This window comes from Rosa chinensis, chromosome 4, assembly GCF_002994745.2.
Source record: "Rosa chinensis cultivar Old Blush chromosome 4, RchiOBHm-V2, whole genome shotgun sequence".
Taxonomy (NCBI): Eukaryota; Viridiplantae; Streptophyta; class Magnoliopsida; order Rosales; family Rosaceae; genus Rosa; species Rosa chinensis.
The window spans coordinates 13,012,829-13,149,734 of record NC_037091.1 but is presented as its reverse complement, the minus strand read 5'-3'; the positions used below and the strand labels follow the sequence as shown (position 1 = coordinate 13,149,734).

At 38.1% G+C, this 136,906-nt stretch overlaps 10 protein-coding genes across 12 annotated transcripts; 6 read left to right on the top strand and 4 right to left on the bottom strand.

The window, feature by feature from the left end:
• Positions 1-32,783: 32,783 nt before the first annotated feature.
• LOC112198832 lies at positions 32,784-33,764 on the bottom strand. Its single transcript, XM_024339935.1, has one exon. It carries the CDS (start codon positions 33,762-33,764, stop codon positions 32,784-32,786), a length of 981 nt encoding a protein of 326 aa, XP_024195703.1.
• Positions 33,765-41,656: 7,892 nt separating this feature from the next.
• Positions 41,657-46,234, top strand: LOC112197991 (probable pectate lyase 8). Its single transcript, XM_024338974.2, has 7 exons — positions 41,657-41,958; positions 42,247-42,303; positions 42,938-43,018; positions 44,038-44,680; positions 44,770-44,873; positions 45,090-45,228; positions 45,326-46,234. The coding sequence occupies exons 1-7, from the start codon at positions 41,843-41,845 to the stop codon at positions 45,545-45,547; spliced, it is 1,362 nt and encodes a 453-aa protein (XP_024194742.1). The 5' UTR covers positions 41,657-41,842; the 3' UTR covers positions 45,548-46,234.
• A 3,171-nt stretch (positions 46,235-49,405) lies between these two features.
• LOC112195906 (inosine triphosphate pyrophosphatase) lies at positions 49,406-53,283 on the bottom strand. Its single transcript, XM_024336139.2, has 7 exons — positions 53,071-53,283; positions 52,841-52,969; positions 52,736-52,745; positions 51,082-51,113; positions 50,896-51,008; positions 49,987-50,063; positions 49,406-49,896 (listed from the first exon to the last, which is right to left on the bottom strand). Exons 1-7 carry the CDS (start codon positions 53,207-53,209, stop codon positions 49,785-49,787), a joined length of 612 nt encoding a protein of 203 aa, XP_024191907.1. The 5' UTR covers positions 53,210-53,283; the 3' UTR covers positions 49,406-49,784.
• Positions 53,284-63,442: 10,159 nt separating this feature from the next.
• On the top strand, positions 63,443-67,479 carry LOC112196563 (LRR receptor-like serine/threonine-protein kinase RGI1). The gene is made up of 3 exons (XM_040517860.1): positions 63,443-63,624; positions 63,665-66,647; positions 66,777-67,479. Exons 2-3 carry the CDS (start codon positions 63,740-63,742, stop codon positions 67,301-67,303), a joined length of 3,435 nt encoding a protein of 1,144 aa, XP_040373794.1. The 5' UTR covers positions 63,443-63,624; positions 63,665-63,739; the 3' UTR covers positions 67,304-67,479.
• A 2,482-nt stretch (positions 67,480-69,961) lies between these two features.
• On the bottom strand, positions 69,962-71,138 carry LOC112198831. Its single transcript, XM_024339934.2, has 3 exons — positions 70,978-71,138; positions 70,604-70,729; positions 69,962-70,294 (listed from the first exon to the last, which is right to left on the bottom strand). Exons 1-3 carry the CDS (start codon positions 71,089-71,091, stop codon positions 70,148-70,150), a joined length of 387 nt encoding a protein of 128 aa, XP_024195702.2. The 5' UTR covers positions 71,092-71,138; the 3' UTR covers positions 69,962-70,147.
• A 24,714-nt stretch (positions 71,139-95,852) lies between these two features.
• LOC112198829 (glycine-rich cell wall structural protein-like) lies at positions 95,853-96,305 on the top strand. Its single transcript, XM_024339933.1, has one exon. It carries the CDS (start codon positions 95,853-95,855, stop codon positions 96,303-96,305), a length of 453 nt encoding a protein of 150 aa, XP_024195701.1.
• A 16,950-nt stretch (positions 96,306-113,255) lies between these two features.
• On the top strand, positions 113,256-113,900 carry LOC112198828. Its single transcript, XM_024339932.1, has one exon. It carries the CDS (start codon positions 113,256-113,258, stop codon positions 113,898-113,900), a length of 645 nt encoding a protein of 214 aa, XP_024195700.1.
• A 1,685-nt stretch (positions 113,901-115,585) lies between these two features.
• LOC112198827 (glycine-rich cell wall structural protein 2-like) lies at positions 115,586-115,948 on the top strand. Its single transcript, XM_024339931.1, has one exon. The coding sequence runs from the start codon at positions 115,586-115,588 to the stop codon at positions 115,946-115,948; it is 363 nt and encodes a 120-aa protein (XP_024195699.1).
• A 6,452-nt stretch (positions 115,949-122,400) lies between these two features.
• On the bottom strand, positions 122,401-124,980 carry LOC112198826. Its single transcript, XM_024339930.1, has 2 exons — positions 123,825-124,980; positions 122,401-123,638 (listed from the first exon to the last, which is right to left on the bottom strand). Exons 1-2 carry the CDS (start codon positions 124,978-124,980, stop codon positions 122,401-122,403), a joined length of 2,394 nt encoding a protein of 797 aa, XP_024195698.1.
• Positions 124,981-125,927: 947 nt separating this feature from the next.
• LOC112196092 lies at positions 125,928-133,252 on the top strand. 3 transcript variants are annotated; one of them, XR_005809097.1, is made up of 8 exons: positions 125,928-126,066; positions 126,393-126,485; positions 126,898-127,032; positions 127,150-127,239; positions 127,916-128,065; positions 129,480-131,047; positions 131,497-132,477; positions 132,703-133,252. XR_005809097.1 is itself a non-coding variant. In XM_024336389.2 (7 exons), the coding sequence occupies exons 1-7, from the start codon at positions 126,010-126,012 to the stop codon at positions 132,422-132,424; spliced, it is 3,021 nt and encodes a 1,006-aa protein (XP_024192157.1). In that variant the 5' UTR covers positions 125,928-126,009; the 3' UTR covers positions 132,425-132,654. The 3 variants fall into 3 exon arrangements, 2 of the variants coding, with proteins under 2 accessions (XP_024192157.1, XP_024192159.1); XM_024336389.2 differs by lacking the exon at positions 132,703-133,252 and having other exon boundaries at positions 131,497-132,654; XM_024336391.2 differs by lacking the exon at positions 132,703-133,252 and having other exon boundaries at positions 126,029-126,066; positions 126,894-127,032; positions 131,497-132,654.
• The last annotated feature ends 3,654 nt before the right edge of the window (positions 133,253-136,906 follow it).

Here is a 136,906-nt window from a genome sequence, read left to right as displayed (position 1 = left end):
TTGTATTTGTAAATGAGAGTGAGCATGCAGAGTTAGATGATACTAGTTGGCTTGATCTTGCATTGGAGGAAGTAGACCCTAACCTCTCAGAACAACACAATTCTGTTGGTGATGATCTAATAATGATTGTAAATGAGTCGACTTATTTACAGTTTGAGGAGGGCACTGATTTAGAGGGAGTAGGAGGGGAGACACTACCCCCTGCCCTCTCAGAAAAACATACATCTTCATCACCATTGACGTCGCAGCAGCAGCACCTATCCTCTCAAGATGATGACCAAACATTTAATTTTGCTTGTGATAATGATATCATTCCTATGGATAGTGCCACCTACTTTCAGTCTGATGAATTTAGCAACTTTAACTTCCACTTTGAAAGTCACTACTTATCTGGAGAAGCTACACTACCACAGTTAGTACCTCATCTTGGAGTCGACAGTGGGGTACTATTTGGTTAGTGATAGACTGATAAATGCAGATTAAAGCAAGTTTGTAACCTGCAGTCAAACAAGAGTCTTGATGAGTCTTCATTAGCTACTGCTAATACTAGTATAGATCGATATTCTTATTAGATATTCTATTGCTGCACAAAGTGTAGCAAGCCATTGTGTAATTGTTTTATCTAAATCTTGACAGTCATTCAGTTATTCAATTTTTTGCTGTTCATTGTTCTGTACAGTAGAAGTTTTATATATCCAAAGTGAATTACTTCCCACATTTATTGAAATTTAGACTTTGAGACCTCTTCTACATGCTAAGTTCCTATTTTTTTGGCCAATAAGTTCTATATTGTTTTGTTTCTAGATTTTGATAACAACATAATGGATACATAAATTTACATAATTAAACCTTGCATTACATCATTCGAGAAAAAAAAAAACAACTTGCATTACATATAGATCGATTAGCATACCTTAGCTTGCTAGTTTATCGTATGTTGATGATATTTGGTTAGATGAGACACCTGCTATTATTCAGGATGTTCTCTATGAGGATGCTTGTTATGATTCAAATGTAGCTTGGGGTTCAAGTTTAATGTCCCCCCCCCCCCCCCCCCCCCCGATGCAAAATTTCACTACTATTTCAATAAATGGAACAATGGAACCGGGCGTAGGGCTAAGCCTTTCAGTTAGGCTGGGTTCCAAACCCCTTTCAAAAAAAACTTGAAGGAAATGCACTTTGTTAGGGTTTTACATTTGTAAAAGAAAAAGAATACTTGCAGAGCTCTCAGACCAAAAGAGTCTACTTGGAAAAAGTTGCATTAGAAAGAGAGCCTAGAAGATAAAGAACTCCCAACATAAGCATGTATATCAACAACGAATCAGCCAACACATATAATTGTCCTACACAGTTCATTGGTTTCACAATTATAGCAAGTTTTTTGAATTTCTTGAATGGAATTTTGACAGTCATTTAGTTCTTAAAATTAGTCCTGTTGTGGTTTATGGTTCCAGGTAATGTACAATGAGAAATTAGAATTAGTGCTTAAGAAAAGAGTTTCACCAAGAACAATTAAAGCTATCTATTCATTTTGGCAAATTAAACATTAAACAAAGAACATCATCATAGTTAAAAACTTAAAATCTTATGCAGAAGGACTTTGACTTTGGAAACCAATATAGAGTGTCCAATTATGCACTAACTACTTGGCGTTTTATAGTCTCCAAAGGGTAAAAAAACTAAAAATTGAAGGGAATCAACTGCGTAGAAAGAAATAAACTAGTGAAGTTTTTGGACCTGTCATCTTAGGAATTCTGATCAGGGCAATAAAGCAGGAAATGTAAACTTGATTGCCATGCCATAGTGCCTTATATCTAGATATTAAAGTGAAATTTAAGAGAGATGTGTTTTGATTCATTCTTCTTCTCATGATTGAAGATACATATAAAAATTAAGTAGAGTAATCGATTGTTGTATCTCATATTCAAATGTGTTTTAGTAAACATAAGGAGGTCTACTTAGCATTTCAAGTATTCTAAAAAGTAAATTAGATGTCTACAAAGTATGGGAGGTCCAAATAGTAAATTTAGAGGTCCAACTAGAACCACCCTAATAATTAAGTTTCTATTTCTAAATATATCACTAAATCTGGTGTAGCTCATATAAATCTTTGGTTATTGAGATTCCAGGTTTGAATCCTGGCACCGGAAATTTTTTTTTTTTTTTCTTATTCAGTTTCCTAATATTTCAATTGTAGAAAACAACAGTACCAAATAAATATAGCACCAGTTCTTCTCATATTCCTCCTCGAACAATTCTTAGGTTCACCCCTAGGGTGAATGAGCATATTCATCCTCGTTATCGATTAACATATTTTAACTTAATAAATTTATAATCTAACCATTCATGTTGTATAACGTAATATAAGGATTAGTTCTGTAAAAAATCAATCAAATTGAAGACATTTTAGTTATTCATTTCTATGAAATACATGGACGGTTCATCATAGTAGTAGTAAGTGTTGTTAGAACCATCCATTTGTTTGATTCAATTAGATAATTAAACTATTTCCGATTCGATTGATTTTTTACAGAGATAATCTTTAAATGATAATTTAAGATATAGACCGTTGGATTATAAATTTATTAAGTAAAAATATGTTAATCGACAATGGGGGTGAATATGCTCATTCACCATATTCACCCTAGGGGTGAACCTAAGAATTGTTCTCCCTCCTCCTCTTCTATACAAACAACACCGAAAAACGTAGACAGAAACTCGTTGGGAATGTCATACATGTCACAAAATGCAACTCGGAAGACCACATGATGTGCCAAAAGAGGTAGACTTAGACTATATTTTGAGAGGGATCAAAGAACAGATTTAACTCGATATGATATTATCTAGTACAATTTATGTTCTGAAAAGTGCATGAGAACCACCGAATAAAATCATATTGGTAATTTCATCAACTACAGCAGACCAAGAGGGATTAACTGCTTTAAAGCACATGATGCTTTTGAGGGTGGATGTTGATAGGATTAGTTGACAAAGTTCCTTTGGTAATTCCGACCATCTTGACATGGGAAAATTGTACCATTAATTCCAGTTTTTGTCATTTGTAATCTTCAAGAAGATAATTAACCTAGAGTCTGGTTTCATTTGTCATCTTCACCAGTTCTAGCTTTTGGAGGCCTTTGGTCTTTTTTGCTGCCATGATTTGCAACTCAAAACTAGTTACAGAAACTTGTTTGTTTATTTATTTGTATTAATGTCTTTTTTTCATATCTCCACTCCTATCTACTTGACACATTTTACGATGGCAATAAAAATTTAAGGGGTTTTGTCCATTTACCCCATTTTTAGGGATTTTTTTCCCACTTACCCCATTAAGTTTTTTTAATTTCATTTTACCCAATACACTCTAAGGGAGTCTTCCCTAATACCCCATTAAGATTTTTTTTTAATACAATTTTACCCCTCACCCCTTTGTTACTTAGAGAGAGAGAGAGAGAAACTATAAGAGACTTCGCCGGAGCCCGTCACCGGTCGCCTGATTCCGGCCAACTTTCGCCGGATTCCGGTCACCGGCTGCAGCCCACTGGAATTTGCTGAAAATCTCACCGGAAAGTTTTTTTGCCCCCAATAGACATCTATTGCCCCCTAATAGAGGGCTATTGACCCCCAATAGACGACTATCAGCCATGTATTGCCCCCCAATAGACGACTATCAATCATGTATTGCCCCCCAATAGACGTTTATTGCCCCCCTAATAGACGTTTCGATTACCGAAATGAGAACTAATCTCCCTAAATTTAGACAAATAAATTGTGATTAAAGAAAAAAAATGAGAAGATTACGTCAATTTAAAACGTCTATTGCCCCCCAATAGACGTTTGGGTTATCGAAATGAGAACTAATCTTCCTAAAATTAGACAAATAAAACTATGATTAAAGCAAAAAAGAAGGGATTGCATCAATTTAAAAACGTCTATTGCCCTCCAATAGACATCTATTGCCCCCCAATAGACATCTATTATAGGAAAATCCCATCTTAATGTAGTAGCCATGAACACTCTCTCCTCCAAGGTAACTTCCCAACTCACCAATGGCTGATAAAAGATACAGAACAGTGATTACACTAGCTTCAAAACCACCAATGCACATTTCCTTAAACAAGTCCATAATCACACGAGGCTGCGAAACATTAAGGTAATCACCCATCAAAGTATTCCATGAAATCAAATCATTTCTCTGAGGAAATTCATCGAACAAGTGGTGGGTATTCTTTACAGTGATAAATCCGCCATGCCTAGACCTCATAACAACCCCATGAATCCCCTGGCCTTCCTCCTCGACCTCGGCGGAACTCCGGTCGTCGCAATCATTGCAGACCCGGACTCGGCACCGGAGTCAACTTTAAGCCGCCACACCGGAGCTGCACGACTGAGTTGGATGAAGTCGCTGCTGGCTGCACGATCGGTGGCGCCGCCTCATGACGATCGCCGGCTTCTGGGCTGCAAAAGATCACCGGCAGCACCTTCACGGAGATAGAGAGAAAGAGGATCGCTGACTTCTGGGCTGCAAACGAATTACCATCGACTGCCGGCGCCGACGACGTGCAGGCCATGGCGGTTGGAGGCGTGGTCCTGGACAAGCTGGCATGGAGAGAGAGAAAGAAGAGAGAGAATTCACATCAGAGGAGAGAGAGAGAGGGAGGGAGGAGAGAGAGTGCGTGTTGCAGATCGGGGAGAGAGAAGAGTGGCATACAATGTAAATTATTAATTAGTCTTAGGGCAAAATCGACATTTTATTTTAAATTGGGTTAGTGGGAATTAAAATCTGTTGCTGGGGTAAGTGGGATAACTTTTGCTCATTTGTGACCTTAACCTATTACTTATTACGGCAGGTTACATAAACCTATTGATTGAAAAAAATATGTGTGTTGTACGTATTGTTCAGGATGAAGGAAAGTCTTGTGTTTAGAATACATCTGGGTCTCTCCGGAGAATTCCTGAGGACGGCAGTAAAAACTGTGCCGAAACAATAAATTTTAAATAACTTCCAACTGTCTTGCAATATACAAAATTGCCATAGATAACAAAACTTTTCACTGTTCAGCAGAAAAGAAAAAAAAAAGTCGAGTTTTGTGAATAAATCTGAACTCACAATTCACTCAATCTTTCATTCATGATCTTTATTGCTTCATTAGCAAGTGCTAACAGCATTCACACTATAAGCAAAATCCCAACCTGATTTCTCAGAGCTAGGGTAGAGGTCGAAAACCTAGGTTTCCTTGACTTGATCGGTGTCATACGGCCATGGACGTAATGTTCTGGAATTGTCGAGGGATTTGTAATCCTTCTACACGGCGTGCTTTGAAGATTCTGATTTCACAGCACAAACTAAAACTGGTTTTCCTAATCGAAACCAAAATCAGAGATGAAGTGGAGTTTGATAGACTACGACGTAACCTAGGGTTCGCTCATGCGGAGGGGGTGATGAGTGTTGGACAAGCAGGGGTTCTGGGACTTTTTTGGAATGATGATCTGCGAGTTTCAGTCCGACAGCCATCTACGGCCTAGTTTATTGACGTGGTGGTGGACGAGGGTGTAGGGTTTGTTCGTTGGTGGTTCACGGGGTTTTACGGTAACCCTAATGCAGCGGACTGCCAGGCATCCTGGGATTTTTTGAAGGCTTTGAGTGATGAGGATAGCCTGTCATGGGTTGTACTGGGTGACTTTAATGAGATCTTGCAAGCCTCGGAAAAGTTGGACGGTAGACCAAGGTCGGAGAATCAGATAAGAGGTTTCCGAGATGCATTGGGGTACGCGGAACTGGTCGACCTGGGGTTTTATGGGTGCCCATATACATGGAGTGATTCAGAGACGAAAGTTAGGCTGGATAGGGTGGTGGCTACGACAGCTTGGTCGAACGCTTTTGCTCATTCTCGGGTGCAACATTTGCCTCCTAGCAAATCGAATCATATACCGATTTTGCTCTCTATCAGTTCAGTCCCTATTAGTCGGAGGATGAGCTACCATCGATTCATGTTTGAATCATTATGGCTGCATCATGAGGGTTGTCATGAGATAGTTCATCAACAATGGGGTAGACCGATCAGTGGGCAACCCATGTTCCTTGTTTCGAAGAAAACATAATGGACTAGCATTGCGTTGGATGCGTGGCAGCGTAGTGTCTTCAAGGACAGACAAAAAGCAATTATGGACATCAGGGTACGACTAGAAGCTATATTGCTTATGTCGCTTATCCCGGCTTTGTTGATAGAGAGGGGCGAATTAATGGAACAATTGGAGAGACTGCTGTCGGAAGAGGAACTGTATTGGAGTCAGTGGGCCAAAGCTTCGTGGCTTAAGGAAGGGGACTGCAACACGAGTTTCTTTCATCGGAAGGCTTCTAATAGGAAGCGGAAAAACTTCATAAGAGGGCTATATGATAAGGTCAGGGTTTGGAAAGAGGATGATGAAGGTATGGAATCTGTGGTGGTAAATTATTTTGAACAAATGTATAAAGCAGGTACTATTGATACGGAGGCTTTAGAGGAAACGTTGCAGGCTATTTCCCCTTCGGTAACGGAGGAGATGAATATATCCTTGTGTTCCCAGTATAGTTGTAAGGAGGTGAAGGAGGTGTTGTTTCAAATGTACCCTACGAAGTCACCTGGACCGGATGGAATACTGCCGCTATTTTTCCAACACTTTTGGGAGAGTATAGGCTCAGATATTACTGCTGTTGTTCATAATTTTTTGTAGATGGGCCAGTTGCTTAAACAAATTAACTTTACACATATTTGTTTGATTCCCAAGGTCGACTCCCCTGAGACCATGGCAGATTTGCGTCCCATTGCATTGTGTAATGTTATCTACAAGTTGTGTTCGAAAGTTATTGCCAACAGATTGAAAGTCATTTTGCCTCAGATAATCTCGCCATTTCAGAGCGCGTTCATTCCCGGCAGACTCATTACTGACAATACTTTGGCGGCTAATAAGTTAGCACATTTTATTCATAATAAACGAGCAGGTGAGGAATTCATGGCCTTAAAACTGGATTTGAGTAAAGACTATGACCGTTTAGAATGGGGGTTTTACAAAAAGTTTTGGAGCAATTGGGTTTTACTTATGGTTGGGTGCAGATGATTATGCAGTGTGTCTCCTCTGTCAGGTATTCTTTTCTTGTCCGGGGTAAACCTAGAGGATATGTGGTACCTTCACGAGGGTTGTGTCAAGGGGATCCGTTATCACCATATTTGTTTCTTCTTGGAGCGGAAGGTTTGTCTGCTTTGTTGAAAAAGAAAACTCATCAAGGTGTGCTACCAGGTATTGCTATTTGTGATGGAGCTCCTATGGTAAACCATCTTCTTTTTGCTGATGATAGTATGTTATATGCAAGGGCTAATTTACTAGCTTGTCATGAGATTAGTAATGTCTTGAGGGTGTATGGTCGGGCGTCCGGTCAAAAGGTGAATTTCCATAAGAGTTCTATTACTTTTAGTAAGAATGTCAGCACGGATCAACAGAATATGCTTGCAGCTCATTTGGGGGTCACAATAGTAGAGTCCCATGAGAAATATCTTAGGCTGCCTACACATGTGGGGCGGAACAAAACTCGCACCTTTCAATATATTCAGGAGAGATTGGATCAGAAACTTCAAACATGGAAAGGCCGATTGCTTAGTGGGGCAGGTAAGGACATTCTTATCAGAGTGGTGGCCCAATCTTTGCCTACATACGCTATGAGTTGTTTCCAGTTAACAAAGAATTTCTGTGATGACCTTCAGCAGAGGTGTGCTAGATTTTGGTGGGGGAGTAATAATGAGCAGCGGAAGATTCATTGGAAGTCTTGGCTATTCCTTTGTCGTCCAAGGGAGGAAGGAGGTTTGGGGTTCCGTGATTTATATGCTTTTAATCGAGCCATGCTAGCTAAACAAGGTTGGAGAATTATTCAGTGTCCGGATTCTCTGATTGCCAAGATGTATAAAGCGAGGTACTTTCCAGATTCTTCTTTTTGGGAGGCGGAACACCATCCATCCCCTTCTTTCTCTTGGGGTAGTATTTTTGATGCTAGAGATGTTCTGGTCAAAGGGACTCGTTGGCAGGTGGGAGATGGGGCTAATATTTTGTTATCCGATCCATGGGTACCTAGAGCGGCGCCATTTCGTTTAGTACCAGTTCATGGGGGTTGGAATGAGGAATTGAGAGTAAGCAATATATTTAATACTGAAGGTAGGTGGAACGAAGCGTTGGTGCATCAGGTTTGCCATATTGATGATATTCCGTTTATCTTATCTATTCCCTTGAGTAACCGTAGGGTGAAAGATCGTTGGGTGTGGCATTTTGATCCCAAAGGTTTGTTTTCGGTTAAGAGTGCTTATAGACTCTTAATGGAGGAGGAGAGAGTACAAGAGGCATCTGTGAAGATGCAAGAATTCTAGAAGAAACTTTGGTCTACTAATATTCCAGGTACGGCTAGAATCTTTCTATGGAAGGTGTTGAATAATTGCTTACCAACTATAGCTAGATTGATTGAGAAACATGTCCCTTTGGAGGCATGTTCTTGCACTCTATGTGGAATAGGGGATGAAACAATTGAACATATTTGCAGACTTTGTCCATATGTGATGGGACTGTTGAATGTTGTATCTGGTGTAGTATTGGTTGCTTACTCTTTTGATGCTATGCAGCTAAATTTTATAAATTGGTTAGTGCATTGTGCTTCTAATTTATCTCCTAAACTATGGGCAACTTTTGTGTTTAGTTTGTGGGGCATCTGGATGGAGAGAAATAATAGGGTATGGGATAATAAGAGTCTGGAGGTGAATCATGTAGTGGTGCAGTTGGTGGTGCGGTTTCAGGAGTACCAGAAGTATCATGGCAAGGGCTCTGGGGGAGGCAATAGACTTGTTGTCCCTTGGCAACCTCCAAGTGCAGGTTGGGTTAAGATTAACATTGATGGTGCATTTCATAAAGATACCAGTTCGGGGGGAATTGGTGTTATTATCCGTGATAATATGGGGAACTGTTTGGGAGGTCATTATGCTCCAGTTACTAATGTCTCTTCTCCGAAACAGGTTGAGGCTTTAGCTGGGAGGGAGGCCGTCTCACTTGCTATGCAGCAAGGCCTTTCTCCTGTTATTTTTGAGACGGATTCTCTTACTCTTTTTCATGCTACAAAGCTGAGAGTCATTCCCCATACTTCCTTCATTGGGCGTGTGTATGATGACATTACCTTCCATCTTCAGCAGATGCCGGGTTCTTATTTCACTCATGCTTATGGTCACGCCAATGTTGTGGCTCATACTTTAGCTAGTTTTGCTTGTTCTTCTTCTAGTTCTTTATTTTGGGGTCTAGAGCCTCCAGATTGTATTGCTGATGTACTTGCTAAGGAGTTTACCTCCTAATTAATCTGAGTTGACAGTTTCTCTAAAAAAAAAACATTCACACTATCAGCAATTTATAAGAAAGAAAAGAATGAATATGCTACTTTCAAGAATACTTTCCAAATTCACATCACTTTTTTGTTTAGAAAGATTCATTATCTTCTTTTCTTCTTTTGCCAAATTCAATATCAGTTGTATGCACAATGCAACTGCACATGTATGTTGTATATTTAAAAAAATAACAAAATAACAAGGTCACACACCAATATGTGATATTATCTTCTCAAATCATATCTGCTTGATGGCGAAAAAAATAATAAAAAACAAATAAAAAAATAAAAGACAATCTTCAAGGATTCATATATAATTATGGACTAAATATTGTTTAGTCCTTGAGCTTTTGACCATAAAACACTTCAGTCTCTGGCCTTCTAATTTCACACATTTAGTTCTTGTACTTCAAAATTTTGGACTAATAGGTCCTTGCCGTCTAAAACCTCAGTTAAGTCGCAGCGAAATGTCTATTATGCCCTCAGTTTTTTTTTTTTAATTCTTTTTTCTTTTTTTTCCTTTTCTTTCTTTTTATCTCTTCTCCTCCACCCCCTACGAGGAATGATGAAGAAACAAACAGAAAGAAAGAAAGGGAAAAAATAAAAAAAATTCATTGTCCAAAAAAATAAAATAATTAATTAATTAAAAAAAATTTGAGGGCATAATAGACATTTCGCCACAACTTAATAGAGGTTTTAGATGGCAAGGATCTATTGGTCTGAAATTTTGAAGTACAAGGACTAAACGTGTGAAATTAGAAGGTCAGGGACTGAAGTGTTTTATAGTCAAAAGCTCAATGACTAAACAGTATTTAGTCATATAATTATATATTGTAAGAAACTGTGTTGAATAATTAAATGAAAAGGAGAAAGCGCAAATGCACATATTTAAAGAAACATAGAGTACAATTGTACATGGAAGAGGAAAGGAGAGAAACCATTGCCAGGAGCCCAAGAGAAAACAAGTTAAATTACATACACAAGAGAAAGCAATAAAAGCACAAAAAAAACATATACATACCCAAAAGAGAACTGCAGAGAAGTTAGGTTCTCATACGAGAGAGAGAGTTTGTATGAATGGAAACACATTGTACCAATGGCACTTCAAATTATGAACAGCAGCCTCTTGACAAGGAACCAAACCCATAAGTTTCTTAAGGGTTCCATTTTTCAAATTGTAGGAAACAACCATACCAAACACCAACAACACAACTTCTAGCTCTTCTTCGTTTGCACCAGGAACAACACTCAAAATTCAGGCCCCAAACCTATGGTTTGGAATCTGATACCTACGGCAAAATGCAGCTCCCAAGTAATTAAGATTCATATGGTATGTGAAAGACCACTGAGAGTATTCTTCATCCAACTCCCAGATATCAAACTATTCAAAAGAGGTTAATGCACTAGACAATATCAAACACAAATGGCCTCGAGAGTGTCCAAAATAATGGATTATGCCATTGTTCAAAGACTTAGGCATAGGCATCGAGTTGAAGCACTCTTTGTCCACATCAAAGTAAATGGATGTTTGTTCGTAACTATACCGGTGAATTGCATGCCTGCAAAACACAACAGCATCGAAGGATGTTATTTCAGGTGGTTTCAAGTTTATCTAGGATGTGTTCCAACTTCCAAGTGTTGGTCTGAGAATCATAGATGTCAAGTTTAATGCTTCCAACAATGCACACCAGTTTGAAGTGGGGTGAATGGGAAGGATAAAAAGCCAGATACACAACATATGGCGCGTGCCTGAACGGGTAAGGATAAGGATAACAAATGGTCTTGAACTTTGTAGTGGTAGGATTGCAGACATAGAAATGTTGGATGAATCTAGAATTAGGAGGTTCAGAACATAGAAGCAACCCATTATAGGATTGTAAAGCCATCTCCAGCTGTGAGGGGCTAAAATAGCCCCCTGGCTAAATTTTAGCTCCTGATAATCACTATTCATACAAATAGTAAGGGCTATAATTCTACCATCTCCAACCCTTAGGGCTATAAATTTAAATATCATGTTATTTTATTGTTTGCCCTTTAATCTCAGCCATTGGTTTTGTTGATCAATATTTTAGGTCACCAGCGTGGTCCTCACGAAAAAGAAGCCCAAGGGCTAAACAAAGGGCCATGTTTAGCCCAGCCCTTGGCCCTTTTAGCCCCCCAAATCAGTTTTTGTTATAGCATAGCCTTGGGTTGGAGATGGAAAATGGTGTTTTTTAGGCTATACCAACCCCTTAACCCAAGGTTGGAGATGGCCTAAGATCTTGATTTTTGGGCTAACGAGATAAGTCAGATATGGAGGCTAGCCACTGGGGTCAGTGTGATTAAGAGGAATGTATTGGAATTCTGGAGTCGGGAGGAAGGTTTTGTTTAGGACAAGGCCAAAGAGGGCAGCTTGTCAACAGCGAATGTGGGTTTTGATGAATTTGGGGCTGGAGATGAGAGACAGCCACTGTTTGGAGACGGATTTGAAGCAAAGGAGAGATTTTGGAGGCAGTAGAATGAGGATATGGGATAGTAGGTCTTCATTGTCAATGATGGGCTCAGCTGATGATGAGACTGACATCGTTGGAATTCAAGGGAAAGAAAAGAGCAAATTAGATAAGAGCCCTAATTTGCCTGCTCTATACCGAAAACCTTTCAATTCAAGCGAAAATTCTTGAATACACGGCAGTGCAAGTCCACATACAATAAATTTGCAATCACAGCCATCTATATGTGGAGTAAGTTATTTATCACTCAAAACCGTCCAATCTCAGCAGTGCATGAAGTTAAACACCGTGCACCAAAAGCCTTCCGCTATTCAAAGTAACGTCTCTCATTTTCTGTCATGAAACATCTAAAGTTCACGTTTTTTTTTATTTTTTAATAACAGCAATTTTGGAGAGAGGAAAGCTATCTTACACCTTCACGCTAGGGCAGATCAACAACCTCAATCCCAAAGGGCTGACGTGAGACGTATTTCCACAACCCCCAGGTATGGATTTCCCATGAGAATTGCAGATTATGTGACCCAACGCAGAACTGCTAGCAGCAGGGATCAAACTTAATTAGATTGGGACTCAACCACAAGCACGCTCATACCAACTAAACCAACTCACGTGGGTGTCTTCAGGCTTCACTTTAGGTACATCATATACCCATTGTCACAATAGAAAGAAATAATTTTTTAAGCAAAATCATTCTTTTTTTTTTTTTTTTGGGAATATAACTTCTCAAGGATTTTCATTAATAGAAATGTAAGGCCAGAATGACTATTACATATCATTTCACTATCATCTCAGATAGACGAGAAGTTGTGGTCAAACACTATGGTGATACATATGATAGGTCCATTCATTAGACGTGTCATGCTCACTTATTCAAAGCAAGCCTATTAAACTATGAACGACATAATAAATAGGCAAAGTAACTGAAAACTTATTGACGCTCACTAAACAAATTAACAAGCATAGCTCCCTACACAAGCAGGGAATTATTAGAAATAAAATAACTAACTAAATTAAACATCCCCAAGGCCCAAAAGACAGCACTAGCCCAAAGGCCAAGTAGCAACCCGGCCCAAATCCAATCCCCACATCCCTATGTAGAGCCACCAAGATACCTATGACTGCAGCCGCCGTCGCAACAGAACCAGGGAAACACCTTTGCTACCTCGTCACCACTACCAGAGCCATTGACAGACCCGTGCGTGAAAGATCTGAATTCTAGCGCACTGAACCACCAACAAACTCCTCAATGTTGACTTCAACCCGCCCTCGCCAAGTACAGATCTTTGGGATGGAGAAACCACCCCGGCCCACAACGCCATCCCTTGAACCAATATCCACAACAACACCGGCCTCAAAGATGCTTCAAGACAAGAAACCCAGGCCATCAACCACTACCTTCAACCTTTAAGCCATAACTCTCCATGTAGCTAAGAACAAGCTAGCCATAGAACCACTACCCGTCCTGCAGTGGCATCACAGCATTGTGCGACCAAGGCCTACACAAGTATTGGGCCACCACCGAACTAGAGTCATTGGACTAGCGTCGGATACGCTTAGGGTTCAAAGAAGAACGTTGTGGCTGTAGATTGCTCAAAATCCTGAAACAGAACTGTCCACTACTCTCTCCATCTCTCTAGGCAAGGTGATTGTTGAACTTTTTTGTGCGTTTGTTTTTTTTTTTTTTTTTTTTAAATGAAGGTAGTAGCCAATATATAGATCAAAAGCCAGAATGGCCCTTACATACCCTTCCGTTGCCATTTAGACAGACAAGAAGATGTGTTAGTATCCACAGTGGTATATAAAACTAGGTCACACATTTGACATTGAATATATCGTAGACATAGCTCCCCCTTTGGTACTACACCGGAGGTATTAGAAGAACTAAATAAAATAGAAGGATCCGACCCTCCCACCCTAGCTCTGAAATAGTGAATTTAGTTGCCTAGATATCTCAATTGGTGTACAACTAGAGACACTGAGACTTAAGCCGACAAGACCAAGACCCAATACTAAACTAGATAGGAAAAAATCTACTAGACTGCACCAGAAAATGCCTACAGAAAAACTAATGTAATTAGACAAAACTAATTAATATAGGGATGGGCCTGGGAAAAAAACCCTGACCCAATATATTTCGTTCACGGCAGTGATAGGAGCATAATTATGCGATATTAATAACGTTAATCTCTATACTTTCTTTCTTAGTTTAGTATATTTTCTCGTTCTTTACGTTGTTTATTTGTTTTATAGGTATCTTGGAGCAAAGAAGGAGAAAAGAAGTAAAAGAGGGATTGAAATGCCACATCAGCAAATCTGCCTGTGCAAATCAGTCAATTTCGACAGATCACTGAGACCAGCTCACAACGATCCATAGGAGATCTTTATATTGATGGAAAGCCTCGAATGTCTATTTTCCAAATATTTTTACGGCTTGTCAGTATCATTTTTCTACAAGAATTTATGGCCGATTTAGTACAAAAAGGTCAGGCTACGCATGAATCTGAGGTTGGACAGGAATTTATGTTTTGAAGCCCAAATCACACCAAGAAGCCCGAGGACGAGTTTGTGCTTCATATTCTGACTTATGATGGACAAATGGCACGATGTGAATGGTTGGAACAAGTCATCAAGTTCAAGAGCCAATAGGAAAACTCCACCTAAGCACGTGAACCTTAATTCTTTTAGGTTTTGGATTTCCTACACAATAAGAAAGATGAAGGCAACCTCTAAGCATATAAAAGGAGATCAATCTGCAGCAGCTCTCCCTCTCTCTCTCTCTTCCTCCCCTTCTTTAGTTAATTTTGTTTATTCTATGTTTTGCTAGTTTTTATTAGTTAGGGGGCTGTTTGAAGCCCTTAGACAGGAACTACAAGATGATTTGACTTTTGATTTTATTTTCTTTTAATCCAAGATGAGAGTATTGTTTTCTACTTTTCCATTGATGAATGCTTGCTTGTACACTTTGAGTGCACGCTTAGTATGCATGTTAGGATTCTACCGCTTTGATTGTTTGATGCCTGTGTCAATAGTTGGACTCCTCAAACCTTCTAGAGAAGCAATTGTTAGTTTTCACTATCAAGTCAACTAAGTCCTAGGTTTAGCAAGGCGCTAAGTTTATTGCGATTCCTAGTGATGTCTCAAACTCTTTTAGACCTTAATGATCTCTGCATGTTCAATCTAATAAGAGTACCTTTAGGTTGCATTGCTTGAGAATAGTCTAGGTGTAGAGCACTTCCTGCCTAGCGTACGAAGTAAGAAAGGGTAATAGGTTGTGTTCAAGCCTACCGAGCCAATCTGAGTATCTTCATCTAGATTAATTGAATTAGGATTGAACAAATTATCTGGTGTGTGATTGTCTGGGGTGGATGCATCTTCCCTAACTATCTTCATCATATTGTTTTCAAACCATCTTAAAACCAGTTTTTGTTATTTTCAGTTTCTGTACTCTATATTTTCGTATTTGTTTAGAATAGTAAATCAATTCCAAAAATCACCAAATTTTGTGTGCTCGACCTCCTGTGTATCTAGTACTTCTCTGTAAATTTTTGTAATTTTATGAATGGTGTAGATTAGGTTTTTAGTTAGGTTTTCGACTGCTGTTCTCTAGGAACAGTGGTCACTTTTGTGACATTGTTTTGAGTAGTTATAACCTTAGTCCTCTGCGGGAAAGACCCTTGTTTGCCCTTGCTACAATTGACAATCTTAAGTGTGAATAAGGAAAATTAATAGCTTATAAATTTAGCTATCAGGCAGATCCAAAAAGGAGCCCATGCAAAGCCCAACAGGCCTGATAGGATCCAGGCCCAGCCTTCTCTCCAAACACGCTAGCCTGCGAAACCCGTTCCAGCTTTGCTCCGCCAACCATGCCGTGCCTGCTCTGCCATGATCCCGCCGCCACAATTCAACCGCCACGACCCAACCACACGGAAACAGCGTCGCCACACCCAGCATCACCACAACTCACCCCAGTCCAGCACCTGCGATCCACACCGCCGCAAAAAGGTAACATTCCCAAAAGTCATCAATCCATGAAGTAGCAAAACAAGTCCCAATCCCTCATAGCCACAACACCATAGAGATTCCATGCCGAACCTGAAGCCAAAACCAACCTGCAAAAATCTCAAGCAATACCCCTCATAGAAGCTCCCCGAACGCTAGCCATTCATCCCCGTCTGGCAGAAGACCGCAAGGTGTCGGGGAGGCCCAAGGCCAGCCTAGATGCCCGGGTCGCTGCAGGACGAGAAGCAATCTCTCGGTCTAAATCAGCCGCGCCGCCGACCTTAGGGTTTTCTCTCGTTCTCTCGACCTGTCAAATTGAGCTTCATACACACATTGTGCTTTTGTTTGTTTTAAAGCCACTCATATATATTGTATTTTCTTTTAGGAAAAAAAAATACTATTATTCACTAGAAAAGTTACTGCTATCTTTTGCAAACCTATTGTCCCGAATCGAAAATTTACTACCGGCGAACCAAACAAACTGAAATTTCAGCTACTACCCCAATTCAAAGCTACTGACCCGTTTTCAAGCCAAACCCAATGGCCAGATCCCCACCATCCAACCACCTTTTGACAGCGGACAGCTACATTTGTGTTCTTCTCGTCGACGTGAGTGTTACATATATCCATGGATCATTCATTCCATCGACGATGACAATAGATTGAGCCTCAAAAACTTATAATTCTCTGACGGATTTTGACAATTTTCCTGCGACTCCGGCCATCTCTACCAGTGATACAGTTATGAGAATCATCTAGTCATGACTCACATATTTCATTTTTAATTCATACATGGAGAAGATCATCTCTCTCTCTCTCTCTCTCAGGTGGATTCTACAAGAAAAAGTTGTTATTCAGCCCTGTGAATGAAATAAGATGGCGCTCAGTTTGGCACCTTATGCACTTAGGAAGAACGGCAAAGCAGACGCTCACAATTGCAGAATCAAAAAGATTACTTCAAAGATCGAGGTGAATAACGTAAGCATTCTTGAGAGTGGAACAAGAGAGAAAGCACGTAAAAGATCAAAACTTGACTTACTCTCTGATCATAGTAAAGGTATGACCGTACGAGGTTGAAAAAAAACTTACTAGAGCATAAAAAGCATACGCATTAAAGCATGCAAATGTTAAGAAAGACTGACATGTTACTTCAGGACAATTCGTAGTAATCTTCGTCCAACTCCAATACATCACAGTCCACAACAGAGGTAGTAGTGCTGAAATTATCGGATACAAAGGACCTCGGGACCCAAAAATAATAGATATTTCCATTCATCAATCACTGAGGCTTCAGCATTGCGTTGAAGAACTCTTTGTCCATGTAGAACTAAATGGAAGCCTGTTGATCACTGTACCAGTGAAACCAATATATATGAGCCATACAATCATCTCTCTTGTCGTAAAACATAAGACACGCTAATTTAATGTGGAGCGAATCGCCAATGGGAAGGATCAAAAGCCAGTCTACAGAAACACTGAAAATTCATGGCATAGTGAGATCTCTCGGGAATAAGGCTGAGATAAGTAGTGAACATGAACTTCCTGGCCGTAGTACCGTCATTACCCCCTGGCCCCTGCAAAGAAGTGTCAAAGAATTGAAGGCTCAAGAATTCTAGAGGCCTTCTACAATGGAAAGGAATGGAAAGTAACAATGAGGTATGAGAAAGCCTGTGGATGAGAGAGCACCAATTTTGAAAGGCTTTGAATGCTTTTCTAAGCCACCATTCATCTGCAGAAATGACCTCTATGTATAGAGGTTCTCTTTACTAAGTGGTGTTGTATCTCCTAAGATGCCATTGATTTGGGAGCATGGTTGGCAAAAATTTGGAAACTTTTGCTTTAGTTTACAACGAGAAAGTTGAATATAATCAATTAAACCTAGAACATTGAAGAGAATGACATCATTCAGTTTTAAGCTTAAAAAGCTTCAGTTCTGTGTAAATTGAAGAGGGAAAGAAACACTAAATAGCAAATGTAAAAAAAAAATTAAAAAAAGGCAAAAATAGGAAATGAGATAGATTCGTGACCTCACTGGCCTTCGTCGTCGTCATCCTCCATAGTGGCCGCAGTTCAAATACTCAAATAGTGTTGAAGGGTTTTAGTTTACTGTGTTGAAGATGTAGACGCTAGAGAGGCTAGGTCGGTCAGTGGGACGTTTTATTTCCTGTACGTTCTTGGCTAATTGGGCTCGGTCCATTTGCGCGGTTTTGGACTAGAACATTTCGTAAAAAATGGGACTGGAATTGTATGACAAATTCAAAATGCAACTCCATTTCCCCTTGGTAATTCTATCAAACTGTTTTTTTTAGTCAAATTGTCACCCCATTTTTATAAGCTACGCCCTCTTTCCTCTCCCTTTTGTTAAGCAAATGTTTACGTGAAAACACTTGTGTAAAAGGAAAGATGAAGATGTTGTTTGTGAAAAATAAGTGCTAATTTCACTCTTTTCTTAAAGCAAAAAGAAAAATCACAAGATGACATTTTTATTGCGTCAACATGAATATGCCCGAGTTTCTAAATCCTTTCGTCAACATGCATATGGCCGAGTTTTTAAATCCTTTCAAAATTAGCACTTTTTAGACACAAAAAGTCCAAACTATCACTAATAAGATGAGTCTTGACCAACAAGTGTTACGCAGCTCAGTCAATCCCAACCACATTGTAGACTAGTAAGGTAAAACACTAGATCTTGCATGCACATTTCTAATGTATGGCAGGCCAGTGAGATATACAAACAACAAGTGGCATGCATAACTTACAACAAACAAATGTAATCGACTGGTGACTATGAATTAACATTGCAACGATATTCTCCCCCACTTACAAAGTTATATCTTCATAGATGAATTGCGGTTGAGTCTTTCGGAAGCATTGAGTTGGGGAAATGATTGACAGAGGAAGGAATCTAATCGATTCTGGCAGAGAATTGAGAGCGTGAGTGAGCTCTGGCATGCAGGGAATATATATATATTGATTTGGTCCTCCTGTGGCATAGTACTTGTTGTATATACGTGCAGAGAACAAATCATAAAAAGTTTCCGAAGGGATTTTATGCACTGCAATTTGCATGTCAACCAACATGCATGTGAAACTATACGGACCCTTTGTCTTGTGGGACTCATTACTACTTCTATACATGCGTGCATGTAAATCCTCCTGGCATGGCACAGAAATCATCGATGCATGCATCTTTTGATCAAGTAATGCATGACGTAGTCGAGCAAATTTTAATTTGGATTCATCGATCTAGTTAGGATTGGCAGCTCAAACTTACTTGATCAACACAGCCACACAATTTTAGTTCCTCTTTTTCAATTTCATGTGTTTTTACATGCTTTTGTATTCTCTTTTTAGCCAGTTTCTGGTGCTTCACTGTTTCTTCATTGAACCTTAGATTTAGTGAGCTTTAAGACATTGCTATTAGTAGATTTATCGATCGCTTAGATTTTCTTTTACATACTATTCGATTTAGTTGACATTTGTGCTTTGTGATTGTGCCTGCATTGCTTTTAAGTATTTTGGTATCCAATAATTAAGATCTCAAATTTGTGCATGGATCCGGTCTAGGATATGCTAGCTAGGTAGAAATTTAGTCCTCAAAAAAGTCATAATCAAGTACAAAAATCTCAAGTTAATTGGGTCAAGAAAATTCCTTAATTTTCCACATTTCCATATCTTTTTCTGTTTTAGCAAAATGAAGCCATTTTTCTTCAATTCACACACACACACCCATATATACATGCATGTATCGGTTGCATGTGTGCTTTTGAGAAGAGAAGTATATATTCCACGATATAAGCTGGATTGAAAATGACAAGCGAAACACACTCTTCTATTATAGTAATTAGCACCCTCAGACCAAAGAAAGGCCAGTAAGCACCCACTAGAAAGATAGTCCTGATCACTCACCGACACCCACGAGCTACAAGCTAGAATTAACTATTCAAAGTGCATGTTTGCTACGTTGGATTACTAGAGGTCGAGTTTGCATGCCTTACAGAATTTGGTACTATATGTGCTTATTATCAACAACAAACTCGATCCTACAGCTGTTAGCCATGAATGAACTGATCGAAGCTGTTTGAGTTATCAAATTATTCGAAGTTCTGGTTCTGGGTCCCTGGAGTAACTGTATACATGTCTAGTATGCATCTTGCTTCCACCAAAATATGGATCGAGTTTTCCTGGTTTTACGTACGTTGAACATCCAATCAAGTCGTACTGGCATGACTCGTGACTTTGCTTTGATCCCATCTGTTATTGGATCCACCGAATCTGAAGCTGCCTTCGAATATGCTTTCGTTAATTAGTTAAAAAGAGCAGGAGTCGAGCGAAATTGATGCGAATGATAGAAGCCCCAAGTTTGAATTCTCTCGTATGTGCCACAAAAGAATCAAGTTCGTTAGCCCGAGCTAGTGGGCTCATAGCTTTAGGTTTTTCGCTAGTGTTGGAGGTTTTGAGTTCGAAACCTCCAACACTCATCATCCGCCTATCAGTTGTTAACTATCGCACTAAAGATGTAATTTATGCTCATCGGTCTATTTTCTAACATACAAATTAAGTTTATGGGTCTCAATGATTGTCTAATATGATGATTTGACTATTAAAAAAAAAAAAAAAAACTTTGCAAGAATAAAAAGATTTGAAATTAACTAGCTATGCCGTAGTGGTAGCTGTGATGCAATCCTTTCCAATCGCATGCAATGTTAATATACTAATCAACATTTAATCGAAACAAAAAAAGAATTGCTAAAATTTATTAGCAAACTTCCAATTGAAGCTGTAAACGCGTAATTAAGTAGACTGATTAAGACAGATTATGCTTTGTCTAGCTTTGAACAAACTCATCATTCTGATATATTGACTTGTGATAAAGCATCTTTAAAGGTAACTTTTAAAGGTTATGACTATTACATATTTTCTTCATTTTCGTCTAGAACTAAAAGCAAGCTTTCCCATTAAACTTTATATCGTCAGAAAAAGGTGGAATACATAGATTGACTATTATGTATTCATCCTTATAGCCTTACAGCTGCAAAGTGATCGATGCTTAGGGAGTTAGGGGAAGATATAAAGTCATTCTTAACTAAGCTTTTGAATTTTCATATTTTTGAGATGGTTTTTGGGAGGAGATGGGATAGGGTTTGGCGTGCACGTAGATTTGAACTTTCGACAATATTGTTAAGAATTTCTTTGTGATTTGGGTGTAGAGATATGGTTTTCCCTTGTTTGGTTGTTTGATGTTTATGTTCTACTATCGTTACGAGGAGACAAAAGACATATAAATTGGAATTCTGACTGAGAGTTGGAGACTGATCAATTCCCCATATACAAACTATTTTTGATCTTTTTAGTTGGATTTACCAAGTAAAACCTTCTCTTGCTATATCTTTGTAGTGCGCACATTTATCCGACCCTTAAGGATTATATTATGAACTGCATACATTTTACTATAGAAGTGCATCTGTGCATGCATATATAGAAAAGGAAGTACGATGTACACACATAATAGCATATTTTCAATAATTAAAGAAAAAAACTTGCCAAGCTAAACGTGCCTTGGTTAAATTGAGAGCAAATGATACATGAGTAGGATAAGATATTCCATGTATTAATTGGATATCATATAATCGCATTAGCTATATATTATATCTGCGCACCTTATAGTTTGGAAGGTTATTCTTGTCATGAATATAGGTTCAATTAAAAATTATCAATGATTAGTTGGTGACTTGGTGTTAGAGTAATTTGTGGCTTTAGTTATCAATACTTTGTTTTGTATGCTTCTAACTACTTGAAGGGTATATTATTACATTGAGCAACCTAACTAGCACATGGTGCCGTATTGGGTGTAACCATGATGGGAAGGGAAAACTAATAGTTAAATAACCCCAAATTCTGGGGTTAATAATTGCGATATCCAAGATGTGCTTCTTCTAGCTAAGGCAATTTTGCAAGTATCACCTTTGCCTTTATGAGTTAGGAGTTGTGATACCCACATCAGTTGGTTAAGGATACTTACTGCTTTCGGTTGTTAGAATGAACACACAGGTACATTCGAACATACACAAAGGAAGTCATCAATCGAATATGATAAATGGCGTAGTGAATATGGTAAGTCGATAATGTACATCACTTCCTGAAACAATTTATTAACGATTGATCTAAAAGAATACCTCTTACGTTCTATAGACTAAATCAGTGACAACATTTGTTTTGAGGTTGTATTTTATTTGTCTTTGGTGTACACGTTTTAAATATCTTGTAAATTAATTCAAATTAATTAATCAATTGAAACTTGTATTATCCATGTAAGGAACTTTTTAGTTAAGAAGTTTGTAGACTCAAAACGAAGAGGAATGTATGATCAATTTTATTCACTATCCACAATTTTCGTGTATACTCTTGAAGGTTGAATCAGAGAGCACAAACAAGTTTTTTTTTTTCAATCAAAGAATATCAACTATCGTTACGAGAACCAAACTCATACCTTATTACTTACATAACAAAGATGGGGAAATGATCATTTACCCAATTTTGGCTTTAAAATTGCCCAATTACTCAAACACTCTAAAAGATTGTCCACTTACCCAAACACTCTAAGAGATTATTTCCCTAATACCCAATTAAGTATTTTTTAATTCATTTTTATTTATTTTTAGGACAATTTTGCCCTCTTCTTTTTTGTCACTTAGAGAAATAAGTCATTGAAGACCTTGCTTGACTCCGGTGGCGGACTCCGGCGACTGATGACCCTACTCCAGTGACCGATCACATGAATCCAGCATCCGGCTACAGGACTGGTGACCGGATTCCGGCGTCTGAATTTATTGCCCCCTAATAATACCCAGTAACTATATTATTGCCCCCCAGTAATCATATTATTGCCCCCCAATACTCATATTATTGTCTCCCAATAATCATATTAGTACCTCCAATAATCATATTATTACCCTCCAGTGAATTCACTGAATTGCATAAACTCTCAAAACCAAAATGAATACACTACAGGCACAATTGATCAATTTATATACATATTATTGCCCCTCAATACTCATATTATTGCCCCACAATACATGTATAACTACTCAATAAAACTTTTTTTTTTTCATTCTTCTTTCTTCTTTCCTCTTTCCTTATAAGCCTTCTACCAAATTTACCAAAAAAAAAAGAACGACATCGTCCAACAGATTGAAGTCGTCAGAGCCCTGCCAGCGAAGCCCAGACCCGATTCCGGCGTGGAGCTTCAGAGCTTCCCGGACATCTGACGAACAAAACCCGCGAAGCCCAGACCCGATTCTGAGACAAGTTGAGAGAGAGAGAGAGAGAGAGAGAGAGAGAGAGAGAGAGAGAGAGAGAGAGAGAGAGAGAGAGAGAGAGAGAGAGAGAGAGAGAGAGAGAGAGAGAGAGAGAGAGAGAGAGAGAGAGAGAGAATAGATCGAAGAGAGAGCCTGAGAGTTGAGATGTAATTTATTAATTAAAATAAGGGTAAAACTGTCAATGGATGTTAGATTGGGTAAATGGGGTTAAAAAACTATTAGTGCAGTAGGTGTGTAATTTTTTAGCTAAAAATTGGTAAGTAGTCACGGCCCCTCACTAAACTAAATAATACCATTACCATATTAGATAGTGAAAACAAAACAAAATCAACTGCTCATTATTTAAATTGTTGTAAAAAGAAAAAGGATAAAGGAAAAAAAAACAAACAAATAACTATCATCAAGATACCCTGATATCTTATAATTAGGAAAAAAAAGATACGATCTAAATCTCTCTCCACCAATGTATCACCCTATTTTATTGTAACCAAAGAAAGAAAAAAACGATCTTTTCTCTTTGTCTCTGTCCCTATGTGGATAAGGAGCTTTTTCAAAGAAGGAGATTCTCTGATTCAGTTGGTTACGGATGGCTTTGCAACGTGACCGTACATCCACGTGGATATAATCCTCCGTTGACGTGTCAGAATTAAAGAAATACCCGCCAATCACTCCTTTAAGCAACCAACGGAGCCATTTAAATAAATGAAAAAAAATCAATGAATTAAAATAAAATGGTTGGAGAAAAGAAGTAATAATGAAAAGGGGAGAAAAGGAAAGTTCCTTAATGAGCGCTGCCGGTTGTGGTGGGCATGTGAGGTGGGCATCTGCATGTGCCTCTGTTCGGTGAGACACCGTTGGCTTCATTGGCCAGGGCGGGTCCCACCCTCCCCACTTTCGCGGACCCGCTTGCTGAGACTGTACGTGGAGGCAGGAGGAGAGAATGGTTGTCACGGCCTCATGGATTATAAGTGCGGTGGTGGTGTTGGTGGTGGTGGCCGGCGGAGGAGGTGAGGTGGTGCCAGTCATGCTACCTGTTCCATTCCATCGCTGCTCAGAGAATCAGAGGAGATGGGTCATGGGGGGAATAAAGTAAAGTAATTCACAGGATTTGACACTTTGCATTCAGTTACTGTTAAGGAATTTTATTATTTTTAATATTTTCTTGTTTTTGAAGGGAGATTTACACCCAAAAAATTGCATTAACTAAGATGATATAATCGCAAAGGAAAAAATTTCTTCTTCAGGAAAGACCTAGCTTGGATAGAAAGAGAGAACAAGCTCTAAGAATTTTTAGTTGGGTGTTGTTATATATTAACATGTACAAAGTCAGGGACTTAGAGCAAGTCCACCGGTTACTCTTTAACCGGGCAAAGTCAGGATTTGCTGAGGTGGTAACCGGGCAAGAAAAAAAACCATCTTCCACCAACAGAACCTTGACCGGGCAAAGTCAGAACTTTCTTGACTTCAGTCAAGAAAAAAGGCAAGAGGATGACATTTTCCTTGCCCAGCCAAGGCCTGTGCCAACTCAGCCCACACCCAAACGTGGGTGACGTCTGCGGAGAGAGAAGAGGTGAGCCGACCTCGGGGGCAACAACATCGTGGAACTGAAGGCAGTAACAGTAAGCAGACCCGCCTGGGTTGCTTCGATCTCGGCCTGGGGTAGCGTCTGGGCGGGCTGACGCCAAGGAGCGGCCGGACGAGGTGAGGCGACCTCAGGGGGCCGGGTCCTTGGCCGGAGGACGCCGGAGAACGGAGAAAAATTCGGGTCGGGTCGGATGAAACCCGACAGGTCTGGTGCAGCTACGAGAGAGAGAACTGGAGGGGGGAAAATGCAAAAAAGAAAAATTTTCGTCCTTTGAAACAAAATAGAATTTTTTTTTTTTGCTATTTATAGAAAATTTTCAGATTTCAAAAATTCATACGAACTCCGAATATTGCGTTTCATGTATGTACGAGATGGTATCGACGAGCTCTACAACTTTTATGAAGGAAGGTTTCCCAAATTCTTAACGTATAAAAAGTCAATTTTCACGACCCCCAAAATAACGTAAAAGTGGATGAATAGTTTTGACCGGTCAAGAACAAACAACGGGTGTAAACCCATGTCCAGTGGCAGTGAACAGTATCTTGACTGGTCGAATTCTTGACTTCTGGACCTTGACATTTCTTGACTACGGGTGAACTTGCTCTTATAGCGTCGCAAGAGAGAGCACAAACACAGCCACACTGTTTCCTGTCCGGCGGCGGCCATGGATAGTGCCGGCTTCACTGTGTAGTCTCTTGGCTGACTGCCGAACGGGCACTTCAAAACCCGGGGCTGAAGTCGGAAGAAGAGGTGTTTTGCCTTAGGGTTTAGAAAGTTGGTTTTGATGGCAGGTTTGGAAGGCCTTTCTGGGCGTCTGTGGTTTCTGTGCATGGATGGCGAGATCCGTCGGCATGGATCTGGAAGCGGCTGGGTGACGGTGCGGCGTGTGGGTCTCGGGGCTGGTGCATCAACTGTGGCTCAGGGAGGTGCTGGCTTGGAGGAGATCGGCGGAGTGGCTCGTGGTGTTGTTGGCTTTGTGGCGGGGCTCTTGGGCGGCGCAGGCTCATGGTGACGGGACTCTTGGGTGGCACTGCATAGACGGCTGCAGGAGTGGTGGAAGGGTGGATTGGGCTTGGGTCAACCCTGGCTTGATGGACCTTGAGTTGGGTTCTTCTCTTTGGGGCTGCCCTATTGGGCCTCCTATTTAGGCTAGGGTTTTTTTAGCCCCAAGCCCATTTATATGTTTTTTAGTTTGGCTAAATTACAATAATTCCTTGTATTAGGACACTACGCACCGATGTGCATCTATATCTCTTTAGCGTCTCTGGAGTAGTACAGAAGGAGGTTATCCGCTATGTCTACGTATTTGAATGTACAATGAGTAAGACTATATGTACGTACCACTTGTGGGTACTACCACTCACTTCTTGTTTGTCTGTACATGGCAGCAGAAAGGTATGTAATGGCATATTCTGGCTTGTGACGACTATATATTATATTGGCTATTCCTTCATTCAAAAAAAAAAAAAAAAACATGTACAAAGCCAGTTATTGTGTAAATTATACATAATATCCTAATTAGAATACATGTACTGTGTAATAGAAAGACTGGCGATAGCTAGATAATCTCACAGGTTATGGGCAAACTAGTTCTTTAGAAATTAGGGAGGGCTTTTGAGAGAGTTTCACATAGTATAATGTTCTTTTGTTTTTTTACGATCGAAACAATTAAGACTTCATTAATAATTTCAAACAAATACATCTAAGGAGCAAAAATGTGGCATTTTTAAAAAGGGTTTTTGCCTATTTACTCTAATTTTAAGGATTTTTTCCCCACTTCATTAAGTTTTTTAAATTTCCTCTTACCCATGAAGATTCTAATAAGGTCCTTAATACCCAATTATGTTTTTTTAAGACTATTTTACCCTCACCCCTTTGTTATATATATATATATATATATATAGAGAGAGAGAGAGAGAGAGAGAAGCCATAGGAGACTTCGCTAGTCGCCGGATTTTGGCAAACGTTCCCCGGAATCCGGTCACCCGCCGCCGTCCACCGAACTTCGCTGAAAATCTCGCCAGAGGTCCCTAAAGAGGTGGTCGAAGATCTCATAGATTGCCTGAAAAGTTTATTGCCCCCAAGTAGACCTGTATCACCCCTCAATAGAATTTTCAGTCGCTAGAATAGGAACTACTCTCCCTAAATTTAGACAAATAAAACTTTGATTAAAGATTTAAAAAATGAAGAGATTATAGCAATTTAAAATGTCTATTGCCTCCCAATAGAACATTCAATTGCAAGAATAAGAACTAGTCTCCCTAAATTTTAAAAATAAAAAGCTAATTAAAGAAAAAAGGAGGAAATTATATCAATTCGAAACGCATATTGCCTCCCAATAGACCTCTATGCCCAATAGAATTTTTTTTTTTTTCATTTTTCTTTCCTTCTAGGCCTTTTGCCCCCATTTTATCCAAATAAAAAAAAAAAAAACAAACGAAAGAAAGAAAGAAATAAATTGACTTGTGCCCCCAATAAAACATTTTTTTTTCTTTATTCTTACATTATAGGCCTTCTGCCCCCATTTATACCAAAAAAAACAAACGACTCCATCCGAGCCCTGATAGCAAAGCCCCGCGAAGTTGGCGCGTGGAGAAGAAGCATCTCGAACCTAGACGAACTACACCGAAATATCATAGATATCTTCGTCGACTATCCTTGGACGCTTCAGTCGCCGTTGCCGAAAGCCTACTTTGCTACTACAACGTCGACAAGTCGCCGATTTCAGTATGGATCGCTTGGCTGGTTCTTGTGCTACTCTGCAAACTAGACGGCAAGACCAAGTTGTACAAGGATGGGGTCGGCGCTTTCTGGAAAGAGAGAGAGAGAGAGAGAGAGAGAGAGAGAGAGAGAGAGAGAGAGAGAGAGAGAGTAGATTGGGGTCGGGGCCTTCTGAAGAGGAGAGAGAGAGAGAGAGAGAGAGAGAGAGAGAGAAAGGGTCCAGGTCAGCACTGGAGGAGAGAGAGGGAGAGAGAAGATCGAAGTAGGGCTGTTAATGGGTCGTGTCGGGTTGGGTTCGTGTTGGGCCAAGGTATTTGTCGTATCGCAAGATACAAACCCAAACCCATTTAATAATAGTGTCAAAAATCTAAACTCAAACCCAACTTATTTATTAAACGGGTTACCCGTTTCCAACCCGCTTAACCCATTTAACAATTAGGTCGTGTCGTGTTAGACAAAATGACTCATTTAAGGGTTAACAATGCGACCCATTTAACTAAAAAAAATGCATAAATTGATTAAATTCACTAAAAACTCCACAAGATGAAGAATATAAATAATTATATATATATATATATATTCATAAATAATTAAATCCACTAATTATAAAAGCAAAATATTTCAAATTGTCTAATCCTATGATCAAATACTCCCAACGTCCAAAATTTCAAGAAGTATAACATAATCGGGTTATACAGGTTCACTTCGTGGTAGCGGGTTGACCTGTGGCCGACCCATTTATTAAATGGGTCATGACGGGTTGACCCACGGCTGACCCGCTTTTTAGTCGTGCGGGTTCAACCTGCTTTATTTGGTACGGGTTTCGAGTCGTGTTATCGGGTCGTGTCGGAATTGACAGCCCTAGATCGAAGGGATAAGAGAGTGGCATGATAGTAGTTATTTAATTAGATTGAGGGTAAAATTGTCATTTTACTCTAAATTGGGATAGTGTGAATAAAAATCTGTTGCTGGGATAAGTGAAGTAATTTTGGCTCATTTTGGTGCTTTTTAAAATCCTCGCCAATTTAAGCAAGTAAAAAGAAGTTCACTTTGATCAAATTAGTTATAAATCCTAATTCATGAGAAATAGTAGATAGTGAATGGGATCACTATCATTCCTATTTCAATTCTATCTTCTTAATAAAGAACTAACTTGACGACGATAATCTTTATCCATAATGATCAATCTCCTCAAGCGATTCACAAACTTGCACGCATTATGATGCAAGTATCTAGTTTCTATATGCATCGTTTTGTTGTGTCATGCCCATCTTAATCATATCAGACCTTTTATGACCCAACAAAAAAAAAATTTCATATTAGACCTTTGTCCCACTCGTTCCGGCTCGTTCTATCTTGAACTTCTTATTAGTCGTTGAAGCGGATCGATCCAAAAAATAAGTGAGGAGCATGAACGTCTTAGTCCAAAACAGAAATAAGAAAATTAATGTATCCACTTTTCAATACTTTTGGTTAATCGGCATGGAGGATCGATATTCCTAAAATTTGCCCCTAAATACACAAAATGGAATAGTGATTCATACAAGAAAAAGGTATGTGACAACTGGTGTATATATCCACGCGGTTCCACCATGCACATGGCTCTAACATGCATGGCTGTAGATTGATGTTCACCGCTCAACAAATGAAAAGCTTCGCTTACATGCATGCATATATGAGATCGGTTGCGTTCTAAATTCAACGTAGTTATCTAAATATAGGATTTATCTATATTACGTTAATATATATATATATATATATATATGGGTACATCAAACATCAAACAGACAAACTTCATACACTAATAGCTAGACTGATTTCATCTAGTGATCACTACTAATTCAGTTTACTATCGAATTAATCTATGACTACAGAGAACTAGTCTAACTATTGTAAAAAAAAATTAGTGTACTAGATTAATGTATTGTAACGATACATTAATATACAGTACATATTCTCCCAAAACCTATAATCAAATGTGATTCTTCAACGAACACACAATTGAAGCTAACTAAGCTAGCATTATTATAAGTGGTGGTGCACCAATTCGAGAAGATCATAACTATTATTGAATCCCATGCCATGTGCTGATGTGCACCAAATTGTGTACTGTTGGGGACAAAAATTTATGGTCAACTTATAAGATACATCATACATCATTCAATTACAGCTTGATAATGTGTGTGCATATATCATCGAGCACAAAACCTAATTATCTGGATTTGATAACAACATTGCTGGGTATTTTAATTTGCAATACATATATGGATGAAGGGTCTGTTCATGTCGGGCTAATCCATCATTGATACACAGTTATTTCGTTATTGGAAAACTTAATCTAACTCTTTTCTTTCTTATTATAGTGCATTTTTTAGGGATCAATGGTTAAGGCAACCCTAAGGAGATCGAAGCAACAGTTTTTCCCTGAATAGTTTAATTTATAGAATTTTTCTCTGTATATGAAGTCAACTGGGATATGAAAAAAAAGGGGAATGTATGTCACTTGAAGGATTTATCTGAATTATTTTGATCAAGAGTGATTGATCTCCAATATATGATTGATGCTTAGTTTTATCCTAACAAGGTTTCAACGTGTTCTTGAAATTTAGTGATTTTAATAACTAGCTGGATAATATAGTCTTTGTGTAGGTAGAGAGGATTACCGCCCTCTTTTCTTTCTATAATAATTAAAATTTCCAATCGGTAAACTCTAAGTTAAAGGAGAAAAGAGTATCATATTTCCATAACTCGAAGACAAAACTAAATACTATCCTCAATCAAAATTAAAGAGAACCATGGTGGCTCACCATGCAATCAAACTTGAGGATCATATTAATGAGCCAAGTAAAGAATTTAACTCGGAAATTTCGGTTTGGTATGGGCTAAAAGACTCAATTTGCAGTAGTTTCAAGTTAAAGGGGACTTCAGAGAATTTTAACTCTCGTTCAAGATATCTTACCTTAAAATGCTAGTAGTGACTCTTCTGCTCATCCTCATTTTAAAATGCATTGGAGAATTCAACTCTTGTTCAAGATATCTTAATTACCTTACTAATTTAACATCTTTGAGTCATTTTAGCTTTCAAGACATCAATTTTATCAAGAATTTCGCAAAGCGAATATGGCTGCCCATTTTTTTGCAAATTTAGAACAATTGTATTCGTAAAACTTTATCTCATTTAAAAACTATCCTCCTATTGTAGTTCCTTTGTTTGTTTTTGACGCTTTAATGTATGTATAAGACCCTGAAGAATTTTCTCCTTAATGTACTTTCTTTTTCAATGAAAAGGAGAAGAAAAAAACTCAGAATTATCCGTTAAAGGGCATATATATTGATAATGTATTTGAGTGATATATATGTATTGAGTTGGCATATGTCCATTCCGATCGACCACATTAGGCAGTTCACACAAGAATTTAATTGTTAGTTCAACGAACTTAAGATAAGCTTTTTTCAATACCTCATTTCACACTTGAAACTCCATCATTCATGGGTAGGGAAATAGGGAGGAAGAAGAAGAAGAAAAACTAGAAGAACCCATTTGGATTGCCATTTAGATTATGTAGATGTTGAAATCAATGGTTTGGTACAAATTACAATCACTTACAAATCCGAAGCAAAAGCATGCAGCATGTTCAGGTATTAAATGTTAGGTGATTTCCATATCATCCCCATCCTTGTCTATGAAGTTAGCCACCCTACATTGAAATATATGCCTAATCCACCAACATGCCATTCTTGATGGATGATGAAATTAGCTTCATTTTCCTTAATTTTGACCTTTTTGTGGTTTCAATGGGGCAAACCATCAACTAACATCCCATGTGACCTAATGACCCCAAATAACCAATTAGTATAGTTCAGGGGGTCAAGAACAAAAGGATATTTGACGTTTTATGTACGTAAATGTGTAGAAATTCTTATTCATTACCAAAATCCGACCGAAGATCCAGGCCAAGCATAGCCGTAGCACTGTGATACGCATATGTTACAACCGAGATTGGCCAAAACCACCACACATGCACGACACGTGAAGAAGACCGCTAGACCTATCATAGAGGCCGCTTTGTGCAACGCTTGAGAATGTCGTAGAATCAATATTCCTCCCACAGGACAACGTACTGTCTTTGGCCTAAAGCCACAACTGCGAACAACTCAACACAACACCACCAATGACGCTACCCTCGCGAATGCGAATTTACCAGAACGAACACTACCATGTTTGAAGGCTAGGTACCGCTTCAAAGAAAATCTCTAACGTAGGCCTTGATGCTCCGCCTCTATTCTTTTGCTCGAAACCCTAACTGAGCTCTATTCTAGTAATAAACCCACCAACATTGCCAAATAAAGAATGTAACACTGGGGAAAAAAAAATGCTTATTACACAAAGGTTAATGGCCGAAATACTCGGCGGCTCCATTGATTAAAGAACATATTCCAATATTTCCAACAGAGCACGAATTAAGGGGTTGGTCAAGTCCTAGCTGCAACTCACTCACTTTGGGCAAAGGTGAAACAAAAGCGCAAAAAAGCCAACCCACTTACTTATTTGTTTGTCTAGACCCGCCAGATTATTTTGGTAGCAAACTTTGTCCTGCGAAATCTCTCTTTCCCTTTTTCATTATGTAAAAGATGCCAATAAGTAAATTTATATAACCCAACTGTGAAACACCCAGAAATCTCATCTCTCTCTCTCTCTCTCTCTCTCTCTCTCTCTCTGGTTTGCTTGTATATCAAGGTATGAACTTGATGGTGTTGCATGTGGACCTCAGCCTATCAATTACCTCACTCATCAACGCAACGAATTAACAAATCGGAAAAAGTGATTATAAATTAAAGCTAAATAGAGGAAAGTGGTTAATCTCAAGGACGGGGAGTCATTATGGTTTGGTTAACTAAAGGTTAAGATACTACTGCTGCCCATATAATTGTCAACCAATGTGGACCATCCGATCGATTGTAACACTTGCATGCAACAATTTGCAATAGTTTTTTTATTTATATATATATAGTAATTTGATGACTGAAAAAAAATCCATTACTGTTTTTTTTTTTTTTTTTAATCAATATAATCCATCAATGATTGCATTACTCAAAATTCAAGCAAGAATGACCATTACATACCCCTCCGCGATCATTCATAGATAGGCAAAAGGTTGTGGAGATAACATATGGTACATAGTGCTAGACCATTCATTAGACATCCGGTGCTCACTTATTAAAGCAAGCCTATTAACTACGATAAAACTAGGACATAGTAATAGGCATAGCTCATAACAAAACTAAACTTTCTCCTTGCCCTTACTACTCGGGCTAGGAGATTTCTTCGAGTACAAGAGACTCAATACTTCCTGAGCAGGGTCCTTTTTATTAGATGGTTTTTTGTTTTTTGAGCCAAGAGGTCGACCCCTTTTCTTCTTGTGACTACTGTTCTCCATCTTGGCTGCTTCACTTGATATTGTTGCAATAGGCGTCATCACCTCTTTTGGAACCAGCATGCCTCCCCGAGTTTCAATGAGTCCTAGAGATTTGGCCATAATCTTGGAAGAAAACTTAGGTACCTTGATTTTCTTGGTTGCTGCCTCCCGTTCTCTATTGCTTTGTAGCTCCTCAAAGACGAACTTTAGCTTTTTTAGAGATGTGAATGGGGAGGCAGGTCTGCTCCTCTTCACAGTAGGCTCACTGTCCCCTGGTACCATTGCCAATATCTGATTCGCATCCTTGTCCTCTTGTGTCATACTCTGCCTCAGTTGTGCATGCTTGATGACAAGAGGCCGACGACCTCTAGGGGTGTCCATGTTACTAAATAGGTTTCTGGCAACCGGAGGAATATGCAGTTGGGATCCCTGAAACTTAAACATTCCATGAGTAAAAAAAGGCTCCTTGAAGCCAATAAAAGGGCTCACTAGATCTAAGCGTGGAGCAGCAGCAGTGGAGGGATCAGTTTTTGGTGGAGTAGCGACCAAGCAACTCCCATTTGCATGGAAGATCAGATTGCATTTGCGACATCTTCCAATTAGGTTTTCAAAAAAGAAGACTATTTCTTCAACCACACCGGGTGCCAACTTGAGGGTCTTCTTGAGAATGAATGGTTTTGTGATCTCATGGGCGACCTGCACTTGAATTTTGGCAGAAGTGTCAAACAGTTTCTGATCTAGTTCCAGAAAGTGACCCGTAAGGGAGGCCACATTGATAATCATTTCCTTCACCTCCAAAGTCAGTGGAATGTTCATGATCTTCACCCAGAAGAATAGGGTTTCCATCTTAACGACCTGGATCGATGACAATCCATCATAACCCTGCAAGATCACCAGTGCTTTGTTGAAGTACCATGGTTCACCCTTGAGCACCTTGTTCTTATCCTTTCTGAGATCGAAGGAGATCACAAAAAGATTCTGAGGTCTGTCCTGAATCTTGAAACCTTTCTCCAACACCTAGACGCGTCGGAAATATCTCTGTAGGTCGGCACCACCGAATGGTTTTTCCGTTAGGGATCGCACTAACAGATATGCTTGGGATCCTTTCCTCACCCCGGCTCCTGTTATGTGAGAAAGGTCTACCACTGTGATGCCCTGGAAATTCGTAATTATTTTCCGAGGATTTTCCGAAATTAATTTTATAACTATTGGACGGTTTCGTGACTCGTGGATGGAGCGGAAGTGTTTCGGGCGAATAATTAATTGAAGAATATGGTTTTAGGGGGGTTGCCAAAGGTTGACTTTTTATTCGTTGGGATTCTCCGAAAACTTCCTTCACGAAAGTTGTAGAGCGCGTCGATACGAGTTCGTGGACATGTGGAACGCGGGAATTGGAGTTCGTATGAGAAAGTTATGAGAGTTTGAAGTTTTGGGAAAGTTCTTTAAATAGGAGTTTCCATTTTCGGAAACTTACTATTTCCATTTTTGCATTTTCCTTTTCCGGAAACCAGAATCCTCCGTTCTCTCTCATCACCCGCGCTCGACCCGACCCGAACCCGGTGATCCGACCCTGTTTTTCCGGCGAGCTCCGGCCATCTCCGGTGACGAGACTTTCCAGATCTGCTCGACTCCTCCGTGCGCTCCTCCCTGTGGTGTCCTCTAGTGCCGATTCTCGGTGGTAGCGGCGGTAGAAGGCGGCACAGATTGAAGAAATCGGACCAGGCCGGAAATCCTTATTCCGACGTCGGCAAGGCTTCGAGTTTTCTTGGTTGAGCTCAGAGCAGCCTCGCCGATCGATCCCTGGTGGTTTTTTGGATCGATTCACGTGAAACTTCGATCAACTCAGTTGGGATCACTGTTCAAGGCTTGTGAGGTAGTTTTCGATCCCTTAGGCTTGTTTTCTGACTTCGATCCAGTTATGAAAGTTCACAAGCATGCTTAGATGAAGAACTTTGATGTTGGGAGTTTTGTGAAATAATGAGTTTTTGGCCGGCGGCGGTGCACCACCGTCTGTGGTGGCGTTCCGGCGGTGTTCCGGCCACTTAAGGAACTGTTTTTGGTATTATATATGTTCTACTCGTTGATACAAGCGTTTCGATATATAATATGTAAATTTTGGAGTTCGTATGGAATTGTTATGATTTTTGCAGTTTCATACCGATCGATTTATTCGATCCTTGAGGATTTGAGGGTCCGATCGACTTGTGGTTTGGTCACATCGATCGTGGACGTATTCCGGGGACTTTGGGAGGTCTCGGATGTGGTTTCGCCTCATTTGGCGTCACCTTGGGAATTTTAGTTCGATTTAGGGTTTCGAACGTTATCCCTTGTGATTCGTTGACTGAATGAGAGCTGTAATTCCTTAGGTACGTGACGTAGTACTCCTCGGACGGCTATTTTGTGGATTGGCTGCCTTGTTCTGTATTGAAGACGCAGCGGGAGATTCAAGGTGAGTAATCTCACAAGGTTCATTAGTGAACGAATTTCCGTTATCGTTTGTTGAGTATGATCGATATGTGTTATGAGCAGGATCAATATTTGTTATGAGTATGATCGATATGTGTTATGAGCAGGATTGATATTGTTATGAGTATGATCGATATGTGTTATGAGCAGGATCGATATTTGTTATGAGTATGATCGATATGTGCTATGAGTAGGATTGATATTGTTATGAGTATGATCGATATTTGTTATGAGCAGGATAATATTTGTTATGAGCAGGATCAATATTTGTTATGAATATGGTCGATATTTGTTATGAGCATGACTACCCTATTGTCTTGGAGTTATTAGGTTAACTACGACTATAGTTGCTATTGTGGCATTCTGAGTGGATGATTATGTGTGTGTATATATATATTATGGGATGTATATATATACATATGTATTCATGTATTAGTGGGTTCGTGATGAATCTATGTGATGATCGCTATCTATGTGATGACCAGCGAAATCTATGTGATGATCGCTATCTATGTGATGACCAGTGAAATCTATGTGATGATCGCTATCTGTGTGATGATTGGCGAGATCTGCGTGAATCTATGTGATGATCCTTGAAATCTAGGTGATGATCAGTGTGATGATTGCTCGGTAGCGGAGCTGAGTTGTTATTAAGTTAACAAAGATCAAGAGGACTGCTGTGATAGTTGGGGTTACCTACAGACGTCAGAGTGTAGGATTACTACGATTTGAATTGCTTGACTTAATGTGACCTCCTGAACTAAATTATATGCAGGGGTTACTATGATTTGTTTGGCTTGTTTTGATATGTGATTGCCTTGCTTCTTCTTGATTGTATTGATTGATGGTTTGATTTATCTTAAGAGCATAGTGGTGACGAATTGTACTCTGTGTTGAGGATAGGAATGTGACTCTTTGATTTTCACCTTTGATGTCATGTTGATGACAAAAGCTCCTAGGGGGGAAAATGGGAAATGAGTGTGATTATGAAATTCGCCGTAGTGCGTTAGGATGGCGTCAAACATTGCTTGAAGAAGTCTTGTTTGACCTAAATTTGTGTAATTGGATGCTAGGATTGAGGTTATGAGCAGGAGGCTTTTGTGAAATTTGTGTAATTGGTTTTGAGTTACTCATACGAGCTTCATAAGCTTACCGGGTTTTGTTGTGTGGAAACCCGGTGCACTATTCAATGGAATGGTGTAGGGGTTAATCCTGCAGGTCAGGGAAATCGTGGCTGAAGCTGAGGTGACACTTTTGCGGCTTTACGGTAGGAAGCCATCTTTGTGACTTTACCGTTGATAAGGACTTCCGTTGTATAGTTACTCTGAGCTACATTTACGTTTTATCTTGTTGTTGACAATTTAATTCGTAAGCTTGTGTAATATATAACTCTATGGAGCGAGTGTATATTAACTTTAAGGGTTCAGTGCATCAATATCTGTGTAAGTTAAAGGGAAAAAGATTCCAGGTATTTTGTATTGATGACTGGACGTTCACGCATATATAATTATGGGGTTATATATATCGATTTTCATGTGTGTAAAATCAGGGGCGTGACAACCACGTCACTGCCGGCAATGGCTAGAGACGCAGCAAAGCTGGCGGTGACATCGTCAATGGCTGATATGATCGGACGAGGTCGAAATTGTAGCAGAATGCCTTAGGGTTTTAGAAAGCGACAGCGTGCGCCTTAGGGTTTTTTTTACTTCAATCTGGAAGCGGTCCTTTGCAAAAAAATCCATTACTGTTATTTTCTTCCTTTAATAACTTATTCAGTCAAGTTTTTCTCTTACTCATTTTTATTTTACATTGTATAAGTCTAACAAGTAAAATCGATCATTTCTCAAAGAAGAGCTTCTAATGAGGACCACTAAAATGAGGACTAGTTGAATTTTTTTTTTGTGAAACTCACTTTTCGATCGTATTTATGCAAATCAACTGTTAAATGTTTATATATTCATGTGTAGACCATTTATACAATTTTTCAACCAAATTGAAAATCGTTAAGACATTCATAATCGTGATTTATCAGTTATGAATATGAATAGTTCATGTTTGACAGATTTGGTTCATCGATTGATTTGATCTAGTTCGATATTTTAACGATTAGTAATTTGAAATAAAATTTTTAGAAGTGATCTACTCATGCAGACATAAACATCTAACAGTTGATTTACCGTAATGTAATTGAAAAATAGGTCTCCCAGACCGTTGATTAGAAAGTCTTCATTAAAACGACTTCCCTTCCTCAAAGTACTCTTTAAATGATTGAAAATTGTTCTATCATCTAATTATTGTCAAATAAGTAAGCGTTTTTTTTATTGACATTTAAATTCTAATGAAGAATCACTTATTTATTTGATAACAATTAAACGATGAGAAGGTACGTTCTTAATGTCGTTGATTTTTTTTTTTTTTTTTTTGCATAGCTAATTTTCAAATTGTGAATTAGAGATTGCGCAGTGTCCTCCATGAAACACAATGTGGAATGAGAAATAAAATACAAAGAGTTGGTTAAAAATGTTGCTAGCATTTCTTCTTCCTTGAAAGTCAGAAGCGATTGAGTTAGCTAAGTTTAGAATCAAGTAACATTGAAAAACAAAAATGTGTGACATGCATGGAGATGCCAAGCCGAATTAGCTTACTCCAATGAATCTCCCCTTGATTTTCCCCTATCTTTTTCTTCAAATTTAATTGAATGCAAATCTGATGAATTCTTATAGCGTGTGATTGAATTTCTAGATTCTAAGAGTGCGTTTACTCAACTTAAATGAGGTTGAGAAGGAATTGAAAGGAACAAGAATACTAACATTTAAAATTAAAACAGAAATCCATGATCGAGTATTTTGAGTTATTGAAACATATGGTGGTGTATTTTAGTAGAAAATATTGTTTTCTAAGCAAATAAGTGTGCTTTTGGGTTATTAAAATAAATAAGCAAATAATTGTTTTCTAAGCAAATAATTGTTTTCATGACGCTCTCTCGATACTTATTGTACTCTGGGGTCAGGCTCTATATCCTCCCTCCTTGTATTCTGTAGCTTCATTAATCAAAACTTGAGGGCAGACGCACTAGCCATTTATATATATATATATATATATATATATATATATATATATATATATATATCAGGGTGTTTATGGCATGAAAAATTGGTTCAGGGTGGAATCATTTTTCATTACCTACTCCCTTTCAAGAAATGACTGTGAAATAGTCATTCCTGATTTTAATGTGTGCCGCATGTAATTATCATTCTCTTTTAGATTAGTAAATCATATAATTAAGAATTGAAGTTAATGAGAGTAATTCTCCTGTATCCCACTCCCGTTTCCTGTTAGTGACCAACTCCTCGACATTGACATTTATCTATTTCAACTTTGCAAGTTCCCGGTAAGTAAACAACCTCATGACATTGACATTTATCTATTTTAACCTTGCAAGTAGTTAAATGATGGTTGTGAATGATAGTAACTAAACTTGTTAACTCATAAAGTCAAGGCTCATAAGTCACCCATGCTACAAAAATTGGTCCATGCAATCAATGGTGGTGGTTATTTCTACTAGAAGTTCATGATGCATTGTCGTCTCATGTGCATGTGTACCTTTCTGTACTACATCATAATCTCCCAACTACAAGTAACGCAAAGGCGTGACCAAGCTGCCATGATTCCAACCACTTGGGTTTTCCGTCCGAAACATAATCGTGCCCCCGAAAAGGTCAAATGACCTCCCCTCGCAATTGATTTACCGAATTGCCCTTGATCTGGTTGGAGATTGGTCAAATTACAAACTTTTGCTAATTTTCTTGGGGCCAACAACAAACAACATTTTAAAGTTTGGGAGCTCCCGCCTCTTCAGTCAGACCCGGTTTTGCTTTTTGTCACTTTTTTTTTTTTACTTTTACTTTTTGTGTGAAGTTTCTTCTTACTTTTGTGAAGTTGGTAAATAAATTTGGATGGAATTGGGACTCGAGGGAAATTAGGTATATATGGTCTTATGTGGTGAGGTAACCAGGTATCATTTACTTTTCTTGAATTGTCACTTAAAGACTAAAGAGTGAAATAGTTTTTAGTACGTAGGCCAGCCGTGTTAAGGAAACGATGTGATTGACTCAAAAACATACCAGAATTACTTTTGTTTTTACTAAGAGTGCCTTTTCTTGTATACAAAAGTGGCCTAATATCAAGGCAGGCTTTGAGATTTTATAGGTCTGAGGCGAAGAATCAAAATGTGGCCTTACATAATCAAATCGATTCTTTCGAGGCCCGTTAAAAGTCAGTAACCTCAGACGGCTGCCTTAGTTGGAACCCCTCAGGACCAATCTTGCCTGATACACATTCTACTAGTACTTCACTGAGCAGTCGAATGAGATCAAATGACAATTTGTGAAAGTTAGATTATTTTGTAGTAAGGAAAATTCTTCTATTTACCGGCGGGGCAAGTGAACCAACAGATTCAAATCATTCATCAGATTTTAGCTGTTGATATTTATAAATAATTTTTTACTTAATAATAAAAAAATAAACTTAATACTATTCAATCGTCCATTTTTGTTGGTGCAAATATACGTCTATGCATTGGCTACTCACTTGTAGTAACGCATCAACATGCCTCGTAGGACAACAAGGAGTCAAGGACAAGACACTTGCTGGATATATTAAGGAAAGATTGGATCGGAAATAGTTGTTTTAATGCCAATCCAAAGAGTTTCAGAATGGAATTTATTATCTTTAATTGGCTTGTGAGTTTTTATAACGAATTGAAAGGGGAGTGCCGGGTTGGGTTGGGATAGATAATTAATTGCAATGCCAGAAAATTCCATGCTTTTCCATGAAAAACTGAAAGATGCTGAATGCTTTAGCCACAAGGTTTTGTGCATTAAATTTCCAGAGCTTTTTTTTTATTGCATTTATGGCTGAAGTTGATGGCTTCAATTCTCCTTTCACTAAAATCAGTATGACCCCCCAAACTGAGAGTTTCGTGTAACGTGTGAAAGCTTTAATACTCACATTTGAATTTACTGTATTGTCCATATATATAATCATCATATATATAATCATTTTCTTAAGTTTGAGAATTAGCAATATTCTCATTTTAGAGTATGCTAAATTGTTTTCTTTTGCCCGATAGTATGGTTAGGTAAAATGTGCTAAAACTTCCACATGCATAAATAATCACATTGAAAAGAAAAAAAAAAATGCTAGGCGTCGGATGACTTACTGTTAAGAAAAAAGCAAAAAAATAGAATATAGAAGTTACGGTGAGTATGACGTTGTGATATTGTTAATTTTTTTTTATCATCTTAAAAAAAAAAATTGAATAAAATAGAAAACTCTATTTATATTCACACAAGATATTGCAGCTGAATGAAATGAAAGCAAACACTAAATATTAAAAATTAGAAATGCCAATAAATCATAATGCATGAAAAGTAAGACCCCCGACTCCTTAGATCTTAGATTTATGTTGCTATCTCTAGCTACATGTGTTTCTTTCAAATATAGTTTTGATGTAATACGACACATGATCGTGGAACACACCCAGCAAAATGCATCACAGGATTTGAAGTTCACATGGAGCACATTCACATGATGCAAAATCATACCCCATCATTACCAATTAACCATAGGTGTCATTTATATATCCATTAGGGAACTATTTGAGTCTTCCAAAATCAAAGAAAAACCAAGGAAAGCCCCGTAAAACTGCCACCAAACAATGCCTTCAATTCCACAGCAAAAATTTAATTAAGCATTGTTCTTCTAGCTACTTGATTCATGGCAGGTCAAACAAAAACCCATAAGGCCGTGATTGGCGCCTGGAATTACATTTCACCCCAAACACGCCATTACCCAATATAATAATAAAAAAAATCAAAATGATATTAAATAAAATCCGATTGGGCGCAGAACCAGCAGAATACCGTGACGTCTGTTCCCGTGACCCATCCGTACTCCCCCTCCGTAACGGCCCCGGCTGACGTGGCAAGGACAAAGGGGTCCGTCGGTCGTAAGGCGTGAACAGCTAGTTGAGTAAAAAGTAAAAGGACGGGGGATGCAGTAAAAAAGTAACTTTGAGTACTAAGGAGGAGTAGTTAATGTTGGTGGCGGGGGTTGCTTTGGTTGTTGGGTTAAAGAGAAGTAGAGAACCTAATCCAAAGAAATATATAAAATTACCGGGGCGTTTCTAGTTAGTTAACTGTAAACGGCGTTAACGAGACCAGGGGGGGTCATTAATCGTGTATATATAGAGAGGGGAGCTCATTCTCTGACTCATCCTCACTTGGGTTTTTTTGGCTCTCTTCTCTTCTCTGCGCACAAGAACACCGAAACACACCGTTTTGTGTGCTCTCTCTGCTCGTCTCTCACTGTCTTCAATTTTCTCTGCTCCCACATTCCCTCTTCCTCTCACTTTAACACGGAGAGAGAGAGAGAGAGAGAGAGAGAGTGAAAGAGCAATGGCGGTTTCCGAGAGTAAGAAATGGATTCTGGCTTGCGTGTCGGTGCTTCTCTTGTTCTGCTTCGTCGCTGTAATGTCCGGTAGAGTTAGCCTCGACGGCACCTCTCTCATCAGGTTTAACCCCCCTCTCCCTCTCTCTCTCTCTCTGTTCTTTTTTACTGTGGTAAAATTTTTGAGAGCAGAATCTGAGCTACATTCTTCTTCTTCTTCTTTGAGTGAAAACGAGGTTCAGAAATTGAGAGGTTTCTTGGAATTTTGGGGGCTCCGCCATTAATAGCATTTCTCTTTTGCTTTTACAAATTTTGAAGAATTTAGAGAGAGAATTGTGAGAGTTCTTGGAGTTGTGTAGAAGTTGAAGCGGCGTCGTTTTGCTTATTTGTGTTTTTTGGTTTGTTTGTGCAGGAATGGAGGGACTGAGGAGTTGTTGAAGAGCTCGAGCAATTCATCAATGGCGGCCAGGTCGGTTTCGGTAACCCCACCCGGAGTTTAATTTTTTTTTTTTTTTTTGGGTTTTTCACTTCTTGTCCACGTGGATGGATCTCAACCGTTCTGTGTGTTGCCTCCTCGTGTTGGGGTTAACCGTACATGGCAATCTCAGCCGTTGAGATCCAGATCCCTAGATCTGGGCCGTTTAGTCCGTTATAGTTCGTTTTCGTTCCCCCTCGGATTCCTCCCCTCTTTCTTTTCACCGCATTTCCCTAACTACCCTCACCACCGACCCTAATTTACACTCCTTACTCCACTCCCCCATATTCTTTTGTCTTGGGGCAATTCGGTCATGCCGACTGCGGTTTTCTCTCTCCTCACACAAACCGCCCCTAACCGTTTTTACTCGACACTGTCTGCACTGGCCTCGAGCACCAGCACACAAAACAGTCCCACAGTAAACCTTGTCCGCCACTGAAACGTGTCGCTCTCTGATTGGCTCCCTTTCTTCTTTTGTCCCAACCTCAACGGGTCCTGGGCCTGAAAGAGTGAGAGTGATACGTTTTTTTTGGAGTCACATGAATTGGATTTTGTGTAATTTCTTTCTTTGGTTAATTTTTTTGGTGGGGGTCTGATTTTTGTTGTTTGATTTGATTGAATATTCCAGGGTGAATGAGAATGATGATGATGAAGGCTTGAATAAGCATGCAGTAGAGAACCCTGAGGAAATTGCTTCAATGGTTGACATGTGCGTTTCCCTCTCTTCTCTCTCTCTCTATTGCATAAAGACAGCTAACGATTTTTGGTCCCTACCTGCACAATTCTATTCTGATTAATATTTTCTGGTTTCAGCATGTGTAATGCACGTGAGGGTAGATAATGAAAGGGACACTGGGATGCTTTGATTTTGACTGCATTCAGTTTTGGTGGGTAGGTTAGATGAGGGGGAATTGTAGCTGTGATTAGTACTTCTTAATTGGGGCACTTAAAACACCTAACCCAACTGGGGTTTGCATTAAAACCCACTTACCAGTGTTGTTACTGTTTTGGATTGCTTGCATTCTGATGAAACTGACCTCCATTTCTGCATTTTCACATTTCCGTTTTCTGTCATAATCACTGGTTTTGGATATGAGCATATGCAATCCCACATGCTCATAATCACTGGTCTGTGTTGCTCATATGTGGGAGTAGACCTCTATGTCAAACAAAGGAGGCCATCCAATAAAGATGCTATAGGCTTTTTACACCCCCCTCCCCTTTTTCCCCTGCTTTTTTATTACTATTATTACTACTTTTATGAAGGGATTTCTTATAATGTTTGTCTGAAATGATTTGGTTAGATTTAGATCTTATAAACTCGGTTGAGGTTTGGTTACCTTTTACAAATGGAATATAATTATTGAACAAAAACAATGATTAAAAAGATCACATGCATCTCTGATTTCATTTGTGGACAACAGTTAATCCAGTAATTGTATTACAAGAATTACTTCACTGATAGTGACCTATTTGTCCTCAAAAATGGACAAACTAGTTGCAATTTCCAGGCTAAGTTGTAGTACACAGGACATAAAAGGAAACTAGGGAGAAATTGGCATCATTAAAATTATCCCACTTCTTACGTTTTACCATGAATAGGAAATGAAAGTGAACTTTCTGTCTGATTGTTTGCTACTGGGGCATGACCAATGCATCATCATATGCTTGAACATGTTTCTGTTTTTGACATTAATGGTAACAGTAGAACCACTTTTGATATTGCAGGAGTATCCGCAACAGCACTGAAAGGAGAAAGCTGGGCTACTTCTCATGTGGAACTGGAAATCCCATTGATGATTGCTGGCGTTGTGATCCCAACTGGCAAAAGAACCGCAAGCGTCTTGCAGACTGTGGCATTGGTTTCGGCAGAAATGCCATTGGTGGTCGTGATGGACGCTTCTATGTTGTCACTGACCCTAAAGATGATGATCCCGTTAACCCCAGACCCGGTACTCTGCGCCATGCTGTCATCCAGGATGAGCCTCTCTGGATTGTGTTCAAACGTGACATGGTGATCCAATTGAAGCAGGAGCTTCTCATGAATAGCTTCAAGACCATTGATGGCCGTGGAGTCAATGTCCACATTGCTAACGGAGCATGCATTACAATCCAGTTTGTTACAAACATTATAGTTCATGGTCTGCATATCCATGACTGCAAGCCTACAGGAAATGCTATGGTGAGGAGCTCCCCATCTCACTTTGGGTGGAGGACTATGGCTGATGGTGATGCTGTCTCCATCTTCGGGTCAAGCCATATCTGGGTTGATCACAATTCCCTCTCCAATTGTGCTGATGGTCTTGTTGATGCTGTCATGGGGTCAACTGCTATTACCATCTCAAACAACCACTTTACCCACCACAATGAAGTATGTCTAATGCCTCTTTTCTGATTAATATTTACTTCCATCTGTATTTTTGTTGTGATAATGACATTTTATCTATGCAATTGAATCAGGTTATGCTGTTGGGCCACAGTGATTCTTATACCAGGGACAAGCAAATGCAGGTGACTATTGCCTACAACCACTTTGGAGAGGGACTTATCCAACGAATGCCAAGGTATTTTTTCAACTAGAACCGACATATTAAAAGCCTTTTAATTTCCATGTCTCATCTGTCCAATTCAATTAGAATGATTTCTGGACATAAAACTTGGCTGCAAGAAACAGTAACCCCACTGATGCGGTTTTCAATATTGAAATGGGATTTTGCCTTGATGGTAGCAGAAATGCATTACCAATTTGTTAATGGTGCCATGAACTATGAATAATGCAGGTGTAGACACGGATATTTCCATGTGGTGAACAACGACTACACTCACTGGGAGATGTATGCCATTGGTGGAAGTGCAGAACCTACCATCAACAGCCAAGGCAACAGATACGCAGCTCCAACCAACCCCTTTGCAAAGGAGGTATTGTATTAACCATTAATCATATCTACTTTTTGATTATGATGAAGTTTACATAGTGTAAGTTTTCTGATTATTGGCGAAAAATTGCATTGTGAAGGTTACCAAGAGAGTGGAGACAGCACAAACTCAGTGGAGGGGCTGGAACTGGAGGTCAGAAGGTGATCTTCTACTCAATGGTGCCTTCTTCACTCCATCTGGAGCTGGAGCTTCAGCTGTCTATGCCAGGGCCTCAAGCTTGGGAGCCAAGTCATCTGCCATGGTGGGAACCATAACTGCTGGTGCTGGTGTACTGGGTTGCCGCAGAGGACATACCTGCTAGTACTAGTAGTACCTCATTCTCAGTTTTACACGTATAGAACTCTACCCAATTTCAAAATATTCCACCAATTGGTTTATTCCCCACCCATCTATTCTTCAAAAATTGGCAAGTGTACATTATTTACACATGTCACTATATCATCGAGTCCAAATCTGAACCCAAATCCATTTCCCTCCCTCACCCCACCAAATTGTCTATTCTGTCATTGCTCAACCTCGGTCTGCTTCCTCTGAAAATTACAATGCCATTTTAGGAGCAGGTGCAGAAGTGTTGTTCATGTATTTTTTTTTTTTTTTATCTTATATCCTATCTTTCGGTCTTACTCTGTTTCATCCTATCCACCACCATATTCTAACCACAGTTTGCGTGTCCTTATCTATCTTCCCTCCCAGTGTCAGTCTTTTTCCTCTGCATACATTTGGGGTCTTATTATAGGGTATGAATGGTTTTCTGGGTTTCTGCTTTTGTCTAGAGTCTTACAAGCAATTAGTGTGAGATATGAATGTCAAAAACTTGGGTCACTAAAGGACTTTATTACAATCTTATAGAGAGAGAGCATAGCATTTGGCAGTGATGTTTTGTACCTTTTCACTTTTTAAGCTTTTTTCTTCTTTGGCAAATGGCAATGGAAGCAATCTTTTACTTTTGGTTGTGCAATACAAGTGGGTTCTCTTATGTTTCTCTGTATATCATTATGCTCAACTCTCAATTATCAATGTTTGTTTCTCTGCTGGCATTTCTAATTGCTCCATGTGCTCTCCCAACCTACCACATGGTACAAATCAAGTCATTAACCAACCAACAAACCAACATGTTAATTCATCATTACCTTTTCTTCACCTTTAGAATCATGTTACCAACTGATGCATTACTTCATCTGGTAATTGGTTAGCAAAAACAGGAGACAACAATCATTCATGGAGAAGAAAGTATGGCTTATCTTCTCTGTAACTACCAAGTCAGATATGAAATACAAAGGACTACAAAAAAGTAAAATATTACGAAATAGGGCAAAACTTTATCTTCTGTGAACTGAAAATTGTCGAGAGCAAGAATCATATTCGATTGTGAGGTGATTCAACTCAATCCGATTAGGGATAACATAGAACGTGGTATCACTGGTATGCAATCCTGAGTTAAAAATAAAAATGACTTTAGACAATGACATTTGATATTGTCAAACTATGAGGTAAAAAACATGTGAATTGTGTCTTACATGACACATATCGGGACAAAAGGATCCATATTCTTACAAAAGATCCCAAGTTATAGGATATGGTTGTTTCTAGCGCAAAAATGGTTATATCTAATGTAATTCTCAATCCATTACGTAGTCCAAAACTAGTGCATTAGATAGTAACGTACTTGGTATTTAGTGCCATCAAATCCCCAACGGATATATTCCGAAAGGTCTGCAGAAGAAGGAACGAAGCTAGCTAGCTGCAACGGCAGGGGCATGTGGTGGTGCCCAAAATGACCCACCACCACCAAAGTGACCACCACCACCACCCATAACTCTAGAAGACGATGAAATAAATGTTGATTATGCCTTTCCCCCTAACAAGTAGTGGCGCAGAGTAAATGACACTATCAAACAGATAGACCGATTAGTGGAAACAAGGGCAGTGATGAGTCCTATTTCTTAGTGTTGGATGATATCAACAAAATCACAAAAATGGAGATGGGAGATTTAGCTTCCATGTGAGTCATGGCCCATATGGCATGTGAGGATTATCCTTCAACCCGTTGCCTTGCCTTGGAGGCATGGGACCATTGCTCTTAACCACAACCCGTGTAAAGTACATACACACGTCTTTAATCTTTGCACATTGTCACCTCCCGAAAAAATTCTCTGCATCGATGCATTAATGCATCATTCTTCTTTTTACGGCGGCAAAAAACTCGTGTATAAAGCTAGTTCGTGTGTTACTTCTATTTTGTTATTTGTTATGCACGAAATTCATGTTGTATAAAGGAATCCATATGAACAAGGTACGAAGAAAAAAAGTAAATTATGATGTAATGAATATACAAAAGTTTCTCATTGATTGAGATTGTCGGATTGGAAAAATGTCTAAAGACGATTTATTCAATCTAAAAAAGTGAGAATACAACAAATCAACAAAATCGTAACATGCATGTGATTACTATAGTTACAGAGACTATTCATCTGCATACTTTGCACATCACATCTTATCAACAGATTCTTGGAATGAACCTAAAAGATGACCGCCTCCCATTGCTAATTTTTAAAGAAATGAGAATGGCCTCTTGAGAAGGACTCTTAATTAGGTTTTGACCAATTAAGCTTTACATTGGAAATGATCTCTGTTCTGCTCCAGTCAATGGTTTCCATCTTGATCTCAAAAGCAGTAGCGTGGTATGAATTATTTGATAGCAGAATAGGAAGGTTTGAAAATTGTAAAGGCCTTCTGTAGTTTTATTACAATTTTATGATTGATGATAGTGGTACGGAGATACTGGAGAAATAGGGAAGGAATTGGATCTAATGGCAACCCCCAACTGCCCTGTCTGTTTGTTTTTGTTGTTGTTGCTCTATTTGGAAATTTCCGGCACCGACAATCTCACTATGGCAACCAAGAATCCTATTTCAATTCCTATATCTCTAATTCCAAGTAAGAAAGCTGGTAGCTGATTCCTCTTTTTATGAGTTGATTAGGCATTTAATGGATTATCACTCATTTTTCTTGTTACGAAACAAAATAGTAAAACTCAGAATGGTCAACATTAGTGGCAATGGGCACCATCGAAGTAATAACAAAAAGATTGTCTACCACGAGTGGGATTAAAAAACCTCGAGATGATACAACTTCGAGTTTTACATCGTTTAGGGTTTATTTTTTCACAGCTTAAGCTTTTGAGGTTAGTGGTTGTCAACATAGTTAAATCGAATCATAGTACGATATATAGACTTTAGTCCGTATTGGACAATATACGAGATCTAAGTGGTTACATAGATATTTTCCTCGAGCAAAGTCTATTAATGTATTTCTACGTATATATACTATACTGGGAAGTCGTGCACTTACTAGCAAAGGCTTGGGCAGCCCTATTTGATAGGGAGTTTGAGTATTTGCTCGGCAGAAAGTAGTACCCAAATCAGCTTATTCTGTTGTCCAATATTAACTCGTTGTTTTAAGTCCTTTGCAAGTTGACCGCAGACCAACCCTAGTCTACATCTGGAACCCTATACAGAAAATGACAAGAACTAGCTGATTCTAAATCTATGTATAAGATCTTGTTTTATAACTGGGGAAACTTCCCATTAAAGTCACTTCCCATTTGAATAAGAACAGGACCAAAACAACGTTATGACGTAGTTTGAATTGGATGAACCACGTAAATTCCTCTTTTTCATTCACATTTATCGATTATGTGAACGACAGTCGACGAAGATTGTAAACTTTCATCATAGTTCTCGTAAGATCTTCTTTTAGAACTGGGGAAACTTAGAGTAAGAACGTGAAAGAAACAACTTCATGGTGTAGTTTGAATTGGGTGAACTATGTAAAATCCTCTTTCATTCACATTTACAGAATATGTGAACGACCTCGAACAAAGATTGTAAAAGTATTATTCGCAATGGCTGAACAATTTTTCTTTGATTATATGGCCTTAACAGTATAACACTACATGTATATGCACAAATGGAAATATACATCAAGGTTAGGGGACGTCATGAACAACAATCAAGTCCGTTGATCGATCAATCATTAATGCTTTTGAACAATATATAAGAACTAGGGGCAAGTCCTTCGAGGGTTTAGGACAGTCATTTCAGGGGTTTTGTGAATTATATAAAATAGGCAATTCACATTGCTTAATATGGCATCAATGTATGGGGTAAAAATAAAACTAGTAAAAGAGTACCACTAATGGAGTTATTCTGTTTCCATAACTAGTTGAACAGTTCATACTTCATGATACTTTTGGCTGAAGTGAGCATAATCACAGTTGAAAAGTTTATAACATTTTCAGCTCACTGTGATGTTGTGATCTTCAACTCAATTTGTATGCAAGAAAGCTATTTCTCCACACTGACCTCTCATTTTCGCAAGTGCCCAGATATTAAATATTAAAAACTGTAACTTCCACTGTCTCTAACTTTTGTAGACCATCAAACAAGGCTGGATGACTTGCTGATGACAGGAAAAGCTTGCATACTAGGGAAGCCTATGCAGAGGCAACATGATAGAGATATTCACTCCTAGGTAGACTAGTTGGTCTCAAAAGTATATGCAGCTTCAGCAAAGTGAGACTTCACTAGTGCAAGAGCTCTAGAGCGATGAGAAATCTTGTTCTTTTCTTCCTTTGACATCTCGGCATAACTACAAAACAAACAACATGATTCAGCTTTAAGTACTAATTCGGACCACTGAGAAAAACATTTTGAATCTTCAAATAAAGATAACACTTACGTTTGCTCATAACCATCAGGTTGAAATATTGGATCCCATCCAAAATCATTTGGTCCCCTTGCAGGAACTATTTTCCCCTGACATTCATCCATAAAATGCATGTTAGTGCCACACCCGGGTGTTGGCCATCAAGTATAACCATTTGTGAAAACTATTTATGCTGTATATTAACTATTTATGCTGTATATTCCAAACAGCCACAAATTCCAATTTTCTTGTAATTCAATTCTTTTCACAACATGAGCACAGATGAATCACTTTTCAACCTGAACAATATCACCATTCAGCATCTAGTTTTATCCTATGAATCCAACCAACATTCTCTAGTTAAAGGACTTATTTCAGGTCAACTAGAATTAAGCCATACTTGATCAAGTCTGAGAACTTGTGATTGACTCATGCCAGGCAGGAGAAGACAGATATAGATAGAGCACTCTTTTCCAATACAAGAAACCAATCCATTACCTACATTAGTCTCTCTGTATTACTGGACTAAATAGACTATGTGAATCACTACAATCCTCCTGGTTTCAGGCAAGTCTTTCTAGTTCTATTGACTCTAGCAAGATATCTTCTTCTCTCTCTCTCTCTTTTTTTTTTTTCTCTCTGTTTTTGGGTTACTGCAGTATCTAATAGTTTTATTCATGAGGAGAATTTTTTTCTATCTTTTGCATAATTAATTTAGGTGTCACTCAACTCCTCCTTGCTCAGATGAAGAATATAGGGACTACCAATACCAAAATAGGAAATAATAAATAATATACCGATTGAAGGAAAGGACATGGGGGCATCAAAATCATGTCTGGAAGATTTCATATTATACTAAAGTTTCTAGAGCTATACAACAAACAGGCAAAGTGAAAGAGGACACCCTGAATATTAGAGATAAGAAAATATTTGTCTACATACCGGAGTTTTACCCAGAAATGCAATAGGCTCAGCATTGGGCCCAATGGCGAAAGAAAAGGAGCACAAAGCATATGCAGATTTATCCTCATATGCCATCAACATATTGTTGAGACCTATAAAAAAGTAAGAACCATTGAGCAAGCCACAAAGACATTTTTACACAATTAAATAACTGATAACTCCAACCTTCATGTCCAACCTTCTGCAGGAACCACTTGCTGCATTGTTATAAGAAATATTAGGACCACATTTTTGTAGGAATATTAAAACAGTCAAAACAAGATCACATAACTGGAAGTCTAGCTATTTGTGCTTTAAATATTGAGCTGGATGAAGTTCAAAAACAAACAAAAGTTATATGGAAGTTAAATTTAAGAAAGAAAAAATAGCAATAACCTAGGAGATTGTCTCTCACTTTAGGCTAAGTTTGGTGGAGGTAGATGGGGAGGGATGGAACTTTGAGGAAAAATTAGAACGTTATAAAGTCTGGTTATTGTTTGTTTGGACTTAGGACCCTAGTAGGCAGAGCATCCCCTTCTGGGCCACAATAATATATCATCCCTCAACTATGGATGAAAGTTGAGGAAAAGAACATCTCAAAATATAAATCACGGGTAGTGTCATATATTCCTTCCTCTATTTCATTCTCTTAATCCTATCTATTCCTCTGTCTCTGTCTTATCAAATACTTAACTAATAATATCCAATAGTACATCTAAATGAACTAATGAACCAACATATCTGGTCTCAACCAAAAGGAGCAGCAACAAGCAAGTTATAAAAGGGGACCTTCCTCTCTCCCTTGGCATTTCAACATGTATCAATACTACGGCAATACCATAGATGTTCATAACCAAGAAGTATCAGTGATTAGCTACAGAACTTTGACATGACTAACTGCATTTCACAAACATAACTTTGTCTCAGTATATGACACCATGAATAGGTAATTTTCCAAGAATGATAGCCACAGGACAAACAAAAAGAAAAGTTTTCAAATTTGCAGCATAAACAATGACAGCATCCCATTCAGAAAGCATAGGATGTGCCATCAGCTTTATCCTTCATCAAAGCATCGAACACCAGAAAAAGTAAGAAAATCATACTGAGGAGAGAGTTAATGATAAATCACAAGCCATCTCCAAATTTTAAATTCTATATCATCAAAGAAGAGAGGTACACATACAGAAAGTACGCAAGAAAACCAAGACTAACATCATTTTTGTTCTATAATGAGAGACGAAACCAAGTGCAACATTCAATCATTGTCTGATTCTTTAAATTCAAAAAGCTCCATGAGAGGGAGAGGTTGAATGAGAGAGCAGTGCTCATCTTAGGACAACAGGGGCTTAGTAACAAGAAGACAGGATTGTGTAAAGGAAAAAGAAGGGAAAGGAAAAGAGAAAAAGTAAAATTGATAGACGCAACTAATTAAGCAAACCAAATGAGTATACCTTAACAAAATCAATAGTGTACATTTAAAGGGAAACCCTATTGAGCCATAGACAGAAGACAGAAGAGGAAAGATATGCTGCATCGAATTTCTCAATAAACTTACATTTGAAAGAGGTGGTTGTTATAGAACTGGATCTGCATGTATGCAGTAACTTCAACCACTAACCAATTGGGTATCCTAAATTCAAACATAGTGGAATTGAAAACAAATAAAACAACAAGCAATCACAAATATTTACTCACAAAACCCACTGCCTTCACGAACCTTCTAGTTATCAAAAATCAATCTTTTTTTTTTTTTTTTGCTCCGTATGATAAAAATATCAAATTTTGAGCAACAAAAGATAAATCCACCTGGTGAGAGCAAGCAAGATGAAAAACTTACATGTAAGGCCCTGCATTGAAATTCAAACAATCAATTAGAACCAAACAATACCAAATTGACAAAAGGAAAAGTTGGGGGAAGGAGATAGAGAAATTGAGGACTAACCAGGTAGACCCTTGAGGGCATTGAAGCAGAGGCAAGTGTCTTCCACAAGCACAGGACCATTAACCTGAACGGCAGCCAACCTCGCCTTTTCTTTGGAGATGTCCTCAGGCTCCCCTTGCAATTCTGGCACTGCCAACAACCCAATAACAACCAAAAAACCCGAAATTTTATTGACCCAAAATCCAAAATTAATGAGAGAGAGAGAAAAGAGAGTGATTGATTGTGCTTACAATCGAGCTTGAGAGAGTTGAAGGGAATGGAGGTGCCCAAGATGGCGCGCACTTCTTCGAGCTTCTTGGCGTTTCCGGTCACAAAAGTCACCGGCTTTGGCAGCACCAGTCCACCTCCTCTTGCTCCCAACGCCGCCATTTTCCCGCTCTGTTTCTCTTTCTCTGAGAGTGAGACCAAATCAAGTTTCTGGGTTCCTCTCTAGTCAAATAACTCTTCTTTTCTACTCTATATTCTCTTTTCTTTTGTTTGAGTGGAAGCAAAGCCCAAGATGGATACTATGAACCCAAATTTTAAAATAGACCCAGGCCCATATTCTTTAAAAGTATAAGTGCAACGTTCACTTGTAAATTTGGAATTAATTATCCAAATGAATAGCAAAGCCCAAGAATTGGAAAGGATTAGAAAAGCTTCTTCCCTTCCTCCACCTCCAATATAAATGGAAAGGATTAGAAAAGCTTTTATTTCTTGCGCTCTGTTGGCTACGGAAAATTTAAACTAATTTATAGTACAATTCATGTGAAAGCTAAGAAGATTAAGTAACAACGTCTTTTCCTAGGTTTGAGGTTTCCCTATTAAAATGCTTCTCCTCTCGACAACTAATGGATTTAGAATGCATACCAAATTAATACTGCATATCAGTTGTTGAAGGGTAATATATAGAATTAAAGAGCTTACTCTACATCAAGTGCAATTATGTTCATCTAATTTTCCTCATTTAATCCTGCACCCAAACTTTTATTTATTTGAAAGAAAAATAACAATATTCAGTGAGGGCATTTTAAATGAAATCAAGAGCAGTAGACAGTCAAAGATTCCTTTATAATGGGTCTAAAGCAAAATGATACCACGTATCTGACGCCCCAGTTAACAGAGACTTACCAATTATATCAAAGATTTCTTAGTTTTACATATCAAAGTGATCGAAGTTATATCAAAGAGCTCTGTTTCTCTTCAGTTTAGCCTTTTGGCTTTCTGCTGTTGTATGGCTGGGCTGCTGTTTGCCCTCTTTTCAATGAATATCTTTGACCAAAAAAAAGTGAAGTTATAATCATCATGATATATGACTTAATTTGGTGGTTAGAATCAAGTTGCAGTACTGTATCATACTATTTGTGTTTATATTATACCGGTCGATATTCCTAACAAAACCTATTTACTCAACCTTATCAGAAAGTACGTACTAGCAAGTCATACTCGTTAAGTTAACAAATTGGGTTCATCACTTTGTTAGAGCTAGCGGTATCGTGCATCGAAATGTCGGTTTAAGTTTCAAATTTTAACATTTTTTTTCAATAAGATAAATGAAAACATACTTTGTTTGGATTAACTCACATGTAAACTATCAAAAAAAATTGTGTTCATATGATATGTTTGACTGTTTGAGTACTTATCAAACAATATTCGATTGGAATTTACCAATAACCATACTTTTTGAATCGTGTTTCTCAAGAATTGCCGTCCCTAAAACTCTAAAAGAAAAGCATAAACCCCAGACGTCATGGTGAGGCTGTCGTCTTCACTAATTTACGTGGAAAAGGTTGAGAGTTGAGTGATGGTCGTGACTTGTGAGTTAGGATTTCTTGGAAGGGTTTGTGATGGTGAGGTGGTGACAGAAAACCCCAACGTGTATAGATTCGAATGGGGGGGGGGGGACTTCCCAAGGCCACGACCCTTGAAACAGGGAAACTTGAAGCAAGCAGCGCCGTTTAGCTTTATATTATTTCTTTGGTCTTTTATGGTCACTGATAATAGATTAACTTAAAAATGTTAAGGTGAAAATGATTTGTTAAAGAGGGAGGAGGGTTTGGTTTGGTTTGGTCAGAAAAACATTATAGTGGAAGAAAAGAAATATTTGGATTCCCCATCCTCACGTGTATTGGCCTCAAAATCAGGGATATGTCTTTGCTCTTTTGTTGTTTCTCGTTAAAGACTTGGACTTAAAGCTACCACTCCACTCAAAAACTCACTCCCTTCCAAAACCCTACTAATTTTATCAGCAAAGGGGGGATATACTACATAGTATAGCTAGGTGGAGTCATATGTCCTCGTTCTGTTTTCAAATCCACTTCCCATATATAGTTATATATCATTATCCTTTTCTTTTCTTTTCCTTCTTTTCATGATTGTGGAATGTTAGATTTGATTCACTTCTATGTGGATCCATTGGAAGAGATATTTGAACCACATGATCTTTTGAATGTGAACAATAAGCTCTCTCTCTCTCTCTCTCTCTCTCTCTCTCTCTCTCTCTCTCTCCCCTTATTAATTAATTAAGAAAATCTAAATCCATAATGAATTAATATCAAGACTAGGGTATAATTTTGATGGTTCAATACAAAGGAATTCAGTTGTAAGGGGTTTCATTATTAGAGACTCTAATGGCAAACCTCTTATTGCAACTACTAAAAGAATTAGAACTTCAACTGTACTCGTGACTGAAGCTTTTGCCTTGAGGGATAGTCTTGTAAGTGCTCAAGAAAATGGCTATTAAAGATTACAACTTGAAGGAGACTCGAAGTTAGTAATTGACTCCATGAATGGAACCATAGCAACTCCTTGGAGATTGGTAAAAATTCTTCAAGATATTTGAAGCCTAGTAGAAAATTTCGACACAATTTCTTTCAAACGTGTGCTCAGAGAAGCGAATTTGTGGCGGATGCTGTTACAAATTTAGGTTATACTTCTTCAGATGGTCTTGCTTGGACCAATTCTGTACCTAGTGCAGCTAATAGAGCTTTTCTTTTTTTATGTTGTATCTAATTTAGTCTTCTTGTAAAAAAAAAAAAAAAAAAACTATATATATATCAAGACTAGGGTTATCACATAATTGTCAAAGTAAGATACATCCCAGGGTCCCGAATTTTTATCCTCAAAGAAGGCTTATGTTTATGTCTGTCCATATTTTTGACAAAATTATTTAGCCAACACAAATCATGTTTACTTAAATCCCTGCATAGAGAACCCTAATCAAGTATCTTGGTATACCTATTATAATTGGTCTGCTGCCTCATTTTATCATCGCAAAACACATTAAAGTCAGTGATGTAACAATTAGAATTGGTTGAAATCACCGAATCACCGCACTTCATTTTGAGAAAAAGAATAGCACTAAGTGCTACAACATGAATGGTTGAATTAGAAAATTATAAAGTTATTATGCGTAATCACAAGAGATGGTGAATATATTCATTCACTCAAGGGGTGAACATAAGAATTATCCTTTGTAAAATAATATTTTTGAGGTCATGCAGGTGACTTTGATGTCCCTCTAGTTCTAGTATTCCAAGAGATAGACATTGTAGAGCTAGTTGATAAAGTAATATGGGTTTCACATCCAAAACCAATTGGCAATGGATGGAGTGGCCCAAACCCTTATAAACTCATAGGCAATGTCCCATTTTCCCCATGTGGGATGTATATATTCTCAACACGCCCCCGCACGTGTGACGAATTTTCAAGCCATACACGTGGACAACTTTGGATGACGTGGAGCCCGTGTGGCCATGAGACATGCACACGTGGGTAACCCACTCTGATACCATGATAAAGTAATCTGGGGTTCACATCCAAAACCAATTGGCAATGGATGGAGTGGCTCAAACCCTTATAAACTCATAGGCAAGGTCCCATTTTTCCCATGTGGGATGTATATATTCTCAACACTAGTCGCGTAACGCCATAATGGTTACGCATCGAGCGATGACATTGAAGGTACAAGACACGCCACAAAGAGAGTAGCGACGACCTATAGATTTTCTTTTATATCCATAGTGTCACAAATTTATGTACATACAGGGGAAGAGTCATATCTTTGCCATGCATAAATCTATATATTCAAGTTTAATTATCCCAATAGTTCAATTAATAAAACTTAGTGCTTCACAAATAAATTGAAACACATTTATGAGCAACTGTAACTGATACTTATAGAGTTATAGGACCTCCAAAATCCTCCACCATGCAATACGTACATATAGCTGAGAATTTTCAATGAGAAAGATTAAGCTGATGATAATAAGTACTTTCCAAACTCATTGCTAGTTTCAACTTTGGCCACGATGAAGATTTGGTAAGATGTCTCGAATGATCTGCTGTGCTATATACTTGTGCGCTTGTTGTGTCATATGAATGCCATCCCAACTAATTAGTTTATCCGGATTAGCACACAGTTGCACATCAGGAGAAACACCACATGCTTTCGCTTCATTAGTATCCGCGCGCTTTACCTTCAATACCACAACATCACTTGTCTACAGCGTCAAATCCTGTTAATTACATATAATTATTAGAGCATCTCGAACAGTTTTATTTTTAAAAAAGAAATTTTTTTTTTGATTCGGTAACTCACCTAACTGTTCTTTTTGAGTGAGTAAGTGAGTAACCATTGAAAAGCGCTATAATAATCACCATATACTAATAACATTAGGGTCCTCTTTCTGCAGTCCTTCAATGGTGTTTCTCAGATTATTGTGAGAATCTGAAATACTATTCCACGTCTTTTGGCAATGAAATTGATCATAATTAAGCAGCAGTGTCATTAGTGAAGAAATGTGCATGTAAGGTAAATTAGGAAACAGCCCATTGGCCATATATCCTGGGACAAGGACGTTCACACACCATAACCAATCACCCTTTGAAATAAAAAAAATTACGTTCGAAGGGTGAATAAGAGCTCAAACATAAGTTTTACTGCAAAATTTACAAGGAGGTAGATTACTTACTTTAACAGCGTCCTGAATGGCTTGGACTACATTGAGAACCATATTCTTTACCTCCTCATAACTTTTATTTTCATGTAATACGGCATTATTATAATCATTTAGTCCAATTTGTCCCACAATGAAGAGAGACCTTTTAAGTCGATCTGCACGTCGAACATATAAATTTATAATTTGAAGAATAGGCAAAATTATTTACACTTCGAAGATCGAAGAGGGAGCAGAGACTCAACCTTGACTAGGAGATGTTCCATTGAAATATTTTGAAAAGCAATCCAGAGTTGTTCACTCACAGGCGGTACGTGTTGCCTTTTATCTGGACTCTCATTTGAAGATGAAACAGGAGCCCCAGCTATTGCAAAATTTTCTCCACTACTGTGAGTGCAATTTTTGCTAAAATATGGTTCAAGAAAATTAAGAAAGACCCTCTGCTTGTGCTGCATAAGAAAATAAATTAAATTTTTATTGCTTAATGATGAAATAAATTAAAATAGAATTGTTAAATATTAATGGTGAAATAAATTAAAATATCTAATTCAAAACTAACTAAAAATGAATGGAGAAAATAATATTATTTACTTGCGTGCCTGCGTGCACGTATGCATGTAAGTTTGTAATTTTGCGATTCAAAGCTAAAGATGGTCAAGCTCGGCGCTTAGCTCATTTTTTGACCCCCATATATCAAACCTTAGGGCATCCTGAAGTGTCTAGTGAACCTTAAACCAAATTAATGTCCAAGATTTTGAGTTTCAAAAATGAAGTCTAAATGAGATGATTAAATTATAAATTTAAATTTGCGATTCAAATAAAAAAAAACCCTTTGGAGAGTTGGCGATGCAGAAAAGGAAATGCATACGCAGAAATGCTTAGGATTTTTTTTTGACGAAGCTAACAGCCACATTATGGATGATTTGGGAAGAAAAAATCAAAACCATTATGTTAGCTGATGTGGCATAGTAATATGCATTGGATTGCAAAGATGACTAACATTATGCGAACTTTACATAAATTTACAACTTGTGTGCATTTTAGATGAGGAGGATCCTTTTTCGGTAACGTCTATTAATGTACCAACTTATGATTGTAACTTCAGGAATGATTTTTTGTTAGAACAATTCTACAAAACCTTTTTTTTTTCTTCTAGCAAGTAAATTTATCAAAGATGGTTAATTTAATTAGAATTGGTGACATATCACAAATGATGAAATGAAAAGTATAAAGCCACCTATTTAAAGTGTAAAGGACGTCAATATTTACTAGATATATATATATATATATATATATATTTATATATATATGACCCCTCTTCTTCTTCTTGGTTGAAGATTCAGCTGAATCCAACTACTCGATGGTTGGTTTCATTTGCCGTGTCAGATCGACCACCTTCTTACTCTATAGCTTGGCCGGTTCTACCCGAAAAGGGAGAAGCGCTGACATTGCAAAGGGAGAGGCTCCTAATGGCGTATCAGTGTCCGAGCACTTTTCAAGAGCAGAAATGTGAGGCTCAAAAACATTATTATAAATAATAACAGGTGTGGGGTTGAGTCTCCAGTTAGGTTGAGTTTCAAACTCCTTTAAAAAAAAAAAAAAAAAGAGGTGTGCCTCAATAGAAAACCTGAACTCTGGAAACTTGACTAATGTAAGACACGATAAAGGCCAATATAGCTGCAACTTGATTCAGCCAGAAGCTAGCAACCTCTGGTTAAAATTATGTATGAGAATTAATTTGAAAAAGAAAGAAAAAGGGTTTATAGTTATCACCTACATTTTCCGAGGGGAGATCATCTATTATTCCATTTGATATCCGATTTGACTATTCCCTCGCCAGTAAATTGAATGTAAGTGGTTGGTGACTCGCATAAGATATACATTATCATCCCTAAAACTGTATTATTCTATGGTTTTCATACTAAAATAGTGATTCTTCACAAAGACTTATAATTCTTCCGAGCATTCACAAATCACAAGTAAAATTTCAGAACCTATTGTGTAAAATATAAGTATAAATAAATAAAGTGTATCTGCCCCAAAATGCCATTGGATCCAATGGTAATTAATCTTACTCTAATCTCATTTTTCAAAGGATACCCCTTACGTTGTCAGATACATCATAATATTAAAACACAAAATGCTAACCATACCATACCAACTTTGTTAGCGCGTGCATAATCTCATATACTATGCTGTTATTTTCTTTTGTTGCTTACATACTAAGATGTAATTTATGCAACGTGTTTAGATTAATCTAAATTATCAATAATATTCTTAAGCCACGGTTAAGGCGCATGACTTTGTTTTAGCACAAGCTTGCTGAATTAGCAATCTACAATCATTTTCTTCACACACTACTCTTACATTTCACATAATCACATGTATATTCATGTTCAGAAATTGTCACATTCTTTCCCATAAAAAAATTCTGGAGTTCTTAAATTTCATTATCTTGTTGTAGACTGATCAGGTTTGGTTTCCATGCTATACTTTTGTCTAATATTGAGTTTTTTTTAATTATTTTTTTTTATGGTATAAATGATGGAAAATTTACATCATTTCTAATAATTTCACCCCACTGATGCTTCACATTTTCGTCCTATAGCACTTTGGAATGTAATTTACAGGAATTGCTCAAAGATTGTGGCCAATAGACTTAAGAGATGGTTGCATGAAATCATATCACCTCTATAAAGTGCCTATGTACTGAGTAGACTTATTTCAGATAACACTAGTAGATATTGAAGCTGCTCAATTTATGCACAAGCTGAGAACACAAGAACAAGGCTTCTGCTCTTTGAAATTGGATATCAGCAAGGCCTATGATCGTCTTGAATGGTCTTTTTTACAGGCTATATACTCACAAAGTTGGGTTTTGCTTCCAACTAGATCCAAATGGTCATGAGGTGTATTGCCTAAGTTAGTTATGCTATCTTAGTGAATGGTGAAGCTACTACTACAGTGAAGTCAACAAGGGGTATAAGGCAGGGAGATCCTCTCTCACCATACTTGTTTATTCTATGTGTTGAGGGATTATCTGTGTTAATTTCTCAGGCTGTTCATTCTGGAGCTATTCAAGGCTTGAAGATGTATCCACAAGCTCCTACATTACATCATCTTTTTTTCGCAGATGATAGTTTATTATTTGGGGCAGCTACTCAAGAGGAATGCATTGCTTTCAGAGAGATTCTAAATACTTATGAAAGAGCTTCAGGTCAGAAGGTAAACTTTCCAAAAAGTAGTGTTATCTTTAGTAACGATGTGCACAATATTGATACACAAGCGGCCCTTGCTTCTATTCTCGAGATGAATTGTGTGAAGGAACATGATAGATATTTAGGCTTGCCTTTGAGGGTTGGCAAGTCTAAAACAGAACATTTTCAATAAATCAAAGAGAAATTGTCTAAGAAGCTGGTTAACTGGAAGTCCAAGATCCTTAGTTGTGCAGGAAAAGAAATATTAATAAAGGCTATTGCTCAAACCATGCCTTTATATGCAATGAATTGCTATCTTCTTCCTAAGGGCCTTTGTGATGATATTCATCAGCTCTGTGCCTCGTTCTTTGATCTGGGGTGACACCGATGAGAAGAAACATATTCATTGGAGGAGTTGGGAAAATTTGTGTTTAACAAAGCATGAAGGCGGGATGGGTTTCAAAAATATTTATGCCGCCTAAAATTTGGCAATGTTAGCCAAACAAGGATGGAGGCGGATGATCACTAATCCTCATTCCTTGATTGCTCAAATCTACAAGGCAAGATACTTTCCCAATTGTTTCTTTTGGGAAGTTGAACTAGGGGAGGCTCCATCTTTTTCTTGGAAGAGTATACTTGAAGGAAGATCGGTGTTGAAGGTAGGAACTAAATGGAGAATTGGTGATGGTTCACAAGTTCACATTTGGAATGATGCATGGATTCCAATGTCCTTCGTACCTTATTCATAGGCCTGAGAATACTACTTTTGAAAGAGTAAGTGATCTTATTGATCACATTTGGAATTATGTGGTCTGATGGTATCCTAGACTGCATTCTTGACCTTGTGCAACAAGAATGTACTTCATTCTAATCTTAATAAAATCATTGCATCTTTCCTAAAACATTTCTAATCATTTCACCCCATTTATTATTATGTGCTAGTGAGATTCAAATTTATAAATTTTACGGTACATATTTACAAATAACTAACAAATCATAATTCACTAGCTAAGATAATAGTTTAAGATTTAAAGTATACCCAAAACTAATTAGAGAATTGTTATACAAGGAATTCTGTTTCTATTGTATGATACAAGTAAGAACGATATGATTGACCTCTCATGCATTAAATTCTATAATTGTTAACACATCTTTGACTCAAGGACTTATGTACTAACTCCATGGTGCCTGCAGGCCTATGAGATTATATGAAATGCAGTACTGCCGGACTATCACTAATCAATTAAGGTTACATTACTTTTGATTAGTATAGGGCTTTGCTATAGGTTTTTCATTCATGTAGCTCATTTCTGTTGTAGTCCATTTGACCGGGTGAGTCATCTTTGTAATGTTTTCTTTCTTACTTTACATTTAATGGACCGACACCCCCCTGCGTTAAAAAGAAAATCAAGATCTAAAATCCATTACATTTTGTTATTAATATACCATTATTGAAAAGAAGCTCCGGAAATGTTCAATAAAAGAAATTTCAAAATTTCAAGTTCCATATTTTTAGAAAATTGCAAACTCGTGACATTCCAAAAATTTGGAGTATTTTTAAATTTCGAAATAAGAATTGGATATGAAAATTTCAAAATTTTGGACTTGTAACTGGTATTGGACTAAAAACAACTCTATTCAAAAGATTTGGATTATAATTGATGAAACACGTTTTTCCCAATCCAATTCATACGAGAGACACATTTTATGTGTGATAATCTTAAAGTTATGGATGTCGTTATAATTCAAATTTGAATTGTGTCAAATCCCACAGACTCAATCTGCCCCTAAAAGGAAGGATCAAAAATGAAATATTTGAGAAAATGCATTTCATCTAGTTCTCCATATTCATTTGACTGTGTAGAGCATCACTCCAAAGTAAATAATATTCTTGTTATAGACCTAATCTTTCACCGAATTAAGATTTTTTTTTCCCCTTAATGTTTAACTACAATTTTCAAAAAATAAAATTTAACCCACAAATGGCTAATGTACATCCATGATCAATTCCTCAAATGGTCAAATTTCTCTTTCCTTTTACCCTCAAATTTCGATCCAAAAATGAAACGTTTATTTTGCAGTTATGGTAATTAGAAAATGTCACACCATAATTGTACACTAGAAGTCAATTGAAAACTGAAATTATGTAATTGAAACGGTGAAACCCAGAAGCTTTCCAATCACTCAAATGTGAACGAGAGTGAGCAACTCTGTCTGTTTGCTTAAATTTAAAATCAGTTTTTGTTGCAGAGATTGAGAGGAGAACAACACACACTGACTTGGAGTTGGAGCTAGCTACCTAACTGCCCTCACACTTTTTACTCCAATGGAGTCAAAAACTACACTATTTTAAACACAACTCTCTTTCTCTCTCCTCCCTCTATTTCTCTCTCTATCCATGCATAGAGATGCAGAAATATTTGTATATAAATTGATGGGCCTCTGCCATTTAGAGAAAGAGGTGGTGGTGGTGGTGGTGGTGCAGTTTTGTCGATCTCAAGGCAATGGTTTCATTTTCTTTGATTAGTTTATTTCGTTAGGTTTGGCTCTCTCTGTGTCTTGTGCTTTTGCTTTGGAGATATAGTATAGTATAGAAAAAAACCGAACTGTTCTCCTTCAGTTTGAGTTCACAGCAAGAAAGCTAAAACACAGAGAGAGAGAGAGAGAGAGAGAGAGAGAGAGAGAGAGAGAGAGAGAGAGAGAGAGAAGGGCTGCAAAACCCAAATGATGCAAACCCGAGAAGAAAGGTTTGGAAATTGAGGCAAATGTCGTCGGTTTCATCGATACCCAGCTCGAGGCAATCCTTCTCTTCTTCTTGTTCTTCAATAATCTCCATTATCTATCTATTTCTCATTTCGTCGGCCTTTGCCTCAAACCATGAAGCCTCTCTTCTCTTCTCTTGGCTGCATTCCTCTACTTCTTTCTCTTCTTCTTCCTTTTCGAACTGGAACATTCTCGACTCTAATCCATGTAACTGGTCCTCGATAACATGTTCTCCAAATGGTTTTGTCAAAGAAATCACTATCCAGTCCATCCCTCTTGAGCTTCCAATCCCATCTAATCTTTCCTCCTTCACCTCCCTTCAAAAACTCGTCATTTCCGGCGGTAATCTCACCGGAAAAATCCCCTCCGACATCGGTGACTGCACTGAGCTACAAGTCATTGACCTAAGCTCAAACTCACTCGTGGGTTCGATCCCTTCATCCATTGGAAGGCTTCAAAACCTCCAAGACTTGATTCTCAACTCAAACCAGCTCAGCGGGAAAATCCCAGTTGAGTTAAGCGACTGCATTGGCCTAAAGAATCTAGTCATTTTCGATAATCAGTTTTCAGGGAATATCCCTCCGGAGCTCGGAAAACTGGCTGGTCTTGAAGTGCTGAGAGCAGGAGGGAACAAAAACATTGGTGGGAGAATCCCTGATGAGCTTGGAGACTGCACCAACTTGACTGTTTTGGGCTTGGCTGATACTCAAGTTTCGGGTTCTTTGCCGGCCTCGTTGGGTAAGCTTAGCAAGCTTCAGACGCTGTCTATATACACCACAATGATCTCTGGTGAGATTCCTGCTGAGATAGGTAACTGTTCTGAGCTTGTGAACTTGTTTCTTTATGAAAACAGTCTATCCGGTTCGATTCCACCGGAGCTCGGTAGGCTTAAGAAGCTTGAGCAGTTGTTGTTGTGGCAGAATAGTCTTGTTGGGGTGATCCCTGAAGAGATTGGGAAATGTAGTAGCTTGAAAATGATTGATTTTTCATTAAATTCTTTGTCTGGTACTATTCCATTTTCTCTAGGAGGGCTGTCAAACCTCGAGGAGTTTATGATTAGTAACAACAATGTCACCGGTTCAATACCTTCCAATCTTTGCAATGCAACGAATTTGATTCAGTTGCAGCTTGATACGAATCAGATCTCCGGTTTGATTCCACCGGAGATTGGGAAGTTGTCAAAGCTGACTGTGTTCTTTGCTTGGCAAAACCAGCTTGAAGGAAGCATTCCTTCATCTTTGTCTAGTTTGAGTAATCTTCAAGCTCTAGATTTGTCACACAATTCACTCACTGGTAGCATACCTTCTGGCTTGTTTCAGCTGCAAAACCTCACAAAGATTCTCTTGATTTCTAATGATATTTCGGGCTCAATCCCACCCGAAATTGGCAACTGCAGCTCTCTTGTAAGGCTGAGGCTTGGAAATAACAGGATTACTGGTGGGATGCCTAGAGGCATTGGAAATCTCAGGAGCTTAAATTTTCTTGATCTTTCAGGGAATCGACTTTCTGGGTCAATTCCTGATGAGATTGGGAGTTGCACAGAGCTACAAATGATAGACCTCAGCAACAATACTTTAGAGGGTCCCCTGCCTAATTCATTGTCATCACTCTCAGGACTTCAAGTCTTGGATGTCTCCATCAATCAATTTTCGGGCCAGATACCTGCAAGCTTGGCTCGCCTTGTTACGTTGAACACTCTTATTCTGAGCAGGAACTCATTCTCTGGATTAATACCTGCATCACTCGGCCTATGTTCGAGTCTGCAATTGCTTGATCTTAGCAGCAACAAGCTCACTGGCAACATTCCTGTGGAGCTTGGCAAAATTGAATCCCTTGAAATTACTCTAAATTTGAGCTGCAATGGACTGTCTGGATCAATCCCACCTCAAATATCAGCACTCAACAAGCTTTTCGTACTAGACCTTTCGCATAACCAGCTTGAAGGGGATTTGAGTCCACTCTCTTCTGGCCTTAACACTCTTGATTCTCTAAATGTGTCTTACAATAACCTCGTTGGCTATCTTCCAGACAACAAGCTTTTCAGACAACTGTCTCCAATGGATTTAGCCGGAAATGAAGGCCTTTGTTCTTCAAACCGGGACTCGTGTTTCTTGAGTGATGTTGGCAGGTCAGGACTATCAAGGAACCAAAATGACGTAAGGCGGTCAAGGAGGCTTAAGCTGGCAATAGCATTGCTGATCACCTTGACAGTTGCAATGGTTGTTATGGGGATAATTGCAGTGATTCGAGCACGAAGGACTATTAGGGATGATGATGATTCAGAGTTGGGGAGCTCATGGGCATGGCAATTCACTCCATTCCAGAAGCTAAATTTCTCGGTTGACCAAGTGCTTAAGAGCCTAGTGGATGCCAATGTGATTGGAAAAGGGTGTTCTGGGGTTGTTTATCGTGCTGATATGGACAATGGTGAAGTCATTGCAGTGAAGAAGCTCTGGCCAACTACAGTTGCTGCAGACAATGGATGTTGCAATGATGAAAAATGTGGAGTTCGTGATTCGTTCTCAGCAGAGGTCAAAACACTTGGCTCAATCCGTCACAAGAACATTGTTAGGTTCTTGGGATGCTGCTGGAATAGGAACACAAGGCTGCTCATGTATGACTATATGCCTAATGGAAGCCTGGGCAGTATTCTCCATGAGAGGACAGGACATGCCTTTGAGTGGGAGCTTAGGTACCGAGTTTTGTTGGGTGCTGCTCAAGGCATTGCCTACTTGCACCATGATTGTGTTCCTCCAATTGTTCACAGAGATATCAAAGCCAACAACATCCTCATTGGCCTAGAGTTTGAGGCTTACATTGCTGATTTTGGTCTAGCAAAACTTGTTGATGAGGGAAATTTCGCTCGATCATCTAACACAATTGCTGGTTCATATGGCTACATTGCTCCTGGTAAGTAGTACTCTAATCACATACAGTTGATTTCACAATTCTTTTAATTTGCTTTACTTCTTTTCAATGCCATTTTCTTGATTCAAAATAATTATCTGCTTGAGCTTAACTTTAGTGGTCTTTTTTCAGAATATGGATATATGATGAAGATTACAGAGAAGAGTGATGTTTATAGCTATGGTGTAGTTGTATTGGAAGTTCTAACAGGGAAGCAACCAATAGATCCAACAATACCAGATGGGCTACATGTAGTGGATTGGGTGAGACAGAAGAGAGGAAATGTTGAAGTGCTTGACCCAATCCTACTATCAAGACCAGAATCAGAAATAGAGGAAATGATGCAAGCATTAGGCATAGCCCTGTTATGTGTAAACTCCTCTCCAGTTGAAAGGCCAACAATGAAAGATGTAGCTGCAATGCTCAAGGAAATCAGGCATGAAAGGGAAGAGTATGCTAAGGTCGATGTGCTTCTCAAAGGGTCTCCGGCGAATGATGCTGCTCGAGAAAATAAGAACTCTGCTGGAGTTTTGGAAACATCATCATCATCGGCAGCAGCGGCAAAAAGCTTGTATGCTAAAAGCAATAACACAAGCTTTTCTGCATCCACTCTTCTTTACTCATCTTCTTCCTCTAGTGCAAAAATGGGTTTCAAGTGAGAAAGGTATTATATGATATACAGCTAAGCAGAAGATTGTAATGTTATTAGTTTCTTTGATCAGTTTCAAAGCTCTTTGTGTTATCGATGTAAAGAAGAAAAGTTTGGATGCAGAGCAACAAAATAAAACCCAACAATTCTAGATTTGGCATTTGGAGTGTTTCCAACAATTTTGCAGAAAAACAAATGCTGCTTGCTTTCAAGACATTAAATTCCAAAATAACCATTAGGCTTGAATTCAGAGACACTAGGCTTCAGCTTTTCTTTGGGGACAAGGATAGGGGAACTCATTGTCATAACCCTAAACCCTAAAACACTATGTTCATCAGGACAGAAAATAATCAGTGAATCACTCATATTCACGAAGAAAACAGTTTTGTCTAGGAAGGAAAGAATCTAGTGAGAAGTCCAGGAGAGGTCAGTGTCTAGATACCTTTAGGACTGAAACATCAACATGATTTGACCCCTAAATTCTGCCTCAGGTAGGTCCCAGAATGAGCTGGGTTTGTGATTCCTTGCATGTGTGCAAGAAATAATGGTTTGTGGACCTTTCACTTTTCCCCATTCCCTAGTTGGCATTCTGAATGAAAGAAATTGATTCCTAATTTTGCACTGATCGAGTGAGTGTACCTTTCCAAAGATCTTAGACTGCTGAGCTTGCTTTATATACAGGTAGGCCTTTCTGCACAATAGGACTGCCTTTAAATGACAAAGGACATGCACTATTATGTGTCTTCTAAAAGGCTCTCTTTCTGCTTTAGGGAAGTTGCCTGTCCTGAAATAATTGTTCATATGCTAAATAGTAGCTCACAGTGTACAAGAGAAGCTTTGCTGTTCAGTTCAGAAAAGAATCTAGTTTCATTAATACCCAGGAGTTGGTGAACTTTGGTGACTAAAGAAGTAAATTTTACCTCCTTTTACAGAACTGGCTACTGACTGCCGTGACAGTTCTGTTGATACTTTAATTTTTCTTGCCAATTTGACAGTTCTGTTGATATCCTTGAACAATTGCTAGCTCGAGATGTTCATATAACCTTGAAGCATTTAGGTACAAGAAAAAGGCACTGGACAGAGGGCTTGAGTGCTTGACAATAGGGACACAATAATGCACTGAGAGGGGAAATAGTAGATGAACACGAGATATAACGTATAAATAGAAACATGTCCTGCTAAATTATAAATAGATATATAGTTATATACAGAAAGAAGGTCATTTTTCTTTACAGGAACATATTTTCTCTGGAGAAGCAAAGCCCCAGATAGATCAGTCTTTAGGAACAAACCTGCATACAGAAACAAGGTATACAACAAACTAACAAAGACTAAACTATGTGTAGCTAATCCAACAGGCAAGTTCACCTTTTAAGTATCAACTGCAGATCGATTGCCAGATTAGCTGATGAAAAATGATCAGTACCTTTTACTGTATTGGTAGCTGGTGATTAAAACCTTGCAATACTTACCATGTGTGATGTGTTCAGTCTATCACATTTTTCTTTTCAGAAGATAAGGCTTTAGAGTTTAGACTCATGAATAACAATTGGAATCGCATACAATTAGGCTAGGACAACAATACCGGCTCTTTGAGGAGCCTTGAAGAACTCTGACAAGCTTCGATAAAGTTTTGTATAAAACTAGAAAATGAACTAAAATTAAATATGATTAAGAAATGCTTCAGATAGCTTTTGAGTTTGGAACCCATTATCAAGCAGATTCTTCACTTTTCATTATTTTCTACGGTAAGTGATGAAGAGTGTGTGTGATTTCTTGAGCTATATCGGTCTAGGCAATAATGAACATGAAGAGAAACAAATCTTAGGTTTTACACTCTTTGCCGATGTCTCTGTATATGTTGCTATCTCAGTACTGCATATATACTTGGAGTAAAATACAAATAGCTTTTAACTGGACGGTAGGAAACGTACATTTTTACAATGTATTATTTTGACAATGGTGTCATGAGTCCCTCAGGTAAGAACTAAGTTTGAGATGCAATTTTACAGATTCTGTAACGTAACAAATGAGAAAAGGGACTCCAGCCAGTTCTTGTCTTTAACCCAACTATAAACAAATAATGTTTTGATGATGAGGTATACTTGAAGCAAGTTTGTTACGGGAGTTCGTCACAAACAATAACTTAATTGTAACACCTTTGTGCTGAGGTTTGAAAGGTTTCAAGATTGGAATGCACAATTCAAACTTGAAATAGTAAATGTATTCTTTGATCTTTATATAAGGCTGCTGCAGAAATGCCCTTTTAAACTATTTGTGTCTGTGTTTACTAGCTCCGTCCCTGCTCCCAAGTCCCAAGGGCTAGCTGATGTTCTAGCTAGCTAGCTAGACATATAGTTTTGTACAATATTGAAATTTGGGGCACAGTTGGAACCCCGGCCTTCCTCTTAGCAAAGAACTAACTTCAAATTTGTTGAACTAATTGGATTGTTACAAGAGTGATGAATACTTGTTGAACTAATTTCTAGATAGCTTCCGGGATCTTCATTCTAATTGTGTTACAACACTACATGAAGCTCTGCCTAGCTCTTAGTCATGAAAAGAACGTCAAATAACACTTGGCTTGACAAGGATGATGATGAAGTCCCTAGATCTCAAAGTCTCAGAAAAAAAAGATTAAGAGCGAAGTGTAAGACAACATGCGAGATCCTTAGCCAAATACCTTCGAAGACTGTAAATCTGTAATCGTACAATGCTATTATGCAAATAATATAATCATCACTAGCATATTCGCATGTCATATACCGAAAAGTACAAATTAACGTAAAGGAAATGTTGGTTAAATGAATTAACTTATTAGTTGCTGCTGTTCTTGGTGGTCGATCTCTGATGTTCACTTGCCCATTACTTTGTCCTTGATAATCTCAGTAGTATTCTTGGCCATCCCCCATGCACCTGAAACGGTGCCCTTTGTTTTCTCTGTGATGGTTTCTGCTGTTTCTGTTACTTTCTCCGTCGCCTCCTTGGTCGCTTTGCCCATCTAATCTCCCAAAACACTCGCAAGTTAATTTCAACAAACTGGTTGCTACTAATGAAAGTGTTCAATATGTGCAATATACATTTTAAAATGTCATGCTAGGGAGTACCATGAAAGATATCTCTTCTAAATGAGCTCTTAATTATAATAGATTGACTCGACCCTAAACCCTATCATCACCTAGCAACTAAGGTGCTAGCTAAAAAATATTAATTAAATTTTTTTCCCCTTGTTAACTCCAACAGAAAATGAACCATTGAAATCGTACTACTTCTCCCTGTAATTAAGAAATAGTAGTATTGAGTGTCTTACGGTTTTGGCAGTGGTTTCTACGGTGTCCCTCATGAATTCGCAAGTCTGTCTCACTTCTTTAGCTCCATCTTTAACTGCATCTGCTGCTTCTTTTGTCTTGTCAGCTGCATCGTCCTCCTTCTTCGACTGTGATCAATTAATTTACCATCAGGAATTAGTTGAGCAGGATATCTACCAACATAATGCGGATCTTAATTAATTTCTATAAATGAACCATTTGTTTTGAAACTCCTTGTCTTAGGATTCATAATGTATCTCGCTAACAAATCGTGCCTGCTGCGAGCTGCAAAATATCGTAAAAAAATTCGAAACCATGCACAATTACTACAACATTCTACCATGCAAAATATTGTCAAGGAATTTAGAGAACTAACTTGCAAAGGTCTTGTGGCCGAAGTGACAAACACTCTAGTATGATCGGATATTCTTTTGAATAGAAGAGATTTGGAGAGGTTTGCAGCGAGGTTCAAAGCTAACATCTTTTGCATTGTGTGTGTTAGGTTAGACGATCACTTGCAAAGGTAGTTAAATCTTTACGTGGTCATGCTCAAGGTTGGTTATATAATGCTTGGAAGAGGAAGTAACTACCACATTTCAAGCGGTAAAAAATGTCGAACAAAGAGAACATTTCTCTATTTTGTGGTGGAATATTATCCCTATGTATGTTGTGGTAGATTATTGTCGATATGTAACTGGTGATTGTGATCAAGTGCATTTTTCTTGCAAACACGTATTCTTTTTTTAAATTTGTTCCATTCTTGTTAAGAATATGTTCGATCACCTTAGCTTTCTGATGTTGTTGCGATGTATATACTAGCCTTTATTGACACGTGATGCATTGTGATGCCCCAGAAATTCACAATTATTTTCCGGAATTAATTTTATAACTATTGGACGGTTTCGTGGCTCGTGGATGGAGCGGAAGTGTTTCGGGCGAATAATTAATTGAAGAATATGGTTTTAGGGGGGTTGCCAAAGGTTGACTTTTTATTCGTTGGGATTCTCCGAAAACTTCCTTCACGAAAGTTGTAGAGCGCGTCGATACGAGTTCGTGGATATGTGGAACGCGAGAATCGGAGTTCGTATGAGGAAGTTATGGCTATGGAAAGAAGTTTCCATTTTAGTATATATAGGAAAAATCAGAAAATATATTCATTTTCCACTTTCCTTTTCCGGAAACCATACACTCTCTCTCTCTTCTCTCTCGTCCGCGCCCTCAGAGTCGAAGATTTTCGACTGACCCGACCCGAACCCGGCCGACCCGACCCGGCTTTTCCGGCGAACTGCGGCGGTCTCCGGCCGTGAAACTTGGTCAGCAGGGTCGCCTCCTCCGTCTGGTTGTCTCTGTGGTGCTCTCTAGCGCCGATTCATCTCCACGGCGGCGCTGCAAGGTGGTGCAGCCTTGTGTTTTCGGACCCGGCCGGAAAACACAACTCCGGCGACCTCATGACTTCAGGCTTCTTGGGTTGAGTTCAGAACAAGCTCGCTGATCGATCCATGGTGTTTGGTTGGATCGATTCACGTGAAACTTCGATCAACTCAGTTGGGATCACTGTTCACGGCTTGTGAGGTAGTTTTCGATCCCTTAGTCTTGTTTTCTGACTTCGAGCTAGTTATGAGTATTCACAAGCATGCTTAGATGAAGAACTTTGATGTTAGGAGTTTTGTAAAATATTGAGTTTTGGCCGGCGGCGGTGCGCCTCCGTCTGTGGCGGCGTTCCGGCGGTGTTCCGGCCACTTAAGGAACTGTTTTTGGTATTATATATGTTCTACTCGTTGATACGAGCGTTTTGATATATAATATGCAAATTTTGGAGTTCGTATGGAATTGTTATGATTTTTGCAGTTTCATACCGATCGATTTATTCTATCCGTGAGGATTTGAGCGTCCGATCGACTTGTGGTTTGGTCACATCGATCGTGGACGTATTCCAGAGACTTTGGAAGGTCTCGGATGTGGTTTTGCCTCGATTGGCGCCACTTTGGGGATTTTAGTTCAAAACAAGGGTTTCGGACTTAAATCAAATGTGAATCGTTACTGATTTTGATCATTGGTGATTAGGTGCTTCTAAAGGTGAATTGGACGAGTTGTTGGTGATAGTGTTAGTTCGGTTCTGTATAGAAGACGCAGCGGGAGTTTCGAGGTGAGTAATCTCACGAAGTTCATTTCACGAACGGGAATACCCTTATTGTTTTGAGAGTTATTTAGTTAACTGCAAACTATAGATGGTATTAGTGGCACTTTAGAGTAGATGATTACGTGTGTGTGTATATATATTATGGGATGTATATATATACATACGTATTCATGTATTAGTAGATATATGTTTACGTGAAATATATATGTTTTGGTGGTTTGTGGATTTATGAAAACAATATGCATGAAATGATGCTTTTTATTGTTTTGGGGTGTGGCTTTTGGAAAACAAATGATTTGTGGAAATGATTGATTTCGATTTGTTTTGAAAAGCGTTGAGATTTGAGAAAAGTGTTGAGATTTGGGTATGAAAACAATAGGCTTGAATTGATGTTTTTTATTGTTTTGTGTTATGGCTTTTTCGGAAAACAATAATTATGGAAATGTTGATTTCGATTGTTTTCAAAAGCGTTGTGATTTGTGTAACATTTTGGGTCCAATGCGACTCCTTTAATGTTTTGCTCCAAGGGACATTGCGGCCCGAGGATCGAAGGTCTGAGACCTTGGGCAGAATATCAGGTGACCACGTCTTCGGCCGGACGAGTGGTTACGTTTTCAGTTAGAGCTCTAATCTGTCTGCCATATAGATAATTCATGGGGTAACGGGAATTGGTTATTTACAACTCATGACATTACGTATTTTTAGGGAACAAGGTGTGAGTTGCTTCCTTATTAATGGTTTTTAAGGGGACAAGGTGTGAGTTGTTTTCCTTATTAACGTTTTGATAGAAATCAAGGTGTGAGTTGCTTTCTATGGTACGATTATGGTACATTTGATAGGAAACAAGGTGTGAGTTGTTTTCTATGTTTTACTGATAGAAATCAAGGAGTGAGTTGCTTTCTATGTTTTACTGATAGAAATCAAGGAGTGAGTTGCTTTCTATGTTTTATTGATAGAAATCAAGGTGTGAGTTGCTTTCTATGTTTTATTGATAGAATTCAAGTGCGGGTTGTTTTCTATGTTTCGTTTTAAAAGGAAACAAGGTGTGAGTTGCTTTCTTTTATTTCGATTTGAAAGGAAATTAAAGTGTGAGTTATTCTCCTTTATTTCGTGTTTTAAGGAATCAAAGCGTGAGTTGTTTTCCTTATTTTTGGCGTGAGTTGTGTGTGGTTTGAGTTACTCATACGGGCTTGCAAAAGCTTACCGGGTTTGTTGTGTGGCAACCCGGTACACTATTCAAACGGTGTAGGGGTTAATCCTGCAGGTTAGGATAATCGGGGCTGAAGCTGAGGTAGCGCCTTTGCAGCTTTACGGTAGGAAGCCTTTTTTTTTAACTTTACCGTCGATAAGGACTTCCGTTGTATAGTTAACTCTGAGCTGTATTTACGTTTTATTTTGTTGTTGACAATTTAATTCGTATGCTTGTGTAATATAACTCTATGGACGAGTGTATATTAACTTTGAGGGTTCAGGGCATCAATATCTGTGTAAGTTAAAGGGAAAAAGATTCCAGGTATTTTGTATTGATGACTGGACGTTCACGCATATATAATTATGGGGTTATATATATCGATTTTCATGTGTGTAAAATCAGGGGCGTGACATGCATGTATGAAGCAACTTCTTTTTTCTTTTTTTTTGAGAGGAAAAGAAAGTTGGAAGTTATATATGTAGGATGTGAGAATTAAGTTATACTTTGTAGAGAAATTGGGAAGTTATCGATTTGATATTGCTTAGCTACCATCATACCAGAGACGGGGAAGGTAGAGAGAGTTTTCTTAATCAATTCCTCTTGTGTAATAATTTGATTACAGAACTGCATCATTGATCTAATACGAAGGTCTTCCGAATTGTAATCAAGCACGGAGTTAAAGTCAGCAAAGCAGAGATTGTTCCACTTCTCGTGCCATTCTGAGAGTTGAGAGTCTTAGACATTCTCAAAGCGCTCTTCAAGTGCAATCCATAAAGTTCTAGGGTTATTTTTAACCATATACTTGAGTAGTGTCCAATTGGGCGAATTCGAGCTAGTATTTCAAAGCTTTAAATTCTTCTACGAAAGTAAAGTAAATTTCTAAACGCAAACCGCTACCAAGAAATTAATTTCCAAGGGTTTTGGATAAGACCGAAACAATGATGTTTAGTGGTCGATCATTTTTAATATCTCTACGAACAACTTGTTCAGAGTAGCATGAACCTCCACAGTTCGGCTCAATTATCCCACGTTATAAGAAAGGTGGAAGGTAGAAGAAGGAATATTAGAATCCCCATATGCAGAAAGAAGACTTTAAATGAAAGCAGCAACTTTTATTGAAAACTTACTTGGAGAAAATTTCTTGAAGATGAAGCTAGGATTGCAAGGTGCTTTCGATCCTAGAATAGGAGCCGTCGAACTTCAATCCCAGATACGTGCAAAACAAGCTTGTGCTTAGGCATGCAGGTGTGGGCGCCGCCTGGGTAGGCGAGGGTAGAAGGCACAGGGGCACTGTATTAGGCAAGGACAGGTGCAAGTGAGGCTAATGGGCAAAACTGTTTTGAGATTTTCCTAGAGTTTTGGCTTTTAATTTGATTTAGGGTTAGAACTTCGTGCTGATAATATGTTTTAGAATAAACGGAAAAGAGAGAAGATAGAGAGATTCAAGAAAAATGTTATTGTTGTATTCCATTGATAATAGAGTGCCTCTATTTATAGAGAATTACAAGTATAATACCATTGAGTACAAGGAATACTATTTTAATATAGACTAGGATATCTAAAAGAATCTACCCCTATTCCAATTAGGATACATAAACCTGTTTGGACTAGGCACACTAAATTATGATTTCCTTCAACAATATTCAATTAACACGGCCAAAGATGTTCCAAACCAAAATTTAAAATATTAAGATGTTTCAAATTAGAACTATAAAAAATAAGCTAAGAGAATCTCCAATAGAGTAGCTAAATTAAAGTTAAATATAAATTTTGGTAAAATAAGTAGCTATATTTAGCTAAGAATTTTGAATAGTTATATTTCTATATCCTATTTTCTTTTCTCTTTATACAGACAAGAGTTTCATGAGTTGATAAGATATTTTAAATAACTACTATTGCTGGAGAAAAATTGTTAAATCTATAGCTATATATCACCTTTTTAGTTATTTTAACTTAAAATATAGCATACATTGTTGAAGGTCTTTAGGATTTTCTATACCAAAAGTTACATTAATAAAACTGGAATGATCGACAAAAATGAGGGATTTACTTTTCTTTGAACTTGAGGTAATTGTATTGTATAATGTGTATATACTTTTCATTATTGTATAAATGTAATAAATCTTTTACTTTTAATGGTGATTGTGATTACCCTCCAAAAAAAAAATAAATTAAATAGCTGTTTTAGAGAAACTGAATTTGAGAGGAATTTACTATGTATTCTCATTGATAATAGGGGTCTCTTTATATAGAGGATTACAATGCATAGAATCTCAATCATACAAGGAAAGTAATTCTACATTGATTAGGATTGTAGATCCTTCTAATTAAATCCTATTACCACTAGGTCAAGTAACCTAGAGTTTGGGCTAAACACAAATTAGGTTTTCCTTGAACACTCCCCCTTGTGTTGCCCAAACGCGGTGCTTCTCTAGTTGCCTCGTTAAAAACCTTGCCGAGTAACAAAAATCCAGTGGGACAAAAATAACCTCGGTCGAAGGGGAAAAAGAGCACAACACACCCTTCACGTTTCGAGGTGAACATGCAGACATCTCCCCCTGATGTCTGCGCCTTCCCCTGATGACTACGATAATGGGAGTTCAGATAATTTCCGCAAGCCAATTCTTGCCACATGTTTCTCGAACGTGGATTTGGGCAATGACTTAGTAAACAAGTTTGCCGCATTGTCCTTAGATCTAACCTGGTTTACTTTGATCTTGAGGTACTTCTGTTGTTGCTGATTGTAGAAGAATTTGGGCGATATATGCTTGGTGTTGTCGCCTTTGATGTAGCCTTGCCTCATTTGTTCAATGCAAGCAGCATTATCCTCATAAATGCTCGTTGGCTCATCTGTGGTAGACTTCATACCACAATTGCTTCGAACATGCGTAACTATGGATCGAAGCCAAATACATTCAAGAACTGCTTCGTGAAGAGCAATAATCTCTGCATGATTCGAAGAGGTAGCGACTAAGGTCTGCTTTGTAGACCTCCAAGATATCGCGGTCTTCCCCATGGTGAAAATAGAACCAGTTTGGGAGCGACCTTTGTGTGGGTCGGAGAGGTACCCAGCATCAGCAAAACCTTTCAAAACACTTATATCGTTTTGGGACGGGGAGAGGGAACGCGGTCCACCATGTGTGGCGTCCCTGGCACTTGATGGGTCCGAATCCATCTTCTCTCTGTAGGGATAGAACAAGCCCATATCGATCGTACCACTTAGGAATCGAAAGATATCTTTAATACCAATCCAATGACGTCGTGTAGGCACAGAGCTATATCTAGGTAGTAAGTTCACAGCGAATGAGATATCCGGTCTTGTGCATTGTGCCAAGTACAATAATGCGCCTATTGCACTTAGGTAGGACACTTCCGCATCTAGCACATCTTCATCGTCATCTTTTGGACGAAATTGATCCTTCTTTGGATCAAGACTACGGACGACCATTGGGGTGCTTGAAGGCTTAATCTTATCAGTGTTGAAACACCTAAGCATCTTTTGAGTATAAGCTGATTGATGAATCAGGATACCATCTCTAAGGTGCTCGAGTTCTAAACCGAGGAAAAACTGTGTTTTCCCAAGATCTTTCATCTCAAACTCGGATTTTAAGTGTTCAGCGGTTTCCCTTAACTCTTTAAGGGTGCCAATTACTTTCATGTCATCAACATAAACCGCTACTATTGCAAATCCGGAACTTGTCCTTTTTATGAACACACATGGGCATAGTTCATTGTTGACATATCCCTTTCCAATCAAGTAGTCACTTAGACGGTTATACCACATCCGTCCGGATTGTTTCAATCCATATAGTGAGCATTTCAATTTAATTGCAAACGCGCTCCGTGGTTTAGAGCCACTTGATTTGGGTAACTGAATTCCATCTAGAATCTTCATGTATATCTCTGTATCTAGATCCCCATATAGATACGCAGTAACCACATCCATAAGCTGCATGTTCAGTTTTTCGGAAACTACCAAACTGACAAGGTAGCGGAACGTTATGACGTCCATTACTGGAGAATAGGTCTCCTCGTAGTCGATTCCAGGGCGTTGTGAGAAACCTTGCACCACAAGGCGAGCTTTGTACCTTACAATCTCGTTTTTCTCATTAGGCTTTCTAACGAATACCCATTTGTGACCAACTGGTTTGGTGTTGGGCGGTATTGGTACAACTGGTCCGAATACCTTTCTTTTCGCTAGATAATCAAGTTCTGCCTGGATCGCATCTTTCCACTTTGGCCAATCGGCTCTACGCTGGCATTCAGCAACGGAGCGTGGTTCGATTTCATCGGTCTCAATAATCTCACGCGCCACTGAATATGCGAATACATCATCAATGATGATGGAGTTTCTTTCCCACGTCCCATGTACACTAGTGTAATTAACAGAGATCTCTACGTTCTCAGGGATAGGTTCTGACATTGAGGCGTCCCCCAATGATGTCTCATGGACATAACCATAATCCGGAACATTCTCATAGGACGGATTTTGAGTATCGATGATCAAAGGATTTGTTTGTGCCTCATTCGCTCTCTTTCTAGGGCGAGTATCCTTCGAACCAATTGGTCTACCGCGCTTCCTTACGGGACCTGCGGCCATAGATGCCATATCATTGCCATGTTGGGCAATGGCGCCATCCCCTGATGTCACAGGAGTGGCGTGATGTCCAGTATTTGGGACATCGATCCTTGCAGGCATGTTTGCAGCAGGTATGTGTGATCTCGTCACTTTGGCAACATCAGAAAACGCATCAGGCAGAGTGTTTGCTACGTTCTGAAGCTCGATTATTCTTCGCACTTCAAGTTCGGACTATACGGTACGGGGATCGAGATGAGACATAGTGGGGACAGACCACGACAATTCCTGTCGTTCCTGTTGAACATCTGTGTTCTTATCTCCCCCTAACGATGGGAAGACTGTCTCATCAAAGTGACAATCCGCAAATCTAGCGGTAAAGAGATCGCCTGTCAAGGGTTCAAGGTAGCGGACAATCGTTGGAGATTCATATCCAACATAAATACCCGTTCGTCGTTGTGGACCCATCTTAGTACGCTGTGGCGGCGTAATAGGCACATAAATGGCACACCCAAAAATGCGTAAGTGCGAGATATCAGGCTCGTACCCAGTCACTAGCTGTAACGCATAGTAAGATTGGGTGGCAGTGGGTCGTAGACGAATTAGCGTCGCTGCATGCAATATTGCATATCCCCAAGCAGAAACAGGGAGATTGGTGCGCATAACCAATGTCCGTGCTATCATCTGTAGTCGTTTGATAGCGGCTTCTGCGAGACCATTTTGGGTATGGACATGGGGAACTGGATGCTCGACATCAATCCCCAGTGACATGCAATAGTCATCGAATGTTTTCGATGTAAACTCCCCAGCATTATCAAGTCGAATGGACTTAATAGGATGGTCAGGGTAGTGAGCCCGTAGACGAATAATCTGGGCGAGTTGTTTAGCATAAGCAGCATTTCGAATAGACAATAGCGCGACATGTGACCAGCGTGTCGACGCATCAACCAATACCACAAAGTATTTAAAAGGTCCGCATGATGGTTGAATTGGTCCACAGATATCCCCTTAGATTCTTTGTAAGAACGGAATGAGTATTTTGGGATCTTTTGCGTAGGACGGTCTCGGTCCTAATTTCCCGAAGGAACAAGCTTTGCAGAAAGAGCGAGGGGCCTTAGAAGCAACCAATGAGGATTTTGGTTGGGCCTGAGCGTCCGTAGCGCTATTAGAAGCAAAGTGTGTGACTACATCTCCCATTATGGCGTTAGAGCCATGGAAATTGGTGTGTGTGGCGTCATGGCCACTAGGAGGAACAACCATGGCGTCATGCTCATGGTTGGCGCCATTAATGGCGTCATCACATGGGACGTGGGCAGCCTTATGGCGCCCCAAGACGGCTGCAACTCCAGATGCTGCAATTGTTGCGGTCTTGCTAAGTCCTGGAATCAATTTTCGATTCTTGCTTCTTCTCACTCTGAAGAATGGATGTCCGTGTGAAGTATTTAGTATACGGAGCGTCATATCACAACCATGATGTCCTAGTCGGTCATGCCAAAGCCAATATGTGTCTGAATCTAAGAGATCTTCTCTTATGATATTATTGGATTCAATAGGTCGAATGGTAGTGACATAAAGTCCACTAAATTGACACATAAGCTTCTCTAAGATGCGCTTTCTTCCGCAATCATTAGAGGTAATGCAAAGGAATTATATTCTGTTCTCACTATGCGTTTCTGCATGGAATCCGTTGGCTCTAATATCTTTAAAGCTCAATAAGGTTCGATTCGCCTTAGGAGCGTAGAGAGCTTCAGTGACTTTAATCAAGGTGCCATTAGGCAAAAGGAATTGGGCCATTCCATGTCCTTGAACTAAACTTGATGGCCCAGCCATCGTAGTCACAGATGAATATGTAGGCAACATCTCTAAGAATAATTGCCTATGTCGTAGAATGGTGTGCGTAGTCGCACTATCCACAAGACATTGAAGTTCATCCATTCCTAAAAGAAAGAGCTCGTAATTAAAAAGGAGTCATAAAGAAAAGAACTCAACTTTTATTAATAAGCCAAATGGAATTACATCATCGTTTCTCTTAACCAAAGAAAATCTAATCCAATAAACTAGTTAATGCAAAACAATGGTAGTCGTCTAACTCCTTTCGGTAATTCCAATGTAAATGTGACCAGGTAAGTAGAGAGATGTCGGTGGAGCAAAGCTCGCTTAAGAACCACTTATCTCAAAACCTTTCTAGACATCACTTTTACATCGAGTACGCCTACTTTGAAGGAAGACAAATATCATTGGCATCTACTACAAAAGTAATATGGCAATTGCCTACATCTCTTGGAAAATAAAAAGACTTAATCAAAATCGCCAGTTTCTGGGTCTTGATCCTTGTAGTCTTCCACCCTTAGATCAAGATTCCCATCTTGATCTTCTTGTTCCATGTAATTTGCCTCCCTTGCTTCACGATACATCTTGTATGCATTTGCAACGTTCTGGGATGCAGTACACTTCTTTGCCCAATGTCCACTTGATCCACATCTGAGACAAGCATCATTATGGTCAGGTTCCCTTGATCGAGGCGCTCTGGGGGCATTTTGTAGACTGTTATTGCCTTTGGTGGCGTTACCACCATAACCGGAGGCTTGGCCTCTCTCTCTCTTCACATGTTTACCTCCACGGTTCCGTGCACGCCTATCTTGGCGATTTCCTTCCTCTTTAGGGCGAGAATATGGACAAGAACGTCCAGAATTATCCCTACTCTTAGGGTTTCGCTCCTTGCGTCCTCCCTTGGGGGCGCGACTATAATTAGACTCTGGAATTGACTTGGTTCCCACGGGTCTAGAGTTATAGTTCTTCACAAGTATGTTGTCGTGCTTTTCAGCTACGTTCATGGAACCAATTAGCTCATGAAATCTTGTGATGCGTCTAGCATTGATATCAATCCGATAGTTTTTGGCTATCATCAATGCAGAGACGGGGAAGGTGGAGAGAGTCTTCTCGATCAACATCGTATCAGTGATATTCTGTCCACAGAATTCCATCATAGACTTGATACGAAGTGCTTCTGAATTGTAGTCAAGTACAGACTTGAAATCACAGAAGTGGAGGCTATGCTATCTCACTTCTAAGTCTGGAAGCAGGGAATCACGGACGTTGCCAAAACGCTACTCGAGTTCCACCCATAGTTTTCTTGGGTCTTCCTCATTGAGGTACTCATTTTGGAGCGCGTCATTCATGTGCCTTGTCATGAGAATGATGGCTTTAGCTTCATTTGCCTCTCTCGTAGCTCTATTTGCTTCAAAAGCAGCAGCTTGTTGAGGAGTACGCACGTCCTGACTTGGCTCTTGGATCGTACTCAGGATCCCATCAGCCTTAAGATGCTGGCGCACATCACGAACCCACTTATGGTATCCTGCGCCTGTTGTCTCTAGTGGAGCGAAGCTCAACTTGTTCAGGTTACTCATCCTGAAAAACAACAAGAAAATAGGGTTAGTTTCGGAGCAAATAAGGCTACCACGAAAAACTATATAATTTCTGAGCGTAGTCGCTTTCCAAGAAATTAGGGATTTTCTGAGCGTAGTCGCTTCCAAGAAAATCCGATTCCAAGAGGGGTTTTGGATTAGATCGAAACGACGATGTATGTGGTCGATCGTTTTCTTCTCAACAAACTCTAAGTTTGGAGGACTCTACAAGCTCCAAGTTTGGAGTGAGCACGAACCCCCACAGTTCGGCTATTAGTCTCCCGTATGAAGAAGAAAGGCGGGTAGAAGAAGGGATGTTGGAAGTCCCCGAGAAAAGAAGAAGAAATTTGAAAAACTATAAATAAAACAAAACAAAACAAATCATTAGTATAGTCAAAGTTGTTAAGGGTTTACATGTAGCCACGCATTCTTACAAATTCCAAAACATTGTCGCCATTGCTTCAAAATTGATGCAAAGTTAGAGAACCACTATTCCAATGGTAGACAATGCACAAATAACCAGAATATAGGAGTATAAGAGATTAAAACGTAGTATTGAATTAAGGGACATACGTGGGTCGGGCAAAGCCAATAAATATGCAAAAACCATAGTAGATTTGTTGTAAGAAGAAGAAGATCTAAGCATTAGTAGATTGAAGTTTCTCCACACTGTCTGCATTTCCTACAACATATTTTATTTCATACCATTTCTCTTGAGTATTAGACATGGCTAATTCATGAGTAGTTTCACTAGTGCTCTATATGCTCCTCATCTTATGCATCGGTTTGTTTGCTTAGAACTTTATATTTCCTAAGATTACATGGGCTTTCGATAAATAATTATGCTATATATATAGCTTTTCTCAAATCTAATTTTCTTTTGTTTTTGTAATGTTATATATATATATATATATAACATCACAAAAACACATCGCGGCACTTAAAACACTTTTTGTGCGGATCACCTATGCCTACATTTACAAAAAGGACAAATAAGTTATAATTAGGTAATTAAAAGAGAGAAATTCATTTTATATATAGGAAAAAAGTTTCTTGCCACACATGTTGTATTATTGCTTAATATAAATTTGGAAACATTATCAATATATGAGAGTCTTTCTAATGAGAACCACTATAATGAGGACTAGTTGAGGACTTTTTAATCAACGGTTTGGGAGACCCACATTTTAATTACGTTACTGCAAATCAACCGTTAGATGTTTATGTATGCATGAGTAGACCGCTATAATGAGGACTAGTTGAGGACTTAATTGTAAAACAACTTACCATTTTCTAAATCCGAGTAATTTGATAGTGAATTTCTGCACTCGATCAAATTCAACAATAGTAAATCAGTTATTAGAAAATGATTAACAAAGGAAGCTATTCAAATCTTGATACTTGATATGTCTATATTTTATGTAATTTAAGCAACATACGTACCCTTGAAGTCTTTGTTGCATAAACAATATACATGGCGATGTACAGTCTCTATCACACTTCGAAAGGTGTTGATTGTGATGAGAAGCACATCATGCATTTTGCTTCAGCATGCCATAGTAGAGCCAAAGCGTGGCACTAAACAATGCTGCCAGATACATAACCGATTAGAAATCCTCAATCGATTTCTTTCTGTAAAACCTGTAAAACGTTGGCCTGCACTTAAACAAAAGCGCAATGATATAGTGCCTCAATGAGGCCTAAGATTTGTGGCCTCAATCCTAGGTGTAAAGCCATGTCACCTATACACCTGACTAATTTGTCAAATCATGTCATGTCATTCTTGAATAAAAAGACTATCTTATCATTTCAAAATCTAATAGCTCTAAATTATTTTAGCTTTATTCTAGAAAAGATACATTATTTTTTTTTTTTTTTATTATATATATATATATAATTCGTCTAAAAAAATTTATATTTATATATTTTTGTGAATATATATATATATATATATATATATCTATAATTCGTCAATATATATATATATATATATATATGTTGTTGAATATATAACGGCTCTAAATTATTTTGACTTTCTTCTAAAAAAATATTGTTTGGTTTTTTTTCCTTTCTTTCTTTTTCATTATTTTGAATTTTTTTTCATTATACATATTCAAAAAAAAGTATGGGTGTGTGTGTGTGTGTGTGTGTGTGTGTGTAATTCGTCCAAAAAATTTATATATTTTCGATGGAGAATTAATGTGGTGTGTGCATATATATATATATATATATATTAATATCCTAATTATAATCCATGAAATCTGGTAAATTGAAGTAATATTTAAATCTTTTAATAAATAAATGTAATAAAATGAATGGAAGATTAGTTATCTTACATTAACAAGTTAATTTGAAAAGTCAAAAATTAAATTGGATTCACAAAAATGGAAAGAAAATGTATTTAAATCGTAATTTTAACTCATAAAATCTGGTGATTGAAAACCTAGATATCTAAATTGATTGGGAAGTTGATATCTGAAAAGAAATTGCTTAATATGGAATACAATATATTGCACATGAGGAAATTAATTTTTGAAAGTATATATATACTTGTTTTGTTGATCCCAAATTTTTCAATAGACAATAATGATTTTTAAATGTGAATGATAGCTTCTATTTTAGTGTAAATATGTCATTAGAAAAAAGTTCCCAATGAACTCTACTTGTTCATTATTAGCTACTTAGTACTTTTTTGTTCGTATAAGTCATGTTAGTACTTAGCTGACTTTCAATTTCAATGTGAATGATATATGATTTCAATTTTAGTATGAATATGTTATTAGGGAAAGATTCCCCGTTGAACTTTACTATTGACTACTTAGTACTTACTTGTTCGTGCAAGACACACTAGCTTATTTTAAGTTTCAGTGGATGGTGGCTTCTATTTTAGTGTGAATATGCCATTCGGGAAAGGTCTCCAGTAAACTTTACTGGCTCATTATTAGCTACTTAATACTTATTGTTCGTGTAAGACATGCTAGCTAACTTTAAATTTCAGTATGGATGATGACTTCTATTTTAGTGTAATTATGTCATTAGGAAAAGATCCCCAGTGAACTTTATTAGCTCATTATTGGCTACTTAGTACTTATTTGTTATTGTAAGACAATGTGGATGATGACTTCTATTTTAGTGTAATTATGCCATTAGAAAAAAGATCCTCAGTAAATTTGACTAACTCATCATTGGCTACTTAATGCTTACTTGTTCGTGCAAGACATGTTAGCTCTTTCAGTTTCAGTAGATGATGGCTTCTATTTAAGTGTGAATATGCCATTAGGTAAAGGTCTCCAATGAACTCTACTAGCTCATCATTGGCTACTTAATACTTACTTGTTCGTGCAAGACATGTTAGTGCTTTCAGTTTCAGTAGATGATGGCTTCTATTTAAGTGTGAATATGTCATTAGGTAAAGGTCTCCAGTGAACTCTACTGGCTCATCATTGGCTACTTAATTAGTACTTATTTGTTACTGTAAGATATGTTAGTTGACTTTAAATTTAAGTGTGGATGATGATTTCTATTTCAATGTAAATATGTCATTAGGGAAAAGTCCCCAGTAATCTTTACTGGCTCATTATTAGCTACTTATTTCTTATTTGTTCGTGTAAGACATGTTAGTTGACTTTAATGTTAATGTGGACGATGACTTCTATTTTACACCTTCCTTAATTGCACTTTTTCTTTGATTATTGCTGTGTTATACACTTATTGTTCATTGAATTTCTACATAGTATTAATAACATTATGATTGTTTTTTCATGTAAAAATAAACGAACAGTTGTATTAATGAAGTCTCACTTGACCTTTAACGAACACTTCCTAATGTTGCGTTTGGATGAGACAATATTAAATTATCGAGAAATTTGAAATGATGGAATCTAGAATTTTATCAATTCAATTTATTAATGATATTTTCTTACCTCTTCAATTACCAGATTTCATAGGTTTTAATTACGATTTCAATACATTTTCTTTCCATTTTTGTGGATCAAATTTAATTTTTGACTTTTCTAATTAACTTGTTAGTGTAAGGTAAACTAATCTTCCATTAATTTTATTAAATTCATTTATTAAAAGAGTTGAATATTACTTCAATTTACCAAATTTGATGGGTTATAATTAAGATATTAATATATTTTCTTTCCATTTTTGTGGAATCAATTTTAAATTTGACTTTTTTTTTAATCAATTTTTTTTTTTATAAAATTTTGTAGGTTAGAATTATGAAATTAATATATATATATATATATTTATACCATATTAATTCTACATCAAATATACATATATAAATTTCTGTACGAATTATATATATACATATATAATATAATTATATATATATATTTATACACACAAACACATTTGTATATAATTTTTTTTTGACGAATTATATATATATATTCACAAACATATATATATATATATAATTATATATATAACGAAAAAAGAAAAAGAAAAAAAATTAAAATAATATATTTTATTTTTAGATGAAAACCAAAATAATTTAGAGTCATTAGATTTTGGAAGGATAAGATAGTCTTTTTACTCAAGAATTACATGGCATGATTTAGCAAATAGGTGATGTGTATAGGTGACATGACATGACACCTAGGATTGAGGCCACAAATCTTAAGCCTCATTGAGGTCACAAATCATTTTCCTAAACAAAATTAAAGTTGATTAAATTTTTACCCACTATGTAAAAAAAAAAAAAAACACACACACACACATATATAGAAAAGATCCGTTGTTTAATTACTTACACTGGGGCTAAGTAAACCATGAAGGAAATTAGATTACCTACCATAAAAAGCAAAACTGTATTAGAATGGAATTCCTAATTAAACTACCAAGATCATAAATACTCATTAGTATTATATATAGGGTGATGCTATTCACACACCCCCTTTATTTTTCTATTACTTTAATTCAATTTTTTTTTTTACAAATTACTCTAACTACCCTCCCTTGCAATAATGTTTCTTTTTTCTATTTGGCAAGTCAATCATGAATCAAACTTCATTAGACAATAAATCAATTTTTTTTGCTACTAAGATATTATGATACGAAGATGTTCCATGTAACACTAATTTTCAGCAGTAAATATGGTTTTGCTCTCCACACTCTGCTTGTTAGGTAAAAAGGTACCAGACCTAATTCAACATTGTGAAAAGAATGCCAATACAATAACTAGTTGGTTATTTAGAGTAATAGTTACAGTTACTGAACTGAAATGTATAGATGGTAAAAAGTTGGTATGCATATAAAAATGACGAGAGTTTCTATTGGGACCTCCAAATCTGCTCACTTGACCTCACTCTATTATGAATTATTAAATGACATATATAACCTACTATAAAATGACTATTAAGGACAATAATTATACCAAAAAAATTGTTATATTTATTTTCTCTAAACTTTCCAATTCAATAATATCATATTTTATTCTTTATTATTTTCCCTATCTGTTTTCATTTTTCAATTTCACTACATACTCATTAAAGCATTCATATATATTTAATAATAAATAAAACTATGATTAAGATAAAAATGTGTGATATGCATATTAAACGCATATTGGTCAGGGAGAACAAAATACATTGTATTATGACTTAAATCTAAATCTATCCATTATATTTGCAAAAAGAAGGAAAAAAAAACAGAGCTAGCAAATAAAAATAAATAAAAAATATTTAAATAATTAATCATGAGGTGTAGAAAATAGAGAAACATTAAGAAAAAATGATTAATCTTTTTTTGTTTTTGTTTTGCACAGCTAAAAAAGAAAAAGTAAATAAAAAATCACATAATAATTCATGTTATTTTATTTTTATTAAATTTTAAAACTCAATACCGTGTGTTTGATTTTTTTTTTATTGGATAAGAGATTTATGTTGTCTGATTAAGGAAGAGAGATGTAATTAAGATTTATAGAGTAATTAAATCATTGAAATGACTAAGTTTTTTTTATTATAAAGATCTTATAGTTTGTTTGTAAATTATATGAGTGAGGTTATTTGAGGAACTTTAATGAGGTTTAATGAGTAAATTTAGCATTTGAAAATTTGATTGGAGGTGTAAAAAGCATAGAGGTCAAGTGAGTAAATTTGGAGGTTCCAATAGAAAAACTCAAAAATGAAATGCATAAACCATAGTTAGGGTTGCAAAACAAGAGAGTAAAAAGTTGCACATGATCTTACAGTTGCAAAGAGCAAGCTATCCTTATTTCAACTCATTTAATTTCTTTCAACTAGAAGCAATGATAAAATTGTCAGCACAAATACTTCAATAATATATATTGGAGCATGAATTACCCAAATAATTTGATCGAAAATAACAAAAACCAATGTACCAGTCCACGACATTGCTTCATAAAAATAAAAGCTAATAAATAAGAGTAACTAGAAGCATCAAAACCAATCAACTCTCAATAAAAAAACACAAACTCTTGCTGAAAACCACCCCCACCCCCACAAACAACCACTCCTTATCTGTGAAACCCCCTTCATATTATAGTTTTCCTATGACAAAATCTTTCGTATTCTAGCATAATATAGTATAACAAATTAAATCATGTCTATAATCATAAGGCTATAATTAATTATTAGGCTGTTATAAAGTTCTATAGCTGCTTAGTGGATTCAAATACACTAAATAATTTCAGTTAGAATCTAACCAGGAATGATGGATTCAAAGAGGCTCGAATAATCACTAAACTTATTTTTTTCTTCCATGTCTCCATTGCAAATCAAGTGTAAAATTTTCTTCAAAGATGGGTCTAAAGTTGCTTGTTCTGTTTTGATTGAACTTCGAAGCATCACATTAGAGAGATAGAATGACTATGCTAGAGAAATTTTTGATGAAAAAAAAAAATTGAAAAGAGTTTTGAAGTCCTCTGAGCCTGCGGGAAAATAATTAAGGGTTTAGGATTTGGGGATGATTGAATTACCAAATAGAAAAAGAAAAAGGAAAATGAAAAAAAATTAATTGCAAAGGAGGGTGGTTAGGCTAATTTGTAAAAAAAAATTTTGAATTAAGGGCACGTTTACTTACTTGGAAGGAAAGGGAATGATTACGGGGTAAAAACATTCCTGCGTTTACTAACACATAAAGCAATCAGAATGATTCTGGGTAAAAGAATTCCTGCGTTTACTAACACATGAAGGAATCGGAATGGATATAGGTCCCACCTTCTTATCAGGAATCGATTCCTGAATACTCAGGAATTTGATTACGAAGGGGGGAGATGGGTTTAGGGGTTTAGGAATCATTCCTCCGGAATCAATACCGATTCCTTTCTTCTCCCATTCCACTTGTCTCCGATTCATGATTATTTTCCATTCCAAGTAAGTAAACGTGCCATAAAGTAATAGAAAAATAGATGGGGTTTGTGAATAGAGAAAAAGAGTGTGTGAATAGCACATAATAGCGGGCATGAGGAAGGTTGATCATGAGATTGCGTCAACAATTAATAAGTAAATATAAGCTTTAGCCCTAAATGAACTAGCTAGATATATATCAAGACAGAGGTTAGGACAACAAAACAACTTGGTCTAAAATTTCAATATTTTGCGAGATGTATGGTTTGGCCTATAGTTTTTGGAAAGTTGAAAGATAGAATTCAGAAGATGAGAAGATGAATGTGGCTGATATGATGACAAATAATGCGGTCCAACTGATCGACCGTGTAAATTAAGCTGTGTTTGAAAAATATGACATATATATGCATTTTACCTAGGATGCCAAATGCAAATGCCCAAGTAGGGGTCATCAAGCCCGCCCGGCCCAGTGGGCAAAAGCTCGGCCCGGCCTGCAGAAAAGCCCATCTCGGCCCTGCCCATTGGGCACGAGGCAGGGCTAGGGCGGAGGGTTCAAAGCCCAGGCCCAGCCTGCGGCCTGGCCCGTTATATGCCCATTAAAGCCCGCCCGGCCCGGCCCGGCCTTATAAGCCCGCCCGAAAGCCCATTCAATTTTTGTATTAATATATTTTTATGTAGTTATATTGAACTAATTATTGCATTAGGCCATATATTTTTTTAATTTTGTATTTTATTTTGTTCAATAATTAACATATCATCATTTTTTCAAAGGTTTTTGTATTTTTTTAACATAATAATATGACATATAAATATAATGGGCTCGGCCCTGCCCATCCAAAAAAGCTCGGCCCTAAAAAGCCCGTAAGGCCCTGGGCCTTGATTTTTAAGAGAAGCCCGGCCCTCCCTGGCCCGAAAAATAAAAAAAATATGTTTTGGGCCTGCCCGGCCCTGCCCGAGCCCATTAATTTTGGGCAGGGCCGGCCCTGCCTATTGACGACCCCTATGCCCAAGGATGTTGACTGTCTGCTATTGCGCCCATCAAAGGGTGATCAAACTCGGTTTAATGTAATGAAAACTTTGAGAAGATTGAGATCAAAGAAGAGGAAGAAGAAGGAGATAGAACTATTTAAGGTTTCAGTGCTGAGAATAACCCGAGTTATTTCTCTGTATTTATCATGCAAAGAAAAATGAAATGCTTGGATGATTCACAAGTTTACGTAGCCAGCTCCCTTTAGATACATACATAAATATATATATATATATAAGTTTGTTCAGGTGCAGATATTCGCACCGAAGAAAAAGGTGCGGATTTCCAGTTTTGACCCACTTTCCGATCACATTTTTACATCTTAGCCGTTCAGTTTTTAGATCCTAATGTATAGATCATCTCTGAAAATTTCAGCCAATTTGATGATCATTAAGGCATCCAAAATTGCAATTTACACGAACGGACAAAATCTGTCGAACCGGAACCGTTCGTATTTATAATGGTAAATTGCAGTTTTGGATGCCTTAACGATCACCAAATTGGCTGAAATTTTGTAGAGGTGATCTATACATTATGACCTAAAAACTAAACGGCTAAGATGTGAAAATGTGATCGGAAAGTGGGTCAAAACCGGAAATCCGCACCTAAGCAAAAAGTGCGGACGTCCGCACCGGAGAAGCGCTGTATATATATATATATATATATATATATATATATATATATATATATAGTGTGTGTGTGTAAAATTAAATACACACACACACATGTATATATATATATATACACACACATACATACATACATATATATATGTGTGTGTGTGTATACACATATCTCTACAAGGCTCCTGATTACTTACAAGATGTCCTCTATGAGGATTTTTGTAAAGCTTCTACATGCGCTCGAGGTTCATGTATTACGTCTCCCCCCCCCCCCCCCCCCCCGATGTGTCAGTCTATAATAAATAAGAATATGGGCGTGGGGCTGAGCTTCTCAGCTTGACTGGGTTCCAAACCCTATTTCAAAAAATATACACACACACACACATATCTCTATGTACGTGTGTGTGTCGGGTAATTTTTACATTCCATAAAATTAATGGCTTTTCACTTTTTTACTGTAAAACTTTACAGTGGCTATACATCTTTTATGTAAATAGTTAGATAGATACTAACAAATATATCAAATTAGGTATATGAATTCTGAATTGGTGCATAGGCCTACAAATTTGTCGTGCACATCATACTTACTTATTATTTTTGTGAATCTTAAAACTTAACTAATTAAATTAGAATTTTTTTTTGGTTATAGTTTGGCACTTAATTGATATTTTGTATAAACAGCTCAAAATGTGCGAAAACTACCCTCAACTTGGAAAATGCATTCCGGGCACGCATTGATGACTAGCCAAACGAAAAATGCTGGAAATTTTGCACAAACGACAATGTTTGTAGGGGAGCTATTTGCAAAATTAACTATTAGGGAATCATCCCGATCAAAAAAAACTATTAGGGAATCATCGTGAGTGTCATTGTTTATGTTGATTGGCAATGTCGTACGTTCTTCCAGTTTTTTGTTAAACCTATCTATTGTATCCCAAGTATCAATTGCCAAAAAAATAATAATAAACAATAAGTAGCCAAATAACTTATCAGTTGTGTCGAAGCTTTGCTTCACTCTTCCTTTATATATGTGAGCTTCATGCATGCGATTGAATACAAAAATAGTTGAATGATGTAGAAGAAAAAACAGAAAATATGAGTGATTCTAAAATAAGCCTTTTACATACCTTTGATTTACCTATACATACGATCATGTCCTGCGACTTATGGTGATATAGAGACTTAACTACATGAGTATATGTAGTGCTTTTAACTCTTTATTCGGTTGCACATTTCTTAACATTAATGAATCTGACAATGACATTGTTACCATACAATTAGAAGACGTTTTCACGTCAATCGACTTTTAGGGGGTTCATGACAAAGAAAGAATGACAGTAGAATCATCCAAGTCACATCATCCTACTTTGACTGCCTAACATGGTGAATTGGGTGATGGTGATGTCTATTCAAGGACAGAACATTATGATTCTAAAAGGTCGATTCGTCAGCTTTTTGCTATAATCTCATAAATAAAGTACCTTTTTTTTTTTTTTTTTTTTTAAGACTAATAATCAACCATTTTATTATTAATAATAATAAGAAATATTACAAATTATAGATGTAGAAACTACATCAAAATGAAAAAATAGCAAAAAAAAAATATTGGATGCAACAAGGCATTGGAAATAAAACCTAGCAAGGATAGTAAGGGATGCTAAAAAGCATTCGATCAGGCACCGGGCAGACCCCGGGCTATGTAAAAAGATACCAATAGTATGGTCAACCATACTTCCACATAAAAATATGCGTCGAATAGAGGGTAACATTCTATTAAAGTAACTGGCGGTAGTGTGACCGACTTTACCTACTCTACAGAAATTAATACGTCGAGTAGAGAGCAATCTTTTACCTAAGTAACCAAAATTCCAATTCCAGAGTGTAGCAGAAAAAAGAATCTGTAAAAAGTCGCTTGGATCCCAGATGCGAATCCAAACAGAAGACAAACCCAATCAAAGGCCCATCTTGAGTAGTCCAAACAAAAAGGAGCCCAGGTCCACAGTTGGGCACCCAAAATCTCTCTGGGCACCCAGACCTGCATTGCCCTCAACCCCAGCCGCTGTGCCTCCAATCCTCACCAGAGAAGTCTAGTCCAGGACTTGTCCACACAAATCAAGGCGTCGCCGCCTGCCCCACCAGTCTTGGGGCAATGTCCACGGAGGACCGAAGAGTTTCTACACTAGACCCAACCCCCGCTGGTCAAATTTATGGGGTAATAAATGCCAGAGCCAATTGTCGATTTCGGCAGCCGATCTGTCATCTTCCCATCACCTGTGATCATGGTCAAACAACGGCCCATCGTACGCCGCCCTGCCACCGGACCATATCTATCCATTAAACCCAGTTTCAAACGTGCCCGGCTCGGTCGAAGTTAGCTAACAGCCGGTGCCGTTCCAACCCAGCAAGGTGGCACAACCCCTTCTGCTCCCCACCAACCACGATCAGATAAAGGCTGGAAACAAAAAGTAGTCGCTAGGAAGCATGCTTGTCTCGACTAGTAAGGAGGCACAGTAGAAGCCGTGCGCAAAGGTAACGACGCTGAGAACGGTGCCGGAAAGGTGCTCCATCGATGATGGAGGAAGGTACAGAAAAGGCAAGAGCGGCACTCCCCCAACCCTAGCAGAGCGCTAGGTATTTTCACTTGCTAAGAAAAAAATATGCTGGTAAATGGGCATACTTTGTCATGAGTGACTCAGGACTCTCATATAAATAAAGTACCTTACGTTAAGCTCAAATGTAAACATTATGGCTCATTTGGTTCGCAAAGTTATTTCCTATTTGTTTCCAAGGAAAGAGAAATAAAAATTTCCACTACAGTATTTGGTAACACGAAAGAAAGCAATCAATAAATTAATACCTTATAAAGAAGTTTAATATTTGAAATTTCATAATAAAATAATAAATAGTTATTTTAGTCATAAAACAATGTAATTGATGCTAAATCATTGCAATTAACTTTGAAAGCCACAAAGGAAGGGTTCTAGTTTGCTCACCCTTTTCCTCTTTCCGTTTATTGTATTTTTTATCAATAAATTTAAATGGAGCTAAGAACAGGAGGTGGGTTCCCGAATATGATGGCCGCTTTTTAAAAATAAGAATAAAATAAAATTGTGGGCGGGTATTTGATGTCTCAAATCAACTGCTGCGGAGAAAAATAATATAATCCTCTATTTGATAAAAAGAAAATGTGGTATTGATCGAAATGCTTAGAGATATTGTTTCAAGCGGAAAACGATTTTTATTTCATCAAAGAGAAAGAAACAAAAAGAAGTACTTAAGTAACCATACCTAGTCAACTGGAAATAACGCACACAAGACAGAAAATACTAGAAACTTGTGAACTCATGGTGCTACTAGAGAGGAGAATAAAATTAAAAGTTCAACTAAGCTGAAAAGACTAAGGTCCAGTTTGGGATATCTTAGTTTAAATCGTAAGCAGCTGTAACTTTTAGTTTATGAAAGCTGATTTTTACCAACTTGTATAAGTAGCAGCTTAATAATGTAACTTTTGAAATAAACTGCTTTATTTCATTTTACCAAACACTTTTTGCTACTTAATTTGTAAGTTAAACAGATTTTTGCAAAGTATAATTAGTTATGGCAAACTGGACCTAAGTAGACTGAAAAGCCCATAGGGCTGCCCAAAATAATTCAGGCAAACCCAAAACGCCCAACCCAGATCAGACTAGCCCTCCATGACGATTAACAAGTTCAAATTTATCTTCTAGAATATAATAAATAAATAAAATCACACTTTGGGAAGGCAGAAATATCACTTTGGTCATCGAATTATGACTCGCGCGACACTTTGGTCATCCAACTTTTAAAAACTTCATTTTGGTCATCGAACTATATCATCGCATATCACTTTGGTCATTCCGTTTGTTTTCTCTGTTAACTCTAAGGGTATTTTGAAGATTTAAAGGTTTACTCACCATTTTTATAACTTAATCCAACTTTTCCCTCCTAAAAATAAAACTTCATCCAATTTTGCCAACTTTTCCCTCCTTATATAATTCCTCGATTTATTAAATCAATATTTTTCTTCCTCTTATATTCCCTCACTTTGAATCATTCTCTGACTCGATTATTTTTCTTTGTTGTATGCTTTGGTTATTAATGATGAATGTATGAATAAAAGGAGGGAAAAGTTGGCAAAATTGGATGAAGTTTTAAGTTTAGGCTGGGATAATTAGATTAAGTTATAAAAATGTCGTGTAAAACATTTCATCTCCAAAATAACCCTGGAGTTAACAGAGAAAACGGAGAAAATTGACGGAATGACCAAAGTGATATACGGTGATATAGTTCGATGACCAAAATGAAGTTTTTAAAAGTTGGATGACCAAAGTGTCGAGTGACCCATAGTTCGATGACCAAAGTGATATTTCTCCCCTTTGGGAAAGAAAAACAGTGGAAATTATACTTCATCAATTAAATACGTACAGAATGTAGTTGAAAAGAAATTAATAATCGACATCGACTCGCAAGTATCCCATTTATACTCTCCAGTAATGCAGACTCATGCATGCATGTTGGTCTATTGGTGTTTCCAGATCGCACCAGTCTCTAATGTGAGAGTTCAGTGACTTCGACCAAGTGACTTACACGAGTCACAAAAACCAAATATGGCAATGCACAAGAACGACATGACACAGTTGACATCTGACCATCGTCCTTAAATTTTCTCTCCTTTTCATTCGACCTACTTAACTACCGCTTCTGAATTCTAATTCAAAGCATTCATTTCCTTTCTCGAGACCCTTTTTTTAAGTGTACCAAAGTCAATCTCTCTCGAGCTCTTTCCCCTATTTACTGCAAACCCCTAGCTCTATTAATTACCCTCAACCGTCTCCCAAGCTTCACACCCCTATATAAACCCTAGCTTGGATGCATATCCTACTCAGGTGTAGTGTCGTTCAAGCAGCTGAGAGGGTAAGGAAAACAGTGAGAGAGTGAGTGAGGTGAAGATGGAGATGCGGCGTATCGTTTTTGTGCTTGCTCTGGTTGCTTTATTAGCATCAGCAGCTTGTGCACGTATGGTGCCTGGTGATCAACCCGCTACTAGCCCTAGTGAGAAAACAGCCGTTTTGGATGCTACTGCACCTAAGGCAGCTGCCCCGACTGGCGTTAAAGACAAGAAGTGCATCGGTGCTGTTGGTGGATTCGCTGGAATGGGAGGCGTAGCTGGAGTCGGCGGTGTGATGCCTCTTCTTGGTGGTGGGATAGGTGGTGGGATCGGAAAATTTGGTGCAATAGGTGGAGTTGGAGGTCTTGGCGGAGCCGGTGGAGTAGGCGGTCTTGGCGGAGCTGGCGGTGGAATTGGTGGCCTAGGCGGTGGAGCTGGTGGTGTTGGCGGTGTCGGGGGCGCTGCTGGTGGAGGAGCCGGCGGAATTGGGGGAATTGGTGGTCTTCACCCATGATGGATCGACCGAACTAGTTTGATCATTTTGTGTCGTTGCATGACTTTGGCTAGTGGATCAACTATCTTAATTAGTAGAATAATTAATGTTTAGTTAGTACTATCTATGCATGCATCTTTAATTTCGATGTCGAACTTTGTTATCAATCGGATTCTAGCTATAGCTCGTTGTGGTGATTGTTGGCTGTCTCATTTGAGACATGCATCCAGTGATTGTATCTGCATGTACTTTTCCCTATTGTTAGTTATGTTTGAATTAAAGGAATTCTTCATTGTCTTTAAGATTATGGTGTTTTAGTTACGATGATGTTGAGATCAAGTCCAATCAATTGTAGCAGCACAATTAAAATATGATTCCAACCAGTAAAATAACTAATCAAACAAATATTCTTACTAAGCTAAAGATGCTACACACAAACTTTTAACTGCCATCATCACATGAGCAACACAAGTTCTTCTTGTATATGTTTTTGTTTTACCAGATTAGCAGTGCATGCCTATCGATCCTATATCAGCTTAATTTATATATGTGTTGTACGTATAAATTAATTATACGCGGGCAAATATTGGAATGTCTCCCATCTAGACGTACGTAGTTATTCAAATAGCAGGAATTGATCGAGTAGGGTGAGATTTGGGATCGAATATTATATAAGGGAAAATAATTAGATTCCAAATATTTGTTCTAAGAATTATCATACATGGGAATGGCTTTAGACAAAGGGGTGACGAGAATGGTCACCTGTACTGCTAGCAAATGAGGCAAAAGCCGATCGATCCTGCTCAAAATGTGGTTGAAGTTTGTTTATGTCCACATCCTTTTCTTTTGTATATTAGCTTTTGGGAAAAAATTGACATACTAACCCTCATCTAAGGGACATGCATTAGATAAACGTTCAATTATGTCTAGCCAGGCTTTTTACTTCTGTAAAATAGACATGAAATTACTTTGGCAACTTTTGGCTTGACCAGTCCTTGATAAATTTTGGATCGGAATTAGGTTTCGCAATGGGATTTTCAGTCATATAATCAAATTTAGTTGGTGCGAAGAAAAATGGCAACTTATAAACGGTTGATTCTAAAGTTGGCGTCTTGCATGGACACCATGTGTAGGCTTGTATATGTTTGTTGGTTTCAGCTGGTCGATTATCAAATGCATGTCGATTTCTTTACTTGCATGATAATTTACTCACAGTCTGACACGCATCACGAATGCATGTCGATGAAATTAACTACTGAACATCAATTGCATTATATGGAAGCAAATTAATTAATTACTGAGGAGGATGCGCGCGGCTAGTGAAAAGTAACCAGTTGGTTCAAAGGAATTAGTGAGAAGCCTTGATTAGGGCATGCACTATTGATGTTGCGAGTAAATGTTAACCATAATCTGACATACCACCAACGTACTGGAGTTTCAAGAAATTTCAAGGCAGTAATATCAAAAATTTGATAAATCAAACAAGTTTCATCACTTCATGTTTAAAGAACAAAAATCGAGAAATAGCTCCAGATCCTTTTTTAAGGTTTTATAAATTTCACCATAAATTTTCATTGCCCAAACCAAAAGATTTGAAGACGAAGAACACAAAGGAGAAAGAAACAGGAAGACGATTAAGGAGATAGCGGGTGTATCAAATTTTTCTCTCCTCTCCTAAACTTCGACTTCGAGAGCGTAGTAGCACATCGCGAGGGGAAATTATTACATGGTCCCAGAGTATAGTACACGTGGTGGTCTGGGGTGATGTTATTGGGCCATGTGACTCGTAGTGATTTCTGATTGGTCTCTTAAATTAATTTTTTTTCACCCCCTGCATGGTCCCCACCACATTTGAGTGATATTATTGGCTTGGATCACCACATGGCAGTGCCACGTGGTACTTCAGGACCACCTAATAATTCCTCCATGGGGAGTCTACTGGAAGCGTGATTTGGATGTTCTCCGCTTCTCACGGTCGCTAAAATAGCTTATATAGGAGCAACTTTGAGGCCGCTAAAAACGGATTTGAATAAAAACATAACCAAAATGGTCCATATTGGGTCACAAGGCAAAGCCCAGGCCCAGAAAGCCAAGGAAGTGGCTTTATACTGGCAATAAGTCCCTACCTTATAGTGGTAGGGCGACGTGGGCTTTGTCCCGGATTGCGCTTATGATCTTGGTCTACTCTGGTTAGGTGGCGAGTTCCTTACTTCGTCAAATTGTCGCAACCTCCCAGTAGCAGGATGAAACTGAGTGCTACCGGATTATTTTTCCGGTGGCAACATAGTGGGAAAGCTGATAATAGTAGTAAATTATGGCTCCGCGTGAGCAATTTCCGATGTGTCGCCACAATTGTAAAGCCAATAGAGTTGCTAGTAGTGCATTTTTCGTTAATTGATTGTTAGAATACATATGTTTAGTGGAGACTCCTGTTATTATCTCGGGATGTTCTCTTGATGCTTATTGTATTTTGGGGTTTAGGCACAATGTCCCCCCCCCAATGTATTCTACGGTTTCATTAAAGATCAAGACTTGAGGGCAGCCGTACTGGCCTTATTTCAAAAAAAAAAAAAAAACGGATTTGAATTTGCTCACCACAAGATTTTAGGTGGTGATACCACCACTCAATACTATGCTACCACATGTAGTGATCCATAATAATAGTTAACCATAGTTAACAGGAAAGAGAAAAAGAATTTAATGAATACTCAAACTCCGATCCTATATTCTAATATTTTATTATATCAACCAGCCTTAAATATCTCATCATCCTCAACACATTCAGCCACCATCTTCTTCTTCAACCTCCAAACCTCCATCTTCTACCTCATCGCAGGCATCAATTCCTCATCATCTCCTAAATTATCGTATATGGGTTGCCAATCAATCTACTTTATCCTTACTCTTCATCTCCTCTCATCCTTTTACATCATCCCTGTATTCGCAGCCAAAAAGGAAAAATAAAGGAAAAAAACCCTCGTTAAATTACCATCTTAAATCAGCCATGAATTTTCACAAGCTCCTCTATTTATTGTCTATTAATCTAGCCTACAAAACTTTTAGTAGATTTTTATTGTGAAAATCTTGCAGATAGACTATCAAAACAAGTGATAGCAGATAAGACTAAGATTTATATGGCTGATGTCAGTGATGTGATTATACAAAAAGTCTCCGGGTAATTTAATATCTCTTCAGGTATTTGCTCGAAATCTATGGTTTTTCTTTGATATACCCCCGCCGGCGAGATATCTGGCAAGAATAGGAATTATACATGGTACTAGCTCGATATCACATGGGTATTTTCGATGCGATTATACATGGTTTCTCCAATATCCTTGTTTTCTTTTTTCATTTTGGCTGAAAATTTATGATGAGGTAAACAAGATAAACATGGTAGAATACTAGAATCAAAGGAGACGAAGAGGAAGAATGGAGGTGAAATGGGAAGAATGAAGGAGGAAAAAGAAAACAAAAAGTAATAGTTTAAGTAAACCTCAGTTAACAACCTATACCTTTTTTAACTCAAATTACACGTGGCAATCTATTAAGAAGTGGTGATACCACCACTTTGGTTAAGATGGTGAGCAAATCTGGATAGGCTAAAAACGTTCTAATTTGTTAGGTATAATCCAACATTATATGGCGGTTGATGCGACTTTAATAAGCATAAAAATTAGAAATTTTAATCTCCTCTAAAAAAAAATAGAAAATTAATTTTAATAAATAATGCGGCTATGTTATATTAACCAGCACATAAGTTTTGTTTCTAGGTACAAACATTCATCGCTTCATTAACAAGTACAAGTATCTCTTGATTTCAAGCTTATTAGTTGTCAATTACAACTGTTGATCTTGATTAGCATCTACAGGGATGACGATGAATGCAACATTTCTACCCTCTTAACATTTTATATCATGCTATGATAATGTACGCATGGGTTGTCTCAAAAGAATAAACAAACAAATCAAACTCGATCTCTTGTACAAACTTCTGATAATCTTACTATGAAAAAGAAAATATCCTACTTAATTATATATTTGCCAAGTAAATAGAACTTAATGTGATAAGGTCTCAGGGGACATATCAAAAGCTTTTATTAATTGGGACAATGCATGTAGCATAGCCTAAAAACATTAGAAAACATATATAGGTCTTGAATTACATGCTTTTACTGGCGGAAGTCTCTCCTCGCATTCACTTTCATGAGCTCTATTTCTTCAATTATCCAACACCACCACCGCCACCTCCATTGCTTCCGAAGCCATAACCTCCACCACCACCACCACCGCCGCCGCCTCCTCCACCCCCTTTATCAACACCCCCACCACCGTATCCGCCTCCACCACCAATATTGTTATTGCCTCCCTCACCTCTACTCCCTTGATCTCCACAGCCACAACAATCATTTTGGGCACCGGCGTTACACTTGTTGGCATATTGAAGTTTTCTAACTCCAACTAATCTAAAGGATATTCCGTAGCTACTAATCTTGGATGATACTATAGATAACAGAAGTACTAGTAGGACAAGCACATTAAACATGAAAGAGGGTTTCTTCATGTTTGTGAGATTGATCTAAAAACAAAACCTATACTCTGTTTGTTGGTTTTACTATTGGAGACTTCATGCTCATATATATAGACGAATTTAGCTGATGCCACTACAGGAAAACTAACTATTCACGACGCGAGATTTACGGCGTGCACTTAATCCGTGTCGTGAAATAGTATCATTTACGACGCGCTTTAAATGCATGCCGTAAAACTAGCTTTTTTCATATAAAATTCAAGGCGTGCAATGAATGTACGTCGTTTATGTAATTGCATAAGATTAAATACGACGAATGAAAGATACACGTCGTGTTTATGTGGTAAAACGGGACAAAAAATTTGTTAAAATCAAATCTTCCTCTCATATAAACAACTTAAACCGCTCTTCCCTCCCTCCCTCTCTCTCTCTCTCACTCTCTCACGTCCAATGAAGAACGAAGGCCGAGAATATAACCCGAAGTCCGACGCCGTCCCTCTCACCACTCTCTCTCTCTCTCTCTCTCTCTCTCTCTCTCATCTCTTAGTCCTATGAAGGACGAAGATCCAGCCGTCGAAAGCCCGACGATAATCCAAAGTCCGACGCCGTCCCTCTCCGCGAGGTCTCCATTTTGCGCATGTTCTCCACGGATCCACACGTCATCAGGTACGCACTCTGGTTCTTGCCGCCTAGGGTTTGATTTAATTTTTTGGAAATTAGGGTTTGATATTGGGGATTGTTTGCTAAATTTGGTACAATAGGTTAAGGATTTGAAAATGAATTGTATAGATTTTCGATCCTCTAGGTAAACGAACTATGAATTTGAATCTATAGGTAACTTTGTCAGCGAACTATGAATTTGAATCTATAGGTAACTTTGTCAACTGGTGATGCAGAGACATTTCTCATGCTTTGAAAAGAGGCTTTGCAGGCAGCTTTAGATCGCCTTTTAGTGAACAAAAGAGCGTTGAAGAGTTGATAGCTCTTGATCAGACTCCTGGTTTGTGTTCACGTTGTTGTTGTATTCATCTTGTTTATCTTGCTTTTCAGTCATAGTGATAGTGAAGGTTGGGCTAAACGATATGCAGCTCGATTTCAGTGGTGAATGTTTGAGTTTGATTCGTAATTTACTTGATTTCTGAGAAAAGTAATTGAAAAGTTAAATCTATGTGTTCTGTATTGGTGATGAAGCTTAATTGTGTGTTCCTTATGTTTCAATAGTGGAATCTCCACTACTTGTTTGAAGAAAATTGGCATCAAAAGACTGAAAGAGCAACCTAGCTACTTAATTCACATTTTACTGAATAGTTGTTTTTGCTTCCTAACATCAAAACTATGTTATGTTACTGATTTCAGGTATTGGGCTTACTTAGTTTACTTTGTTTCTTGATGGGGAATTGGGGATACATATAATAATTAATGAACACACAACGGTTGACTTGCATTGATCGAGTTTGTTTTGCAAGGATAAATATTGATCAAGAAAATTACTCAACTTATAAATTGAATGAGGACAGCAGAAAAGGCTGAAATGAATTGAGTAGCACAAGGACATAGTAAAGAAAAAAACTTTGGTTCTGCTTGGCTTGCATAAGCTTTATCATATTTTTAATTCAAAGTTGCTTGGTCTCTCTGTTAGTGCTTCTGTCACTCTATGCTACCATCCTTCTTATAATTTCTTCCCTCTTCTTGTGTAAAGTTGCATTGTCCCTTTGTTTTTTTATTTTATTCTGTGCAGACTTGCTTTAATTTTCTGGTTGCCTTTGGACTACTTTAATGCATTTTTCTTCTTCTTTTCTGATATGGTGGAAAGCATTGTTAGGTCTACTAGTCTGGAATTAGTTGTATTGCTTTGTTTTATGGGAATGGGCTTGCAGATGTAAAGATATAACTCGAATGTGAAAGTAGTAAATGAAGTACTTCTGGGACTATGGTCTCTCTAATCGTTTTAGTCGTTTATCTCCTAAGATATGTGATTGATTTCTCATTGTTTGGTTATGCTATCCAGGTTTTATTTGAACCAAAATAATGGGAAACCTGGTTGACCAATTCAAACAGGAATTCTGCAAGTTATATGGCATGATGCTTGAGCCTTTGCTGAATATTTATCTGCAAGCAGGAGATTTTTTGCTCTCGAGCTTGTCTTGCACTTGCCTCTCTAAGAAACACAGAGGTATATATGCATTTATTATTATCAGTATATATTCTGAATTGAGAATGTCATATAGGGATATCTTACATGATTGGTATGAGTATTGGATTTGGTCCATGATTGGCTATTTGTGTATCTTCTCTGTTGCTAAACTTTTTTCTTTTTGTTCCATGATTGGCTTGCAGAATTGACATTAATAACTTCTTGAAGGATCTTGATGCATGTTCAGTTCCAGGAAACAAAACGGTCCACCTAGCAAATCAAATTATACCTAAGACCTTGTCAAGCTTTCGTTTTGAAAAGTAGTTTTGTATGCTAGTTCATTAGTCCGTTTGAGAATTTTAGCTTACATGGTTTCTGTTTGGTGTCTAGGCATTAGCTGTATCCTTAAACTCTGATAAACTCTACTTAGAAGCTTTGACACCTACCAGTACCACTTGTTGGTTCTGTAAATTCTAGGAATTTATCTTCATTCTAGGATGTATGTGTTGATAACTTAGCAGACTTATGACCATCTATTTATTCATGTCTTATTCAATATTGTCCAGTTCCAACTTCAATGGGGACACAAGCATCCGTAAGTGTTGAAATTTATCATGAAGATCCAAAGTGAAGCTGGTCTCTTAGCAAACAAGATGTATTTCAAGTGGAATGTGCTGTGAATGTTTGAGGCAATCCACCCTTATGTACTTTAGGTTCTTTTTTTTTATTATTGGTTTTGCTATAAACTTCATTTGTGATTGCTTCCACAACATTTGTTTGTATACTACTCAACTTTTTATACAAGTCTTCGTTCTTTGCAACAAGCAAAGAATTAGTCAGATTTGTTATTCTTCTTATTTATAAAATTTTTGGGTGATATTGGAACAACATAGAATTGATTTTTTTTTTATTTAAAAAAAAAATGAATTTACGGCGCGCAAAGTATGCCTTAAAGCAAATTTTACGGCGTGCTTTTAGGTCATTTACGACATGCAAAGCAAATTTTATTGCGTGCTTTGGGGTCATTTACGGCGTGCTTTTGGGTCATTTACGGCGTGCATTATGAACGCCGTAAAAAAGTTAAATTTTTTTTTTTACGACGCGGTCTATAAAGGTGCATTTTTGTATGGATTTGCACGTCGTGAATTGTCATTTACGGCGTTTTTTGCACGTCGTAAATGACTCGTTTTCCTGTAGTGTGCATGCAAATGCATGTGAATGAATCTTCTGTAATATTTAAGGGGATCTTTGTACGTAGCTCTCGTGAGCAGACCAGCCGGTGATTCACTCTTAGCTAGCACTGATCGACAATTCATCGTAATTGGTTATGTTTTATCACTGTGTATCCGACCTGCAGAGGGTCCGTGAATCTGACCAGAAAATTTCATGTATGGTTCCAAAGTGGAATAAGACCCTTGCATGTGTCCCTAACCCGCTCCCGTATCCACACCTGTCGTAACCCATTGGATAAGTTGTAACCAGTTAGAAATAATTTACGGCATTAGAGAAAAATGTTCAAGTGTTTTGACATTTTAGTTATTTAAGTTTCAACCCTCCCTAATACCATGAATGTTCACTCAATTTTTATTGTTTTGACATTTTAGTTGTTTAAGTTTCAACCCGCAGGGACCAGTTTAGAGAGTGTTGAATGCTCGGCGGACGACGCGTTCGAGTAGACTGTCCAGAGTAGAATACTATTCACTGAGGACATGCAAAGGGTAGCATGAGTCAATAGAGTATTGATTTGGACAGAGCGACAGTAAAGTAGTAGAAAGAGTTGATTACGTTCATAAATGGGAGTAAGTTCATATATATAGGTTGCTGAGGGTTGGAGCTCGTCCTCACCTTTGATGTGGATCTCTGGCATGCCTAGCATTGCTGACCTGAAGGCATAACTAGAGCAGATATTGAGACGACAACACTTGACGGAGTGCATGAGGGCGCGTCCCTGGTCTTCCGTACCTGAACTTGATTGTGGAGTAGTCGGAGCAATTGAGCGAGTGTTAATCTATATATGCTCGGCGATAAGAGCCACTACATAAACATTTATTTATTTATTATTATTATTTTTTGACTTTGTCAAGGGGAACCCAAAAACTTCATAGGTCCGAGATAAACCTTTTCGATGCATGTGAAATGCTCCAACTGTGCATTGCAGCACAGTGCCGGGCCACTACATATACATTAGTCTCACTTAAAAAAATATCATTTTGGTCACTCAATTGATATCTCATCTTACACTTTGATAATTCTATCTATTACTTTATTACAAATCACCACGTGATTCTCGTATCTCACTATTTTTTTTTTCATATTACTAATGGTTTCTTGACATTGACATTTTAGGCTTTGAGGAACTAAACTAGCTCCAAAAATATGATATGCATATGTGTGCTGATTTAAAAAAAAATATAATAGACGGAATGATCAAAATGTAAAATCAAGTATAGTTGAGTGACCAAAAGGAATACTTCTTTTTTTGAACGAAGAAGGTCAATCCAATTTTAAATCCAATTTTATAATTTAGCAAGCAGTACCAAACGACACACCCCTATGGGGTTGACATAAAGTGCCGTCTTTTAGGACATATAAAAATCATCTTCTAAAACAAATAGAACTCAGCATACGCAGAGCACACCCACCTTTTAGAAAGTCTACACACCATTATTCTAACAAAAACCTAGAAGCTTATAAGCCGGTAAATAAAAGGTTTCAACCGAGCCAAATGCTTTTCTGACCCAAAAGCAAAATTAAACAATACTAGCAGTATAGGACCCAACTGCTTCCGTTAGTACTCCAACGCCCAAATCTAGAACAACAAACCTAGCAGCAAAACAGGCCTAAGGCCTAATTTCAAAGGAATAGACCCCAAACCTGATCTGCACCAGCTACCAATAGCACCACAGCATCGTTGTCGAAACCACTGACACCAACAAGGACGCCGCCCTCACCAACGAAACCACCAGGCAGAGAAACGTCGACGCAAGCAAAACCAGAAACACCAGCATCTGCCAACTTGCATCCACCACTGCCAAAGCTCCACTCCTCGCGGGAGTCCAAGTAACCAGGCGTCTTGGTAATCTGACTCAACCTAGGCCACTAATCCTCAACTCCAATAAATCAGCTATCGTGCGCACATCCACCAAGGAGCCACCACCAACCAAAAGGAACTGCAATGTCGCACCAACCCTTCAATCAAAAAGCCAAAACTGGTAATCAAAACCACCAATAGCAGCCACCGCCAAACCAGAGACCATAGCCATAGCAGATCCGTAGATCAGCATGACCAGGAGAAGAAACAGTAACCAGATTCTGAAAGGTTCAGAAGCACGTTGACGAAGAGGACCTCCGCCTCGATCATTCCCTGGCTAACTTGAGAGAGAGAGAGAGAGAGAGAGAGAGAGAGAGAGAGAGAGAGAGAGAGAGAGAGAGAGAGAGAGAGAGAGAGAGAGAGAGAGAGAGAGAGAGAGAGAGAGAGCAATATACCCAGGCAAGGATTTTTTAAGGATTTTTACGACGCCATAGAGAAACCCTAGCAGAGTCATTCCTTATTTGTTTAAAATGAATACTTCTTAAAAATGAGTTAGTGACTATTTCTAAATTTATTTCTATATCTATATTATTATTAAGAGAAGAGAGTTTGTAAGCCAAAACAGAAAAATTTTACCAAAATATTCCTCAAATATTAAAAAACATTTGAACTGAAATATTTGAAAAGACAAAATGATCAATTCACAGATAAAAGAAAAACAAAAGAAATTTAACAAAAAAAAAAATCAAAAATCAAAAACATGTTTTAGGGAATCAGAAATTGAGAGATAATCGTTGTGTATTCTCATTGAGAATAGGGGCCTCTTTATATAGAGGATTACAATGCATAGAGTTAGAATCATACAAGGAAAGATAATCTCTAGATTCTTCTAATTAAACTCTATTACCACTAGGTCAAGTAACCTAGAGTTTGGGCCAAACACAAATAGAGATATCCTTAAACACTCCCCCTTGTGCTGTCCAAATGCGGTGCTTCTCTCGTTGCCTCGTTAAAAACCTTGCCGAGTAACAAAAACCCAGTGGGACAAAAATAACCTCGGTCAAAGGGGAAAAAGAGCACAACACACCCTTCACGATTCGAGGTGAACATGTAGACATCTCCCCCTGATGTCTGCGCCTCCCCCTGATGACTACGATCATGGGAGTTCAGATAATTTCTGCAAGTCAATTCTTGCCACATGTTTCTCGAACGTGGATTTGGGCAATGACTAGTAAACAAGTCTGCCTCACTATCCTCAGATTAAATCTAGTTCACTTTGATCTCGAGGAGAGTCTGTTGTTGCTGATTATGCTTGGTGTTATCGCTTTTGATGTAGCCTTGCCTCATTTGTTCAAAACAAGCAGCATTATCCTAAATGCTCGTTGGCTCATCTGTGGTAGACTTCAAACCACAATTGTTCGAACATGCGTAATTATGGATCTAATCCATATTCATTCACGAACCACTTCATGAAGAGCAATGATCTCTGCATTGTTCGAACATATAGCGACGGTCTATTCTGTAGACCTCCAAGATATCATGATCTTTTCCCATGGTGAACACTTAACCAGTTTGAGAGTGACATTTGTGTGAGTCAGAGAGATACCCAACATCAGCAAAACCGTCCAAAACACATGTCGTTTTGGGATGGGGATAGTGTTGGCGGCGTACCTGGTGTGTGATGGGTCCGAATCCATCATCTCTTTGTAGGGATAAAACATGCCCATATCAATCGTACATCTCAAATATCGAAAGATATCTTTTACACCAATCTAATGGCGTCGCGTTGGCGCAGAGCTATATCTAGCTAACAAGTTCACAACATATAAGATGTCCGGTCTTGTGCATTGGGATAAGTACAATAATGCACCTATTGTACTAAGTAAGACATTTCTGCCTCTAGCACATTTTCGTCATCATCCTTTCGACGAAGAGGATCATTTTCAGGATCAAGACTATGGACGATCATGGGGGTGCTTGAAGGCTTGACCTTGTCAAAATGCCTAAGCATCTATCGACACGATGCTCAAGTTCTAAACCAAGACCTAATCGTGTTCTCCCAAAATCCTTCATCTCAAACTCGGATTTCAAGTGTTCAGCGGTTTCCCTTAACTCTTTAAGGGCTTCTAATGAAGATCATGTCCAACATGAATCGCCATAGAATCCGAAACTTGTCATAGAAATGCGTGGGCATATCCCTTCCCAATGAAGTAGTCACTTTAGTGAGCGTTTCAATCTTATTATAAACGCGCTCCGTGGTCTAGAGCCTCTTGACTTGGGTAAATGAAGTTCACCATGAACCTTCATGTATATTCAGTATCTAGATCCCCATAGAGATATGTAGTGACCACATTTGTAAGCTACATGTTCAGTTATTCGGAAACTACCAAACTGACAAGGTAGTGGAGTGCAATGACATCCATTACGAGAGAATATGTCTCATCGTAGTTGATTCCAGGACGTTTTGTGAGAAGCCTTGCGCCATAAGGCGAGATTACCGTCTCTTTTTCTCACTACGCTTTCTAACGAAGACCCATTAGTCAACAGGTTTTATGTTAGGAGGTGTTGGTATCTCTAGCTCGAAAACCTTCCTCTTCGTTAGAGAATCCATCTTAACCTGGATCGCATCTTTCCATTTAGGCCAAAACTCTCTACGTTGGCATTCATTCATCAACGGAGCGTGGTTCGATATCATTGGACTCAACAAACTCATGCGCAATGAAATACGCAGCTACATCATCAATTATGATGGAGTTTCTATCCCACGTCTCATATACACTAGTGTAAGTTTCATAGAGCTCTATATTCTCAGGAATAGGTTCTGACGTTGAGGCGTCCCCCAATGATAACCATAACCGGAAAGATACTCATGAGACGGATTTTGAGTCTTGATGATCAAAGGATTAGAATGTGCCAAAGTATCCTTCGAACCCACAGGCCTCTCCATGCATCCTAGCTGGGGCCATGGCCTGTAATGCCAGAGTGCCACTCTCTTTGGCGTTGGCATCATGCCTACCTCTATGTAGGGTGATGCTACGTCCTCTTGTAGGGACGTCCTTCCTTGCAGGCATGTTTGCAGCATATTTATGTGATCTCGTCACTGTAATAGGGATCGAGATGAGACATAGTGGGGACAGACCACGACAATTCCTGTCGTTCCTGTTGAACATCTATGTTCTTATCTCCCCCGAACGACGGGAAGACTATCTCATCAAAGTGACAACCCGCAAATCTAGCGGTAAGGAGATCGCCTTGCAAGGGCATTAAGTGGCGGACGATTGCTAGAGTCTCAAATCCAACGTAGTTGCCCATTTCTCTGTAAGGACCCATCATAGAGTGTTGTGGCAGCGCAATCCGGCACATAAATGGCTCACTCAAATGAGCGTAAGTACAAAATACGTGTACCCAGTCACTAGCTGTAACGCAGAGGTACATTGAGTGGCGGTGGGTCGTAGACGAATTAGCATAGCTTTATGCGATATTGCATTACCCCAAGCGGATGTAAGAAGATTGGTGCGCATTACCAATGTTCGGACTACCATCGTAGTCGTTTCCGCGAAACCAATTGGGTGTGTTCATGGGAATGTGATATCCAACATCAAGCCCATTGCAATACCCATCGAAAGTGTTTCAATGTAAACTCTCTAGCATAGTCAAATCCAATTGACTGAATAGGATGATCTGGGGAGTGAGCCCATTGTCATATGAGATGTGCTAGGAGTGTAGCATAAGTAGCATTTACAAGTGGACAATGGCACAACACGTGACCAGCGTGTTTGCGTGTCAACCAACATCATGAGATATTTAAGCGTCCGCAAGTTGGTTGAATCAATCCACAGAATCCCTATGGATTCTATGTAAGAACATAATGAGTATTGTCATATCCTTTGCATAGGACGGTCTCAGTCCTAATTTCCCTAAGGAACGGGCTTTGTAAAACGAGCAGAGGCTTTAGAAGCAACCAATGAGAATTTTGGTTGGGCCTGAGCGTCTTAAACGCTATTCGAAGCAAGTTGGTGATTGCAGCATCACCTAGGGCACCATCACAATGATGGACGCCATCCATGGCGTCATGGATGGGGACTGCGCCAGCCCTAGGCTAGTGGTGGACGGAGGCAGTGCCCTAGGCAGCAGCGTCAGTCACACTTAGTCCAGGAATCAACTTTTGATTCATGCTTCATTTCGCTCGAGAGAAAAGATGTCCATGTGAAGTCTTTGTAGACGGATCATCATATCTTGACTAGGATGATCTATCCTGTCATGACAAAGCCAATATGTGTCTAAATCCAAGAGATCTTCTCTCATAACTTTTATTGGATTAATAGCTCGAATAGTGACATAAAGTCCACTAGAGAGACACATAAACTTCTCTAAGATGCGTCTTTGCTCGCAATCATTAAATGTATTGCAAAGGAACACATTTCCGTTCTCTACATGCATTTTCACATGGAATTCGTTGGCTATTCATAGGATACGATTTGCCCTAAGAGCGTAGAGAGTTTCTGTGACAGCTGTAATCAAGGTGCCATTTGGCAAGTGGAACTTGGGCTATTCTATGTCCTTGAATTAATACTGATGGCCCAGCCATCGTAGTCACAAAGTCATATGCTCAAAATCAAAATTGAGTCATAATGAAAAGAACTCGAAATTTTATTCATAAGCCAACGGAGTACATCATTGTTTCTTTGATCTAATCCAATAAAAGTAATATGGCAATCGCCTACATCTCTTGGAAAATAAAGAGTTAAACAGAATTGACGGTCTATTGATCCCAGCCAGATTTGTAGTCTTCAACCCTTCACTCTAGATCATCTTCTTGATCTTCTTGTTCCACATAGTGAGCTTCTCTTGCTTCACAATATGCTTTGTAGATGGTGACAAGTTCTTCACGAGCTCTACAAATGTGTGCCCAATGCTCAGACACTCCACATCGAGAACATACATCTCTTTGCTTGAACTCCATTGATTGAGGTGCTTTGAAAGCGTCATTTAGATGGCTTTTAGTGTTGGTGGCGCCACCAACATGGCCAGAGGCATTGCCTCCCTCTCTCTTTCCATGTTTACCTCTTCGGTTCCGTGTTCGCCTATTTTGGCGTTTACCTTCCCAAGTAGAGCGATTATATGGATCAGAATGTCCAGAAGTATACCTAAGATTAGGGTTTCACTCTTGGCACCCTCTCTTAGAGGTGCGACTATAATTGGATTCCGGAATATGCTCTGTTTCCACGGATCTCGAATTATAGTTCTTCACAAGGATATTGTCATGCTTTTCAGCGACATTCATAGCTCCAATGAGCTCATGAAACCTTGTGATCCGTCTTGCATTTACATCGATTCGATAGTTCTTAGCAACCATCAATGCAGAGACGGGGAAGGTAGAGAGAGTCTTCTCAATCAACATCACATCTGTGATCCCTTTACCGCAGAATTCCATTAAGGATTTAATGCGAAGTGCTTCTGAGTTATAGTCAAGAACTGACTTGAAATCACATAAGCGGAGGCTATGCCATCTCACTTCTAGGTCAGGAAGCCAGGAGTCACGGACGTTGCCAAATCTTTCTTCGAGTGAGACCCACAGCCTTCTGGGGTCTTCTTCATTCATATACTCGTACTGGAGCGAATCATCCATATAACGAGTCATTAGGATGATGGCTTTCGCCTTATTTGCCTCTAAGGCTGCTCTATTTGCTTCCAAAGCTTGAGCTTGCTCAACAGTTATCACGTCCTGGCTAGGCTTGAGAATCATATCCAAGATTCCTACAGCCTTGAGATGCTGGCAGATATCACGAACCCACCTGTGATATCCAGAGCCAGTTGTTCCCAATGGAGCAAAGTCCAATTTGTTCAGGTTACTCATCTTGAAAGAGAAAAAGAAATTAGGGTTAGTTTCGGAGCGAAATAGGCTACCACGAAAACATATGAAATTTCTAAGCGTAGTCGCTTCCAAGAAATTCGATTCCAAGTGATATTGGATTAGATCGAAACAATGATGTAAGTGGTGGATCATAAATTCTCTACAAACTCTAAGTTTGGAGATCTCAACAAGCTCTAAGCTTGGAGTGAGCACGAACCCCCACAGTTCGGCTTAATTTGGTCTCCCCTATAATGAAGAAAGGGGGGTAGAAGAAGGGAGGTTGCAAGTCCCCGAAAAAGAAGAGAAATTGAATTTAAAAACTCTAAAAAAGGGGAACGTTTAGTAAAAAATACCTCGAAATAGGTCGCCGAAAAATTTGATTGGAAAAAGTGGTCAGAAAAAGTTGCCGGAAAATGGCCCGAAAAGTCGCCGGAAATGTGCTAGGAAGTCGCCAGAAAAGGCGACGGAAAATGGCCGGAAAAGTCGCCCGAAAATAGTTGACCGCTGACGTGGCAGTGGGTCCCTGTTTGCTGATGTGGCAGTGGTCCCTGTTTGCTGACGTGGTAGTGGGTCAGGGTGCTGACGTGGCAGTGGGGTCTGCGTCAGTGGGCTTGGGTTTCTGGGCTTCTTTTGGGCTGGGCCTTCTTTTCTTCTCTCTTTCTTCTTCTGCCGGATGATTTAGACTGCCGGTTCAGTGGGTTTTAGACTGGTTTTCAGCGTTTTTCTTCCGGTTCTTGAAACTTCAGATGAAGAGGCTTCTGCTATCAAAATTTGGTGGAAATTGGAGGTCCGGAAGATAGTGAACCGATGGAATATTTGCTGCTAGTTGTATAGAGCTTCCGGTGGCCGGTTCGGTGGTTTTCCGGGGGGCTGCCGGTTCCGGACTCCTGGGATCGAGTTCTTCAAGGTGTGAGGTGGAGGCAAAAAAGGCTTCAAGGGTTTGTATTCGGATTCAAGGTTTTTAGCTTCTTGAATCAGGGTTTGGCTATTTGTTTCAGGGTTAGGGCTTCGTGCTGATAACGTATTTTAGGGAATCAGAAATTGAGAGATAATCGCTGTGTATTCTCATTGATAATAGGGGCCTCTTTATATAGAGGATTACAATGCATAGAGTTAGAATCATACAAGGAAAGATAATCTCTAGATTCTTCTAATTAAACCCTATTACCACTAGGTCAAGTAACCTACTCCCCACGAGAGAGAGATTACTTACTAAAGGTTATAGTGGAGACACCAGATGTATACTCTGTAACCTCCAGTTAGAAGATGTGACACATCTTTTCTGTATGTGTCAAATAGCTTCAACTATTCCTTCAGGTCCACCATTTCATTTACAAGCTACCCTACTGCCATCGATCAACTTTAAGGATTGGATGTTGGAACGGGCATTAACTCTAAGCTCAGATCTTTTTGCACGTTTAATGATGATAATATGGGCCCTTTGGAAGAACAGGAACAATGTGCTCTGGGCAGGAACCAGGCAGACAGCTCAAGATGTCATATTAAGCATTTTTGCATGGTGTGATGAGTATCAGAGAGCTCGAGGTACTGTGAAGCAGCCTCACAAACAACCAAGAACAAGATGGAAGCCTGCTGAAGATGGGGCCTTCAAACTGAATGTGGATGCAGCCTTCTTACCTCAACAAACCACAGGTGGAATAGGGGGAGTGTTAAGGGATGTCTCAGGAAATTTTGTTGCAGCTTTTGCAAGACCAGTTCAGCATGCTGCATCTCCTAAGCAATGTGAACTTTTAGCCATTAGAGCAGGAGTAGATTTTCTGGTTTCCCTTCAGCAGGCTGTCATCGAGAGTGATAGTACAGTGGCTATTGCTGAAGCTCTCAGCCCAGATCACAGCATGTTAGCTAATGGAGGTTTAATAGATGATATACAATGTGCCATGCAATGCATCCCCAGCATTCGCATTTGCTATCAACCCCGATCTAGTAATTTGGTAGCACATAGATTGGCGGGAATAGGTTTTGAGGCAAACCACAACTCTGTATGGTTGGGACTAGTCCCTCAATGTATTCGTGATGTTCTCAGTCACGATCTCCAATACCTCACTTGAGGTTTTTTATCAATAAAAGTCCTTTGTTCAAAAAAAAAAAAAAGTAACCTAGAGTTTGGGCCAAACACAAATAGAGATATCCTTAAACAAAACAAAATATATGTAGCAATTTTCTCCACATTATATTCTGTGGAATAACTTCTCACGTAATTATCCACACCTATAGGATGTGTTTGGAGTCTAGTATAATTGTATGATATGAGTTAGGAAAACATTAAAATTATAAAGGTCATCCTATGGATCATTAAGATTTAGTTACGCTCACGTAAACTTAGCATGGAAGAGAAAAAATGAAACCGGTCGACTTGAAACATAAATCGAGATTGACACAAATCCTGCATACACAGTATTAATCTAGCCAAGCTGAACCTGATCGGTTAGTTCATGCTGCTCCACCAGACTTGTATACATGCATATGCTCTATATACCAATAGCTAGCTAGGCTAAAAGACAAATGTATATAGATGTGGAGCCACGATGGCGATGGGATACTCGACCAACTTTTTTTTTGTTTTTCCTTCAAAAATCTCGAGCGGGTGATATTTCAATAAATTTTATGTATACAGCTTTGGTTTCTATCTTAAATTTTACTTTTATGTCACGTTTGGTTAATTAGCAGAAAGTAAGCATTAAGAAAGTTTTCTTTCTTGCTCAGTTGCTTGCGTTTGGATTTGGAATGAACTACTTTCTCTCATTTTTTCTTTGCATTTATTAATCACAAAATATTATTTTGTTGCATTAATTACAAATTTTTCAACAACTTTCCTAATAACTTTACTAATGTTACTAAACATCGAAATAGAAAGTTTTGGAAAATTTCATCTCCCTTCCTATGGGAAAGACAAAGAAATTATTTTCCTTTCTGTGAACCAAACGAGACCTTACAGGAAGGGTGTAATAAGGTATTTGATTGAATACCGGTTAGAGGCATTTCATAAATTGTGTTGGGACGTAATACGTACCAAAGTGCAAGTATTTAGATCTATCTTGCACTACACTCATTAGTAAAACAAATTTTTATATATCTTACTACTGTATGTACAAGTTATATATATCTCCAGATATGCTAAAATTACACTTGTGGAGTATCATACTGATGCTAATATGAATGTTTCAATCAATGAAATCCATAAAGCATATAGTGTGCGTTTAATATATCCATAAATTAACCCTAAACTCCAAAAGGTATATATATATATATATATATATATATATATATATATATGCAAAGGCACGGTAGGCACCGACGGTAAGACAAAGTGACAAACTCAGAAAAATTCTGGTGATATCTAGCAAAACCGATCTGTACGTGAAATCGATCAAACCCCTTTCTCTATGGTCAAAAAACGCACACGGTGCGTGCGTAGCTTCCGGTTGAATGTTCTTTTTCAAGAAAAGGAGACAATGCTCCTCTAAGTCTCTAACAGATTTCCTGCATGGCATTAATTGCATGATCCATCGAGCAGATCGATTATAGTATAATATATATAAGCTTGTAACGTCTACCATATATGATATATATCAAAATATAGGAGCTAGCGGTGCACTTTCATCGATTCCATAAAATACTTACGTATGACTTCATGGGTCGGCATCTCTTCCTCTCCTTTATAAACAGCTCGCAGTTCCAGCCATAGACGTTCACTACAGTAAATTTAAAGTTGACTGCAATACGTACTTAAGTCATGGCTCGGATAGTACTGTTAATCTCTGCAGCCTTTGTTCTTTTGATAAGTTTAGCCCTCTCCTCAAGCACGTCGCCTCCTCCTATCAAACAAGTTTCTCCACCGTTACCTACCATTGGTGGTGGTGGTGGAGGTGGAGGCGGTGGCACCAGTTCGGGTCCAGGCAGCGAAGGCTCTGGTTTTGGTTCCGGCACTGGGTCCGGCCGTGGAAGTGGTGGCGGTGGAGGAGGAGGTGGAGAAGGCGGTGGAAGTGGCAGGGATGGCGGTAGTGGCTCTGGCTATGGAAGTGGCAGTGGCTATGGCGGAGGCGGCGGTGGTGTTGGAAGTTCTGGAGGATTTGATGCTTTCCCGGGCTTCCATTAATTATTAGATGGATTTAAATGCTCTATATGTGTTTGCTTCGTCAAGTAGTGTTGTCCGGGTATGATCTAGGCTTCTACAATGCCATAGTGAATAAATCAGTTCTTGTTTGAATTAATTTCATGTTTGTAGGCGGTTTTGGTTTTTACTTCTTTTTTTATTTTAATAAAATAAGTGCTTGTCAAATAAGTGCTTGTGCACTCACTCTCAAGACTTGATTAATGAAATTGTAGAATAAAAGAGGTGAATTCTCTTACAAATAAGTCGAGTCGCTCCTTTGTTGATGGACAATTCTTAGCTTCACCCCTAGGCTGAACGAACATATTCACCCCCATTATCGATTAATATACTTTTAATTCATAAATTTATAATCCAATGGTCCATAATAACTTTATAATTTTCTAATCCAACCATTCATATTGTATAACGTAATACAAAAATTAGCTCTGTAAAAAATCAATCAAATTGAAGACATTTTAGTTATTCATTTCTACGAAATACATGGATGGTTCATCATAATAGTAGGAAGTGTTGTTAAAACCATCCATTTGTTTGATTTAATTAGATAATTAAACGATTTCTGATTCGATTGATTTTTTACAGAGATGATCTTTAAAGACTAATTTAAGATATGTACCATTGGATTATAAATTTATTAAGTAAAAGTATGTTAATCGACAGTGGGGGTGAATATGCTCGTTTACCCAACAGATGAACCGAATAATTGTCATTTGCTGATAGTTCTATTTGGGATCAATTTCATATTAATGTCACTGTAAGCTTTGATAACTTAAGATTTAAGAATTAGTTGCTCGCACGACTGACTTTTTTATAATTTAATCTTTTCCATAATAAGAAAATATAACAAAGGTAAAAAATTGTTGGAAAGGTTGTCATCGAAAAGGAGGGATGTCAAGTAACATTTCACTAAAGTCATTTCTTTTTGTCACATCAAGAGAGAGACTAATTTCCTAGCTGATGCCATTGCCAAACTTGGCCATCACCGACAAGCTCGGAGCTGGAATCGATCTCTCCCACTATCGGATTCCACAACTTGGGTTTTAGTTGTGTGTGTGGTTTTTTTTTTTGTTACAAGCGGGACCTAAAAGGCCCAAACAAAAACAAAGAAAAGGCTAACATGAGACAGTTCTCCTAGTTCTAGTTACAATAGCAAGATCATCAAGAAAGGCTTCAGTAGCATGGATAGGAGGATCCATAAAAGTGATGAGACCAGGCTCATGATCAATGCTGCATCTAGCCAAAGCATCCGCTGTCATATTACACTCACAGAAGATGTGCATAAGCTGGACATTCTGCATAGTGGCCATAAAGTTGTTGCATCCAGCAAGCAGAGATCCAAGAGGGTGGGTAGAAAGGTTTTGCTGCTGCACTAGCTGGACAAGAACAACAGAGTCAGATTCAATTTCCAGCTTGGGGATGTGCAGGCTTGAGGCTAACTTTAACCCATAGAAAAGACCCCCGACTTCAGCCTCCAGAATCTCACCAACCCCTAAGTTGATTTGGAAGCCACTCACCCAACTCCCAGTGTGGTCCCTGATGACTCCACCAGCCCTAATTTTACTAGAAGCAGAACTTCGAGTTCCATCTACATTTAGTTTGTAAAAATTTTCTGGAGGTCTCTTCCAACAAAGTCTGATGAGACTGTACATATTGGAACTGCTTGTCTTATAAATGGCATTTTCCACTCCACAACGTAATCCCATATAAGTTTATCAGGGCATGTAGGCATAGTAAATGACACATCAAAGACTTGCATATTTCTCCACTTCCAGATGAACCAACAAATAAAAACAAAAATATTGCACCATTTGATATTATTTTTTATGATAGTATGACAATGCAGTTGAGCAAGAATCCAACTGTTCCAATCCAAAGTGAATGAGTTGAGGATAGTACCAGGTTTAATGAAGCATTTCCAGATTACCATGGATCTGGGGCAGTCTCTGAATAGATGGAGTAGGGTTTCATCAGCAATATTGCACAAAGGACATGTAGAAATAGTAGTGAAACCACGAGTAGCACGCTGATCATTGGTGAGAATTTTCTTATGCAGAACAGTCAAAAGAAAGGTTTTTAACTTGGGGGGAGTATCAAGCTTCCAGATCAATTTCCAAAGAGGGTTCTGAGGCCTAGAATAATCAAAGATAGAGTTGTATGCAGATTTGACAGTAAAGCATCCATTAGAAGTAGGTCTCCAGATTAGAGTATCCATACCACAACCATCAAAACCAGTAGGAATGCTGATTACATGCTTAATGATATCACAAGGAATTACAGTAGATAGGAGGTGCAAATCCCAACCAGAATCATTCCAAAAATCACAAACATGAGCATTAGTGTTAATATTTGCAGAGGAGAGAGCAAAGTTGATGAGGGCAGAAGGAAAAAGCCAGTGATCATACCAGAATCTGATTGTCTTGCCATCCCCAACTCTCCATTTTAAATTCTTTCTGAGCATAGAAGCCCTAAAAGCAATACTCCTCCGAGTACTCGAGCAGTCAGGAGGGGGCTTATAAGTCTCATTAAACAGACTACAATTGTGAAGATACTTTTTGGAAAGCATATTAGCCCATAAACCAGCATCATGTTGGAATAATCTCCAGCTAACCTTGGCAAGCATGGCCTGGTTCATGTCAGAGGTTTTCTTGATTCCCAACCCACCAAGTTGTTTAGGTTGGCAAATAGTGTCCCAGCTCACCAAGTGCACTTTTTTCTTGTCCTGAGTATCTCCCCAAATGAAATCTCTGTTTAACTTATCAATCCTGTCACAAAGACTTAAAGGCAACTTGGCAGTTTGCATGGCATACACAGGGATGGAGGAAGTGATAGATTGGACAAGTGTTAGTCTTTCTGCCAAACTTGGAACCTTACTCTTCCAACTAGAAAGCCTACCTTGAACTTTGTCAAAAATCCCATCATATGTATGCTTATTCACCTGAGAGTAAATGAGAGGCATGCCTAAGTACTTGCCAAGATCATTAGTCAGAGGAGAACCACAAATATTGCTGACTCTAGAAGCAGTCATCTTACAAGTATTGGGAGAGCAGTAAATGAGAGATTTTTCATAACTAACTGTTTGACCAGATAAGGAGCAGAAGATATCAAGGCACTTTTTTAACACATAAGCTTGATGGGGGGAGGCCTCAGCAAAGAGCATTAAATCATCAGCAAAAAATAGGTGAGATATTTTAGGCCCAGCTTGAGAAGCTCTAACAGCTTTCCAATGACCAATATCATCAGTAGATTGAATAAGATGGGATAACTTTTCCATGCATAAAACAAAGATGTAGGGTGACAAAGGATCACCCTGTCTAATGCCTCGATGAGCTTGGAAAGAATTAGTCAATTCACCATTAAAACAAATCTGAAAGCTAGTAGAGGTAATGCATTGTGTTACGTCCCGAACCTAAATTTACCGATTTACTTGGCATTTGGATGGTATACGACAACTACTTTCACTTGTTACCTTGTTTCGGTACTTTTAGTGGCCCTAAAAGTTGACTTTTAGTTCGGGTCAAAATTTGAGAAAATTTTCTGCATGAAAGTAGTAGAGGACGTTAAACCAAGCGCGTGCATATGCGATACATAAAAATTGGAGTTCGTATACAAAAGTTATGGCAAAAAAAGGTTGAAGTTACTGTTCACGGTAACTTTCTATATATATGGAAAGTTACTGTGGTAGCTTCCATTTTTGGAAACTACCCACTCGGTAACTCTATCATTTTCTCTTTCCTCTTTCCCGACCTCTCTCTCCCTCTTCTTTCGGTCTTCCATTGTCTCCGTCGAGATTGGCGTCGTCTGGCCACCAGAAGGAGAGCCCCGATGGGTGGTTGACGCGGTTTCTCATCGTCTTCACGGCTGTGGCCATGGGTGATGGTGTTTTGGTCGGAAAAGTGAGATCGAAGCCCAAATGCCTGACGGTTCCATTTGACTAATTCCAGCGATTTCTTCCAATTCCGGCTGTCCCTGGTGACAATTCCGGGTCAATCGAAGCGCCTCAAGGCAGTGATCACTTCCCCTAAGGCCATTAACTCCAATTTTCATCGTAGAGGGAGAATCAAGGAGAAACCCGAACCTAGGGTTTTGAATTTTCTGGAAAAATTTCACCGGCTGATTTCGTGCACTTAAAGGTAAAATTGGAATGTGTTGTAGTTGAGAAAATTGTTGGGTCTGTTGTGATGTTGCTGCTGTCAAAATTTGATGGCCATCGGTGGTGGTGGCCGGTGGCGCGTGGGCCCCACGTGCCGCCACTGTGGGTGGCGCGTGGAGGAGCGTAAGGCAGGTTTTTGGCTTCGGTTTTTAGCCTATTAAATTCTATAATTGCTGTAGAACTTGAAATTGTGATGTCGGTGAAGATTGGAGAAGTTTTGAATTGATTCCAAATATTCCGAAGTTTGGGATGTCGATCATTGAATTACGAGAATCCAACTGTCAGATTTCTCTCGATTCTGCCCTAGAACCTTTACTCTAATGAGTTGGTATTAGGGGTGAAGTTGGATTAAATTGGGAAAGAAATTGGAAGTTTGATTTAGGAGGATAAGATATTAGAATCGTATGTAATTGCCGAATTGTTATTCACGAATTATACTTATGTACAGGGCGACGTACCGAACTATTGCTCGACGAAGGAACTTATACACGTGGTCGCCTATATAGTACTGTGAGTGGACGTTTGTTTTAAATAATGATGCATACATTGATTTTCTCGAATTAATGCTTTATTTAATTATCATATTACTTTTCGAGCATCTGAATTGATTTCTGAATTTGATTTCGGTTTATCTCGTGCTTTTGCTTTCAATAATGATTTTAAGAGATTAATTATGATTTATCTCGGTATGACTTTTGGAAATGGATTTTTGAATATATGATTATTATTTGGAAATATGATTTACGTGATTTTTCGACGATTTATTTTACCGAGATGATCTCCGGATTTCATATTATATTTAGTAGTCAATTTTTAGATACTCTGGAATATTATTGGAAATGAGATTTTTCCAAAGGAATTTGTGCTCGTACTAATTTCCAGGATTGGTTCTGAATTTGAGAATATTTGGCGTGCGGGGTCACGTCACTTGAATATACTTATTGTTTTCTCGTGAGATATTGGGGAAGCTTTATGGATTTTCTGGTTTTCGATTGTTTTTCCTCACCATACTCGGGTCATTCGATTAGGTCTCCTCCTCACTTACTTTGTGTTTGTGAGTGGCAGTTGAGGTAGCTTATTCTCCTCCTCACGTGGGTGGCAGTTGAGGTTATTAGTTCACCTCCTCGCACAATCTATATGTGAGTGGCAGTCGAGGGTAGGTAGAGCCTAAGGGGCTCCTTTACCCGTATGGTGATATCTCTTCCCCATATCCTATTATTACTTGACTAGCGGGGCATAGTCTAATTTATCTTAACCAGCGGGGCTGGTAGGTTTTCACGAGATTTTGCGTTTAAAGAAATATATTTTATAAACGTTGCATGCATCGAAGTTTTATAAATTTAAATAAGTGGGAAAGTATTCAAGTTTGCTACTTTTAAATCATCTTAATTATTTATTTTTGTCCACTCACACTAACGTGTTTTTCAATACTTTCCGCTGGGCCCTTCGGTTTCAAATGCCCAGTTTGCAGGCTAGATTAGTTGAGGTCGGGCGTACATGGAGTTGAGACATAGTTATCACTGCTTCCACATTGTAGGATTTGTCGATCCTTTATCCTCTTTACTTTTTATTCTATTATACCTTCTATTTTAGAATTGCTTTGATGACCGTGGAATTAATGTTATTAAGTTGAGATTTGTGTATTGTGAATTGGAGTTGTGATTTGGGGAGCAGGGTGGCTCTTGGAGAATAAGGATGGATGATTTAGAAGTGTAAATGTTTTCCTACAGGTTTTGGGTAGCCTACTTTTAGGGGAAGTTCCGCCAAAATTTTGGTAAAATTTCTTCTAAGGGGGGCCCCGCAGGGCCACTTCAGATTTCGGGGTGAAATCCGGGGCGGGTTCTGTCACATTGCATGATCAATTTAACCAAAGAATGAGGAAATTGAGCCTCATAAAGCACCATCTCAATAAAATTCCAGCTAAGTCTGTCATAGGCTTTAGATAAATCAACTTTCCAAGCAAAGAAACCCAACTTTCCACAAGACTTTTTAAACTTGAAAAGCATTTCTTGGGCAATCATGACATTATCAGAAATATGTCTTCCAGGAATGTAACTAACCTGATTAGGGCTGATTAAATGCTACATCAAAGGCCTGATTCTAGCCACAATAATTTTAGAGATCACCTTGTAGATTGTAGAGCACAGACTAATAGGTATGAAATTAGCCATATGCTGTGGTCCATCAATCTTGGGTATGAGAGAAATAATTGTGTGATTGAGTCCAGGAGGAATTGTGCTAGACATGAAAGCTTCACCTCACAGGAGTAAATTTGCCAATGGTGCTAATAAAAGATGGCAGGAAAGCCATCGTAACCAGGAGCCTTCAGTCCACCAATTGAAAAGAGTGAGTCCTTGACTTCCAGAAGAGTAATAGGCCTGCAGATGCTATCTAAGCTTGACTGATCAATAGGAGGGAATAACCATGGGATTAAGAATCTAACATCATCAGAGCAATGGTGAGAGAAAAGATCAGTGAAGAAGTTAACAGCAATCTTTTTCATGGAATCTGAGTCAGTAAACCAGTTACCATTGCTGTCAAAAAGGCCCTCAATTTTGTTTCTTCTCCTTTGAACCAGAGTAGTAAGATGGAAAAACCTAGTGTTTCTGTCACCATCCTGAAGCCATTTATCTCTTGATTTTTGTCTCCAGAACATGTTTTCTTGGTCCCTGAGCGTTTCATATTCTTGGATGAGATCAGCCTCAAGATTAACCAGGAATGGGTTTTCAAACCTGTCTCTTGCCTTTTGAATTCCCCCAATTATGGCTAGGAGTCTCTTTTTCTTATGCATCAGATGGCCAAACACATCTCTGTTCCACTTAGAAAGAGCTGTAGCCAGAGCCTTGACTTTGGAAGAGAAGTCACCAGTCAAAGAACTCCAAGTGTTGGATACAAAATCAACATAGTTATCATGCGAAAACCACATTGCTTGAAAGCGAAAAGGGGCAGCCTCCCTGTTCACAAAATTAGTAGAGAATAATTGCATGATAATAGGATAGTGATCAGACCTGGTTTTAGGCAAGTGTTGGATGAAGGCTTCATCAAAAGTAGCTCTCCAAGAAACATTACAGAAACCTCTATCCAACCTTTCTTTGATTCTATTATTGCTCCAAGTAAAGCAAGAACCATGGAATCCCATATCAATCATAGCATTTCTATTTATCCATTCCCTAAGGCCACCAAAACGGCCAGTGAAAGGACCACAATTTTTATCAGCACAGGAGACTAACTCATTAAAATCACCAATAAGCATCCAAGGAAGATTGAAACTAGCAGAAAGGTGATCTAAGTAAGGCCATAATGAAACTCTAGTAGTGCGAGTCGGGCTAGTATAAACAACAATAAGCATCCAGGAAGGCTTGTCAGAGAGAGTAACTTTAACAGAAATGGATTGAAAATTTTCATCAATGAAGTCAATTTTAATCCTGCTACTATTCCAAAGTAACCAAAGGCCACCAGAGAAACCATCAGCTTCAACTACCCTTGAATCAGAGAAACCAAGCAGTCTAAGACGAGCACAACCTTTAGAAAATTGACACGGGGTTCACAAATAGCTAACATATCAACAGAGTGAATTTTAACAAGGTCTGCAATTACAGATCTAAAGTTCTCACTTCCAGCACCTCGAGCATTCCAAAATAAAGTTTTAAACATTGAGAATGCAAAGAATGAGAGGTTAAGCATCTCAAGATCAGGCATCAACCATACCCTCCCCATGTTGGGAAGGTAGGGTATCATCATTGGTCATCATGCTATTAGCAGTAAAGGACTTTTCCACAAATGTTTCAGAGTCCATATCAAGAGATGAGGTGCTAGCCTTGTCCCCAATGGCCTCCTCAGGAGGACAATGCCCAATGATGGCCGCAATTCCATCTCCTAAAGCATTGCTTCCCATATTTTCAAAGGAGAGCTTTTTGAAAATGTGAGAATTATGCTTAGGACCAGAAACAACCACGCTTTTGGATTTTCTTTGGTACTGAAGATCAGTTCTAGAGCCACTAGAATTTTCAACATTAGACACATCTTTCATAGGGATTCTAGAGCTACCTTTAGTCTTTAGAGATATAGTCTTATCATTGTGAGTATTAACTTTCACAGAGGAAGAATGGTTACCAAAGGGGCCAAATTTCCCGACAGAGGTATGGGTAGTAGCAGCAATCTTGGTTTTGGTAGGCTCATTGTTCATAGGAACTGTCTTATTCTTCTCTTGAAGGCTTTTCCAAAGTTTCACAATGGGAGGACTACTATCAGAAGAGTTATTCTCAATGGTCTGCTCAGGCAACTCAGAGTCCTTGCCACTTTTCTCCTGCAAAACAGCAAATCTGGAACCACTGCCATTACTATTTTTCCTAGCTCCACCAGACTCTCCATTCTTCTTTTTATTCCTATAACTCATCAACATCCAAGGTCCCATGTCTTCTTTAATAATGTCACCTTGTCTCTGAGCATTCACATCTTGCGGCATTGTAGAAACATTCATCTCAGGTGGAGAAGATGTCTCATCACCAGAGGAATGAGATAGAGCAGTAGCATTAAAAGTGTTCAGATTTTTGTCAGCTTCACCAGTATCATTCTTAATTGAGAGACACTTGTCTTTTGAATGGCCAAAGAAGCCACACTCAAAGCATATGAGAGAGATGCCTTCATAAACCACATTATAAGCAACGGATTCCACTTCAACAAAAGGACGTAGAGGCTTAGATAGATCAACCTCAATGCAAATACGAGCAAACTGCCCTCTTGCCTGACCAATTGTGAGTTTGTCCGCTTTGACTACATCACCCAGGATTTTTCCAATTCTAGCCACAGTATAGTCCTTGAAAAATTTGACAGGCAGACCAAAAATTCTGACCCACAGAGCCATCTTTCCAATCACTTCATTCATGGGATCAAAATCAGGTCTCCATTTTCTAACAATCAGAGTCTGCCCAACAAGGATCTAAGGACCTCCACAGAGAGCATAATTTAGATCTTCCTCCAAATTAAACTTGACAATGAAGAAATCATTAGGTAAATCGATGAGTTGCCACCCCCCTTTCACTTGCCATTTCCTTCTTAATCCTCTTAGCATAAAATCAAATGTGTTTGTGGAGTTAGGTTTCCCCATGAGTTTAACGATCACAACACAACGCCAATCATAGTCAAGCTTATTATGAACCTTATCAGAAAAAGTAACATTTTGTCCATGCTTACCCAAGGAGTAGGAGCAGTCTTCGTCGGTGAATTCGAAGTCTTCAGTCATAGTCTGCCGGTAACGATCGATCGGGTTTTTGAGAGTCCCGGCATAGGTCATCTGAGGTTGCAAAGTAGGTGAAGGATGAATCGAAGAATCAAGATCCTCCATCCGAAGAGCCTCCAAGTCGGAGCTGATGTCACCACCATTCTTCACACGTTTCCTTTGCATCGTCGTGGAATCAAGGCCTCCGCCACTTCCAGGAGGAAGGGCGGAGAAGACGAAAGCCGGGGTAGCCACCAGGGAGATCAGGTAGCCAAAGAGAGGCGGAGAGATTGAGAGGGAATGGACCAATCGGAGACGAAGATGAGTAGCAGATCGGTTTTGGGGAAGGCGCGTGAGGCGCGTTCCAGCAAGACCACGATAGCGAGATTATTTACTTTAGTTGTGTGTGTGGTTTTCAGTTGTAGTTTTCTTCTGCCTTTCAAAAAAAAAAAAACAAATCTTGTTGGGGCGGTGGACTAGAATTTGAAACAATGTGGGCCGAACCGTGAAATGGGCTTCCTAGTGGACTACGGATAATATTGGAAAAAAGAAAACGAATATGACTTTGCCCTCTCACAGATAAAAGGCGGGAATACTCGGCTCCAGAAAAGAGAATAGCCCCAACCTACAAAAATCAAATCAGCAGAATTGCAGAGAGTGAGAGAGTAAGAGAAAATGGAGGGAGGGAGCTCAGAATTGCAGAGCATACAAGACGCCATCAGATCCTCAGATGTAAGCAATTCCAAATTTCCATTTCCATTTCCATTTCCATCTTTCAGTAATTTCAATTCGAAAATCTTAGGGTTTCAGTCACTTCAATTCAATTTCTTCTACTCTTTTCTTAGGGTTTCATAGTTTGCCCACGGCATTAGTGAGCTAGATTTCGAACAGAACGGCGTAGATAATTTGGATTTTGTGCTAAATTTCGAACTGCATCGACGAGTTTATCTATAAATTTAATTAATTTATTTATTTTGTCTTCAAAATTTCCCGTTGCTTAAATCGTGTTGTATTTTTTAGTTTATTCGGTTTTTGGATTGGAAATTTGTGTTATGCAGGTGGTGGAGAATCGGATTGAATTACTTAAGAAGCTTGGCGATTTGAAAATAACAAAGAAGTCTGAATTGGCTTCCCTTGCCGAGTGTTTGACAGTATCCTAATTCAATGTTATTTTAATTTTTGATTAAATTTTTATATTTCCGTAATTTTTCGATATGAAAGATCACTTTCCTAAATGTTATATTTCATTAGATGACTGGAAGTGGTAGATTAGAGATTCAGTGCTTAGCACATTATCTTTAGGTTGTGCTTATCCACATTCTTTCAACTCCCTCTTCTGACTTGTTAATAAGGGTCTCTGAGAATTTTTTTGGCAGCGGTTCACTTACTTGTGGATTTGTAAAACAAAAATTATTCAAAGTTAACATGCTGGCACAATGGAAAGATTTCAGTGCTACTTTGATGTGGTTTTGCTAAAGGTCATTATTCGATATGTAATCCTCCAATAAACTGTTTTACTAGATACTTATTTGGTCCATTGTTTTGCACTTAACAACAAGCTCGATATTCTGGGAGGAGTATACTTGCTTGGATTTAAGCCAGTGCATGTTAAATAGCGCTATATTACAGGTGGCTGCGAAGCACCTAGAATCAGACACATCCAACTGTCTAGCACATTTCCTTGTCCTTGGGACCAAGGTGTGTGTGTGTGTTATTTTTTGATGCATGGTGCTCGAATAAAAGACAGGTATATCAATTGTTTTTCTTACTGTGAACTTGTGGTGCTGAATATCTTGAACATTACTTATCTATCAGGCAAGCATATGGTGTGGAAAGCACCTAAAAATGACTCTTATGTCAACCGAGGAATCTCAAGAAGAAGAGCACGAGAACCTGTTCTTTCAGGTAGTTGTTGGTGATACTGTCCTTATTCTTATTTCCTTAAAGAAAGATATGTTGCATCTTATATTAAAGATACTTTGTGCTTAGCCTGAGTACTGAATTTTGACACATTTCCTTACGTGGGGACTTTTCACGTAAGGAATGATTACGTAGATGTATTAAAATTCAAAATTGTTTCTATTAGCTTGTATTTTGTTCTTGAACCACTCCTACCTGGGTTTGCATATGATATTAATTTCTTTAATGGTTTATCATGCATTGCATTTACTCTTCTAGTTGCTGGTCTTTTAGGTAATATTCGAAGTGTAAATGCTAGGCAACCATTAGAATGTGAAAGCTTAAGCTATTAGGGAATGTACATGATATTAAGACCTCCCTTCATGGGCATCCCCATCCTGCACATTTAGAGGTAGACAAATCCAGACAAACATAAACATATTGGTGCAACCTCACTGTGCAAGTTGCAAACCAACAATTAAGATGGTAATGGGTTTTGAGGTTTCAAACCCTGGAGCTCCTGCAATCAGAGTTCTGGTTGATGCTTGGGAAAAATTAGTATCAAGCTAACGATTAATACATACTCAATAAAAAGAGTTAGCAGATTTCTGAGGTGCTTACATCATCCGTCTTCTGCATTATACGAAGCATGTCTTATTGATATCTTGTACTCATTTCACAGCTGTTTCTGGATCTGCTGAGCTTTTTGAGGGCTTGCTTTTCAGCTTTGGCAAGATACCCTGTTTCTGTTGAGAAGATGACAGTGGATGTAGTTGAAACATTCTTTGATGAAGAGTTAAACTTGATCAAAGATTCTATATCAGAGATAAAGGTACTAATTTATCTGATTGCATGTCTTGTGCTATTTGTTTTGGATAATTTGTTATAATATCAGTACTTTGTTTTCTTCTATATAATGTGTTACCACTCCTATACTAAGAGGTCAGAAGTTTTTTTCTAGTGAACTATTAAAGACAAGGACACTTCAATTTTTCATTTTTATATGAAATAAGATTTTTCTCTTTTCTATATTCTAAAGTGAGTTAGCTATTATATATTATCTTTTTGAAAATAATTTTGTTAACAGTAGCCCTACAGGACTGCCCAGTGTTTTTCAAGGCTAAATTCAGTGCTACTGCTGCATACTTGATGAGTTGGTGGACTTGTGAGATTTATTGCTTCTTTGAATGAGCCAAAATCTAATGTTGAATTGTTTTTGTTATAGGTTAGGCTCAAATTTACCTATGATGCATTGCATAAGTGAATTACTTATGATTCATGGACATGACACATGGCAACAAAAATGGAAAAATCTTAGAAATCAGGAAATGACATTGTGAGGACATGAAAGAATATGTTTTAATTAGTTACTCCATAAAATTTGATGATACTCCCTAATTTTGCTTTTTTCAAAGGTTCAAAAATTTTGAAATAAGAAAGCAAAAACCTCACTGCGGTGAAAATGTTCAGGCATGTTTGATTCTGTTTTTCATTCTTTCATTTCCTTTTGAAAGAAAAATAAATAAAAAGGAGTTAAAGAAAGAGATAGGAGAGGGAGCATGTGCTTCAGAAATAGGTTTATCCAATATTTTGTTGTCATTATATCTGTCCATAAGCAGTGTGCCACTCATCTCTGGCTTAATGTTTTGGTTTTCATGCTCGAGGAAGTCTCATGCAAGTCACAGGAATGTTTAGCACTTGTCTCTAATTGGTGCACACGCATAGTGTGTTGCAAGTTCTGTCTGTGTTTATGAAAATAATATGTTTAAATGTCCCTTATGAAATTATGAACGAATGGTTTTCTCTAATAGTATGCAAATGGGGCTAAAGAAGTGCAGTAAATAAATCAAGGTTCTGCCGAGGATTGGTAAAATGGCTTAAAGTTTAATATTGGAGAGTTTCTTAATCATCCTGTTTCTAGTAATGGCAAGTTTATATCCTTGAATGTGTCTTGTAAACTTGTCTGATGTTAGTCTTTCAACTTGAGGGCATGAAAGGTTTGGAAATGGTAAGTTAAACCACAGATTATGGTGAAGATTTAATTTTTAGCATCCTGAATTTTCGTAAATATGATTTCCATTTGGTCAACTTATATTATGTTTTCTTGGACATACACTATTTAGTTTTACTTATCTAAATTGAACAGTTGTAGATCAAGTGGTCCAAAATTTTTGGACACTATTTACTATCTATTTGATAACCCTGTTCATAACTCTCACTTGGGCCATTCCACCATCTAAATGCAGAGAATTCAGTCATTTGTATCAGAAGAAGTAGTAGTAAAGGTCACACAGGAGGTCATTGATTCTGTAATAAGACTGTGTGGAGCATATGCCCGAGCTTTGAATTGGGAGTCTTGGGAAGAAAAACTCGAGAGGGATAAAACTGACATGGACTTTGAAGGGGCCAATAGTATGAATCATGTTATTAATGTAACAAAGTGTACAATAGAAAAACTATGTGAGATGGGCTTTATTGCAGCTAATAATGGCGGAAGTCTGGTACCGATTATTAATATGTCGTGGAAAGGTGTGGTCACTTTGCTTCAGCTCGGTGATGGGGTATTAGCAACAAAGGTGAATGTAGCAGCTCTAATATCAAATCTAATCTCATTGGTTAATGAATCTATAAGACATGCAGCTGAGGCATGGTTTTCATCACTGAAGGAAAACATCTCTGTGTCAGAAGCTAGAAAGGCATTTCTTCCTGTAAAGTTTTATTTGGTTAATGCAGTAAAAATATCTTCCCTATACCCATATCAAGCATATCTGGTGCAAAGTGAGATAACAAAATGTATCCTGATGATGTCAACCTTAAAGATTTCATTGAGCAATGAAAAACTGTTAAAAACTGCCAGTGATGTTTTCACAGAACTCTTGGAGAAGACATCCTTGGATTTGCTTATTGCTCTACTGAACTCAGTTCAAGTGAAGCGGGAGCTCAAGGTTGAGATTCTAGACTATCTCTTCGGTGAAGGAAGCTGCACAAATTCTGTTGCTGGAGATCCGACTACATGTGGGGAAGCATTGCCCGGAGAAAGGACCTTCTTGATTGGCCGTGTTTCATTGTTTCTTAATTTTCTGAGATTTTCTCTCGATCTTGACGACGATGTAAAGCTTGGGATTGCTGGAAAGCTTGGTTGGTTCTTTGATATGTTAGTAAATGAAGAGGTATATTCTTCCATTCTTCTTTTGCAAGTTCCTGTGCTATATGGTTCTGGAAAAACTGTGGAAGTTGTCCGGCAGCCTTTGTTTTCTTCTCTTTTGAATGCATTGCAAATCTACATGCTTGTGGTTTCTTCTGGTCCTGCTTGGAGGGAGTTGGAGTCTTTTCTTCTTGAGAATTTATTTCACCCCCACTTTCTTTGCTGGGAGATTGTAATGGAACTTTGGTGCTTTATGGTTCGCCATGCTGAGTCTGGGATGGTGAGTGGCATTGCTGGTAAACTTTGCTCATTAATGAAGTTGGTGGCATCTACTGAATCTGTTCTTGTAGCTGATTCTGCTCTGAGAAAAGTGGCAAGGTCAATCAGCATAATTCTTACTTTTGGTGCACAATCTATGGTAGACCAGGTTTACATGGCCATTGTACGTGATGAGGGAACCCAATTGTCATCAGTTATGCGTCTGGCGTTGTTCATGGAGGGCTTCCCACTGAATTTACTGTCAGACAAGATGAAAAGAATTGTGACGCAAAGGATAATTACTGATTACTGTCTCTTCATTGAAAATTTTGATGAGAAGTCAATGAAATCTCTTGATTGTGGTCTTTTTGGGGCCCCAGTTTTTGCTTTGTCAGCTTCGTTGCAGTCTCTGTAAGTAATTACATTCCTGTATGCATGATACTTGGTAGTAAGCTTTTTCAGTGTGCATAATATAAGCCATTCAAATCTTTTGGGGAATTTTGGATAAATTACTAGGGTTAAGGAAGCTCCCCAAGCTGTAGGCTATGGGGTGGATCCTCTAGTTCAAAGTCTAGGAGTTTTGAATATTCAGAGCATTTTAACTGAGTGATTTTGTGCATTTCAACATCATATGAATAATGTCATTTACCTATGATAATAGGTAAAAGTTTCTGTATTCTTTACTCCATTAGTTGCTTTCTGTCAGTCTTTAGTAAAACATATTCATACTTGCTTTCTTCTGCATTCTTTTCTGGATATCATCATCTTCTGTTGTAGTTTTTCAAAATTACTGTGAATCTCTTGTTTCCTCATGACAGTTATTAACAACTTATTAAATGAATATTTTTCTTTCCCTGAAGTCAGATCAGCACATCTGATATCAATGTGAAGACCTTGAAGTTTTTAGTTGCCATCATTCATAACTACAGAGTTTGTGAAGATCAGCTAATGAAGGACCAGTACCGTAAGCTTCTGAGTGAAACATTAGTGATCATCTCAAATATGAAGCACCTATATGCATCTCTTGAAATGGAGAAAGTAATCTGTGAGCTTGAAAACCTGTTTATCTCAGGACCTGCTGTTTCTGATACCCAATTGTATGAATGCAAACCAGATCTGGCTCTTTTCATGGCAGGCCTTGCTCACATGGATATCAAAGAAGCTGATGAAAGTTCAAAGATCTCTGCTCTATGGGATTTGTATCACATGTTATTGGGAGAGCGGCACTGGGCATTTATTCATCTGGCAATTACAGCATTTGGATACTTTTCTGCTCGGACAAATTGCAATAAGCTCTGGAGATTCGTGCCTCAGAATGCAGCGCTTTCCTATGATCTGACTTCTGGAAAGGAGGCAAATCTGGAGCGATTTATGTCTGAGTTCAAGGTTTTTCTTGAGAAGGAAACGGCACTTCTCACAATAACGGCTAGCTCTGACCAGCTTGGTCTGCTTGTGAGGGAGGGTCTAAAACTAAAAGAAATGTTCCAAAAGATTTCAAATGTCGTCGTTGAGACTGCGGAATGTGACTACATGGAAATTGATGGTGAAAAGCAGGCCATGGAGATGAACGGTGGAAAACAATCCAATAGGAAAAGGAAATTTCCTGATGGAATTGAAAAGGGAATGGAACTGCTACAAAGTGGTATGAAGGTTATTGTGGATAGTATTTCTCAGTTGCAGCAAAATGATCAACCCAGTTCCAATGAACTACCCGACAACTTCTTGACCACCTTTTCTCGCCTTGAAGCTGAAATTTCTCAACTAGTTGGCCTGGCTGGTGGTGATTAGGTTGCAATATTGTTCATTGTTGGGAAGTTGTTTTTCAAAGCTTAACGAGTGAGGTACTTGTTCTACTGAATTATTAAACTTGCTTAACTAGTCAGTCTATGTAACCTGTATATATATATAGCCCTAAGGAAGCATTGAGTTTGGCTTTCCTTCACCATTTTTTGCCAACCTCTGAATGTTTGGTTACTACTTTTCGGAAATTACCGCTGTCAATGTTTGTATTTGCTCAATGTCAGATTGTCAATTCATTTCTTATGACAATTACTCTTTTGCTTCAGTTAGCCATTGCCTAGATGCTGAATGAGCAAATTCTTCTTCCGTTTTTTCCGTTTGGCTTCATCAGCTTCCAATTCCATGTAATGCTGGTAATTCTTAACAATACTAGAGGGGAGGCAAAGGAACAGAGCTAGCAGCGGATCAACGGCCAGACCGCCAGAGTGTGAGATGAGAATCCATGTCAATATGCAATAACCTGCTATGCCAAGCTTAATAGAGTCCCCAAAATTCAGCTTCAGGAAGATCCCCTAGATATGCAGAAAAATCCGTATAGTAATAGTTCACGTTAATGTAAACTCTAACATACAAGGATCATTCACAAAGCATTCAGATACAATTACATGCATGCCAATATCACGATCAATCATATCAACGGAAGAAGACCCTTGAGTGTTCATGACGTTGGATGAAGTTGGGGCCGAGTTCTACTTTTTCACTAAAATAGTTCCTCTCCCAAGTTTTTGTACTCGGGTGATAGTGAAAGCAGCTGGGACCTGAGCGGCTGAGCATATATAAGTACTTGCAGAAGATATCTCCCATAAGCAATACATTCTCTATAAATTTTCTTATAATACTAGTACCATAAAGTAAAAAGCTATAGGATTATTTTTCAACATTCCCATTACTTGGTCTCCAAGCAAGGCATACAATTAGTGTTAATTAACTCGATGATAGTGATGTGTTCACAATCTCACATACATTTCTTATAGTTCATAGTTCATACAATACTATCACCACTTATCACATCATACATATATAACATATTTTAAAACTTCCAACCCATCGCACCTTTAAAAAGATATATATATATATATATATATATATATATATATATATATATATATATAGGGCCCTTCCACTATGTGGTTCCTTTTTTGTTTTTTTCTAGGGATATGGCATTAGACCAACTTTTCGACCACATTTCGTCATCTCAACTGTTCAGTTTTTAGGTCATAATGTGTAGATCATTTCTGCAAATTTTTAGCCAAATCGGTGATCGTTAAGGTATCAAACTAGATTAAATCAATGGACGAACCAAATCTATCAAACTTGAACCGTTCATACTTATAATCTTAAATCACCAATTTGAATGCCTTAACTATAATCAACTTGGCTAAAAATTTGCAGAAATGATCTGCACATTAGAACCTAAAAACTAAATGGTTGAGATGCAAAAATATGATCCAAAAGTTGGTCAAATGCTCTATCCCTATAAAATATCAAAAAAGGGATCTCTCACTAGAAGGGCCCTGTATGTATGTGTGTGTGTGTATGCAGATCCTATCCAGAGCGACGCCTCGCTCTAAAATTTCAGAGCGAGGTTAGGGTTTAGGGTCACTTTTCGGTTTCATATCCACATCTCGACCGTTCAGCTTTTAGGTACTAATGTATAGATCATCTCTGTAAAATTTCAGTCAAATTGATGGACTATAAGGTATCTAACTCGTTTAAATCAATGGACGAACTAAATCTGTCCAACCTGAACCGTACTAGCTTTAAGGCAGTTATCAATGCCTTAACGATCATCAATTTGACTGAAATTTTACAAAGATAATCTATATATTAGTACCTAAAACTTGAACGGTCGAGATGTGGATATGAGACCGAAAAATGACCCTATATATATATAGGGTGGTGCTATTCACACACAATTTTTCTGTATTCACACACCCCTCTATTTTTCTTTTACTTTAATTCAATTTTCTTTTAAAAATTACCCTAACTACCCTTCCTTATAATAAGGTTTTTTTTTTCTTATTTGGCAAGTCAATCATCCTTAAATCCTAAACCCTTATTTTCCCGCAGACATAGAGGACTTCAAAACTCTTTTCGATTTCCTATTTTCTTTTTCATCAAAAACTTATCTAGCATGGTCATTCTATCTCTCTAATATGATGTTTTGAAGTTTAATCATGGTAGAACAAGAAACTTTAGACCCATCTTTTGAGAAAATTTTACATTTGATTTGCAATGAAGACATGGAAAAAAAAAATGAGTTCAGTGATCATTCGAGCCACTTGAATCCATTATTCCTGGTAAGATTCTAACTGAAATTATTTGGTGTATTTGAATCCATTGAGCAACTATAGAACTTTACAACAGCCAAATAATGATCGCCTTATGATTATAAACATGATTTGTTCTATTATATTATGCTAGTAGAGCATAATTTTTCCCCCACATGAAGATTGCAACTCATTGCATTCAATATTATGGAGAGCATCTCCAAATTTTGTGTACATCATCAGTTGCAGTGTGGAAGCTTGTGGCTGAAGTGAATAAACCGTTGATTTCATATATATATATATATATATATATTTTGTTTTGTTTTGAGGTTGATGCACCATGTATTAAGAGTCATAAACAAACAAGCATTGAGTTTGGTACTTTGCAAAGTATGAGGACAAACTTTACAATTTGGATTCAGTTGGCTAAAGGTGATTACCTGGGAAGCATATTCTTTGTCTAATAATACAGGTCATTTCACTTGATAAATGTATTATTTTTCCTTCATTTATAAGTAAAAAAAATTGATATATATATATATATATATATATATATATATATAATGATGTTTGATTCATGATTGAATTGCCAAATAGAAAAAAGAAGAAAGAAAAAGAAATAGATTTACAAAGGATGGTAGTTAGGGTAATTTATAAAGAAGATAGAATTAAAGTAATAGAAAATTAGAAGGGGTGTGTGAATAGAGAAAAATGGTGTGTGAATAGCACCACCCTATTCTTTTGGTAGTGCTTTTATGTAAATTAAAGATGGTTTTATGGTTACTGATTTTTTTTTATGGTTAATTACTATCATTTACTGCTTTTTTTTTTTTTTTTTGACTAAGTTAAATATTCATTTCAAAGTAAACTCAGGCCTGAATGACACGATACAAGCCCCAATTGGGGTAAAATAGGTACCATTACATTTGAAATATTTCCGCTCCTTTATTCAGGAGCCTATCAGAACAAGTATATTCTAACTAAGAATAATAACAAATGAAAAGCTCCGAAGCCAATACGCTGATACATCAAGAAACCCTCCTTACCTGGATGTAGAATACAATCATTCTGTAGGCCAGAAAATTAAATGAATCAAATTTTCTCCTTGCCCTTAGGGTTAGGGCTAGGAGGCTTACTATCATTTACTGTTTTAGTATAAACAGTCTTTCTTGGCTAAGGACGTCCTTACCTTAGCTTAGGAACGGATTTCCAGTTTTTGACCTCTTTTCTATCACATATTCACATCTTAACCTTTCAGTTTTTAGGTCCTAATGTATAGATCACTTCTGCAAATTTCAGCCAAATTGATAATTGTTAAGATATCGAACTCGATTAAACCAATGAACGAACCAAATCTGTTGAACCAGAACCGCTCATGTTCATTACTGTAAATTGCAGTTTTGAATGTCTTAACTATCATCAATTTAGCTGGAATTTTGCAGAGATGATCTATATAAGAACTGAACAGTTAAAATGTAAATATGCGATCGAAAAGTGATCAAAAACTGGAAATCCGTTCCTATGGCTAAGGTAAGGACTGTTAGTATAAATATATATATATATATATATATATAGAGAGAGAGAGAGAGAGAGAGAGAGAGATTTTAAATACACACCCTCAATTACTCAATACACATCCCTTATATTTTTTGTCTCATTTTTTCATCAAACTTCCATCTGTACCCCTCATTAAATAAATAAACGAGAAAAACTTTATAAAAAAATTAGGTCGACTATGTATCATAAATTTTTATTTAATACATTTTTACTATAATTGATTTATTATGGAATTAATTGCTAATTAATTCGGGGACATATCAATATGGTAATTACTAATTATTTTTCTTCTTTTTTATATCAATGAACTTGGTATATATATCGCTAGAAGATTGAATAACTTAACTTTCTTACTTTTGTTGTTCTTCAAGTTGAAAAGCTTGATGCCTCTAAGATTTTAAAAGATTTAATATATGTCAATATCATCATGCTCTATATAGTCATAGCCAATATTAAAATCGGTAAAGAATGAGTCATGGTTGAAGTTTTGCAAACGCGTGAAGTGATAGATGATGATGTATTCATGTATCCAAGATATATTTAATTCTTATTTTATTTTTGTAGAATCTTCTTTATTTTTATTTATTTATTAATGAGGAGGGGTATATATGGAAGTTTGATGACAAAAAAATATAGGTGTGTG

What these genes read in the sequence shown, in the direction of transcription:
- LOC112198832 (XM_024339935.1), bottom strand. Translation starts at nt 33,764, where the DNA reads ATGGAAACCCTATTCTTCTGGGTGAAGATCATGAACATTCCACTGACT.
- LOC112197991 (XM_024338974.2), top strand. Translation starts at nt 41,843, where the DNA reads ATGGCGGTTTCCGAGAGTAAGAAATGGATTCTGGCTTGCGTGTCGGTG. An exon ending in GACGGCACCTCTCTCATCAG is followed by an intron (nt 41,959 to 42,246) that starts GTTTAACCCCCC and finishes TTGTTTGTGCAG; the next exon opens with GAATGGAGGGACTGAGGAGT. An exon ending in ACTTTACCCACCACAATGAA is followed by an intron (nt 44,681 to 44,769) that starts GTATGTCTAATG and finishes CAATTGAATCAG; the next exon opens with GTTATGCTGTTGGGCCACAG.
- LOC112195906 (XM_024336139.2), bottom strand. Translation starts at nt 53,209, where the DNA reads ATGGCGGCGTTGGGAGCAAGAGGAGGTGGACTGGTGCTGCCAAAGCCG. An exon ending in CAACTCTCTCAAGCTCGATT is followed by an intron (nt 52,970 to 53,070) that starts GTAAGCACAATC and finishes GGTTGTTGGCAG; the next exon opens with TGCCAGAATTGCAAGGGGAG. An exon ending in CATTTCTGGGTAAAACTCCG is followed by an intron (nt 50,064 to 50,895) that starts GTATGTAGACAA and finishes GATGAATGTCAG; the next exon opens with GGGAAAATAGTTCCTGCAAG.
- LOC112196563 (XM_040517860.1), top strand. Translation starts at nt 63,740, where the DNA reads ATGTCGTCGGTTTCATCGATACCCAGCTCGAGGCAATCCTTCTCTTCT. An exon ending in ATATGGCTACATTGCTCCTG is followed by an intron (nt 66,648 to 66,776) that starts GTAAGTAGTACT and finishes GTCTTTTTTCAG; the next exon opens with AATATGGATATATGATGAAG.
- LOC112198831 (XM_024339934.2), bottom strand. Translation starts at nt 71,091, where the DNA reads ATGCAAAAGATGTTAGCTTTGAACCTCGCTGCAAACCTCTCCAAATCT. An exon ending in CGGCCACAAGACCTTTGCAA is followed by an intron (nt 70,730 to 70,977) that starts GTTAGTTCTCTA and finishes AATTGATCACAG; the next exon opens with TCGAAGAAGGAGGACGATGC. An exon ending in TAGAAACCACTGCCAAAACC is followed by an intron (nt 70,295 to 70,603) that starts GTAAGACACTCA and finishes TTGGGAGATTAG; the next exon opens with ATGGGCAAAGCGACCAAGGA.
- LOC112198829 (XM_024339933.1), top strand. Translation starts at nt 95,853, where the DNA reads ATGGAGATGCGGCGTATCGTTTTTGTGCTTGCTCTGGTTGCTTTATTA.
- LOC112198828 (XM_024339932.1), top strand. Translation starts at nt 113,256, where the DNA reads ATGATAATATGGGCCCTTTGGAAGAACAGGAACAATGTGCTCTGGGCA.
- LOC112198827 (XM_024339931.1), top strand. Translation starts at nt 115,586, where the DNA reads ATGGCTCGGATAGTACTGTTAATCTCTGCAGCCTTTGTTCTTTTGATA.
- LOC112198826 (XM_024339930.1), bottom strand. Translation starts at nt 124,980, where the DNA reads ATGGCTCTGTGGGTCAGAATTTTTGGTCTGCCTGTCAAATTTTTCAAG. An exon ending in ACCTTCCCAACATGGGGAGG is followed by an intron (nt 123,639 to 123,824) that starts GTATGGTTGATG and finishes AATTTTCTAAAG; the next exon opens with GTTGTGCTCGTCTTAGACTG.
- LOC112196092 (XM_024336389.2), top strand. Translation starts at nt 126,010, where the DNA reads ATGGAGGGAGGGAGCTCAGAATTGCAGAGCATACAAGACGCCATCAGA. An exon ending in TCCTTGTCCTTGGGACCAAG is followed by an intron (nt 127,033 to 127,149) that starts GTGTGTGTGTGT and finishes CTTATCTATCAG; the next exon opens with GCAAGCATATGGTGTGGAAA. An exon ending in ATTCTATATCAGAGATAAAG is followed by an intron (nt 128,066 to 129,479) that starts GTACTAATTTAT and finishes ATCTAAATGCAG; the next exon opens with AGAATTCAGTCATTTGTATC.